Source organism: Pithys albifrons, chromosome 2 (genome assembly GCF_047495875.1).
Source record: "Pithys albifrons albifrons isolate INPA30051 chromosome 2, PitAlb_v1, whole genome shotgun sequence".
NCBI lineage: Eukaryota > Metazoa > Chordata > Aves > Passeriformes > Thamnophilidae > Pithys > Pithys albifrons.
In genome coordinates, this window is record NC_092459.1 from 22,814,010 (window position 1) to 22,958,188 (window position 144,179).

At 37.5% G+C, this 144,179-nt stretch overlaps 2 protein-coding genes and 1 pseudogene across 4 annotated transcripts; 1 reads left to right on the forward strand and 2 right to left on the reverse strand.

Annotated features, from left to right (window-relative positions):
* The first annotated feature begins 878 nt into the window (after nt 1–878).
* Nucleotides 879–25,724, forward strand: GFRAL (GDNF family receptor alpha like). The gene is given in 11 exon segments (XM_071547818.1): nt 879–900; nt 4,082–4,216; nt 10,099–10,224; nt 10,227–10,253; nt 11,751–12,197; nt 12,898–12,954; nt 13,561–13,888; nt 15,684–15,943; nt 18,975–19,073; nt 24,558–24,639; nt 25,637–25,724. Coding segments are annotated over 11 exon segments (1,671 nt in total).
* Nucleotides 25,725–29,051: 3,327 nt separating this feature from the next.
* On the reverse strand, nt 29,052–108,248 carry HMGCLL1 (3-hydroxy-3-methylglutaryl-CoA lyase like 1). Of its 3 annotated transcripts, none has more exons than XM_071548490.1 (9): nt 107,939–108,248; nt 88,469–88,540; nt 87,461–87,568; nt 84,054–84,149; nt 82,233–82,381; nt 68,906–68,969; nt 64,361–64,549; nt 39,111–39,236; nt 29,052–34,152 (listed from the first exon to the last, which is right to left on the reverse strand). In XM_071548490.1, the coding sequence occupies exons 1-9, from the start codon at nt 108,041–108,043 to the stop codon at nt 34,039–34,041; spliced, it is 1,023 nt and encodes a 340-aa protein (XP_071404591.1). In that variant the 5' UTR covers nt 108,044–108,248; the 3' UTR covers nt 29,052–34,038. The 3 variants fall into 3 exon arrangements, with proteins under 3 accessions (XP_071404591.1, XP_071404593.1, XP_071404592.1); XM_071548492.1 differs by lacking the exon at nt 107,939–108,248 and adding an exon at nt 93,133–93,142; XM_071548491.1 differs by lacking the exon at nt 29,052–34,152 and adding an exon at nt 36,292–36,382.
* On the reverse strand, nt 35,508–35,623 carry LOC139669154 (5S ribosomal RNA; annotated as a pseudogene).
* Nucleotides 108,249–144,179: the final 35,931 nt, after the last annotated feature.

Consider the following 144,179-nt stretch of genomic DNA (forward strand, 5'->3'; position numbering starts at 1 on the left):
TTTCGTGAGCTAAACAAAAAATTCAGCACAATCTGAACTTGGGTCAAGTTTTGCTTTGTCAATAGAGACAAGATTTCAACCACTATATCTCTTTGATAACTGACCTGAAACTTTTATGTTATCTTTTTGTTTTAAACATTCAAGGATCAAATCAATTCAAAAATGTCCTGTAGTGAAATCAAGATTCATGAGTAGCATGCAGAGTCAGTAGGGATCTCTTGTTTTCTCCTTCTTCCAGTACAAAAACAAAAAGCACACACTGATGCTAGCAGGTGTATGATATATGCTCTATGGTCGATTTATTTTTTATTAAGTACCAAGTCAGCTGCTGACTTTAGTATGGCAAACTGGGTTTTGGTGTATTTTATTGAAACTCCTCATATTTCACAGTCCAGTCTGGATCTAGACCACAGCTTAGTTATTTGTTCCCCTGGTCTGATGTCTAACACGTTTCATAGGTCTTCTCTCTCCTTTACAGATCACGATCCCATTCTACACCTCAGATGCAAACAAACTCACTTCTAAAACGTGTTGAAAAGTGCTTAGAGAAAACGATTGGACACAGCAATAGGCATTTTCCAAAGATCTTATAAGCAGCAGCCAAAGGCTCGCTCTGTTAGTTTCTCTGGAAGTTAAGTGGGCACTGAACGCGGAGGGAGTGCAGATCCCGTGGGAAATGCCAAAGACCCCTCGCGGTGTGGTGACCCCCGGCGCGGCGGGCGGAGCGCGGGGCGGTGTGGCTGGCGGAGCTCGGGGCGGGCGGAGCGCGGTGAAGGCGTGGCGGGCGGGGCGCTGTCCGCGCCGCGGTGCTGAAGGGGCGGTGCCCGCTCCGCACCTGCCGCCGCCGCGCCCCGCGGAGCTGCTCGGACCGGCCGGCCATGGCCGCGCTCCTCCGCCTCGGTAAGTGCGCCGGGGACGGGAGGGAGCCCAGCCCTGCCGGGACCCGTCGCGCCGATCCGCTCCGTGAGTGCCCCTTACGGATCCATCCCCCGCTCCCGGTGAGTCCGGGGCGGAGAGGCAGGAGACCTGTCGGTGCTCTCAGGCTCCGGCAGCACGGCCCCGGGAGCGCGTCTGCAGCAGTGCCAAGGTAAGGTAAGGTAAGGTAAGGCAGGGCGGCGGGGCCGGCGGCGCGGAGACCCACAGATGGGACGGGACGCCTCGTCTGAGTAAACAGCCACTTGTTTGCCAGCTGGAGAGCGCTGGGTGCTGGCAGTGCTACACAGAGGGCTGCTGACACCTCCTTTGGTTTGAGTGCAGGAAAGGGCAATCGACAAAGTTGGTACAGAAGGATTTGGTAGAAGAGAATACAATGAGACAAGTATATTTTTATTTCTGTTCTCCCCTTCTACCCACTACACATTGTACACATGCTGCTTCTCTCTTCAAAACCACACTGCTGTAAACTTGTAGTCCACTTAAAAGCATCCTGGTAATTCTGCCCAAGCTCTTGTTGGAATAAAATTGTCCTTTTTTACTTTTCAACTATATTCAAAGTATATTCAGCTATGGTTTGCCATTCTCCTTCAGAGAATCTTGCTGGTCTTGCCATTGCATGGAAACCACAGCTTGGTTTGACATTATTCATTATTACTTGCCCGAGAATAATTCTGCAATCTTAGGACCAAAGAACTGGGAAATGTAATTCCTCTATTCCTCAATTACCAATCTGCAAAATGAAGGTGCTAATATGTTCTTTTTTTTCCTCCCCTTTTCATTTTACACACCAAATTCTACCAAACAGGGAATTTGACACCTACCAAGTGAATCAATAGACACCTGCATGAAAATACATACATCTGTACATATTTAAATGTATATATCTTGTCACTATTGGTCCATCTAAAAGTTTTAGCTACAAATTAAGATGTTTTAAAGCAGAAAACAGTCAGTATTCCCAGAACCAAAGTAAATAAAGTGAATTACTAGAGTAGTAACTGCCGATTTAAGTAATTGTGTAAACTATAGTGCACTGGATTCTAAAATCATATAGGACAGTTTGTTTCATGTACGCTTCTGGCAGTGTAACCCCTCTGTAAGTCTAAAGAAACAAAAGACTCATCCATAACATGTCATACGACCTAGAGAAACCCTTTCTTAGACTGAATTGCCTTCAATCATAGATTATGCCACTCATCCCCTTATTTTGTAAAAGTATCTCCTCTTTGTGGGCACAGTTTCCAGGTGGGTTTGAAATAAGCAACAGTCTGAAATAATCCTTAAAAATGAGCAGGAGCTGGTAGTTGGCTGCTCAGTGAATCCTACTTTGACTATCCATTTTCAGCCACAGGTCCTCAAAAGCTGTCTGAAGAGAAGGGAGATGGCACAGAACCTTTGTGCTGTGAATCTTATTCAGATATGTAAATCTTTTGTTGTGTTAGTACCTGCAAAATTGTCAAATGGTCATCCAGGATAATACAGTTGCTTAATATGTTCCTGGGTTTGTAATTTTTTGTTGTCTTATATATAGAGTCATTTTCACCTATAAGATATTTGACAACCTTTTTTCTTCTGTCATCTGAATAAGTAGTAATTTCCCATTTAGACATGCATTTTGGAGACAGTCTAAGAACTAAAATGTTGTCCTAAGGAGACAAAATTGTTCCTGTGGATGGGTCAGCACCACATTTCTCAATATCAAGAGGTAGGAGCTGTTTCTATCAATCAGTCTTCAAGGCTGACATACAAGCACAGCCTAAAAGAGTGTTTCAGGCTGGAAGTCACTGAAATCATCACCAGGCTTGAATAGATCTGAGAACTGGCAGGAATATGCACAACTGAGAAAGGATTAGCACCAGCTATAATAAGCACACATGGCCTCTTCTTTGTCTCATAGACACTCTAGATGCTGTTGCACCTGTCAATTATAAAGTGTTAAATGTTGCTTCATATTTATTGACATGCATCCAGAAAGTTTTCCCTACAGTAGTGCTGTTATATCACTGGTAAACAACATTTCCAGAAGGGATGTCATCACATCTAAACAGTAGTGGCTCTTTAACATTATTAAAATGGATATTTGATACATAATTCCTCATTCTGAAATGTGTCATTGGAAAAAATTGAGATCTCTGGGTAGAGTCTGGACAAGCACTGAAGGAATATTTCATGCCTCTTGTGCATGATGTTTAAGGGATTAAACAATGCTGGGAATTACTCAAAATCTATATGAATTTATCTAAATGTGGGGGGGAAAGGATACTTGTTCTGGGAGATGCTTTGTCCAGCAACAACTAAGGAAAATACTCGCATCAGGTGTTCAGCAACTAGCTTGATAAGGCCTGAAATCAGTGTCTGAAACTTAATTTTATAGAAAATAAAGAGACATGGTTACAAATTAGAGGTTATGTTACCATGGGAAAGTCAATGAAAGAGCTAAACCCCAGGTGATTTGTCTTTTCTTTGCAAGGCAATTTAATTTTCTATGAGAAGTCACAGGTGGTGCTGTTTTAAAATTCTTTACCTTGGAGCCACCATATCAGTCTTCAGTTTAAGAACTTTTTTATGCAAATAACAGGCTCAGTTGCACTCAGGAAAGCAGATAAAGACATAAATGTGAGGGTTGCTTTCAAGAAATAATGAATCTGTGAAGTAAAAATAAAGAGGGTAAAGAGTACAGTAATTTCAAATAAAATTGCAGTTATTACCTAACAGCTGTGTAGCTGTCAAATCTCTTTCACATACTTTATTCATGGGAACACCAGTATAGTCTAGCTCAGTGAGATTTCATGCAAACAAAATGCTGTTTCCTCTGAATTTTATTCTGTCTTCCTTTCTGTAATTTATTATGGATCTCAGAACTGCAGTAATTTCTATGTCCTGATGACATATATACCTATGGTTGATGTTAAAATATTGGTGTCAAACCAATGCAAAATGTGCCACATTGCTACTTTGTACATTTAAATTTAAATTTAATTTCTCAGTTGCAAAAATGAGGAAAAGTTTGTTCTATTAAACTTGATAGAAAATTTTATTTCATAGATAAACTACAGTAAATTACATTTTTCTAATCTATGTTTGAGGGAAAAATGTCCGTACAATATCTACAGTATTAAAGAGTCATTATATTCTGTTTTTACAGTGTTGTTCACATACTTCACATGTGTATCTACTGTCCAAACTACTGACTGTCTGCACTTGAGAGAGCAATGTATAAATGCTGCAAATGGATGTGAGAGTGTCTGGAATGTTGTTGAGGATGCCTGCAATATATCAGGTAATTCTTTGTGGTGTACACAGCTTTATTTTGAATTGCTGTTAGGTTGCATATTCATAGTTTATCATGATATTGCCACGGTAATTGAATGAAGTCAATGAGATTTTAAGAGAAAATTATGGCAAAAGACAGTCAACTTCTGAAATCATCAACAATGGCCAATGTTATTTTTAGTAACAATCCCATTGCCTCTTCAATAAGATGATAAATGAAATTTCTGGACTGTGAACAAAGTAAGAGTCTGAACCAACTCAAGAAGTCTGGATTCAGTGGAAATTACACTCTTACAAGATCCTGTCAAACAAAGCCATCATGTAGCTGGGAAAAAGTTCCAACTTTGTATTACATAATTTGTAAGAGTTGATCTGCTCCCACTCTGGAAGTGTTCAAGGCCAGGGTGGATGGGGGTTTGAGTAACCTGGTGTAGTAGAAGATGTCCCTGCACATGGCAGGCAGGTTGGAACTAGATGATCTTTAAGTCCCTTCCAACCTAAACCATTCTATGATTCTACAATCTCAAAAAATACCCAAAACGCTGTAGTAGTTACTTAGAGTAATTTTTAAATTTTTGTACTAGAATAAGAAACAAATCAAATATAGAATGCCTCAAAGGAAGTTGTGTTGTAGGGAGGCACACTGTATTTTTTCAATGAATAGTACATGGTATGATAAAGTGCAAGTTACAACGTGGCTAAGTCTCCTTGAATTGTTAAGCAGATTCTCACATAAATGAAGGCAGAAAATCATTCTCTCTCTCTGTTTATTGTAATTCCAGTATTTGATGATTTATTTCCAAATAAACTCTGTTTTAAGTAGGGAAAGACCAGGTATTATAAATTAGAACTGAAACTCATCTTAATCTCTGTGGTTGCTCAGAAGAAAATGTTCCTTTCTCTGAAGACCTGTTATCTTCTTGAAGAAGTCTTGGCTATCATTTACCACCTCTCTTTTCCTTCAAATGCCTCCAAGACCTTGCTGTTAAATGTTGAGTATTCAACTTCCAGGTGCTGTGAATATGGAATGGAGAAGAAGAGTGGCTCTATAGTCTGGTAGCGTCACTAGACCAGCTAGTAATGACACCTTTGTTGACTGATAAATGTCAAGGACCTTGATCTGCTGGTACATCAGGGCTAGCAAATTACAAGGGCCAGAGACTTTTTTCTGTCTGAGTTCACCTGTCATGAGGTAGTATGTAGTAAATCAGAGGTACCTCTACCTCCACGGAAACCTCCCTTCTTCTTCTAATGACATTATTTGAACAGAATCAGCCAAGTGCTGATGCCATACTCAGCTGCAGCAGAGTTGACAAAGTGAATGCCCCTCTGCCTGTCTTGCTGTGAGAACCCAGTCTCACATTTGATCTGTAATGGAAGCCAGGCAGCAGAAGTTGCTTAGCTTCATGGTCACTAAGCCATTGCTAAAACATTCACAGCAGTGTAAGCTACCCAAATGACTGTCTTTGTCTGACGTGTTGCATAGGTTTGACGTCCCAAATGTCCCAAGTCATGAGGCAATACTTAACATAATTAGACCAGAACATTCTCTGAGAGGTCCCTCTTAGTGTGTCCTTTTTGAGGTACTTATCTGCTTTGCACAGAATGTCTGAATACTTTTAAGAACAGATGGAGTAAATGAAAAATACATGATAACAGTCACAATAGTCCTCAAAGCAACTGAGTTTCAGCCTATGTTCTACTGAGATTTTAAATATTTTATGTGAAGTGAAACAGTTTCAAAAGATATGGCTGCTTTTGGGGGAAAAAAAAAAAAAGTATTGTAATATGCAGTACTTTCAGACTCAAGTGAGCTACATATGAGATCTCTAGAACCAAATCTCTTCCCCAAAGCAGAACGAGTTGAATTTTCTTCTCTCACATAATTTACAAAGTCACTAGCACCACAACTACTTGACATAAAGATCAGGTTTTGGGCTGTAGCCTATTAATCATTATGCCCTACAATCAGATGCTGTGAAACAGCATGAATAGTTTGGTGGTCTCCATTTTGGATGTACTACATTGCCACATAATATGTCATTTCTCTTACTTATTGCCCTATATACTTATTCATTGATGTTACAGGTATTTGTAACTGGGCCAGAGAAACATTCCAGAAATACATTCTGCTTGTTTGGTTTTGCATCTATATGTTTCCTTAGGATAATAGTTTTTGGCAAGGACTCCCCAGCACTGCAGATCACTCAGATATTGTGTTGGGTCTATGACAAATTATACTAAATATGCTTATAGGTACCAGATCCCAGAGCATGTAAATCCAGTCAGACAGCTGATAGAATCTCTTAGAGAGCCCACAGAAGCAGTGACAGAAAATCAGTTAGCAGCATTATTAGTAAGAATAGCACACTGTGTGTCATGTGCAAGTCTAAAAACTTCAAGGGTGAGCTGTAGGAATGGAAAAGGCCCTACAATTCTGAGGAAAAATGTCTTACTTGAAGGCAATAGGCAATGGAACAAATATTTGGTTAGTTTCTTTATGCAAAAATCTAACTACAAGTGGTAATTATACTCCTACTGTGGTATGAGTTCAATAACTCAGTCCCTCAGACTGTAAACTCAAAGTCAATTGCATGCATTGTCAAGACCTCTATCTTTTGCTCTTCAGAACTGATCTGAGAATATTCTCCAGATAACTTCCTAAGTAATTTCTTTTCCTGTCAAGCTTTTCATCACTGCTTTCCTACTACTGCATTTCCAGAGTCTCAGTTTATAGTCCTCTGAGTCCAATCCTTCTTCCACCTCTGTGGCCAAGATACGGTGGAAATTTAAAAAAAAAAATGTGTGAATATGTGTATGAACCACCTTCCAGGTCAGGATAGAAAAGATATAAATATTTAATTGTGATGGGATAAATTTTTTGACTTTGAAAATATCAAGTATTTCAGCACTGTAGAATGAAGAATTTAAGGTTCGGGGGTTTCTGGTTTGCTTGTTGGTTTGTGTATTTTTTTTTTCCCTTTCTGATATTTCATTGAAAAAAAAACCAGACATTTCTGAGCTTTGAATTAACCAGAAGTATAAATTTTCTTCATTTTTCTGAACAGTAAACACCTGTGTTCAAAAGTAAAAAAGCCTCAGATCACTTAAATTTTAAGGAATCCCATTTTGAATTAGATTTGGATGAGTTTAATTTTGATACAAAAACAGAATCCTGGTGGTCTAAACTGTAGTCTTATCAGTGTTAGAGGGGAAACCCAAGGACTTTGCATCTTCAAATGCAATTCCCACTGAGAGGACTGAAGAGCTGACTCTGCAAGAACAGGGATTATCACTCTGGAAGTGTCAGCTCCTGCTCTGTCATGCTTCTATCACTGGTCCTGTGCACATGAATTATGTACCTGTAAATAAATCTATTATGAATAATGGCTGACAAACATTAGGTTGAGAGCATTTTTTCTTTTTGGAAATGCCTTGGAAGCATATGTGTAAGATAAAATATATTACCTAGACCTAATCACTGGTAAAGCAATAATAATTGAAAACCAGCAATAAAATATTTTCTGCTGTTCATTACGGCTGGATCAATATAGTGTACAAACAAACCAATACTGATAATAGGTTATTTCTACACAGTTTTCAAGAAGTCAGGCCATGGAACCCCATAAATCTGATGTGCTTCCTAATTCTGTCTATGCCCTTTGTATGTTCATAGCCCCACAGCCTACCTCTCACCCCTGTTTGTCAGCTGCTGTGACTCAGCTCACAACACATGGGGCCATTCTGAACACAGCCCTGTGCCTCACTTCTGACCACAACTTATAAGCATCATGAAGACAGGTGAGCTAAGGGAGGCTGGAGTGAAGCATAACATATACTGGGATCCGTGGGTTTTATTCTTCTACCTCTACTCACCTCCATGCTTGAAATGTCCTCAGGACTTTAAAAAAGACAGTCATCAATTTTGTGAATAAGCTAATTGTTATGCAAGCCTCCCCTGATATTTGTTGTTGTTTTCCTTCTCATGAAATTTGTTCTCCTGAATTTCTTTTATTATCCCTTATTCACTTATTAAAACATAGAGGAGAATATCCTACCTTCATGGGTCTCCATAGTTCCCATGTCACCATATTATTTCCATTCTGTTTTCTTGGTCAGGGAGTATCCTATGTCCATGATCTTCAGTAGATCTGCTGAGCTTCTTGTCTACTGGAAGTGTGAGGACTAAGGGTCAGGGTCATGCTCTACTTCTGAAAATGCAGAAGGCAAGTTGAAGTTGGGGCTGGAGAGATACAGGCAAGCCCAGGCACCATCACCACTTCCTTTGCTGAAACAAGGGGTAAAGTGGGACCAGAGTCTGGAAACTGCAGCTCTTGTGACATCCCCCTATAGCAGTTCATTTTCTGATGCACTCCCAAACCCTCAGCAACAGCAACTGGAGAAAAGGCAATGCAGACACCATTTGAAAAAGGCAGGGCAGGGTGTGAGTGTGCATTCTGGAAGAGCTGACTCTCATTCCTTCAGGTGGAGGAAAATACACTGCCTGCTCTTGCAAACTTGCTTTCCACTGCTGTTTGTGTCAACAGCATATAAACAATGTTAAAACTATAATCACATTAAAGTTTGTCCATGCTGAAGGTGAGACATGGCTTCTTACTTTGCAGTTTTACTGGAGTGCACAGTCTCTGCTGCTCCAGGCCAGCGGGGAAGCAGCGAGGCAGGAAGCCAGACAGCACTGCTCACAGGGCAGAGAAAATAGCCTAGGTGCCAAGGAGATTAAAACCAAACCTCATGCTGCCCTGTGATCTGCCTGGACCTCAGGAGCCACATGCTCCTTACCTTGCATATTGTAAGAAACTAAATATCCATGAGAGAGCAAATGTGCTGGTTTGGGGACCTGCATATCTATTTTGACTTTAACAAAATAAAACTTTCTTAAATTGTGTTAAACTGCTTTTTATCTAACTTTCCTAAGTAAAACATAACTTTCTTAAGCAATTATAAATAATAAAACACCTGAAAAACTTTTAGCTCACAAAGTGGAGGGTTGATTGATTTACATTTGTGCCACAAACTACTACATGCTTTTTATTTTTACTATATATACAAGGAAAATATGATCTGACAGCCTGTGTGTCTTTGTCACTGAGTCCAACTGCACACACAGGCAAAGGGCTTAAAACTGGGCCGGTCAAGCTAGGGCTTATGTATATTTTTATGTTAACTTCTCCATTATTTTATTATAAAACCCCTAAAAATCAGAATATTCTTGGACTAATTTAAATTTTTTGTCATTCTCAAACTTTGACAGTGAAGTTGTTCTGTAGGTCAGAAGTCCAAGGATATATCCAAATAGTATTTGTAGGCTCATGACATCCTCACAAGTGAGAGAATGTGACCGAGTGCTGACATCTTAGTATGGGATTGGCATCACCATTATCACAGGACTGGGTCTGCCATCTGTCTCCACTCTCTCACACTCCATTACAAGCCTTAGCCTGCGCTGTGAATTCCTGTCCCTGTACCAGACACCTCATCTCTACACAGGACCAAGATGAGTGTCTCTGGCCCTCAGTTCAGTATGTGCCCCTTCACTCATTAGCACCTTTTTAGTTTGTTCTCTGTGCCTCATCTACTTAGAGCAAAAGCTATAAATTTAAGGTTTTGTGTACTTTGTAAATGAAAACAGATATTCTGGCAATGGGTCAGATCAAATAAAAGAAGGTAATATTGTATGCACAACTTTATTATATTACTCTGAAGATTATTTAAAATTTGTAGATTATGGCAGGTTTTCAAACAAAATTAAGTGCAAGCCATCTTCTCTTGGCAAAGCATATTATTTCTGTGCTTCAATTGAATTGTTTTATGTAATCATATCCCTTACGTGCTCATAAACATTAACAACATTATAATTTTAATGAGGAGTTCCAGGTAATAAGTGCAAGGCAGAAGACACTGTTGTATGTAATAGAATCATCCAGGTACTAGCTGATGAATACTCAGAATTTAAAACCTGTGTCTTCATTAAAGACATTATCTGTAACATCACAACTTTGGGAAACAGTGCAGCGTTAATAAAAGTAACTAAACAAAAAGTTTTAATTAGGGAGACCAAATCTAGTAATTTTGTAACCTCCATTTGGATTCAAGTTTCCTTACATATTTCTCAAATCTGGTAATATCTTCGCAAAATTAGTTTTGTCTTTTCTATGATATTCATACTCCATATAAAAGAAACGCCATATCTGCTTTAAAATAAGCAAAACCAATAAAATGCATGTGATAAATTCAAATGGTATTAAAATTCTTGCTCGATCCACTGGAGAGCAAGAATGAAAATACAATGTCTGTTTGGGGCTGCTCATTGCCCAAGGAGTTTCGAGCACCACTGTATCCAGGTTATGAATAGAAAGGCACATCCAGCCACCTTATGAATAGGAGTGTGAGTGAATGGGGTGCACAGTGATGCAGTTTTGTCACATTGTGTTGCAGAAACACCTTCACTACATGTAGGAGATGTTACTGGATGTGGGAAACATAGTCAATACCTTCATAAAGCTGTATGTAATATATAAAATGCATATTTTAGAAATTCTGTTGTAATCAATGTGTTCAGCTCGTCTCAATATATTTTTATTATTCTGAGAACCCTTATCCCTTCAGAAAGCCTATCTCTGTAATTGAGAATTACTTGGAGCATGAAGAAATTGCAGTTTCTGATCCAATGTCTCCTGGCATAATGATTAGCAATGCTGACTCAAAAGGGGAAAAATCAGTCAGTGAATGAGAGTCTGGAAAGTGAGCTCCAAATTTTATACCTGGCACTGATCCACCATTCCCTGCTGGCATCAAACAGCATACACCATATAGCAGTAGAATATATAACTTTATTGCAGAGGAAATAATAACATCCTGATCTGTTCCTCCTTGCCCCAAACAAGAAGTATGGATATCTGAAACATGATGTTGATGTCATTGGAGAAGTTGCTTTTGATACTAGCAAAACGAGGCAACTTTATATTTTTTTGCTGTTTGAGGTTACATTTCTTACTAGTATAGAAAAAAAGATTGAACTGGGTTACACTAGTGTTGGGTTTATATACATATGATAGCACATGGTGTTGGTAGGTACTTTCATGAGTAATTTTCCCTGTCAAATTACTATTTCAGGTAACGAATGAACCATTTTCTGGAATTGTCATTCTCATTTTACAAATTCTGCATTAGATGAAGATGATAACCTGTGATATGTTCAATGTGTAGAGGGTTAAAATTATGTGAAATTATTGTCTTTATGCAGTAATTTTAGTGATGATTTCTTTTGTTACTGGTTTGCAGCTGAATTGTTAAAGAGGACTGTACTATATAGCTAACAACACACAGTAGGCATGAGGAAGATTCATCTGTCTGCAAGACTGAAATTATTATGTGTTTACATACAGCTCAGAATGAAACTAGTGCTTTTTCATTAATTGTTTGCATTAAGACAATTATCCTTTTCCTGAATTTCTTTTGTGCTAACCCATGATGATGCTCCATCTCCCCTTTGAATTATATCTCTGTATCTATTTGTACAGAATATTTGGAATCTTTCTCACAATCAAGCACTGAATCAAATTTTAGGCAACAGAGAAACCCCAAAGACCAAATGCACTCAGAAGAATTTGAGAATGATTGTAGTATTGCAAAACAACGCTGCCGAGAGGACCCTCACTGCTCTGCCGTGTACAGGAGTTTCCAGCGAGCGTGCCAGGCAGATGATGCAAAGTGCAGGTTTCCAATGGTCAATCAGGAGTGTTTGTCAGCATGGAAAGAACTGATGAAAACAGTGCTGGGACAGTGCAAGTGCTCAGAGCCACTTCAGATGAGATGCATTAAAATATGGAAGGGAATATTTAACAACCGTTGTTTGCAGTACTCTCAAGAGAGCCAAGCTTCAGCAGCTAGTGAAAATGATGACAATGGTGATGATGATGACTATAATGTTGATGTTGAGGATGAAAAAAATCTGATCACCAACACAGGTTAGTGTTATTCCAGCAGTCTGAATGCTTTCATACATGACAGGAGTGTCTACAGTCTGAGAAAAAGGTTTTCTTAATAATTTGCACTTTAACATTGAAAATGAGTTAATTTTAAAAGACCTATTTATAAATGAATTCACAATATGACAGGAAAATTATAGCCTGAGTGCAAATACTGTTGTCCTTCAATGTGTTAATTTGATACAGCCTGATCCAAATCAGTCCTTTTTAGTTTTTCACTATGACTAGAAACAGTGTAAGACCATTAACAATAATTTTCTAATAGCACGAATTACCTGTCTACCTTGACTTTAGGTCAGCAAGCAATTGGTTGAACATGAAAACTGGTCCACTGATGAACACATTAAGGCTTCTGGTTTTTATTTATTCACAAGAAATCTGACCTTATAACACACTGAGAAGGTCTAAAAACCTCTTCTTGAGTTCACAGGAATATTTAAGTATGTAAAGAATGTTATCAGCAGCTTTTGATAAACTGTGCTTTGATCCCCAAACTTATGAGTATATGTAATAGAGGGTTTAGAATTTGTTAACAGGTTCTGTTCAGTGAAGCTATATTATTTTATTCTTGTTTATTTTTTACTACTGACACTATGGAAGCAAGACAGCCAATACTTTAAAGTTAAAAAACTAAGCTGAGAGATGATTTATCACTTATGCCTTTATCTTTTTCTTCTAGACAGCATTAGTATGGAAACAAAATTACAATGGGGTTTATCTGCTCTCTCCAAACAAGGTAAGTCTGAATTTACTTATGAATCCTAATAAATCATTTTAGTTCTGTTTTCAAATAGTGTAAAATGTACCTTGAAATTAAAACTAATACTTTTCATTCAAATGCATGAGCAGAGAGTCAATAAGATCCAACAATATTTTCAGATAAGCTACTGGATAGATAAGAATACAAAAATGCCTGGTAACAATCGTGATCCTGTTAAATTTACAGAGGCAAATCTTATCCCATAAACATTTTAGGGACAGAAGTTTTTAGATATTTTTGGTAGGTTTATGGCACAGTCTAGAAATATCCAAACTAACTTTTAAAGCACAAAAATGCCATTTATATTCTCTTCTTCATTAGTTATTACATAGCCTAGCATAAGACTGCATGCTGGAGATTTCAGCAGTTTCAGGAGGGTTGCTTAAGAGGCCCAAGCGGTGAAAGAGAGAAGTATGAAGATTACACAATAAGCTTAAAAGAAGCATTATTGGAAGAGCTGGATCAGAATTTTGGGGAGTCAAGATTGTTTTTACTGGGCATGTTGCAGACAGGATGACTACCAGTTATCACTTGAGAAAAATTTTCTTGTGGTTTCATTTTAAGAACTATTATTCTTTTTAGCATACACAACAAACAGAACCTGTTTGGATGTGAACAGGGAATGTGTTGAAGATGAAGTATGTAACAAACAGTTGTCCCTGTACCTTAAAGTTTGCTCAGTAAATAAGAAGTGCAACATGGAAGAATGTCAAGCAGCCATAAGGTTCTTCTATCAAAACATGCCTTCCAAAGTTGCCCAGATGATGATATTTTGTGATTGTATCCAACATGATGAATCCTGCCATAGAGCCAAAGAACTTCTCCATGGCAAGACCTGTGCACTTACTGCAGTTCCAGCTCCATCATGCCTGAATGTAGTCCACATGTGTGAAGAGAATGAATTCTGCAGGTGAGTAAAAGTAGTATTTTGCACAGTAAAGTGCTTTTGAATAATGATTTAGTCAAACCATTTTTATATCTATGCTATATATCTCATCCATAACAAAATTATTTTCTGCCCAGTATCTGCTGTGTTTGACATCTTTACAGGCATTTTGCATCATCTGTGGTAATTCCAGAAGTAATTCCACAAGTAAACTGAAAAGATTAATTTTCAGAAAGGTCTGGAATCTAGTGGGGATTTTTCTTCTGCCTGTGTCATGACATTTAACACCATTTGGCTGGACAAACTATACTGTTCCATACTTTCATTACCTCTCTCTTCAGATAACACCTGCTCGTCTACACCTTTGCCCTCTAGCAGTTTGCCCAAGTTGTGCAGCAGACCAGATGAAGTTTATTTGGTTAAAGTAATTACCTTCTCGAGCACAGAGTCTGACCCTTTGTACCCAACAGCAATACAACCAACTTGGCCTGTTCAGAAAACTTTTGTCTTACTCTCTTTGTCTCAAGTATATTGATACTTGCAAAAAGCTGGCCTGAAACATGCACAGACCACCAGAATTATGAAGAATAATGCCCTTTTAAGATTTTATTTTATATTTTTAAAACACACAACAGGATTAGCCCATATTTTTAGTTCTAGTTAATTGTCACCGGCGGATGGTCTATTAGCCTGCTTTGATTTATAGTGTAGTCACCAGTTCCCTTGTGAATTAGACCTGAATTTTATCTCAAAGCTGTGCTTGAATTAACCTTCAGTCAACAAACCAAGAAGCCAAAAGAGGATTTTGGTTTTGTGCAGATTGTTTAGATTGACATCAGTGGGAATTGCCTCTTTTTATGTCAAAAGAATTAGGCTACAAATGTATGTCTGCACATGCGTAGACATCTAATATAATAATTGAAAATTGCCTAATTCCCCATAATTTTGGGGATATTGTTGCCTGGCACTGAAAACAAGTGCATATAATTCACAAAATTAGTCTGTGAATTATGGCTAGCCACATCTATAAATCAGGAGGTGAATAAAAATAATTTCTTAGAACAGAGGCGGCATTTGCTTTGAAACCTTTGCTTGTGTAATGAAAATATTTACAGGAATTTCCTAGCCAGTCCATGTTTTTTCATTACTTGCTTGTGGCCACTACACAATAGCAACAGCAAGTTAGTAACCTAATTTTATGATTAAGGGAAAACATTGTAATATCTCAATGTACAATATACAGGAGTTCACCTTTATCTTCCCTTAACATTTAATGTAAGTGTTAAATTTGTTTCTAATTAATATTTACATATTTCTTTGTTAATTTATAATAGATGTTTTCTATCATCATTTAGGGCATATTGTCATATTGTGCATTAAAGGCCAATTTTTTTCATCCTAAGAGCAAATAAACTGAAATAATTTAAGATTATTGATCTGGAAAACAAGTTATTTCTTCATGTAATTTATCTCCACTATCAATTAATCTTTAAGTTCAATTGAATTGCTTTATGCTTTCCTGAGCCTTGAACATTTTGTATTTTGCTGGCATTCAGGGAGACAAGGGGTTGACATTGGATGTAGATTATTTAATGAAAAGTCAGTTGGGATCCATTCTTTCTTCACACTGCCCAACAAACTGATCCAGTAGCAGCACCTGGTGTGGTTTCATTGTGATTACTGGTCAAATTCCTCTCTCCCCATTTCTTCTCAGCATTTCTTCTCTGACTATCAGCGACTATTGGAATTCACACTGATTTTTGTCTTGTCTTCAAATCACAATTTTTAAAGTATCATTGTATACTATTTTTTTCACCAGGAAAAAATACACAACTTTTCAGTCAAAGTGTTGGAGACATGTGACAAAGAAATGCTACGATGATGAAGCTTGTCTTGAAACTTTACTCAAGGATGACATGCCCTGCTCTGCAAATGCTGCCTGCAAAGCAGCCTACATTAGCAGCTGGGGCACGATGCTGCATGTGGAGTGTACCTGCCACAATCTGCCTCCTGTGGAGCAGTCTTTGTGCCAGCTCTTCCATCACATGCTTCACAGCAAATCCTGCTTCAGTGAGTTACGTGAGTAACACACAAAACTTTACTGAATAATTAAAGAGTAGTAAGACACTGGCTTACACCAAATCTTTACTATATCTTTGCTACAACTGATTTCAGCAAGATTTATAGTTGCGGAGTTTTTTAAATCCAAATCAAAATAGAAATTGCACATACAGGGCTTTTTCTCCCTGTTTTGGGAAAAAAATTGTTAGTAGTAAACCAGTGGAATTGACTAGATATCTTATTGTGTGAATTTTATGGAATAACACTAAAAGGATAATTTCTGGGGTCTATAGTAATATGCAGACTAGAAATGTCCAAAGACTTCCTGTCATTGACTTAATGTTGTACTTTGATGCACTGTTTTTACAAGTAATATGAGGTAGTATGTTTTTCTTTCTTTTCTTCTTGTAGTCCAAATATTAGTATACCTTACACTTATTTAGTAATAGACTTCATTCCACAGAAAATAACTTCAATTATTTAAAGAGGACCTTAAATAGGAATGGAGGCTTTAGATTTGGTCTTCAGTAAAAACACTGAGCTGAACTCAGATGAAATGTATGCACTTCCTCAGAACCAGTAACACCTTTTATGTGCTAAACCAGCTACTTATTTTTGTTAAATATAAAGGTCCGTGCCAAGTCTTTGGTTAAGACAGAATTGTTAAGGCAATAAATGGCAATATGGGAGCAAATATTTATGTTTTAGTCTGAATCAGGAGTATGCCTTCAAAGTAAAGCTCCTGTTTGTCCTACTTATTGCACTATGAGCTATATCACAGTGTAGTTCTACATCACAGGGTGGTTCCTTGACTCCTGCAGCCTAAACCTGAATGTATATCTACCACCTCTGCAGTGCCACAGCTACATCCAGACATCTGGTCCATCAACCAGGTTAAAGATCAAAGTATCTTCTCAAATCTCTGACCTCTCACACTAGCTATGCTATATAAATCCTCTTAGGATATATTACTTGCTAGTGAAAGTGCACCTGTCTGTCATCTTCCACATGTAATTATACATATCCTCAAACAAGCTTGGGAGAGGTAACTATATTTAAAGATTACCATGAAAAGCAATGGCTCTTTCATAGCTCTATCTGATGGACTACAAAACATGTATTATTTGCATGTATTCATTTCATTGAAGGAATCTTGTAGCCTCATTATTAGCTGCTTTTTTAGTTCCAGCAACCAAAATGTTACCACTGATAAAGGTGTAATTTTTTTCTTATCAAAGCCTACCCAGAAATTAAAATAAAATTGCTGGAGCACTGCCCTTAATTTAGTTAATCATTACTCAAATTCAGACTCTGAGAAAATAGTAAAAATCATGTAACTCCCCTGGAAAAGTGATAATATAACACACTTAGATTTGAGACTACTGGCAGTGATTTTGCTGATGAATGTTATTTATTTGCTTGCTTTACAGCTGAATTTAACAGTCCAAATGAGTGAAGATATTGTTGCATTAGTTATTTCTTTACCTACAATGCAAAAGAGATGATCCTCATGTCAGAATAATCAAATAATTGCTCATGAACTTTTGCCATTCCCTGAAGCAATCTCAGGATAAAATGGTTTGGTTTCTCTATGATTGAAACTTCCCTGACCTAATTGACATTGAAGAACAGAAACTTACATGTTCATGTGATGTAACAATTTCCTGGTACTTAAACAGTAACAATTTAGAGATCCAGGGCCTTTGCCCAAGTAGAGGATCAATACCTACTCTACAGAACACTTGCAGGTTATTGTGAATCTTGCTGGTTTTGGGTTTTTTTTTCAGGTGTCCAGTTGTAACTCAGCTAAGCTGATAATGGTGATGACTGTGGGTTTTCTTATAAGGCACAGTTTTAATGCCACTATCTGCATGGCAGCTCAGAGATATGGAGTGACTACTCTGCTGCAGACCCTGTCCATTCCCTTCTGCTCACTCATTCATCTGTCCAGGGGGTGAACTTCAGATGACTTTCACTCTTACAGGAGCAATGACTTTTAACACTGATGTCTCTCTGAATGGGAAAATGGGCTAGAAAAAGGGATCTTTGTCTCTAGAACTGTTAGGAACAGACCCACAAGTGGTGTTTAACACCATTTCCCTACTCTTGCATGGCACTGCCTTTGCTACAAGCAGATGCTGTCAGGGGTGTGCTTACAGGATTACATTCGCTGTAAACTCAGTGAAAGACAAGAATTGTCACCAACTGGCTGCTAAATGATGCACAAGCATAGTGTGGGTCACTGCCAGTGTAGGACTGGCACCACAACAGGCAAAAGCAAAAATGTCAGTGAGAAAAAGCAAAAATTTACGTTTCCAAAATATTTTAATTCTGATCTCACAGAAAAAATAAAAAAATAAATTACAGCTAGGTTTATCCATTGTTATTTGGACAATGTTCCAGGCTGCAAATAGGAACCTTTCTTATATTGTTTTCATTCCTAAAGGGTATAAAAATTTCTCTGTTTAGAGTTCATGTGAGTGACCATGATGCATCGTCTTGTGTGGTTTAGCCTACTGCTCTGTAGACTGTTCTACTTAGGTAAATCTTCTATTTTTCATTTCAACAGAAGATACATATTTTCAGATATATGCATGAAATTACACCCACTAAGAGAACAGGCCTTTGTGAAAAAAGTTATTTATTCAAGTCTAGCAACTCATTTGAAGAATGAACTCTGCATTTTGGAAATGACTTCTAACTACAACCCATTTCTCATAACTTTTATATTGGTTTCATGGTCCTATTCTTCTTGTGGGCCTATTTATAAAATATTTTATGTGAAAAAAGAACTTAAGATGTTTTATGGCAGAGAATATTTTCAAAGCATGCTTGACCCTCATAAACTGTGTGGGAGGTTTAACTGAGATGGGAAAGGAAGAACTGTTATGCACTCATTCAATTTGTTCATCGAGGATCAGGAAATAATACTTTTGAAAACTCCCTTTATAAATTCTGTGACTGTTGTCAAAACATCAAATAGCAATATTCACCTAAATTATTGTTTTAAAGCAATGTTTTGAATGGGTAATTTCTTTCCAATATTCAGGTCAAATTTCCATTCAGAAGAATGATTTTCTCTGGATAAATACAGAAATGCCAGGAGAAAGGCTTTCTGAAGCACAGCTCCATTCTTCTGCAATTAATGGTGAGTTTGGGCGAGTCCCTCCGTGATTTCCATAGTACTCTTGAAATATCCCTCACGTATGATAGAAAAGACTAAACATTGGGTCCCTTGGGCAGATTTAGGCAAGTGAGCTTGACCTGTTGTTCCCCCATTCAACCTGAATAACTCCCTACCTCTTTGGCTTAGTTTATATAACCACAACATAAAGTTAATGAGGCTGAACCAATTTCTCTGATAAGTGGTTTTGAAATAGATGTCTCACAATCACTGCATTATAATTGGGGAAAATTAAGCTATTAAGCCTGCCAGAGCCTGACTCTCCATACAGTCATTAGAGACTAGTAGGCATAATGTGTATACAAATTATTAGCTTTGATTTCACACCTACTTCTATCTCTCTTGACTTTTTGAAGTAGTTGCAACAAAATTAGGAAGCCACAGTAAGTGGTCTGAGAGTGGGCCTGTTTTAGAGTCCATCAGACTTTACCTGCTCATACAACAGAAGGACATGCAGTTGTGAATCCCAATATCCCATGAGCTGAAGAGCTGTATCTGCTTTTATTTTCATGCATTTACAGTAAGCAATTAAGCACCATAAAACTAAAGGATATTGAATTGATATACAAATTGTCTTATTGTTGAAATAATATTATTTTATATTTTCTTTTGAGGGTGCCATTACACAGTAAGAACACTAAAGAGCTTAATGTAAAAATATCAACTCTAATGAGAATTACCTGTTCTACTTTCAGTAGCACAGATTACAATAAACCAGACATTACAAAAAATTAGTTTCCAGAATTGTTCATACAGAACATTTTTAACAGTGAAAAAAATAATTCTGTCTCTGCATGCAGTACAAAACTAAGGGACTTCTATCCTATCCATCCTTCAACTATTGCTCAAGTGGGCAATCTGGGAAGTATAAAAATAGATTGAGGGAATGATATTCCTAAAACCTGTGTGTGAATAATTAAGCATTTGGCTGTAGTGTCACCCTTAAAATTACTTAAGAATGATGCATGTTATCCAAGTGCTCTATGTGGCCAGAGACCCTCAAAAGAAGATTAACCTAATCTTTAACCTAATCTTTTTGGACTGCATTTTCTGGAAGTATTGACTTCTCTTTGCCAGGTACAGAGGAAGACTGAATCTCTAGGTGGAACAAGACTCTAGCAGTTACATAATGCAAGTCATAATACAAGAAATCCTGCTTTAAGTGAGAAAATGCAAAAGATGAGATATTTCACCCCTGTGACTAGTTCTAACTGCAGACCCTTTCAGTGGGTAAATTGTATTATACATTTCCCTCAGAGAATCAGATAAATATTTGAAAAAGCAGTCTGTACCCAGTTAATTTTGTTCCCACTGAAGTTTGAATACTTTCCAAAAACCTTTCCTTGAAGTCTTAACAGAACTTAGGATGGCTTTAGAAAAATAAAAGAACGCCGAACAGCCTAAAACATACAATAAAATATCCCTTCCACCGGAGCTGTCATATATTAGATGGAAATGCTTTAAGCCATAAAAGTCTCATAGGAAGCCAGGTCAAGGAGAAGAATTTGATTCAGGATATCTATCTGATGATAAAAACCATATTGCAAATTGTTTCATATATCCCACTGCCAAAAATCTAACCCAGTATCCTAGCTTCATATGCTAGTAAATGTGCATTACTCAGGCTGCAAAAGCAGTTATGATCCTCAAAAAATATTTATCTCTAATGAAATCAAATCCCAGAAAGAATCTCAAGCTGCAGAGGCAACACAGCTAAGTCGTCAAATATGGCCTTTTGCATTTGCAAAGACTTTTGAAGATATTTGTTTCTTGGCTATTTTCTGCTTGGAAAGCAGGACATGCAATCTACTGATGTCACTATATTAAAATCTCAGAATAGAGATTTTAATGCTTAGTTTGTCATAGAAAGATACAAGGGACTCTTTCATCACTTGAAATGAAGGACCATCTACAGATAACCATGCTCAGAACAAACTCAGTATTTCTTCAGCTTCTTCTTAATTTTATTGTTCAAAAACAGCTTACTATTCAGAAAAACATTTTCCATTCTGCTCAGCAGAATAGCAAAACATCCCATTGGATAAGATTGCTGTAATAAGGAGTATTTCAAAATAAACAATAAATATAAACATATATACTTGCATATATATATATATATATTTGCAAACAAATATAACCACGGAAGCGGTTCCAGCTTTTGGTGATGATTGCGTAAAAATCTTGACCAGATTTAAACACATTCACATTCTCAGAGGGAAACAGGCCAACACAGTCATCTATAGACTGATAACAAGATGTGATGTAGGCAGAGTCATGACCATATAAAAGTTAATAAGACTTTTGTTGTAAGCTTGGATAGGGCCAGAATTTTATGCCATTTTGGACACAACATCAAAAAGTGATAAATCAAACAAAATTTCTCCAAACTTCAAATATTTTATTATTGCCTCCCTAACTACATGTTTGCAGCTTAGTTGGACTTCATACTATGCAAATTATCTCCATGATTTTACAGATTCATATAATTTTAAAAATTGCTTCTCACACTTTAATTTGAAAAATGATTCATATGTGAAGATAAGCATTTATGTTCAGCAGCACAGCTTTGGAGCTAAAGTTGGAAGAGGGGTTTATAGAAGAGAAAGTGAGAAATACAGAACAATTATCCTGTTCTTGTGACATGCAATAAAATTGAGCTTGACTCAAGACTGTTGAAATTAATCTCATTTAGTCTAAAATTGTAGTGTTATCATATATTTCCTACTGAGGAGTTTTGCCATGCTGAGTATCTAGATAAACTAGTAATTGGCAGGGTTTATCTATAATTATACCAGCTGCTGTGGGAACTGAGATTAGTTCAGCTCCAGTGACTTTAATTTGTAAGGTATGAAACATTGTCCATCTGACTGTTTTACAAATGTAGAAAAAAGCCTGTGACAAACTGCAGGTAGCCAGGAAACCTCTGAGCACAAGCTGGCATTAATCTGTTTGATGAATATGCACTTTGTATGCAGAAGCAAGTAGATTTACAATTGAGTGTAATCCCACTAATTGTTCCAGCTGTTGAGTCCACAGTTACCCTCTGCTGAGCCTCATGACTGGAAATGTCTGTATGGCTGAGTAGACACCTCCAGCTGGTGCTTCAGTGGTATCTACAGCCCCGGTCACCATGTCCCTGAGGTTGCAGCTCATCCTGCAAAGGGCAAGACATGTGTCTTGTGGTGGCCCTGCTATAGACCTGCCCTGGGATAAGGAGGCCCATGAGTTTCTCATGACAACAGGTCAACTCCACAGCACAGAGCAGCCCTCCCAGCACCTCATAGCCCCATGGAAATGCCAACTCTCCACTTGTGTTAATTCAGTCTCTGCACTCTCTACACATTCAAGTAGTGAAAGCACAAAGAATACATAAAATGCAAAATTAGCTTTTCAGCCTTGGAATTTTGCCCTCTCCTAGCCTTACAAATTTCTCGCTTCTCTGCAGGTTTGAGAAAATATATGGTTTCTAGCATGATCTCATCACTAACATCCTTCTTTTGTTCCCAATAGAACTGAATCAACATCTCTTTTACCAGCAATTCACTAAAACAACACCATTTTTTAAGATTTTGACCAAAAACTAGAAAAAAAATTATTTCATTTGATCACTTCAGCGTGTTGTTTTGTCAACCTAAAACACCTTTTACAAATTTTATAAGAAAAATATTAAAATGTTTTGGTGGAAATTTATTAGCCCATTTTTAACCATCCACAACTGTTATTTCTAATAATTTGTAAGGTGTAATAATTTGCCTAGCATTATAAGTGATGTACTTTAAAAACTTCTTTTTGCCTAAAATATGTGTGACATTCACTTCGACTTCAACAAAGTAGGAAACTGTTGCTCCTACAACTGCTCCATGTAAAGTTTTTAAAAATCACTGTCTACAATTAAGATTCAAAAACTGGAAAAAATACTTACAAATTACTATTTAGCAAAAACTTACCAACTTAAAGAAATGTTGTTACTTGAGAGATGGGCCAACTGCTGATGTGGTTTTTAATGTATGTTTTTAGCAGTCCTGCACTGAGACAAGGATAGACCTCACCCCTCCTTCTTCAAAAATTCACCATATTAAATATCTTTCAGCAGGTTGCTGGATTAAATGGTGTGTTCATTCTGTGCAACTTGTGATGGTTCAATCACTGCTTTCATTTTTCTTACACAGAAAAACTTCAATCTGAGATCGATTTTTGAGAAAAAGTGGGTGCCATCATATAATAAAAGCCAGGCAGGTCCACCCCTGTTCAACTCCTTGCTTGCCTTGCTGTAGAATACATACTCTCCTACAGGAGCTTCTCCAGCATCCATACAGCCTGTGTTTGTATTACACTATACACTACATCTGCTGCATATATGTAGTGTCTACAGAAATGTCTCATTTAGGGTTTGTGTGTGCATATGCACAAACAACACACAGAACATATAACTGATAATTTATTCAAAGACCAGAATCTGGCCTTCTTACAGCCCAGAAATATGTCCCAGTGATGAGGTCAAAATCCATTTCTTCTTCGGTGAATGTTTCACCAGCTATGAAAGCTGGAACAGCTCAAGAGCAGCTAAGGCTCTCTGTATTTGAGTTCCTATGTAAACAAAACTTATTTGATTGAATAAACACAACAGAATCAATGCAACAGGAAAGTCCCAGAAAGGTCTCATGTTTTATGCTTGCAGCTCTGCATTTGTGCCCTCTTGCCAAGTCAGCTAACCTCTACACCTCTCTATTCTATGTCCAGGGCTTACATTACACTCTCAAATGAAACATTTCCTTCAGAGTATTTGATCAAAACTGATGGATTCATTCCTTCAGGAAAAGTAAGTTTCTCTTCATTTGGAAAACAAAAGTTGAAACAGCTCCCAGTTTTTCAAAGTTGTAATTTTTAGTGCATAAGCCACCTAAGTGACTTCTTGGTGAGAAGCCTAAGAGAAAGAGGAAACTCCATCGGAATGGGGCTCAGAAACACAGTTAGATCCCATTTTACATTAATTTTACTCTAGATCAAGTATTACTGCACATTCTAATCATTGTAATACATGAAAAAGGAAAAGAAATCTAGTAGGTAAGTAGCAGCCAGATCTGCTGTGATACACAGAATAAAACTAACATTTTAAAATCAATCGGGAGAATACTTAAAAACACAAATCAGAGTAATAAGCTGTACCCCTGAAGCAGAGTAAAAGATAATGAGACACATTATGAAGTGCTATTGGAGATGGTATTTACTAAAAGAAGTCTGAAAATTGCTTGGTACCAACTGGCAAAGAGGGAGTTATTCCTACCATTGACATACTGTTTAGGTGCTTTTCCTTCTTCTGACTACTTATGTCCAAATTGATAGCTAATTTAGCTTACACATGTATGCATTCCAATTCAGATCTCAAATCTGATTCTTATTACTGAAAAAGTAAGTGTTTCATGTCTGTTTTCTGTTTTTTACTTATAGGTGAAACAGTCTACATTATTGCCTACTCCTCCTGCATAGCTCTCATCCTAGGAATAGTCCTGTTGACTCTCCTAAAGATCAGGTAATTTGATAGGGATATTAATCACTGGTTCTAGGAAATTGGAAAAGCAGAAAATAAAATGTTTTGACTTAGGTAAGAGGTGGACACTGCATTTGTCTTTCAAAACAGTCCAGCATGCCCCAGTGATGGAAAGAACTGACATTATGGGTGTCAGCAGGGAGGAGTGAAATATGATGCATATCTACAATGCCCTCCATTCATGCAGAGATCCCAGGCTTTAGGAGGTTTCATTTCCTGTCCCATGGCAGGGGAAGGTGAAATCTGAATTCAAAAATTCTGTGAGGCTACCTTCTAGCCCCATAGCAGGCAGTGGTAATGCAAAAAGGAAATGAGAATATTCAGCATTATAACGTATTTAGAAACCAAACTGTGAATGCTGCTATTGTAGTTGATATTCTTGCCAAATGCCATTTTTGCTGATAGAATTCTGTAAACAACACCCATTATCCCCACAATCTTCCCCCCTCGCCCCCTGTGAGTAACTGCCCACACACCAATGCTTGGTAAGAAAACAGAAATGTGCAATCACTTAGTTAAATGAACATAGCCTTTTCTTAAATGATACGTTTTCTTGGACTAAATTAAATGGCCAGATTTCAAGAATTACACTGTCAGATGATAGGTAACAGAACACGATCTAGCAGGAGCTATATATAGTTAGAAGGATATTGAGTCAAATTTCATTATTAAATTCAGAGGCAGATCAAAGAAGAATCATGTAAAAAATGCAAAAGGCAAAAAAAGAATATATGGGAACAGAGGCTTTCTCTTTAGGTTTGCAGTTACAGGAATATCAGCATATAAATAAAACTCAGATTTAAAGAATACAGAGGATGGAAGAATGAACAGTGCATTAATAACAATGAAGGGAATTATTTTATGCCACAGTGTTCATTATAAAAGGAGGGGAATTTTGCCACTGATTTCAATTAAGCCAAAGTTCAAACCAAAAGCTGTATAGTTTATTGTTAAATACATGCACATTCTTTGTTTTCAGAGCCTGCAGAACAAAATATGAGTCAAGAAGTCCCTCGCCAGACCATTCTTCTGAAACATTTATGGCCCATTATAAAAGTCACAGATGAACTACTCTGTTGCTTATGCTTTTTAGGGCTATTCTTGAAAGTCAGCCTGTTGTACATATGCGATAATAAAATATATATTAGAAAAACTACTATAAATTATGGAATTTTGTAGTTAAGCATATAAAATATTTTTATATTTATTAGCACATATTAAACCTTTCACAAGCAAAAAACAAAAAAGGGTAGAATTGCGCTCTCTCTTATTTGGATAGATTCACAGATCTGACCTGAGCCGCACATTTCCTACATTTTTAGATGCACATGACAGTATAAATGTTGTATCAGTAGTGGCAATCTTTGAAAGACGCTCTTCTGATCTCCACTCATCTAGAAGAAAGAAAAAAAATTCCATTCAGAAACATTTTAGAGAGCTGAAAAAGAGCACATAATGTGGTAGTTTTGTACAGTAGATTCCCAAGTGCCAAGTAACTGATGTGGTATTTGTCAAGCAGGAGTCACAGGCAGGCTGCTTGTAGTTCGATGGTGGAGCACTTGAGAGCTAGGAGGAGATCAGGATTACAACCCTCTTCAGAACTAAAATGACTATCTGGACACTGCTTTGACCCCAGAATGTTGTTGCGAAAACTGTTTTTAATTTCTGCTCCAATATGCTTCTAAAAGAAATGAGTAAGGTTTGCTGCTTTGCATGCCATAAGTTTAGAAAGTATTTTATGGTCTGAATGTCCAGTGGAGAGAGCCACTTGCTTGGGTCTGAAGTGCCTGCTTCTCAAGAGAGAAGCTATGACCCATCTCATCATTTGTGTTTCCTATTCATTGTCTCTAGGCAAGACCTGAAGTGCCTTATTCTTCCCTTGCACTGTACTGGGAGTCATGGCCCCTAACACACCATTCTGGATTCTACTCTCTGGCTATGAGCTCTGGATTTCTCTCTGTAGCTGAATTGTTTGGCTAGATTTAAGCTTCTATTTATTACCAATGAGTGGTCTTTGTCAAATCTTTGTAACAATCTGGTTTTGGTGAGCACAGGATAATGCAATGGCATTTCTTATTCAACTGCAACCATGAGTAGCACAAGTATTGTCTTCTTATAATAACATCTGATTATTTTGAATGTGATTGATTTTAATTTTGTTTGAATTTTCACTAAATGTAATTCAGCTCATTTTGACCATGACAGATGACTGATCTAGGGCTGGAAATTTACATGATCAGAAAAGCAAGGATCTCTACTCTTCCATATGACTTTTGCTTCTTACTTTAGTAGCTTGTGAAATGATTAGTGTGAAAAAAAATCTTAAGTGTGCAGTTCTTTTGGGGAGAGGTTTAGACATTTTTAGCAGTTATTCCAATATGAATTTTCTCTATCATATGCATAAAACAAAACCAAATCCTTCTTGTTTTGCTGTCAAATGTTTTGTCATTATGAAAACAGCATTTGGACAAAAATATAGAAACAGAAAAGCGCAGTTAGTTTGCTAATGAAAAATATCTCAATTAGCAGTCCAGCAATTTGCAGCATTTAACTTATCTCCCACCATGTAGGTATTTTAAAGTGATGTATTCATCTTCTTCATCTAAAAACTGTGAAACAGAAAAAAATTCAAACCGAAAATACTGTTGAGAATATTTTCTCATCAGTGTTGGGTAAAAACATTTCTTTATATAGGAAATGTACTTACAATGTGAACCCTGTGTTGGTTTTCAGACTGACTTCAAAAAATGATGCAATGCTGGAGACTTCATGTCACAAAATTTGAAGAGAGCCATTTAAATTCAGATTGAACTAAACCTCAATCAACAAAAATATCTCCTTAGAAACTTTTTGTTTTCTAATTATCTTAGACACTAGAAATCCAACTCATGTATATGCTTAGACACACACTGACAAACAAGTATGCAAAATTTATTTGAAACTGAGAGTAATATGTGAGTTGCTCTGAAAGACAGAAAGCTATTTAGTGGCTATTGTGTTGCTACTGTAATTTGACAAGCTCTCTTCATTAGAGATTACTTAAATGCTTAATGGAAAAAGTACATTTCCTCCATTACACATGTAAAAAGTATTATTTTAATTTGTATTTCCTAGTGATACTGTATTGTATCAATTGTATCCAGGCATTAGTTATTAAATAAAGGAATTTCTGCTGGGATGATCTATATTCAAGTGATCATGATTAGACTCTAAATGCATGTTTTTCTCCTGAAATATGACAACGTCCTAGATGGGGAAAATTAAGTCTCATTGATGACTTGGGATTCCCAGGACACAGGTCATTCTGGGTAAGGACGTGGCATTCATCCCCTTTCCATTGGAGCTAGGACTTCACAAAGTGAAGAAATGAAGACTGAATGGGATGGAGGGAGCAAGCATAAATTTTTGCATTACAGCACTCTCATTTGAAAGGGGGCATGCTGGAATCCAGTATTTTCTTTGAGATTGTGTATGCATTTTATCTATAGATTATTTTGAATGAAATGTGTAAGCAGTTTTTGAGACAAATACACAGGAATAGCTCTTTCTTATGCAGTATTGAAGCTAAAAGGCTGTAAAGTCCAAGTCTCCACTTCTCTGGTCTTGCCACAGTGAGACTTTCATTCTTCAAAAGAAAGACTTTTCCTTGGCTGTTCTCAGAATGGCCTGGACAGACAGGCGTGAGTTTGGCCTTTTCAGGCTGTCGTGGAAATTGCATCCAAGTACTCCAAGCTAGATGTCAGATCCAGCTAGTAACATGGAAGATGGATGGAAGCAGCACCAACAGAGTCCCCCAGATGTTGCCATAAAACAGAGAACACCATTCCATTATTTTAAAAAGTAACTGTGGGTGTCTTTCCACCAGGGAAAATACTAATGGTTGCAGCATTGAAGCTAGTGAAGATAACTAACTGCAGCTCATGTTGAGGCACTTCAATAGTAGCATGGGGTAGGGAATTTTGCTGTTAACTTTGCCAAGAAATCTCCCTGATCAACATGCCGATGTTTCAGACCACATACTGAAGTCATTCAGTCTCCCATGAAGTGTGTAGGGAGTCTTAGACATTGCTTAGAGGGCACAGATTTCTACTCTGCATGGGAATATGTGAAGTTAGAAAATGCCTTATTGAATTTTCTCAATTCCTGCCTCCATTCCTGGCTGTAGCTTTTAATGTTTACTTAATGCAGGAAAGAAATGTGTTCCTAGCAACTTAAAAGAGATTTGTCTGCTATAAAAGCACATAGGAACACCAGATAAAACGGCAATCCTAAGAAAAAACACTCATGGATTACGAGGTAACAAAGTCAACACAGGCACACATGTCAGTGACAGCTTGTATTTGCTAATGCTGTATGCGTGAGCTGGTTAGTCAGAGCTGGTGAATCAGGCGTAATACATGAACGTATCAGTTTCAATAAACACCAAGACAGATTTTATTTCACATATTGTGAAATCACAAATGCATTTAACCAAGAGGGTACATGACAATTTCTTAACAAACATCATCTCTTTGACATCAGTTTCAAAGGACTAAGTTGACTTTGGCTGTAGTCCTTCTGCCTGCTGTGTTATTGCAGCAATGAAGGTCAACACTGCATTACAGCAGGACTGTAGAGAAAAACAGTCTTCAAAAATTTAACATAACAAAAGAAAAGCATTGATCAGCAAGTCAGGAACTGGAAAGAAAGTATCTTTCATTTATTTCTCCAGACATATATCTGTTAGTCATTTCTAGATACTTCTCAATCAATCAACAAAGAGAACTTAAGGCAGTGGCAGAGAATACTGGGTTTTGGGTATCACAGTAACCAAACAATATTTTTACCCCTAAAAATAAGTCAGTGAAAAAATACATAGATCTTATACATTCACACTAAGTCTTTGGACAAGTATTATTTCATTTCAACAGCACAGATCCCAAACACAAGAATTTTACCTTACAGACTCGCAGTCTTTGTTTTGTGACTCTGTAATACAATAATAAAAGTTTTATGAACTCAAATGATGCTATTAAGAGAGGAAAATTAGCCAAAGGCTCTCTTAACTTATTCTCAAGACCAGAGTATTTAGTTCTTCCTTCCATAAACTCCAGTTATACATGAAAATGAAACATTAAAGTGCTGATCCAGAGCCAAGTTGCCCTAATATATAAAAGTTTAAACTGCAAAGCAAGTGCTGCTGGAAGACATCACCACTATCCGTGTATGGGATCCATGTCATTGCTGTCTTCTGAAAGGCACTGAAGAATGATTATGGCCATACTAATGGAATTGAACAACTTCTCCAAAAAAGCACACCAACCATGCCTTTAGAACAATATAGTACTTTGACTAGCCAAAGAAGCCAGTATTTTTGCTTTTCTAGCTATTGCCAACAACATGGATAAAGAAAAACTACTGTGAAAGTATTAAAGAAAATTCCAGCAATATGACACTTGTTAGCAGTTGAACCTCCACAGGTTCAGGCCAAAGCACAGACCAAAGACTGCTCTGGGAACTCCAGGTTACATACTCCATAGCCTTGGCACATTAAGATGACCTTGTTGTTCTCTGAGATCTCTCCAGTGACTTTGATATAGTGAGCTACAGAAGAGAGTCTCCAAAGCCTAGAAGTAAATATCTTGGTACATGGAATTTGTCTGTGACACAACCTGGCAAGAGCAGCCAGTAACTAGGTTCTTCCCTCCCATTTGCTATCCAAGTTTACAACTTTCCACCATTTACAGCAAATCACAGGGAAACCACATGGCCCCACATTCCAGCAGTGTGATCATGATATTCAGAACTCTGTTGCTTTTTCTTGATACCATTCCACAAATATACACGTATATAGTTTTTATAATGACATGGTGATAACACCACCTGCTTATGGAAGCCAAACCCCTGGATGCAAGCCTTCCACAAACAGAGGGTTACTTCAGGGTGAAGTGACAGCAAAGTACCCAGTGGGGAACACTGACAGGAACTAAAAGAGCAGACACCATTAGTGATGGGTCACTCTATAAGCATAAAGATTGAGGAAGTCAGAAGCACTGGAGAGCATCATCCCATGGACTGACATGTTTTTGAAGGGTATAGCATAGCTATTGGATTGGCCCTTGATCGTAAGAGCAATATATGATTATTTTATTAAGTCAAAGCTTAGGTGTCAAAATGTTCTGTAGAATCAAAATGATGCCAACCCAGGAAAGCAGAGCAGCAGCACTTTACATGCCAAAAATTTCAATAGGGAGAACATGAGGTATCTCAAGATTCTCAGTCACCCTACAAGTAAACAAAGATGTTATAGGGATTGCTCACCTGGACGCACAGACCTAAATCCATTCCATATGGCAATTCTGACACATAAACTTTGGTTTGATTTGGTTTTGTTGGTTGTTTTTTTTTTTTAGTTCTTCCTCTGTGTTTCTCTCTTGTAACAATCCTGACAATCAATCTATTTGTGACCTCCACCCCAGATCACTATAATTCACTATGTGGTTGAAGCTGAATGTGTGGGTAAAAAAAGGGCTCCAGATACAACTGCTCATCTTTTCCAGTGCTCCCATCATTACAGAATAACAGACCTGCATTTAAGGAGTTCAGCAGGAGGGACCAGCTAACCCTGTGTGGGGGTGATCAAAGCTGTGTATTCCACCCCCTCTATTCATTCCCCAAGGTCAATGGGCCATTAGCAGCAGCTGCCCAGGGAGCCATTATCACTTTCACACCCAGCCTGAGGGGGGCTAATGGGCCATCAACAATTCAACACCCCCTGGCTCCCAGAGTTAATCATCCATTGTGTGAGTCCCCGCCCAGGGGGAGGGACTGGGTGCTCCCTGAGGGTACATAAGTGGTGGGTAAGAAGACCTCAGGAACTTCTTGTCGGATCCAGAGCAGCAGCAGGACCTTGACAGGAGGAGATCACCGCTCTTGCCCAGACCACAGCCCTTGCCTGCACCAACAGGTTTTTCTTTTCCTTTTGCTCTGGACTTGAGGGAACCACAGGGGTCTCAGCACAAGGGCAAACAAACCCCCTTGGGTTTGTGCCCCAGGACACTGGGTTATACTGCTGGGGTTTTGTGAGTTGAAAGCAATTTCCCTTGTGTGTCAGTGTTGTTATTGTAATATTATTATTAAATTTTAGGTCTGACTTATAATCTCTCTCGTGATGAGTTCATTTCCCCTGCTGGTTCACCTTTAAACCAGCACAGGTCTCCACAAGCTTCTAAGTAGTTCCTAAAACAGATCCAATAAAGAACTGGGCCTTTTTAGGTTGTTCATCACCATGATTTAATAGGCACCCTATTTCACTGCACAGGGAGAGTAAAGAGCCTCAGAACTGCTAACCAGACAGCCCAGATGCTGAGAAGCCTCGGATGCACCATGCACAGAAACACATCAGAAAACATCTCCACAGTGTAAGGGTCTCCAGTGCCAGAGCTACCAAGGCTTCACGGCAGTCAGCAACATGGACTTCTGAAACTCCCAAAGAACTGAGCAGATCCAGTCCTTTTATGCTACAGTCTATGTTCTATATATGTATTTTACTGAACAGGAAAACTGTGATAGTGGTGAAAACATTCGGTTTTATCTAATATGCCATAGTTACTATATTTACCAAATATTCAATTCAATTCCTAACTTGGCTGACAGTTGAAGCCCTCACCACTACCTTCAAGGAAAAGAATTCTGCAATCTGTTGCTGAGACATTTTTTCCTTGTAATCTTTCTGGTCTTAAGAATTTTTAATTCCATCCTACCCAGTGGCATAACTTCATCTGAATTTACTAGAAAGCGTGTTCTTTTTCAGTCCTGTATGTGGAGGGGTGGTGAGATCCATTGATTAGGATGCCCAAAAATGTGCATTTCAATCTCCCCAGGCTGAGCAGCAAGCTCAATGTCAGCTCAGTTGCCTAGTGTGACATGCAGGCTAATATTTAAAAGGTGGTTTGCATCACAACTGCTTTTTTTTTTTCAAGGGCTCACTTCATTTTCATTCTTTGAGAGGCTAAACCTTGTTTATGTGGATTAAACATGTTCACAGGGTTTGGAGTGGAAGAAAATTCATCAGACCCTACACAAGAATTGCATACTTGAGCTCAAAATGAGCTAATTTTGTGCCTGCACAAAGAAAACTAAAATGGAAAATTTATTTTTAAATGGGAAAGTATTACAGTGGGGTTAGTCACCTACAGTGATAGGTGGCACTTAAATTAGAGAGTATTTAGGATGTCAATTCTGGCACCACATTTAGGCTTAACTATTAATTATTAGACTAAGTAGAGCCTAAATACTGCTGCAGATTCCTTCATTCCTCATTGGATCTAATCCATTGCAGAATTTTTAAATCTGTGAATGCTTCAAGACCTGGTTTTATTTAAGTTCCTATGAGCCATAGCAGCTGCTAAATAACAAAGCCCCAGTTGAAATATGGGAAAAAGAGGACAGAGCTCTTTTTGCTGTGATTCAAATATGCCTCTAGGGCAGGTCAAGCAAATCGAGGTGTTCACACACTATCACTATCAGTTGAGCGCAGAAAAAAAATTGTAAGTGGTTTCCTTTGTGTAAGCTAGTCCAGCAGAATACTATTACCCAAAAAAGCTTGTGACTTATGAGTGAGAATATCAATTCATTGCCTATAGAATGAAAAACTGAATTGTTTGATGAGACCTTGGATGAAAATTTAGCCCCCTTCTACGCTACTATGGACCTGCATGATGTTGAAAACCTTGCCAATTTTCATTTGCTTCACATAATTAGGTTTTAATAAGCTGACGAAAAAAGGCAACTACAACAAATTTAACATATGTAACAAATAAAGAAATTTGCATTATATTTGAAGGATCTGGCAGACTGCCATTCACCACAATGTCTTGGAACAAAGATAAAGTCATCCATGATTTAACAGATGTTAAACAAAATAAAACAAAACAAAACAAATTCTTATAGTGAATTCAGATTTGGCTCCATGTTCATAACAAAAGTAACTTTACACATGAAAAGTAAAGATTCAAATAAATAAAACACAGAATGGCCACACACAGTGTGGGATCTCATAAACTACTGCAAATATTTGTACTGTTCTGAAAGTAATTTTGATTAAAAATTAACTAGGTATTCACTGCTTCTATCCAGTTTTCCTGAAAAGAACTAAGCATTCAGTTTTCCTCATCTAGAGTAGTACCAAGCATGAGGTTCTATACAGTCATTTATTTCTTACTTACAAATCAGACAATTCTTAACAAGACAGTGCAGTACAACTCTTTCCATCATAAAAATTATATATGGGTTCTACTTTCCTTCTTTGCTGAAGTGGTTTTGTTATGTTCCTTTTCCTGATACAAATGTTCTTCTTCAAGGAAGATGAGAAATGTAATCAAGCTGCAAAAAAAAATCCATTTACTTGATAGTCCCAATATTGAAGGAAGCTTGTGCAACCTTTGAGTTTGTTTTCTTGTTCAAAGCTGTGCAGATGAAGTTTCCAGCTTCCATCACTGCGTAAAGATTTACTCCCTAAAAGAGAGGTGAAAAATGTTAAGAACAATAAACGCACGTGTTGAAAATGCTTAGTATTTTTGCTTCAGAGTCTAATTTTTGCAAACAAGCCTGATTCATATTATAGGTCAGTAACAGAAATCAGCAGAGTTACAGTGATTTACAGAATAGTTACAGCTTTCCATTGTTTGGAAAGTTCTAACACTTTGAGAGTCATTTCTTCTCTTAACAGCAGCAGACCAAATGCTGGAGTAGTATCTAATTTCAAATGCAAAAGAATGTGGAATAAAGAACTGGAATTACAACTAGAAGAAGGTGGAAGAAAAATACAGTGTCTACATATGTGCTGTACTTCTTTATCACCCAATCCTAAGAAAATTGATGTTTGTAAGTGTTCCATTTTCAGCTCAGAAAAATGGAGGAAAGACTTGTATTGGCAACTGAGTTCAGGGAGAAAGAGTCTCCTTTATTCTCCCTCTTAAAGGAGTTCCTTTTAATGCAAAATTACAGTTTATATTGATATCACAAATGAGTAAAAAAACACTGCTGCTTGATCTACTCATGTTAAAAAACATGTCCCTTGAGCAACCACTTTTTAACTAACATAAGGTGTGTATCAGTACTGCTTGATTATGAAAATGGAATCAGATCACTGATTACAGAGGCAAAAATACTTCATTATCACTCTCATGACTTACTCAGGTATAGTAAAAGTTTTACAGTTAGATCATATAAGTGTAGAAGCACTTGCACCAAAGGTTGGAATTTAGAAGCCAGTAAAGTTCCTGTAGAAGGGATGCAACAGGGGACTTGGAACTACCAATACGCTGACCAGTCACACAAAACTGGGAGAAGGGTGTCACTCAACATTAAAGAGTACAAGGTGTATTTCAGCAGAAATACACATTCATTGCACTTCCAGATTGATGTCCTAAAGTTCAGACCAAAATCTGATTTAAATACTTAATCCTTTAACTGGTTCTATCTCTAATTTTCATGTTCTATGGTAAACTTCACTATTTTCATTCTTGGAATTGGCTAAAAATGTTAACGAGAATAGAAATTACTTATCAAAAATGCAATTAAAAACATTTTTAATTTAAAAAAAACGCTTTGAAGTTTCCAATCATCTCTAGTGTTTAGTACCAAGTAAAACATATAGTTGAAATATATCCTTTTATCATCATGGCCAGGCTTCACAAACAAAGATGTGGGAAGGGCTCTCCCCATGTGGGTGAGCCCTTCCAGCCTGCACAGTGGATTTTTCAGGTGAGGCACAGCATGTACAGAACTGACCCCACTGTTTAAGTCCTAAGGTTTATCTGCCACGGCCCAGCGAGCTTGGACGATGACAGTGAAGTCCTCAGGACTAGAACCTAGAGCCCCGAGTATTCCCAGGAGGTCTCCCATTCAAGTACTGACCGGGACTGACCCTGCTTGGCTTCCGAGATCTGACGGGATTGGGTGTCAGGGTGGCATGGCCATAGTTCATCCTTTTATAACTATCTCATTTTCATACAGTTAATTTCAAGGGTAATTTCAGCTTATTCTGTTTACCCTTTAGTGGTCATTGCTCAGCTTTAGTTTGTAAAGTCCCATTGCACATAATGTAATTTTTAAAAAATGTAATGCATCTGTGCTTTTTAACAAGGAAGAAATGAGCAACATACCACCATAGATATATTTGGTAGTTAAATTATGGAAGAAGTCAAAATAATCTCCCTAAACTATCCAGTATTCATGTTTTCATTACTGTAACAGTGCACAATGTGATATGTGTTGATAAGAAACATGCGTTCAGAGTTCACATTCATTAAATCGAATACATGCATCTCTGCTTTTTAAATTGTCTTTCTTATGGAAGTGTTGTGAACCAAAGAGGATTACCATGAGGGCACAACATTTGGCACTGATGAGCATGACTCAGAGATGGGAGTGGGGCAAGAGTAGTGACAGGTGTTTGTAAGGGTGCTGAGCGAAAATTACATGTCTTCAAATAGATACTTAAAATATATTAACTATATGTAGTAACCACTCCATATATCCAGATTTACTCCCTGACAGCAAGGCATGAAACCAAAAAACACAAAGAAAAGTGCCTTCAATAGTATCTATACTTGGACAGGTGTCTTACATTAGAAAAGCTTCTGTCAGAGGGCAAAATCCTTTCATTTCCATGGACTTCAAAATTATTTCACATTTAGCCTGCCAAAGATTAATTTCATGGGTCACTTCTTGATTATGTGTTCTGAAGAACAGTACAGAAAAAGCATCAGTTATTGTTTTGATGTATCTAGTCCATCTGAACTCAATAATGTATGGTTAAATACTGTCCATCCTTTACTTGACACTTTGAGTGACTTCAGTCAACAAACTGAAAGCTTTAGTGCATAGCTGAGATGAATATGAGAAAGTCCTCCTTGCAAATGGACAGCATTAGCAATTATAATTTCATTTTGTGCCATTACACAAAAAGGAATGTATTAATAGATTTCTGCATAATGATTTTACAGAATTGGCAATGGTACCAAAAAGAACCAACACTACAATAGATCAAAGCTCATATATTAAAGTAATACTTTGAGGCTCCAATTCTCTCATGCAGTAAACACTATTTAATGGGTCAGAAAGGCTTCAGGAAGCAAAGCTTCTTGTTTTTCTATTGCCTAATCTAAAATTAAACAAAACCAAAACAGAACTACCACCATCACCAACTAAAAAAACTCCAAAATAATAGCTAAGTGTTTGATGGTGAGATTCTCTCCATGGATTAGGACAAGCTGGATTCCTGCTTGGATGTCTGACCATCAACAGATTAATGAATCTTATAAAGAAGCCTGGGACAAAATATATTTCAGATAATTGGACTATTTTTATTTAATTGCTTCATTTTGCTATGAGTCGGTTGGAAAGATCAATGGGTATTTTGCCCAAGGAAAGACTATACTAAAAGCCTAAGTCTAAGCTACACAGCAATGTAAAGTGAAATGCTTGATTTCTTCTCTTTATTTCAAAGAACTGTGTTGTTTCAAAAGAATAAACATCTTATTCATGAAGAAAAGCTATTCCAAAGTGTGTACAAACAGAATTCACTTGTACAATGGACACTTGTGATTGAACCTTTCCTAAACAGGTGTCTGACATCTACCCAGAATTTCCTAAAAAGAGAATGAGAGCAGATAAACTCTTAAGTGAACTCCCTAAGGCACTGAATATGCTTTAACAGTGCTCAGGGAATGCACAATTTAGAAACAAGTTCCATAATCCTTTTATGTCAAGGAACTCCAGCAGCATGTGTACCACACTGAACTGGAGCCTACAAACAAAATACTCCTTAATAACTCACATATTCCTATTTCAGACAACAAACATTTCAATTTCTTTCTGCAGTGGTTTAAATGCAAACTACAGACTTTGCAGTTCTGGTAACTCTTTATACATTCTCCTTTGAAGCTGACTCTCAGAGTCTGTCAATTAAACGTAAAGTCACTGTAATGCCTGAGTTAGCACAAACTCACAATGTCACATTTCCAGAACAAGGGTGGCCAACAGGAAGACCAAAAAGCACACGTTCATTGGAGAAGGCAATGTAAATACAGAATAATTAACTTGCCAACCATGCCAGGGATACTAAATGTGTTCGTCAGCTGGGACCAGTTTATCCCTGTGTGGGTGTGACCAAAGCTGTGTATTCTCCACCCTCTATGTCATTTCTCACGAACAATGGACCATTTACAGCAGATGCCCAGGGCACACCCAACTCCTCAGGACGTCAGCAGGGTGTTAAAGAAGCCTGTGAGATAGGTGGTAACTCCCCTCCAGGAAGTCGTTAGCACTTCCAGCCTGAGCGGGTGTGTCTGCTAATGGGCCATCAACTATTCCAAAAATACCCCATGACTCACAGTCAGATCATCCATTGTGGAACTCCCCACCATGGGGGAAGTACTGGGTGTTCCCACCTTAACCTGAGGGTATATAACATTGGGGTTTGGGGACTTCTGGGACCACTCATCAGATCCAGAGGAGGACCAAAACCTCGACAGGATTGTGACCATCATCCTCACCAACTGGTTTTTCCCTTCCTTTTACTTTGGACTCAGAGGAGCCGCAAGCAGGTCTCGGTACAGGGGCTTACGAACACCATTTTGTTTGTGCCCTGGGGTGCTGGGTTGTACTTCTGGGTTTTGTGAGTTGAGGCTGGTTTCTCTTTGTATCATTGAATTTGTTGTGGTGTTTTTATTCAATTGTAACTCTGGCTTGTAGTCTCTTTTGTGTTGGACTCACTTCTCCTGCTGGTTTACCTTTAAACCATGTCAGTGCTCTCAAGGTGTGGATGCTCACTGGTAAAGTGCAACTCAGTGCAGATAAGCTGCTCTACCCTCTCCTCCAAGAACAGGGCTGGAAACAAAAATTACTGTGATGTCTACTAGACAGTAGCAGGTTTTGCACAATTTTGAAATATATTGAGTGGATACCTGAGAAATAACAATGTCCTCTGCCTGGGCTCCAAACACCACAGCTCGTTTTCAACTTTGAAACCAGACAAATTGACAACAAATTAATAAGCACTATGAACCAAATCCAAAACTGTGACAAAAACTGAGTTCCACTCATTCTTCCCACTGTAGAGCTGAGAAGCCATCTAGGGCTGTGTCTACAGTATCAATTTTTTGTGGTTATTGAGGCAGAGCAGTAACTCAAAGCTGCTACTATGCTACGATAGCCCCAGGTAGGGAGAGGGAGATTATTCAAATTATGTTAAATACGCAAACCAATTCTACTCGAAATGGCTAACGAACACAACATCATTCATGTTATGTGCCAAGCCATGTTAAAGCACTGAGTAGCATAAGCTACTATTTGCTCACAGTATTTTATTGTACAGCACAAGTAATTCTCAGGTATGTACTGTATGTTTCCTAGAAAAATATTTTTGTTTTCCTTAAAGTCTTAAGTAGAAAGTAAAAATATCTTACTGTATTGATCCCGAGACCATTAAGCATGTATAGCACATCCTCTGTGGCTACATTTCCAGTAGCACCTTTTGCATAGGGACAACCACCAAGTCCTGAAACAGATGAATCCACTACAGAAACTCCCATCTGGAAAATAACAACATGAAAATGTAACATCAGCACAGAGTATTATTTTTACTTATTCATATGGCAGGTATATTAGTTACCATGCATAAAATATGCACCTCTCCACAAATGGATATGTTCCTTGGAGGAAAGCCCTTATAATGGCCTTAGTCCTGACATGGAAAAAAGAACCAATGATCCATTACATATGATTTTGGCAGGTAAGATCATTGCTGCTTTACAGTCACACAGAGGTTTATGCTTTTCTCCCTTTGTCTTTCACTATCTTTTTAAATAGCCTACATTCATTCTTGCAAAGGCTTTCATTGAACAAAACACAATCAATTGAAGATATCCTTAGAAATAGCTTCTGAGCTTTACTTAGAATATTTTTAAGGGAATACTTGGTGCACAGTGTTAAGCTTTCCCACTTAAATCAGTCTTCAATTAAGACTTGAAAAAACACCCAACTTTCATAAATTCATAATTCTCTGATTTTTATTTTCTTCTTGCTGCATCCAAGTGCCTTCTCACTTCTGATCTTCTCAGCATATTCATCATAAAAAATTGTAAACCAGTTACCAACTATGTCCAGCATTTCCTATGAGATAAAGCCTTCCCTGGGAGACTGATCAGGGAGAGAAAAAAATCTGAGCCTGAGATTTCCACTGATTTGAGTGAGCTCTTGCACGAAATTCTTTCTGTAATTAGATTTTAAAATAAAGCTGAAACTGGGAAGAAATCTTTTTCTGTCACAACATGTTAGGTATGTGATCCAGGACACTGCGTCTCCCTTGTCAGACAAAGCTTTTCAGTCTTCCTGTTGAAGAAGATCAGATGCCTCTGGAGGCATTCAGGCTCTAAAGATAATCAGAAGCAGACAAGGGTATTAGGCAGAACAGTCATCAGCTCTTCAAAGACACCAGCTTCTCTCTATCTTAAGCACACTCGAGGGTTCTCCCCATAGGGCTAATTTAGGCAGACATACACCGAAACTGTGCAAGAAGTCAGGCAGACTGAAACAGAGTACAATCACAGCTTTTAGAACTGCAACTTTAACTTTTAGTCCAGAGAAATTCAGATGTTAAACTATGCCTGTTACTTGCCTTTGCAAGTCAGTAAGATCTGCTTTGAGGCCTGGCTGCATAGACAGCTGATTTCCCTTCTGGGGGACCTACCCACTCCTGCAGGCTAGTCTGGGAGCCTGACCTTCTCCTTCACAGCCATGCACACAAGTAGCTGGCCAAGTAGGCAAATGATATGTTCTGCACTTTGCAGTTGCTAAGGCCCCTTTCCAAATATACCCATCAGTTGGTTTTGGGGCTTTTTTAGTTCTGAAATAAACCTCCCTAATGTTTTGTTGGATTTGTTTCTAGTTTTAACAATGCTTTCCATAACTTTATCATTGGCCTTCCAGGCTCTTTGAAGTTTCAGCATTACTGGAGGGTAATAATAAAGTGTAATGCAATGACGTGTTCTTCCAGGTCCTATTCTTAAGCAGGGAATATTATCTTGAGCTGGGTAGCTGCTCAAAGCCTGTAATAAAGAACTGAAAGGAGTTGAGGTGCATAACTGTGACAAGCAAGAAGACAGTATTGTTTAATATTACTCACACAATTAGAGTCTATAAGTAGGGATATTGTACCTTAAAGTACATTAATCTGAGACTTACGGAGTGAATCACCAAAGTACATGTTTCACATTTCAGTCACTTGTCACACACTTTGTTTGTGTAACCCACCGGTCAGAAAATGTGTTATATGAGACATCTGTGTCCAATACACAAAGGATATGTGTTTATGACATCTTTCAACTGGAAATTCTCTTTTTGCACTAGCTACTAAGATTCACAGAATTACACTGAAGTCATTGCTGTAAGCTCCACAATGGCAACTTTCACACTTGCAAGTGTCCCTGCAGGGACACACATAAGGCATCTTAGTGGAAGGATTTAGGGTATGGTGAGGGTCTGGGGAAAGGGTGTCTAGCATGTGGATGTGCAGGTTGATACAAGCATGCATGCCACTAACCACGCCTGCTCTTTCAGTCTCATTTTAAGATTTCCATCAGAAATTATTGTTTCGAAGATGAAACGGTTGAAGGTCTTTGTGGTTACCAGTGACAGGACTCCAAGGAATGGCATGAAGCTGTGACAGGGCACATTTAGGTTGGATATTAGAAAAACGTTCTTCACTCAGAGGTTGGTTGGGCACTGAAGAGGCTCGGCAGGGAAGTGGTCACTGCACCAAGCCTGACAGTTAGCTGAAGGGTTTGGAGGATACTGTCAGGCATATGGTGTGACCTTTGGGGATGGTCCTGTGGTGGGCCAGGAGACGGACTCAATGCTCCTTGTGGGTCCCTTCAAATTCAGCATATTCTGTGAAGCAAGTGTCTTCTATGCAGTTTGCTCCAAACTGTAAGGGTATGTAATAACTTCTAGAGCATTCTTCTTGATGTACTTATTTTCAGTAACATTTTTCCATGGGGATAAAAACTATAGGCAAAAAATGGGCTGAGGTACATCACAGCTGTTAAACTCCTTAGGAAGATCAGCAGACTAAGAAATAGCTTCAGTAGCATATAAAGAGTGACTTTCTAATCCCAGTGAATAATCTTATTAAGTGCTTGTCCTTGCACAAAGAATAGAAAAAACACCAAGTAAATTCTACGTGGTGAAAAACCATGAAAAAAGTTTGCCAGGTCAGAGCTGGGGAGAACCTCCCCCTGTGCAGTGTGTATTACTATCAGTAGAATCTTCCAGTTTTTCAAAGGGTTCTCACTGTAAGCAACACCAAGAAGCAATACCTTGCCAGCATTAAAAGGGCATATTTTCTAAAGGCATTGAATAAATATACATATGAATTTCTAGGTATCCTTGTACAAACATTTGCGATGCCACTGTACTTCTGTATTTGCAGTGCAAGTCTTGTTACACTGGGGTACAGGTTGCTCATAATTGTTGAAAGTGATTGTAAATACGTGGAGGGATAGAGGACACCACAGCAACTTGAAGGTAACATGAAAGACACACCTTTATCTAACCACATCCTTTTATTCTCAGGTAGCCTTGTCTGAGTTTGATTCAAACTACCTGGAGTAAGCTCAGTAAATTTAGCCTAATGTAGATGCAAGAGCGTAAAACCCCCAATGCCCTCCGCTGGCTAAGCAGTGCGAGCAGTAACTTCCACATGACAAACAACAATGCTCTGTCTTTTAAACTGTTGACTCTTAGGGCTAGGCAGAAAAAGAAGGAAGTCTAGTTACAGCTTTACATTGGTAACATCCTTGGTGTGGTAGCTTTCATCCTGGTACAGGACTCTTAAATCATTACTTCCCAGAAGCAGTGTATAAACATGAAATCTCTTAACACTGCATCTCCATCAGGATGGATTTGCTATTTGAACATGAAGCCAGTTGTAGATAAGGTTTTGACATGGTGTATATTATATAGCAGCTCTCACTGACTTCCAAATTTGGCAGTTGTTCAAATCCATGCTCTTTATTTGCAATGAACAGGTGTCTCTGCCTTTAGGGTAACATCTTTTAAAGTTCTCTTCCCAATGCTTCTGATGTCTACTGCAACATACTACTATTTTATCAGTAGGATCAGCTGCATCTGTCTGCTCTTGCATGTTGTACAAATATAGTGTTTGCTGATTCATGTGCAGAATCATTGCAGTTCATCTTCAACATGGCCCCATTCAAAAATGACCTTACACAATTCACAGTCCATTCTAACGGTACTAAAAACAGATGTTTGAAAATATCCTTCAGCAGTGCTACTAACTAATTTGGAGGTTGGTATTACAGTTGAGCCTGTCCAAGCACAGAGTTTGAAATAGCACCTAATAAATAACTTCTCTGCAAGTTTAAGCAGCTATGAAGCTGCTTTGCTTTTACAGCCATTAAAAGCATAAGAGACTACAAGAAAATCTAAAAATTGATGAAATATGTAAAACAAGGTTTTTTTCTTATCACATCTCTGATACTTGTCAGGCTTTTACAGGAGATAATGCATTTCAAGCCTTTTAGCAATCTGAATTTGCAAAACATTCACTGTCAATAGGAGATCTTTAAAAAGCCCAGTCTCGTTGTCACTTTCTGATGGGAGTTGCACTGCAGCTATTTCATAGGATATGTCCTAGATGAACACTCACTGAGCTGCTCATGTATGGACATGTGTGAGGATGAACAATGGCTTGGCTTTCAGGACAACTATAGTGCTCCAATCTTTTTTGACACTTTGCAGTCTTTTGATAATCACTAAATTCTTGACAGCGGTTTCTGAACACCTTCCCAACTTTAGCTTTGGCTGCCTTTAGCTTACTCTCTAGAGAGCAAGGCAGAGGACTTCTTGCTTCTATCCCATACTAACTTCCTAATTCCCCAGTGAGAGAGCAGGGAATTAAATTTATCACCTTTGTCAAACAGCCAATTTTAACAGGAAACCATTATTGCCAGTGAATAATAAATGCTTCATGTTCCTCAGTTTGCTTTACTGCCTCTCCATAACTTCTTGCTGGGACAGTCAGTCTCCTTCCTTACTGATCTTTAAACCTGGCTTTGTCTGGCAGAAGTTTAACTTTGTCCCTCTCTTAAAAATGGCAAGGCCAGCACCAGAAACTCTAGGAATGTACAAGGTATAAATCAGAAGCTATAAACTTGGTCTCTCATAAATTAGGCTTCTAAACTATGAGATTTTGAAACCATAATATCAAGAATCCCAGGTATGCATTAAACAGGAAAAGATTTGTTACGTGATGAAGTCTAGGGGCCACAGCATTGTGAAGTTCAGTAACCAACATTTTAAAGATAGGTGCATGTAAATATGCAAAAAAAAATCACTGTATTAGTTCAGCATTTGTTCAAAGAAGGGAGAAGGGAGGGAGGACAAGTTAAAGGAGGACCAACACATGTCAAGTCAAAGGTTGTCCCCACAAAAGGCAGTACAAGACTAATGCTATTTAATCCTTAAGCCCAGTCAGTGCCTAGCTGGCACTCTTGGCATGCTGGGTTCTGCCCTATTACTTTTTCTCTCTGGCATCAATCTGCTACCCACCACTACTTGGCATGCCATCAATGAAAACACCTTCTCCTGTAGAGATAGGGGTGACCACAGAAACATAAATAACTACGCCAGCAATGCTTCATAAGATTCAGTACCCACAAAGACTCTCCCCTGATTTACATTATTAGGTAGTCTAAAATCAAAGCTTGACATTCCCTTGCGTTTCAATAAAACAAATATAAGCAAATAAATATTATTTTGATATTTGAGCAATTAGAAGCATAAATTTCTACATATATGGCAATGGGATATACATATCTACAATGGGATAACATATCTCTTTGGAAAACCCTGAAAGTTATTTGCATTTCCTTCCTGTTTCTTTTTCTCTTTGCTCTTGCTAAATTAATGCATCACAAAATACTGGTTTTCAGAGTTAATGCCATCACTACTGACCACAGGGTGTCACTGTTACACTAAAATATCTAATTTGCCAGTTAATTTAGTTTGAAAATGAATACATTCAGTGGGGAGAAAAGAAAAAATTCTTTTCTACTAAAATATATTGAGATGTAAGCAATTTGTGGGCAGACATGCCACATGAAATAGGTTAATACAGCATTCCTTTAACTTACTGCACACATCTTTTCATATTGCTACTGACACATTTATTATAAGCAAAGCTAGCAATGACATCTAGAGTTAAAGTTCCCAACACTTTCCATCATAAGGCCCTACTTTCAGTTGTTTATTACTTTGTCAGCCTTTAACTGCTGAAACCTATATTTTCCAAACCTCATCTCTGCCTTGGGCTGGATTGTTTTGAAAGTTTTATTGAAAAATAGGCTTGGCCACTTCCAAGAACAGGTTTTGGGGAGGAATAAATAATTTATTATGCTAATATTCAATAATTTTAACATGAGTTTCTTGGCGATATTCTTGTAGCTTTGCACTCTCAAATTTGGCACAAGAGGGATACTTAAGAGATCACAGTCTGGACTTAGTTATGAGCTTGGGGAAGTTCCACCTCATTGTCAGGAACTGGTCAGTCTGGGGTTTAAAATGCCCAAGGGTCAAGAGAGCAGCAGCTGACCATGCTACTTCCTTCAACTTCAACAAAGAACTGTGAAGGAATTTCTCTGAAACTGAGTTGGGAAATCTGTGTCTCTGAGTGTCTGAGTGCACAAAAACTTCTCACTGGTGGGCTTGAGCAGTGAGATCTGTGTTGCAGACCCAGTTCTTCAGAGAACATTCATGGATGCTTAGGGGGAATCAATCCTATTCAACATGAGACTGGTTTGAGATTTTGGAAAGTCAGTAAAAATCCTATGCCATAACACAATCAATATCATGAAGCTGATAATCACTATTCTCACTGTCTATGCAGGCTTATTATGCTCCTTTTATGAATACGTGCACTCTTTTATTTACAAAATACTGGGGTTTGTTGATGCAGGGCAGTGCACAGCTCAAGCTTTCCTTCGCTAAGGATCACAAAGCTGCAGGGGGAGCAGGAGGCACACGCCAAAGTCTTGTCAAAACTCATGAAGATTCAACGATCATCAGAACACTGAGCGACTTCACAGTCTCCCGTCCTTCCCTCCCCAGGCAACACAGGGCATTGCCAGATGTTACTGCCCAATGATGCTCTTAGGCAGAAGTTGCTACTCTCAAGCAAATCTCTGATGATTTAAGTTTGCCTGCGTGCTATGTCGTGAAAAACCCTGATCTATAAACATAAGATAGTCATTCTATAGATATAAGTTTGGACACAGTCAGAAGACCAATATACAGAACAGAGAAGATAATAATCTTGGGATCTGGAGGGAAAGGGGGAACTAGAGAGAAAAGGCAAAGGGCAGCTTTGGGGTAGGCTAAGAGAGAACCATCTAGTACAGAGGAGCAACAACTGTGCCAGGTTGACTGTGCCCTACATATAGCCAGGTGAACAACCAGGTTTTTCTCACATGCTCCATGCCAGTGTAAATGGATAAAAATAAACCAGGAAATAAATAGGGTTTTGAATGGACAGAGAAGGCGAAATGATTACTTAACTTGATGGTAAAGTTAGTGAGGGTAGCTTTGGGAGAGGAAAATGTTGCTGAGGCTGGAGAAAGCATATTCAGAACTGCTGACAGTGAAGGTCCGATGAAGAAAGAAAAAAAATCCACTCACGAACATGGAAAGCTCACAGAGGATAAACTGAGTAGACACACACCCACTAAAATAAATGCCTGAATTATCTTATTGATTGAATTATGGGACATAAGCTGACAATGGGTTGAATAAGGGTTGAATAAGAACAGGTAATGATCATTTTTTGAAATGCAGGCTGCATAGAGAGCATTTCACTATGAGCTGCAATACTGAAAAGGACAGAGTGCTGCTATGGAGAATCAGGGAAAGGTACTATTTGAATAGTATTCAAAGTGCACGTCACAAACGTGGAACATGTGAATCTATCAATCAAAATGGCAAATCTGACCCAAGCATTGCAGTATTTGAGAAAGGCTCTCTTTTCCTCCATCCAGGGAACACATAACCTAGTTAATCTATTTTATGTACCACTTTTATTTGGTATCTATACCTTAGAAAGAAAGTACAAATTCTTTCAATCTTGTTTTTCTGTCCTGGTTCGCTTCTACATACACTATCACTCCATTTTAGACTTAAAGTTAACCAAAAATAAGTTCTACAGTTAATGCTGTTAAATAAAACCTGAACTTAAGTTCTACAGTTAATGCTGTTAAATAAAACCTGAACTTTTTATTCAGACGTAACTGCTACTTCAAATCTCTCTTAATTCTATTTTAAGAATACCCTGGGTGAAACAATACTTTATTCTACTTTAGTAAATAGGATACAAGGAGGTTCAGAGATTCTCCTCCCCAACATGCATTGATAAAACATACTCAGCAGAAAGAAAAGTGCATGTCCAGCAAACACAGTAAACTACCCTTAGAAAAAAAACTCCTGGCATATATTACATCATCTGGATTACACAGGTGCACATCCATCTTCTTCCATAAATGGAAAATAAGAACTGCATCCTCCAAGCAAATGCTTTTAACTTATTTACAGCTAGACCTGGAGACTTAATATTTATCATCACAAAGTATAATGCCAAATGTCCTTTTTCTTCAGAAGCACCAAAGATTAACAGATTAGAATGTTTTCCACATGTCCACTTTACTGTCAAGAGAATATTAAAGAAGTTTTCCAGCTTCCGCAGCTCAGCCAGATGTCAATGGATCCCACAGTGAACCAAAATTGGCAGAGTAGCCTTCTCATGACCCCGGCATTGTTTTATCAAGGATCAGTTTAAAAGTATAAAGGGCCATTTCTTGCTGAGATCTGTAATGTTTTTCAGCCCTTTTCCCCTGCAATTACACAAAAGTGCTGACTTTGTTGAACTACTGATATGCAGTAGTATTTCTTATGACTTCTCTCACACTGTGCTGTAATTGCTGTTTATGTTGGCATGAGAAAAGTACCACGTCTTGTTTCCACTGTACATTTCCGGACTCTGGTTTCAGCAACATCAGTGTAGGATATTGTACTGGGCATACGTTTTGTTGTGTAAACATTAACTGGTAATTTACTCTGTCAATCTCCACAGTATGGCCTCTAATTACCAGAGATTGAGGGGCTTCAGATGGACATTTTACAAAATATTTACAGCAGCAATACTGCTTTTTTCCCCTTCATTAGTATTTGTGTTTTGAAGATCACTGCAAGGGAAAAAAATACACCACCATCAAATACTATTGCAACAAACCCCCAAACCAAACCCAAATGTATTCATTCTTGCACACCTCATTCTCTAGAGGAACTAAAGACTAATTTTCCAATGATTTAAGCAAAAATCATGGCAATATTGCAGTATATGATGGTATTATAAAGTATTAGGTATTTCTGTTTGTTTGCAGTTTGATTACTCCCTTTACGTCTGTTTTTTTTTAACAAGAAAAAAAGTATATTACTTCTATTGGTACTTTTTTTGCTTGAAATTCATTCTCACTAAATAGCCCGTGAACTTGCAAATGGGTATGCACATCCTTATTTGATTCAAGACTCAGACAAATGTATTTAGCAAATGTAACCACTAAGGTCTTGTTGGAAAATTTAGCATCTACTGCAAAGATTCAGAACTAAGGAACAACCTCCCCTTAAAGCTATGGAATATATGTTTTTGTAATTCATCTGTGTAATTTCAAGGAAGTAGAACTTTACATTTGTTCAAAAATATAATGTTTTAAGTAGAATTCCAGGATGGGATTCCACAGTTAATAACTAGAGTAACATGAGCAAAGAAGTTGCAATGAAATAGTGCATCCTTTTGGTCACCCCAGGCAGAGTGAATCTTAATTATCAAATAAAATTTTCATCACATTTTCATTATAATTCAAGAAAGTTTTTTAAAAAGTGTGACAGTTTCTCATCTTCTCCTGTTCTAGTTTAATTGGATCAATTTTGTAATGTTCATGACATTACAATAACTTATCACATTACACTGCCTCCATATGAATTCTCCCTTCCACTATATTGACTAATGAAGTGGAAGTATTAAGCTGGGAAGCCACAGAATATAAACTGTCTTGCAAATATTTTTCCCTTATTCTGATTCAAGTTCCTTTTAAAAACAAACCAAAACATTTGCTTGTCTAGTGTATCTGCCAATAGTAAAGCCAGAACGCTTCTTTTGTTTAAAAAGCATTGATCTTAGCACCTTATCTTTTGCTATAGATGCACATTATATTGCAGGGCGGTCCCATGGTGTAATGGAGAGCACTCTGGACTCTGAATCCCAAGGACCTGAGTTCAAGTCTCAGTGGGGACTGTCCCCTCTCAGTTCAATGCCTCCCTGACATCCAATCCCATCAGATCTTGGATGCTCAGAAGGGTCAGCCCCAGTTAATACTGGGTGCTGCGACAGTCCCGAGGACTTCACTGTCACCATCCAGGCTTGCTCGGCTGTGGCAAATGGACCCTTAGGACTTAAACGGTGGGGCCAGTTCTGTGCATGCTGTGCCTCACATAACAAACCCACTGTGCAGGCTTGAAGGACACACCCACATGGGGAGAGCCCTTCTCAAATCTTCATTCGTGAAGTTTGGCCATACATACATACTTTATATGGCCTTGCCAAATCTACTATTATTATGTTCACTTGTTTTATTCTTTAGAGGAAAAGTTACTAGTTCAAATTAAAAATTCTTACCTATTGTTGCAACTCTTAGTGCAAGCAAACCTTAACTGTTTTGAACACTGATCAGAGGCAAAAATCTTTTTTCCTCTAAGTGTTTACTTTATGCACTGGAAAGCATATCACATCATTTGTCTCTGGCAGTCTGTTACCATATAGCACTTGCACTAAGCAACAAAGGAAAAAAAATAAACGGGCCAACGCAATCTGGCAAAATTCTGGAGGTGTGTAAAACTATCATTCATTTATGTTTAAAAATTATTTAAAAGTTTTTATTTCTGAATGTCTGGCTGTTTCAATCTGTAGTGCAATTTCAAAAGGAAAAAAAAAAGATGTACTACATGATTTGACTCAGGAGACTGTTTCACAGTTGCTTCTGCACAGCACAGAAACTAAAAATGATTGTCATATTTTAACTACTACATCAGCTTTGGTTTCCATCTTAGCTGAAGAGTCATCTTCAACTTATTTCACTTATGCAAATACTCACTTGTTCTCATACAACCACAAAGATCCACCCAACACACTCACTTGGAGTGAATTCAAAACTTCAGTCTGTCTGGTCATAGTATCTCCAGATTTTCTGCAGTTTAATTTACTGTAAGAAACACCCTAAGAGCTCATTTAAGGCCACCTGATGTATGTCAGCAATGGGAAGTAACTCTCCCTCCGTTGTTTGCTGGATGGTAACAAAATTCCTTCCAAGAGCTGTAAATATGCAAGAATGGCCAGAGTCTTAGTTCCACCCCCTCAGCACAGCTGTCTGTAGAGCTGCCCAAAAAGGAAGGAAACATCATCCTGTAAACACTGCACTTCCCTATTGGAGACTCTGGGATTTGTGATTTCCCAAGTCTATTCCTGCCATGGCAAAGTCCTCTGAGCCTTGCTTAGGTCTAAAATACAGGTTTCATGCAATATTCTTTTATTCAGGCAAAAAACGACAATAGACACATTCACAAATAATGAAAAATCGCGAAAAGAAATAGTAATTTCCAAGTGGGAAGCACTCAGGTAACTCTGTCCTTATGTTACACTTGCTATTAAGCCTTAAGAAAAAACTACTTTAGGGTAAAAAGGGACAGGGAGGCATTTCCATCAGGTAGAAAAATAAACAAGTCTACAAGTTGATTATCTTCTAGCTAATGCATACAGAGCCACAGCCTGATTAAAATGCAATATGACTATAAGGAGAATTTCTAAAAAACAAGTCAAGCAACACTTACAGAAATAATTTATTTTCAAAATATCATGGAAATCAAATTTGGAATTAAATTCTAAATAAAGGCCTGTTTTTAAAGGTATCCTTACCAAATTTTGGAAATTTTTCTTTCTCAATTGTTTTTAAAATTATGTTGAAATATTCTACATTATTTCTATCACTGCTTCACATACCTTTTTAGTGTGCAGCATGTAAGCTCAAATTCCAACAGACACCAGCAGCACCATCAAGAGCTGACCAGAATCTCTGAAATCTCAGTTCCAGAGACATCCCCAAATGTCACTATGGAATGTCACTTGTGGAATGGTACAAATGTCTCTAGGAATGACAGCAGAAGTCTCTCTTTTGTGTTGGTAATGCATATGAAGTTGTCCTCTTTTGTGGCTATATATACACGACAAGAAACTAAATGACAACAGGACTGGAATTCAATTGCCCACTTTGTGTAACTCTTGTGATAGTCCCTGGTACACCTTTGGCCTGGGGTAAGCAGTGCTCCACCAAGCAACTTCTGGCACAGTCTGGGAACTAGCACCATTTAGGAATAATTCATAGTTGGCAGTGTGGAAGTGCTTCTTTTTTTTTTTTTTTTTTGGAGGGTAAGGATTTGATTTTCAGGATGCAATCTTTTCATAGCAATTGGCCATACTGCCAGAGAGGCCAGGAGGTACTGAGCCTGGCAACCCTTAAAAGGAGTGATACTGCAACTGTAGGATTGCAAATCCCCTATTCAGACATACGGCCTCATGTCTAAAATTACTGTGAGAGCTGATGTGGGAGGGGTACTGAGAAAGGAGAATGGGATGAGCTTGCAAAGATGGGGCAGTTCTGAGATGAGCCACTTGTGTATGATACTTATTTGTGGAAAACTCATTTCATTTGTTGTGAAAGTTGGAAGGTGTGAGAGCCAAGCAAAACTAAAAGAGACAGGGAACAGCAGTGGAGAACTAGCTTGTCTTTCTGTGAAGAAGAGATTGCTTATGTGGTGCTGCATGTGGCATAAGAAACAATCTTCAGACCAATGAAAACGCTTCATTTTCCAGTCATCGTGATAATCTAGATTTTGATTTTCAGGATTTGATTCAAATACTATTGTAAAATAACAGCTATAAGTTCAATTTCTGATTGCTGCAGGCAGTCATCTCATTAAACTTACAGCCAGTCACTAGTGATCATGTAAAAAACACAACCCAAAATACTACCTTTTTTATACATGCAATCCAGCTGAGGCACAATAGAAATAAGTATGGGGAATTTGACACTGGTGTGCCCTCACCATATTTTTTATGCATGCTATAGATAGTGACTTCAGTTTTCTAGTGCTATATTTTCACAGCTTCTAAAAGTATTAAATATTTATTTTAAATTTGGCTTAGCATTTTGAAAACTATTTTATACTAATTTGTTCTATAAACACCTGAAATATTTTTTTTTGAAAACCCTTCTTACATTTCCAGCATTTGGAAGTAATTTGTTTCTAAAAAAATGAATGTCTCTAACAGAAAGAGCTGGATTACTGCCCAGTCCACTTCAGAACTGGATGATTCTGACTCTTAGCCATTTAAAGTGTCAAGTTAAACAAGACACAGTTGGGATGATAAAAGGAGGTCTGTATAAAGACTATTTCTCTGGCCATGTGGACTTACAACTATCAAACAATGACCAGGAAAATAGTGAAAGAGAGAAAAAAAATTAATATGAGTGCCAGGCAAAACATTAAGGATTAAGTGAATGCAGGAGCATGGTATCTGTTCACATCATTCTCTCCTCTTGCCAATGAGCTGCCAGCAGGATATTTACTCTGCTTGAGCACTGACAGAGGCAAATAATAGCAAAAAAGCATTACAAAGGAGAACAAAGCAGAGAGGAGATAGACACTAACAGTCTGTATGGAATATTACCCTCAAAAGTACCTATAATCTGCTGATTTTGTGCCTAAATTATATTCTGTGCTATTTTGTGTGAGCCTTGTTTAAAAGCACCAAGTTGCAAGCCTCTTATTAGCTGGAAAAATGTGAAATAAGACAGAATTGTCTTCTCATATTCTACTAATTCCTTTATGTTTTACAAACTATAGTTCCTGATATGACAATAAAGATGCAGCAGAACAGAATCTGATGAAAACCAGAGAATCATTTAAAGTAAATTGTCTGAATCTGTTTATTTTTGCATAGGAAGAAAGGCACCCACAAGAGGAGAAAGATGCACAGAAATTAAAGCAACACTAGGATGTACTTTAGGTACTGATCAACCAAATCAATATGGCCTTAATGGTGCTAGATTTAATGAATTAGAAAATGAACCATGAAGCTTAAATTGCAATGTACCACTGACACTGAAGATTGAAATGTGCAAAGATGCTGCTTACAGATGGGGAATTCAGAGATTAAAGCATTTAAGGTATGATTAGGAAAGCTACAATAAAACAGCATTCCAAGAAAAAAACAGAATGCAAGGAGGACACAAGCACACAAAAAGAGCAAGGAATATATGGACCAAATAATTTTTTTATAAATCCACAGCTTCAGTACTATTTGTACAGAAGTGATCTTTGGTTTTTAAAAGCCACTTTGGTTTTAAAACCACTTCAGATTTTATCTCCATTGTTGATGCAATGATTTCTCCATTCATACTCCATTTAGACCTACAGTGATAAGTATGTATGAATTTGAGGAGATATAAAGAAAGATGTGTAGATTTGCATGTGAAAATCAATGTTTAAAAATGTTTTATAAGACAGTTGAGGCTTGATTGTAAGCCAAAGGGAAGTTGTGTCTACTGTTCCAAGTCACCTATAGTGAAGTAATTTGAAGATGACAATAATCTATACCTGATGAAGGATCTCTTTGTCTGATTACTATCCTGAAATGGACTTAGACTTGAGGTTTGTTGGTTCAGTAACTAGGGCTGAAGGCTTCTGAAATTCAATCATCATATTAGAGGCTGCTAGAACAATGTAGATTTCTATTATTTCTTAAACCTTTATAATACAGAAAGTTTCATTTAAAATAAAAACCAAAACCCGCAAAACCATACATTAAGGCTACCAATTGGTATATGCATGTAAAAAATTTGTGCCTCAGGAACTCTCACTGCTATTTCAGTATACAGTAACAAATATATTCCTCTTCCCATCCTAAAATGTTCAAATAATAAGTATCTTGAAAAAAAGTTGTTATGGGTTTAGCCAAGTAGGCCATGAAGTTAGGCTTTAAAGTTCAGATTAGGCCTGAAACTGTCAGATGACTTGAGCTGGGCTGAGCTAGCTAACAGCTGACTTCTTCTAGCCAATAATATTGTATTCCATACCATACTACATCATCTCAAAGGGTGTAAAATCCAGTGTGTGGGAGTGGCTTGGTCAGTTCTGCCATGGCTGAGGTACAAGCCGGACGTGATCCAGCTTTTTGTCTTGGAGCAGGCCTTGCTTCTGTCCCTGCTGCCTCTGTTTGCATTTTGTTTGCATTCAGGAAAGTAGAAACATTTTTCTTGTTACCCTTTCTGTTTCTTGCTAGGAGTCTTTTAGAGTGCTTATGAATCTAGAGTAATGGGCTTTGTATTAACTGGGGAGTGGGAAGTTATCTTTTGTTACACATAACTTTGTGTGTGTGTTATATTGTAGCTTTCTCTTAATTTTCTCTTTTCTGTATAAATATATGTAGTTAGTTTCAGCATAAACCTGGTTTGAAGTGTTTCTTTCCCTCTCTCCCTCTTCTTTTTCCCTTGGCTGGTTGGGGAGGGGGGGGGGCGGGGAAGAACCCTTTCACTCTGTCTTGAACAGTTGGCGTTTTGCCAGCTCAACCCAGGACAGATAAATGGTGCATTGGCCGGGAAACGAAGGACACTGGCAAGTGTCCCAGAAAGTTGGCAGGGCACCCGGGAGCATTGTTATAGAAACATTCCTTGATATCTGCATTGCTTGGGTACATCTAATATAAACAATGTTCTCTTGCTACTGGATCCTCGTTTTATTCCTTATACTGACTGTTTCTGTGAGTTCAGACAGCTCAACTCGTACCTGCTGTGAATGCAGCCACTGCAAGGAGAAGCCTTACAGCCAAAGCAAACTGTCTTTCTCTCCTGCCTCACCTCAACAGAGAGCAAACCCCAAGTGTGAGTCACATGGTGACTGTCGTCCTTCCTGTGTAACCAGGGGAAAGGCATGAGGAGGTGGGACAGTGCATCTACTTCTGTGCTTGAAGTCCAGGTATGGAAATCAAAACATAAGAAAGCTGGATATAAAGCTGTCCACATGTTGAAGCAGAGATCGCAGAACAGAGCCAAGAACAGCAATTAAGCCGCCCTGCCTCCAGCTGAGAGGAGGAGGAGAACGACCAAGTCTACTGGACATTGCTGAACCAGAAAACTAGTCAAGACTGTACCTCCACACTGACTTGTAGATGACAGCCAGTGCCCCTCTGAGGGTGGCTGGACCGATTAAAAAAAATTAATTGAAGCATAGAGAGGCCCATGTGGGCTGTTGGTGCGTGGCAGGACACTGCTGCTTGAGTAGAATCTGTAGAGATTCATCATGTGGATGCTCATGTGCCCAAAGGCTGAGCTAGTGAAGGAACATCACACCTGGACTAGCATAAGGGAGAGTTGTTCCTGGCTCAATGGGCCCATGATGCCTCAGGCCACCTGTAGGTGGACGAGGCCGAGGGGTGGATTTAACCATGGACATTATTTCCCAGGTTATCCGCTATTGTGAAACCCCTAAGAAGGGGATAGTGACCCCAGTGTGGGGACGGAAACCCCTGAGAAGGGGATGGAGACCCCAGTGTGGGGATGGTTAATGAGGTCCTTCGAGGCAGATGTCTTGTCATCAAGAATCAACACCAGCATCAGTTCAGCATTACTCCTTTGCCTTTCGGTTGAAGTCACAGTTCCAAGTTTAGGCCTGGTTCACAGTTTCGGGCTGCCTTATTGTTGGACATCATGGGATACCAGTACCGGCTTTGTTTGGGTCTTTCTCATCTGGTGCATACTACGCACATTCTGCAAAAAGCAGCAGAAAGTAATAAAAATATAGTTGCTACTTTCTCTATACTGATCTGAGAAAAGAGCAAAAATTGGGTTGCTAAATCTCTTGTACTGATCTGAGAAAAGAGGATTGGTGCTGCCAGTTCATTTGCTTGCTGCCTTATTTTGCTGATAATACGGGCAACAATGCAAAACCAGTACTTAAAAAAAGATTTAAAAAATAAAGAAAAAAAAAGAAGAAAGAAATTCCTGGAAAGCATCTGTCAGATTTTGACATAAATGTCTATGTTTTTATTTTCTTCCCATATGTAGGTCTGATTTATTAATTTGTGTGGTATGTTTCTTCACTTACAAAAGTAACTAGATGACTGCTCATAGCGGCAATATTATTTGATAAAATGGAAGCATGTTGCTAGTTCCCAAAGCAGACATTCTCTTTTTAAGTGTTCTTCACAGAAAGAAAATGTGTGCCTTGTAGCCTGGTACTATTTCACAATGCACTTGCCATTTTCCCCCTAACCTACCTGCTTTCAAACAGAGTCTTTCACCTGTCTTGTTAGCTTTCAATCTTAAACAATTCTTCTCTTTGTCTTTCCTAATATCATGCACTTCTTCATCTCAAACATCTTCTTTTCTAATTGTTAGCTTTAGCTAAGTGCTATGTCATTTCCATGAGGAGGGGGAAATAAAAGGAAACAGAAACAAAAAAGCAAACTGATGGTGTCTAAAGAATTTCATGTTACTGCCAACAGCTCTTTTAGTTTGCTGACAAGTAATTCAAAAATACTGTTTACACTTTTGAACCCAGAAAATACCTAGTAAGTGCCTAGGATAAATTAGTTCCTACAGAAATCCAAAAGTAGAAATCTCTAGGAAGACCTTTATTTAAAAGGACAGGTATGTTGTAATAGATAGTCTCTTGCTTTACCTAAAATTATGTGTATTCTCATACTCTGATCCCAAACTTTTTCTTTTCCATGTTTTAGAATATTACACAGATTTCCACTTACACATTATGCTAGCTATTCTGTTTTTCACAGTGGAAATCTAAAATTTGAAACATTTAATTTCTACACATTAGAACAACTGCCCTTAACACAAGCATTATGGTATTGCAAACTATTCATTTAAGCAGGAAAACCTAGGACCCACAGGCAAATATAACCACAATCCTGCCAATGGGTGCTTTCCAGCTTGAAGAAATTCTGTTTCATAATTCCATTTGTTTCCTGCCATTTAGCCAACTTTCCACTTATTACATGCCTCCACGCCTTAATAGTAACTTCCAGTGCGGAACACTGTAAATTGTTTTCTGAAAAGTCAAAGCGTATGATGGCTACTCTATACCCTTTGTCTTCTTTGGCAGTGACTACCTCAAAGAATTCCAGCAAAATACTGAAGCATGACCAGCCCTTTCTGAATTCTCTACAGCTATTCTCAGTCAAGCTGTGTTTTCTAATGTTTCCCTATCTGAACCCTGAAATTAGTTTCTGGGGATCTCTGTAAAGTCTTCTGCAGCTGCCTGGTATACATCTGCAAACAGCAGAGAAAAAAAAACTTGCAAGGTTTGCTGAAGCCTTTATATTTCTATGCTTTCCTCAAAATAGGAATGCAAAAATATTAATATTTTTTTCAATATCCCCAAATATATGCATTCTTCATATCGCAAGTCTTTCCTACCTTCACATTGTGCTACATAATGTCTTCAGAGTGCCAGACTGTGCAGGGCAAAAGGAACGGAGGGTTACAGGGCTCAGAGAATTTGATTGGGTGTGTATGTATTTTGATCACTTGCCCACTCATATTTCTTAGCTTTATTAATCTCAAAATTACATTTTATACAAAACTTAAAATCTACTCAGTTTTTAAATTTCAATTTCAAAAATAAATACAATACCTCCCTATTAGTTTAAAAAAAATTGTCTTTAAGACAGTGTTGAAATTTTCACTGAACTATCATAACTATTTTTTGCTCTGTTAAAATTTATTTCAGGTGTAAATAATTTACTTGCCAGTCAGTGGGTATCCCAACACACTGCTGAAAATGAAACAAAATACTAGCGGTATTTAATGTATTATTGAAGCAAGAACTTTGGCAGCCCATTACCTACAATTCCATTTTGGCAATTACTATATAACTCCCCAAACCTAGTAATTTTTGATTTGTGTAGCAACAGACAAATATGACTGAACTGCTGTCCTCAGACGGAAAGTTCATACTCACTGAGAAATACTCTCATATGAGAAATTCCTAGCTCAACTCTAGCAAAATGAGTACATGCAAGGCTTCACACTTTTTCATGGTTGCCTATCTATCTTCTCTGCCTTAAAACAGAAGTGTCAATTCATTCTACTGCGCTATAATTCTGGATGATTGACAGGGAATTAAGAAAGAGAGCACTGCTTACAAATAAAGAATGCTAAGGTGTCATTTTCTTTTCTTTGCTGATACCATCCTGAACATTCAATTTTAGATTACTGAGTTAGACAGGAGTTGAAATATGTAGACATATAAGCAAATTTTATTAATGGTCACTAGGAAGAAGTTGCTGAACTACCAATGATGAACATAATGCGCAGGAGTCAGTGGTAGATAAAGCTGGGAGACAGGAGAGAAGATTTTAAATCTTTATTCAAGGTCTGTGAAGACATTTTGTTCTCTTTTACAGGGAGAAAGTGAAGGAAATCTCCTCTTTCAAGGAGAAAGTGTTGGTTAAGCATAGACTGCAGATAGATAAAAAGCAGTCCCCATTTTTGATCCCCTAAAATGGTGACCACTTATATTTCAGCACATAAATAAATGGGCATACCTGAAATAATAATGCTTTGAGTTAATCCTTGCTTTTTTTCTTCTGTTTTAAAGCCTTTCTTTTGTTACCCAGCATGCTGTGGATTTTTGGATTGCTGCTTCCTGCTTAGAAAATCAGAGAACCAAGAGATTTTAGCTTTACTGTTTACTTTTTACGTATATCAAGTCCTCATTGTTTTCTTCTAATACAGCATTTTGCAACAAAGCTCACTGAGTTTAAAGTCTCCCTTAATTTTGTGACCCTGTCCAAACAACTATCCAAAATATCACTGCACAGTCATGGTTTTGGATTAAATTTATGAAAAAGGGGGAATTTCAACATAATTTCAATATAAATCCAAAAGTAACACGCTGGTTTTAGATTTGTATCCCTATGGAAACTAACTCCAAACAAGAAATTGAGACATAAAGCTCATGAAAACTACACCAAAGAGTTGTGCTTGAGTTTTTACAACATAGAGTTTCATAAAATTGTACTTCAAAAATTGTCTTGTTCTTTCATTTTAAATCAAGAGATTAAACTGTGACTATACACATGTTTTTATGTAAAAGCTAGTAAATCATCACTTTAAAAGTAATTATATATATATGTAACTACTATACACATGCATTTGCTTATTCCCATTCAGCCTTTCACCATTGCTAACCATACCTTCATGCCATTCTACCATTATTCTATTTTATCACTTCTCTGTTCTACTCAGCTACTCTAATTTGCATGGCTTCTAGATGTAACTACCAGCCATTCACTGGGATAAGCCAGCATGAGCCCTTGTCCTTGTAGGTATCTACAAAACATGCCACAGAAATCAAAGGTGAAAGAATGGACTGCAGGATACAAATGCTAAGAGAATTTTCTTGTACAGAAACATTCTTGATTCTGTATTTATCTGGAAATTCACCATTATGGGTATATTCTTTTACGTCAGTCACAGAAATAGAGATGTAACACTTAAGAGGAGAATTGGCAGCGAAAACAGTCTGGCACCTGTCAAGAGATGTTTACGTGCTGCCAAGATACTGACACAATTGCAGGCTGATTTCTTGAGCTTTTTTTGACAGACAGAGTTACCAGTGCAGAACTGTTATGGCTTTGTGTACACCCAAACACCAGGTAATGCTTTTTGCATTTAACTGAGTAGGAATATGTTGCTTCTGCAGTACAAAGGCTCCAGCTGAGCTCCCAGATCAAAGCACATGTGACCCACCAACTCCTAGCACCCACTCCACTACCTGCCATTAAGAGTCATCCTCAAAACTCAAGATGCTTGCTAGTCCCTCCTCTAAAGATTCAACTGCCTTAAGCAGCAGCAAGGTCAGACTACTTCATAAAAGAAGGCAAGCAAGGAGCCAAAAGTCAGAGCCAGGCAGGCAGTGGTGGAAACGGCACCAAAAAAAAAACCCAAACAGAAAAACAAAAAAACCCCCAAGAAGCTGAGTCAGAGATTCAAGATCAGAATCAGGTCTGGAGACAGTATCCAGGATCACACACAGATCAGCCAGGTCTGAGGATAATCCAGTAAGTCAAGCCCTCAGGTGAGGATGAGAGTGAGATTCAAGAAGTACAAGACTAGGAACAAGTGCAATTGCAATGCTGCTGTAGAGTAGCTCAGGCAGAGGCCAAGCACAAGAGCTTCAGGTTTAAAGCCACGACCAAGTGAAGGAGAGGGAGCCCCGACTGCAGCTCCTTAGCAGCAAGGAACTCCTGGTCTAGGGATCTCAGCAACAAGCTGGCCTATAACCAGCATCTGAAAGGGGTCATGACAGCTTGTCACTTTAAGCAAGCTCAGCCTTAAAGAGCAAATCCTCCATTTGAAAAAAAAGGACAAGATGCATAGCTGCATTGAAGAGCTGCTTTTGGGTGGAAAATTCATCTCACCTAAGGCTCTGCATGTAAGCTCATATGAATCATGGAGGAGGGAATTTTAAACACAATTCTTTTTCAATTGCTTAACTTAGGCTCTACCATTTTAGGCTGCTGGCTGTTGTTAACCCTATTCCTATAACATAATGACCCTTGTGAATTAACTTCAGCATTTATGTTTAGACTCCTCTCCTGGTTCTGGTACTTCAAACTTAGCCATACCAACACTGAGTGCCTTTGCGTGAACTGAGATCTTACTACATAAGTAAACTGGCTGCATAAATATGTGCAGGTTGGTTAGTCTCTTCAGCATACACCAAGGGGCTACAATCAATCTGGTTAAGTGATGTAGGGAAGAGGTTAGCAGTCGTCAGCCATTCTTATTTGGATTTAAATTTGTCTAATCTTTAAAATTCAAGGGTCTTAAAGACAATAAAAATATTAAATATTTTAAGCTGTCTACAGGGAGATAGATTATAATTTTTGTAATGAAAACCTGTACTCACAAAGTTGGATTTTGCAGTCAGAACCTTGAAAGTTTAATCAGAGGCTTGTTAAACTCTGAAGTGGGGATTTTATTTCAAAATTCCTGTTTTCTGGAAAATGAAAGAACTAGTAAGAAGTGGTTTCATTTGACATGTAATCAAATCTCATGCATCTCATTGTATCCAATAAGGAGGCAATGATTATGTAAGGTGGTAAAAATACTTGATCCTTTTAAGCCATTAGAGTGTTATGCTTGTTTTCTTTGTTAGTATTTGATCCTAGTAGTGTAGGGGTCAGTTCATACTAATGAATTATTATAGGTAGCAATTTGAATTTTATCAAATTCCATGGGATCACCATGTGATTGTTTCATTTACTGAGGTATCACAGCCAGCCAAAAACTCTTCTTTGCCTATTAGTGTGTTCTTTCTCATATTTTGATATGTGCTATGAAGACAGGGAAACCTATTTCTGGCAACTACACAAGCTTTACAGGAAAAGAGTTCTGTAACCCTTCCATTAAAAACTTTCCCTTTCTTACCCATTCTGTACACACAACAGGAGTCAAATATCAGGGAAACTCAAATCTCCTTAGATCAATGGTTTACCTTACCAGGGCCTCTCCAGAACAGAAGTTTCCTGACCCATCTTTTTACCCTCCTTGGAGGTCTGTAACAATTCTCTATAAATGTTTTACTACTTCTTTTAGCTACACTTTGTGTTTGTCACATTAGCTAGCTCACAGATGTAATTTTACTCAAAATACCATAACCTCTAACTGGATCTCCGCATCACTTCCCATCTTCTGAATTTACCTCTTTTGTAAATTGTATAGTCTGGTATATTAAACCATTTAACCATGAGCCAGCCATGTTTCTACTTTGAATGTTTACTGATTTGTTCTGAAGCATCACTTCATGTTCCTCAGATTTTTACACAGATTCTCTTCATAAAAGAAAATGAGCTTTCTTTTTCCAGGCAATGCTTTCTATCTGTATTATACACTTTAGCAACTTAAAAAATTACTTAAGCTTTAAAAGTTGGCTAATCTCTCTCCCATCTTTCCCTACCTATCCTTTTGCTAAAACAACACATATAAAACTGAATAATAAATTTTCAAGACTATTGCCCTGCTAATTTCTTATACAGATATGGCCTGTCAGTTCTAGATGACTTTGGATCAGCCCCAAACAAAAGAAAATATTCTGGGTTGTATAATCCTGCATGGAACAATGTGATCTGTATAAAACACCACTTACTGAATCACCAGCACCTCCTTCCACTCCTAGGAGATCTCCCATCGAAGCAATGCCTGAATTAGTGCAGAGTGATTTGTGGCTTTCCAGCCATCATTCATTAATTCTTAGGAAATACAATATACAATACAATAGTACTCAGCCTGAGGTCGTATTCCACAATGTCGTAAGAAGAGTGTAATTTATTTGATGAATGTTCTTTAAACTTGTTTTCAAACAATAACTGTAGCCTATTATTTCTATAACCCCCCAAACACATTTCACTCTTGTTGAAATATTGTGTCGGTCACACAGACTCATAAAGCGGGAAGGGTAAGGAATTGTGTCTGTGAAGAGTTTGGTCTATGTAACAGCAGCTAAGTTGAAGACAAGCAGTTTTACTCCAATGCTTTGCCATTTCTGTATCTTTGGTAGAAAGGAAAGCAAGGGCAAGCCTGACAGCAAGGGCTAAAACTGACCTGGGTACTCAGATCCATTTGCTTTGGCACTTCACCACACAGCTGACCTGTAAAAGTTGCCCTGTTTTAGAAGGGGTATTGCTTAACTATAATTCACTGAGTAGCTGCCTTGTTTCTTTGACCAGAGACAAGAGAGGATGTTTTGAGGTGCAGGTTTTGTTTAAGGATCCAAGAGCCTGGAGACCTACCTTTACAGTGAACCAAGGAGCTGCTTACACAAAGCCAGTCAGAGAGACTGTGTAATGCCTGCTTCATCAAGGACTTTTGGCAAAATCTATGACAAGTTCAGCTCAGCCAAAACCACCGCACCTTTAGACATGCACTTTAGGAGAACTTGAGCACAGAGGGAAGTTTTCTGGTGGGTCTCAGACACCCCCGGTTTCCCAGAAACCTGAGAAAGTTGCAGTTTTCTTTTAGGTCTTCTGCTTCTTTGAATTTACATGTTAATTATCCTAAGCTGTACATATGGTACCTAAGAGCTTTTTTCCCCTTAAAGTCTTACACAGTAAATAAAAAAGGAGCAAGAGGTAAACATGAGAAAAGAATCACAACAAATACTGGGGTTAACAAAGCATAGCCATTGTTCAGTATTTAGTAGGCACTATGACAGCAATTATTTTAAGGAAGGATCTGAAAAACAATGATTCAAGTACATTTATGGTCAACTCTTCCCATGCTCAGTGGTTCTTATGCTTTTAGCTATTGCATTTGCAACTGAAGCTATCTGTGAAATTCGTGATTTATTCATCCCAGGGCCCATACGCACACAATTGGAATGGTAATAGTGAATTAGGGTGAATGCTGTGAGTAAAAGTTAGAACCTTTTCAGCAGATTTTGTCATTCATTATTTAATCAAATACCTGTGGATTCCCATATTGAAACTTTCCTTGTTCCTTCTTGTCACTTATATCACTAATACTGCTAACACATTGCTCTTATATCTGAACAACAGAATATGAGCTCTGCTAAAATAACAAGTTGGACAAAGGAAAGTCTGACATTCAAAATGGCTGCCTGAATCACAAGGAAGCAGAAGATGCCATTAAGTATAAAATAGAACAATAAAGGCCTACAACTTGTAAATAGCTTTTGATTCTGTAACAGTCAAAATAGGACTCCTTAGGACTGCATGTGCATATTTTTCAAGATTCTGTCTTTACAAAAACTTCATTAGAACTTGAAATCTCCTTCTTGCATTATATCCTATTCTGACAAATGTGTCAATGTAAGGAAAAAAATCTCTTATGAAAATTAACTATTTCTGATTATTTAGCCATAGATTAGAAAGCTGATTAAATAAGATATAAAACTGTTGCTAATCTTACTTGGAAGACATAACTGATAAAGAAAAAAAGAATAACAAAGGCATGTCGAGAGTAATAAAATTATCTAGATAACTCTGTGTACATAATTATCAATATTTTAGATTTATCCATCTGAAATCAAGATATAATTTTGCATTGTTCCATTTTTTTATTTAGATATCTCTGTAAAACAGAAATTGTAGTTTAGTAGACCAAAAACATACAACTATTTCCAAGTGGAATTTGAGATATCAGAAAAAATGTATTTTATGTCCCTCTTTCATCTAATATTACAGTATACATCATTGTTTCTTAGTGATTTTGTATGAAATTCAAGGTAATAAATAGATAAGGATTGACATTTTCTGGTAAATGCAACAGCAGTAACGCCTATAGACAATCTGTTATCTGAGTAATACTTTCTGAAAGTTGGTAAGTGCCTTTTTCTCTTCTAATGATCTCTTTAAGGGGCCTTTTAAAAATTGCACATTTGAATTAAACTAAAAGTTACTCCTATGGTATATACAGACAGAGAAATAGAGTAGAGTTACCTGTATGGCTGTGAGGATATTGGCTAACGCCTGGCCATACGTGTCATGACAGTGAACAGCGAGAGCACTCAGAGGAATTTCTTTCATAACAGCTTCCAACATTTTTTTCATACTTCCAGGAGTCCCCACACCAATTGTATCTCCCAGAGAGATTTCGTAACAGCCTATACTGTACAGCCGCTTAGATACCTGATCAGAAACAGAAAAATATGAAGAGGTCAAGATGAAAGAACATAAAATAGGGTCAACTTCTGTACAGGTTTCATGTTTTGACCTACTGAGGTCAATCTATTTATCACACACCCTCTATACATTCTTGAAGATAGTAATCCAAGAACATCACACAGATCCTCTTATTTTAAATTTATAGTTCTGCTTCTGTACATGGAATAACCAACCAAGCCAAATCAATAAAAAACTTGCTTTCTGACTCTCACAGACTATCCAAATAAGCAAAAATTTAAACCTATGAATTAAGTTTCTTTAAAGCCCTTTCCCAACATTTCTCTCTCTCTGGGGACTTTCCAGCTGTTTCATTTTCTCCATGTACTTTTCAGCTTATAAATTGTGCAGGGTAAAGGCTCGCCCTTTTGTCTGCTTATAACGTGGAGCCAAGCACATGGCCAAACTAATACAATAAATAATTAACAAGAAGACTGATTTTGCTTTCTCTTGGAACTCAGGTAATCCATGAAAACTGAGGTTTTAATATGCTGCAGTCAGTATTAATTCTGCAATATTAATTTAGTTTGCTTTCATGAAATCAAACATTAAAATACTAACAAAGTAAAATTTCAACTTAATTAACATTCTAGTGCGTAAGTTTTAAAAATTTTCTTAATATTAAACAAAACCATATACAAATACATCTTACTGACATAAGTAGAGCTCCAAATATTGCTGGAATTATCTTTGATGAGTTCTTTGCTTTAGTAAGAGAACCGAGGTCTGGCTCCATAATTTTTGTATGAAGAGAAACACATTCAGAAGCACCAAATCATGTTTTACCTTAAAATATTGCTTCAGAAATAAAATTTAGGAGCTTTCCATTCTATTTTTGTTGAATTTATTTGGAAATGCTTCACTTTATTTTCAGCTGCTGAAAATGTTTGTGCCCTTTAGGATTCCCCACTGTGTATTAATGATCCCAAAAGACCATTCCACTGGAAAAGAGTCTCAGTCTAGAAATTAACTGTTTGGAAATGAAAAAATACAACGCTTTTCCAAGACATTTTCAGTTACACTGTACTCTGCTGTTAAAGCAATTCCAGGACTTCATCAGTGGGATTGCTGTGAACATGTCTGAGAAAGCTGACAAAGCGCTGCACCAGCAGTCTTGGAAAAGGTGGTTAATATTGCTGTTCACTTAATTCAAAGAACAGCTGAAAATAAACTTCAAATAGTCTGAATCATCCTGTTTAAGGCTTGGAAGTGCTATGCCTATTGCAAATGTAGCAAAACTGTGTTTCAAAGTCACACTTACTGGGTCATACTAACACAAATTCAACATACGTTTTAAGAAGGGGACATTCACCAGATTGCAAAAGAGATTCTATCTCATGGCCTATTTTTACATCATCCACACATGGCAGACATTTTAACTAGACTACTGTTGTACGGCAAAAAAAGGATCATCTGCAGCTACAGATGGGTTTAATCCAGTTAATCCCCAAACCTCAGATTTTTGTTACAATAAGGGTAAAGGGAGCAGACTGCATTTTTTTTTCCTCCAGTTCTTTCTAATTCATGATTCAAAGTTTTTCTAGATGAACATTTTAGTGAAACTGAGACTATATAAACTGATAGAAATCATAATGCATTCACTCCTTTCCAATGTTCAGCTGTCTGAAAACAAAGTTCCGAAAGAAGAGAGCATGAAACTGCTAACAAGGTCAGCATCATCACTGACTTGTCCCGATCTAACCTTAATGTGACCCTTAAAAAGAGATCTATATTTATTTTCAAGAAAAATGTGCATGCTTGGAAGCTGAATGGGAGTTTTCCATACTGAATTTTCTATTCTATCATAGTAGGAGGCAGTCCATTAGTTATATTTTTGTTAACTTTTCAATGTGGATGTTTGGGAGGCGGGTGTGGGAGAAGAGAATACACAGTTTTGTCAATGTAATCAGGATGTGATTATGAGCTTGCAGCTTTGTTGATTGAACAGGGCTGTGTTCTGCCCACTGAGCAGTTTTACTATGCATGAGTCTTATGCTGCACCCCTTGGGAACACTGCCCTGGCACCAAGCATTGATCAAAATGAGAGCTGGTGACCCAGCACTGCAATCCTTTAGGCATGTGCACAGTCCTACTCCTGGAAATAATATCTGAAACTGTATTCTTACAGGGAATACAAAAGGTCATAATCCAGTTATAGATTATCATATGCAACTACCAACAAAAAGACCTGCAGTTCTTGTGTTGTAAAGGAAACTTTAATGATCCAACAATATTCAAACAAGAGTATGTACATTTTCTGTAGCCTGATCAGCATGTGTAATATTTAAAGGAATTCATTGCTTTAGGTTAAAGGGAAGCAAAGGAGAGAAAGAAGCAGGCAGAAAGATAAAAACAGCCAAGCATGCAACACGAAGGCAATGGGTAACACGTATGTTATACAGTGCCTGCAACAACTTTCAAGGTTTATTTGCCTAAAACTGAAATTCACAAACAACAAAATAATAAGTGGTTAAGCAGTGACTCCATTTCAAGAAGCAGCAGAGTGATAAAACCGGACTACATGGTTTATTTAAAGATATGATGTTTTGTTAAATAAACAACCACACAGAAATACCGAGATCCTAGAACTCTGAAAGAATCTGAAGTTTATACTTTCTAGATAACTATATATAAAACAGTTATGTATCTAATATGCCATAATTGCATGTAGTCTGCAAAAATCTGTAATAATACATGTAATCTGAAATAATCCACTTCTTCTAATCGCTTTGGCATCAGTTAAAAAAATTTTGCTTAAAAAAATAATTCACTTTTACCACAGAAGAAACTGTCTAAACCTTTTAATGATAGGTGCTGACTGCAGTACCCTGTCAAGGCAGTCAAGATGCTCCCATCCCAAGAAAGATGATGACCAAAGCAGCAGCTCTCTGAAAGGGTTTAGCAACTCAGCCAGTAATTTCGGTCATTCTGGTTCAGCAAATAAGTGCATGTGTTAATTTAAAATCAACCAGATGCTTCTATATACACACCAGTGCTTATCAAATCAAGGCTGGCACTAAGAAATTTAATGAAGTACCTTTTTCTTCATAAACACATACGGAGTGGTGTACAGGTATACAAAAAGTCACTTACTGCAATGAGGACAGAAAATGAAACAGCTACATGAGTAAAAGTTTGCAGGTTTGGAACATTAAACAGCATTCCCACTGGCAAACTGAGAAAGAGCTCTTCTGTGCAAGAAGAGTAGTTAAAAAACAAGCAACACATGAAAAGAAGCCTATTGGGGAACATGATAAGCAGTATGGCATCACCACTATGACTAAAGCTGTGTCAATTCTAACCTTCACATATTAAAACAAATTAATTTTGAAACACTGAGTACCTTCAAAACACTGAGTACTTTTTTTCAAAGAGTGTGAGTATGTATGGCCACTGTGGGAGAATACTCACAAGTTCCCTCTGGAATGTACACTAAAAGAAGATGCAGGTGAATAGGACCTGAAAACCACACGTGCATAACATAATATACTAGACAAATGTGGACTAGCTGCTAGATCTATGAACTAAAAGATAATTGTTTGAACATTCTGCTAGATCAACAAAAATAGGTGATGAAGTGCAACAGAGAAGACAAGTCTGACCCTAGGTGGAAGGCCAGTGTGTTCTGCCTTAAGCCTCTTAAATTCTCTCTCCACTTTCTTTTTTACTGTCCTTTTCAGCTTTGATGCCCTCTTTCCCTTCATTTTACACTTGTGTTTCACTTATCCCTCGCCTGGAAAAAAACCCACTGAACTGAGGTATCTTCTTCCTTGTCCTTTATCTTACAGGGGAAAAGGGGGCAGGGAGAGAGGGTGGAACTTACTCCATCGTGGCAGTAAAGTAATTTAAGAAATTATATTGGGGCTAAGTTTTACTTTAAGTGTCAATCACATGGCACTCACCAGAAGCACAATGTTGTAGCAGGTGCTTTACCAGCTGACAGCACATCATGCTTATTTCACAATAAAATGGACTTAAAAGCAAGAGGTTGTGCTGGAAACTGCCTTGTAAAACAGGGTCCACTGATATATGTGCTTGAGTCTATTTCCTTAAGCATTTTTTACTTTCTTCCTGGAGGTAACAGAACATAGTATTTTTTTCTCACAACTGATAGCAATCAAAATCCAGTTTTTCTAACATTTGACTGCATAAGGTTGAGTGAGGTTATGCACCCAGTTTTAACATTAGCTATATTTTGTGCTTGTTTTCCCTGATTTTTATCCATTAAAGATATTTTTATGATTAAGTAGGGAACATGACTTATAGACATTGTAAAATGTATTTTTGATTCATTAAAAAGACAAGACAGAAGTTCATTCTTACTTCTGCCACTTTAGCTGGTATGATGTTTCCTTCATATGGGCATCCCAACACACACGACACATACCTGTAACAGAAAGAACAGACAATGATTCTTCTGGTTTTTACATATATGTGTGTATTCACACGTTACATTAAAAAATGGGTTAAAATGGGTGTATCAATTTTTTATTGATTTTCCTTTTAAATCATAGAACAGAGAGTTATAGCTTTATTTATGCCAATGTATGTTACAAGCTGTAAAGGAGTGGCAATGTAGACAAGTTAATGGTGCTGCAGGAGACTTTATTTTTCTTGGTATTTCCTTCTGAAGTTGCAAGAGCCCACTCAAGGTATTCAGAGAAAGATATCATTTTTTCCCTTGTACCAGCTACCCAGATCCTAGTGAGCAACTATGTACACAACTTCTAAGAACTACATTATCTCGTAAGTCATCGGAACTGTGATGAATGAGGTAGTTTTCACCCTCTACTTCTGTATAGGCATCTCTGTCCTAGTGCCCCAGAAAAATCATAGCTCCACTGCAAACTGTAATTTAGGTAGGCCTTGGGACAAGAAGAAACTGAGAAGCCAAGGCACGTCCCTCAGCAGCTATGGGCTCCACAAAGCACAGAAACTGAAAGCCACAACTAAGCTTCCATTGTTCGGCCCTAACGCTCTGTTAGCACAGAATTTGGTTTAAATTTCCTCTTTTTAATGACAATTAAGAGCCATGAAATTCTAATTGAACTTCTAATTATTTATCTTAAATTGATTAGGAATACAATTAAAATAACCAGAAACAGCCAGTTATAATCAAAAGTGTGACTGTAAAAGGATTTACAACAAATCCAGAGGCAGGCAGAGCCCCAGTCCCAGTGGGAGGTTGCTCCATTGCTTTATAAAGGAACAAGAGCATTCATCGATCTCCAGTCATTCCCTTTTGCTCAATGCTGAAGGATATAATGTCAAATTATACACTGCATAATGCAAAAGGGATTGAACATATGCCAGTTTGCATGTAGTCAAGGTTTGCAGGGTAAAGGATATATTGTTTCATTGTAGTTGAAGGAGAAAGTGATTGATAGAATGTGAAATTAGGATCAGTAACAGGCAAAAACAAATTGAGAAAAAAAAGTCCACATTTTAATGCATAGAATAGATTCCATCCCTTATATGAAAGTATGGTGTTGGCACACTAGAAGTAGCAGCAAGAATGAAGCAAACCTTGAATCTAAAAAGAACTTGATTAGCCCTGACAAAGAAATGGAAATGAATATTGTTTCCACAAAAGTGGTTGGGTCCATTACATCCTGTTCATAATTTTAGTCCAGATGCCTACTAGGCATGATTTCAATTATCAGTATGCCATTATGAAAACCAGATTTTTTGAAACTTGGCCACATAATTCATTAGATACCAGGCCCAATTTAGATGTCACTGCTTAAATTTCAAAATTCTGAATTTTCTTATCTATATTAAAGATAAAAAGTAGCTACTGTTAAGTTAAACACTGCCCTGATTTTCAGTGACACGTAACTCAAAAGCAATTCAAGATAATTTCCTTATTTTTTAATGCATACAAAGTGTTTCAAATTAAATGAAGCATAGAAAACTTCAAACCCAAAGGATTGCTTTTTGCATAATACTACAGTGCCTAGAGTTTGAGAATACATAAACTTAGTGAAATTATTTTCAACATTAGCCACATCACTTTTTATGAAGTGATCAAGAACCGTACTAAGTAAACACAAAACATACAGTTCATATGTGTACATGTTCCCTTTACTTACAAATATCTTTACAGGTTCCTAAAAACTACATATATCAGATTGAGAGGATATGCTTTTGGTAGCGATAATGTGGCAAAATGACATCTGGAATGGCATAGGGCAAACAAAAGTAAAAGCAGGCCAAAAGGTACCTGGAGAACAAGGGAATACTCCCTGTGGTTCACATCAGCAAGCAGATTGCCTGAGCTCACATAATTCAGCTGGGCCTGCTGGAGTATGAAAGTATGTGGTGATCTGAGGAATCTGTCTACTACAATACACAAACCTGTTTGAGATTATGAACTCTCTGCATACTTACACCATTGTGACTAGACTGACATTTTAAACACAGAAAATAAGACAAATATAATTGATCTGGGCATCTGCGATTCAATACTGAACTGGAGAAAATACGGATTACTTAAAGAATTTGACAGGAAAAGAACTTCCTACCATAGAGACAAAAAAGTCCTGTGGACAATGAGAGAAAATTTCTTCAGTAGAGTTCATCAAGAATGAGTTTGGTAGAATTTTATCTAATATTTTCATTTAATGAGTTGGCATGAAAAGTAGAGATGTGGTGATAACATTAAATTTCTTGGTACTGTCAAAACAAAAAAAAAGGGACTCAGTTGATAGCAATGACAAATAGTGAAATGGTAGAAATGAAGCTAGGAAAGACTGAAATGCACTCCAGACATATATAAGGATAAGCATTTTTAATAGAGGAAATAAAATATAAATTCCTTTCAACAGGGTCTTGCTGTATTCTTACTGGAAATAAGAGACACAATTTGAGTCATTTGTAGAAATTTTCATGCAAGCTGGAACATATGCAGGCAAGTAGTAAAACTAGTGGGGTACAGAGAGCCTGGCATAGCAAAGGAGAAAATGCGCACGTCTGTGTGAAAGAGGAAAGATAATCACATGTCTCGTCTGAGTATTTGCCAAGACATCTAACAATTAAGGCAACGCTGAGTGGGATGCTTTGTAATTGCATTTGTAAGGTTCCAAATTAATAAACAAAACTGTCAGGAAACAGATTTCAAGAGTAAGGTAGATCTGTTATCTACAGACATGTTTGGCTGTTACTTTTTTTTTTTTTATTTTTAAGTATGAAATAACCATAAGGCATTAAAACCCACAAGAGCATACAGCCAAAGCAGAGTCCCAGAACCTTCACCCACATACTTCCAAAGTGGGAGACAACTTTGAAGAACGTGCTGAAGAACTGCTTAAAAAGAAGAAAATTACCAAGACAGAGCCATGGAGTGCAACGACAAGACAGGCTTAAAAGAAGAGTCTGGTCAACTGCAGCAAACACTACTGACAAGTCAAGAAGAATGAGGATTGACTACTGTTTCCGAGATCTTGTCATCAGGGAGTTTGGTGAGAGCTGTTGCAGTTGCAAGCAAGGAACAGAAGCCAAAGCGTAGGAGTTATAGGAGGGAATCACAGAGGAGGGTCTCCAGAGAGTAATTATAAACAGCGCCTTCAATGAGCTTAGGAATGAAGAAGAGATAGGCGATGAGATATGATACGAAGAACCAAGTAGGGTCAAAGGTGCGATTTTTAAGAGGCAAATGCTTGCTTATATTGCAAGTGGAAAAGAGCCAGAGGACAGCAAGAGGTTAAGAAAGAGAACAAGGGAGGGAAGAAATAAGAGGAAAAACAGAACATGGGGTCAATGGGGCAAGTGGAAGGGGTACAGATGGAAAGTAAACAAAAAACTTCTGCTGCATTGACAGTGGAGGAGAAAGGATTAGGGGACGTGAGAGAAAGGAGAGCAACACAAGAGGACACCATATTTCTCTTAGGTGAAAAAGGAAGATTCTACATGAAGAAAAGCGGCAGAGGAAAAAAGAACAGTTTGAGCAATAAGTTGCAGAGGCAACTGGGATTTAATTTGGGAACTCAATTAAGTTGGAGAAAACAGCTATTTTCTAAAAAGATAGCAGGACTGAAAGAAAAAAATACACTGTAATGCAAATGACTGCCCTGGTCTCAGGGTATTCACCAGAGACAGTCCACAATATGAGAGCAGAAGCAAATATCTGGGAGTTCACAAAGCAGAGTCTGCACTGGAAGCGTTTAATTCTAAGTATGTGCTTAAATCTTTGCAGAATCAAGGCCAGATGTAGCTTAACTACATCTTCAGCATGCAATCAAGAAAAAAGCCCATGAAATGAGAGGTGAAGAGAGGGACCTGCAAGTGAACGTACCTATACAGCTGCTTTAGAAACATGCAGGTACATGTTTTGCTCACTCAGGTTTTGTGCAATCAGAATTCCTCTCATTAATAAAAAGTGATAAAAAGAAGTTTTCTGCTTGTTTCACTTGGCAGAGTTTACCCAGTCTCTTGCCTGTTCTACAGATTTCACTGCAGGTGAGTATCATCTGGCCTTCTACTGAATTGTTTTCTATGCATGGAAAAAGCATAAAAATAGATCCAAACAATTTTACTGGGTAATACTTTGCACATAAATGCTGAACAGACTCTGGGGATGGGAGACAAAAGGAAGAGGAAGGGAGTTTTCAATTTCTTCCAGTAAGCCAAAACCAAATTACGATGTTACACAAACAGATAGATAGTATAAGGTCCCCAGAATCAAAGTCACTAGGAATGGTGACAATCACCACACCAGCCCAATGCCTGTGAAGAGTATCAAACCACAAACAGGGTAAATGAGAAAACTTTTCTTTACCAAATTGTGTTAGAAGGAAAATGAATCCAAGCAGAAACTGAACTCCATGTTGTAATCAGCCCTTTGTCAGCTTGTTTCAGCAAGAGTTCCAGAGCCAGATTCACAGCTGCTACCACAGCTGGAAGCATGGAGCCTCCTGAGAAGCCAGTTGCAGACTCAGATGCTGCTGTTTCCTGTTTATTATTATAGTGTAAGTTCGCATATAATTTACCATGTTCACTGCAGATGTATTTATTTTTATTGGATGTTTGTGCTAAAATGTATATGCCTATCTTTTGGTGCATTCATAATATCAAGGTTGATGTATTTTGTTTCTTTGCAAAGGAAGCCATTTGTTAAAAACAATCTTTAATGTGATGAGAGGAGAAACACAAAGAAGGGAAGAGAGAAAAGAGATTCTTCCAGAAACAGAATCTCCACGCCAAGTCCAAAATGTGTAAATAAGGCCAGGATTTTTTTCCAAATTTTACTTTAAAAAAGAAGAAACAAAAACAACCTCTCTATATATTTACTGCCCAATTACAAGTATTCACAGCTATTCACAGTGAATACTATAGTAAAAATATTTGTCACTATTTTTAGAATGCCCAGGAAACACTGTTAAATTGTAAACTATGTTCTAGAAAATAACTACTTGTCTAAAAATATAACTAAACTGTTACAATAATGAACGGCCACTAAAACACTTAATTTTTAATAACTATCTCAAGTTATTCATGGAGTAATCTGTAACATACTAGCAAACACACTGTCTTGTAACCTTAAAATTTCATACTAACATTTCAAATCTGATTTACACTACCCTTTAAGAAGAAACAGGGATGAGTATCTGGTTTTTGGGTTTTTTTTAATTTTTTTAAAGCACCTTTTCTGGCCCACTAATATTTTCTCCCTGCAGGTACAAAACAACAGGTAAAGGTTGCTATGAAGTTATTTGTAAGGAAAACCTCTCCCCTTACATAATGCAATCATCCAGTATGACAGAGTTAGTATAATGGCTATGACATCCTTCTCTTAAGCTGTTTCCAATACAGAGAAATGCACTAAGTCCCCACATCCCAGCAATATCTGGCTTCATTAGCTTCTCCAGGGAACTGTGACCAGCTGGCTTCATGCTGTGTAACCTCATAGATTTGTTTACCATTCACATACAAAAACACGCTTCCAAGTCTTAAATGTTCATCTTCATTTAATTGTTCACGTAACCTCAAATACAGGCTCACTTATAGTGACATGAAGGTGTTAAATGGGTTTTACTATCTAGAGAAGTGATAATGACACAAATCACTGTATTACCAATATAATTGTGATTATTCTAAACTACACAGTGCAGCTTTAAAAATGGGCATTTTAGAGCAATGTGAAAAAAACGTGTACTCCAGCTCTAGGTATTCCAGAATACCAGAAAATACAAGTTCAAAGTTCCTGTCTGTATTTGTAAAACACACACAGCTTTGAATTTTAATGATTTATGCAAAACTGAATTGTTGGAGTTTATGTTATGATACTTCTAATTATGTATAAAAATACAGTACTGTAAGGCCATACAAATATCTTTACTTATTCAGGATGAACTGTAACAAAAGAAAAACAAAGATCACTGTTGAACTGAATTATAAAATCAGATTGTCTTGATAATCACAAGTTTCAGATAATTAGGATGTTTCCTTAAAACAAAACAGAAGTTATTAGTAGTTTCTGAAAGCACTTGTTATAAAGTACATTAAAATACAACTAATGTGTTATTCCATGGGGTTTTATCCAAATAAATCCAGGTATCATTAGCACAAGACAAAGATAACTAAAATCAATTCTTTAAGTCTTCATTATTTTGTGTTTAATCTGTGTATTAGCATCAAAGTAAACCAATAATTATTTCTTATAATCAACAAGAAATTATATATATGTCATTACCTGTAAGCTTTATTATAGCATAATATAAAAGGTAATAATTGTACATAATAGGTTCTTTGGTATCTATTTGTCATAGAAAATAAAAATTGCTATATTTCAAGTATATCAAACCGTATTTGAATTCCATACAAGCACAGATGTAAGCTAAATATTGATACAGTTCAAAATGCTTTTATGTACTGTGAACTTCACCATTGCTAAAGACATAGGACATAAACAAGGGAATTACATACTCTAGTTCAGAATTAATGTGTGATTACCTAGGCTTTAACTTATGAAACAGCAGATTTGTAAGGAAATGCTTCTAGAGTTACTTTACAGCAACCATTTGCATCTGTTTTTCTAACACTGAAACTCTAAACGTTTGTGCACACACTCGCTCAAATGGCCTTAGATCATATGAAATTTTTTCAGGTCTGGAACATAAATCCAGCTTTTAATTGCCGATCATGGAGAGGTGTTTTTTTAAGTAGGGAAAAAAAAATTACAACCCTTCATGCTTATGTCTCTTGTTCATTTTTATTAGGACTAAGACAGTCTTATGCAGAACTCAATGTTTGATTTTATTTCATTGTCAGAGGACACAAAGCAGGTAGTGAGGTACCATTTGCTGAAAAGGGGGAAATGAAAGTCCTTACTTCTTTACTGTTGTATTGTACTAATTTAAATTCATTTCTGTGTCTTTTTAAATTCTAGAATATATTAACTTGGAAGAATCTAGTATAATCAGATTCTACTTAATATTTTCTTTATATGTATGTTAATAATATATTGAACTTAAAAGACAAACCAAGTGACTACTTACAATTACCATTTGCCACCATTTTTCATCAACCCTGGCTGTTAAGACTTCATTTTGAATCACTCAGTAAGTTCTGATATTTTAAATAGTACCTGAATTATACATTGAAAGATGCAAATTTAAAACCAGCACTATTTTATGTTACTTCACATGCCAAACATGCATAGTAGTAATTAGCTGACCACACATTTCATAACTGATTTGGCTCAGTGTCTTTGTAGAATGTGTCCCAGATGTTATTGTAAAGTTTTTATGCATGTACAAAAAAATAAAAATAAAACCCCCTTTATGATGCTAATAAATAGTCTAACTTCTAAGACCATACACAACATTTCAGTTCTTCATAAACATTTGAACTAATTTAGTAAACATTTAGAAAACTGTGGACTGTGCTACAGATTTCAAATGTGACAGCTGACAACATAAATTTTCTGGATGATGATGGAGTCAATGTTAGTGCAGCTGTAGTAACAGTAAGACATGCAAAAGCTTACAGTTTAGTTTCAACTGTTTGAGTGCATTTTTCATAAGATTCAAGGATTGCCAATGATTTATGCTCACTGCATAAATTTTAAATTGCCAGGAAAAATAGGAAATAAAATTTGAACCTCTTAAAATTATTTTTGGAAGTATTTTTCAACCGCACAAATAAGGAGTTAGGGTAAGGCACTAAATTATCCATTTCCTGCAAATAAATAACTCTTTAAACAATAAGAGCACTTTTGAAAGGAAACAATCTCTATATCGAAATGAATGCAAATATAATTCATGCATATTAATATTTTTATTACCCAAGTAATTCCAGCAAAATATTTAGTCTACATAATTTATTAGACGCTAAAATGTGTAGTCCTGGGCGCTTGCTTGAGAAAAGGCTTCAGATTTGGGTCATGGTCCTTTAAATTAGCCACTCTCTTAAACAGTGATTAAAACCAAAGTCCGCAAAGAACAAACCTTTGCCCATAAAGTCCACAGCTTCATTTTGTGTTACCTTGCAGCACAAAGCCTATTAATACATTTCTTTTATCTATTGTAACTTACACAAATTACAAGGTCCTAATCCTCAGCTTATGCACAGGTAAAATGGGATCTCTTCTTATTTCTGATACCAAAATAATCATCTACTGCCTATGGCTTAGGTAGGCCATCTATAGATAGACAGGACCTAAGCTCACTTAACAGTCAAAAGAATGATCAGCCTGTGAGTGCTTCATCTTATCCTAAGGTAGGTACTTTAAAAAGCACCTACAGTAAATCACAGCCTGAGGGCTTCCTAATTTCCTCTAGTTACTACAGAAAAATTTAGCATGACAAGCTCAGACTTGTGTGGTCATGCTCAGATCTGCCTCATGTTACAACAAGAATTGTAAGCAATATATAATTACTTTCAGCAAATAGAAGGCACAGAACAAAATAAAACCTTAAACTAATCATCTTGCAATTAAATAACAACCACTCAAATCATGAGCACCTATTCAATATACTGAACGTCAAGAACAACTTGCCACAAAGCCTTGACTGTCTCAGCATTTAGAGAATTTTGCATGGAATGGGATAACAAAATGTCATGTTTTTATCTGTCTCTACAAGCAGATTCTTTAGCAACAGCTAAATATGGGGTTATATATCACAGGCTTTAATAGTTAATTCTTTTTTGATTGCTTTATTTTCAGGAAAAAGTCACCTTGGTTTCACTGAATATTTCCATGAAATCTCAGTTTAAGTTTTACTTTATAATTATCTTTTCACATCTTTTTTTCATTGAGGAAGAGAAGCCCAGTGTTTTACCTCATTAAATATAATGTAAAACTTTAGAAGTCTTCTGAATATACTGCAATTTTTGGGAATTAATGAACTCCTTTCTCTCAAGTACTTATGAAATCCCTATAGTAATGTAGGCTTTTGTTGGGTTGATACTATTAGAGAAAATAATGGTTTCATTTTCTAGAATTAAGTTAGAAATTACAGTCTGCTCCATAAGCTCTCCCTTCACAAGCAGTTGAAATGCTGTAAACAGATTTACTTACTTCCTGGATTTGGCATTCAAAACTGATGCTGCTTCTTGATGTGCATTTTTTCATTTTTTAACTAATTAAAAGTTTTAAGTCTACCTTCTAGAGCTTTGTTCAACTGCTGAGAGAACTACTATTAAATAAAAACAAAAGAAGTCCTTCTGAATTGTATATTTCTATATTCCCAAGAGGAATTTTTTTTAAGTGCACTCAAAGTCCAAACCAGTTAACCAGTTCTCTTTTATCTTCTAACTTACTAGAATGCTCAAAACTTTCTTTTCATTATTTTCATATACTGAAATCCATGTTTAATGGACCCTCACACTTACCTCAGTTACAGTTTTCTGTTATAAGGATTCATATTCTGCAATTCAGATTCTCAGCAGGTTTTTAGCATATCAGCTAGTTTATTATTGAGTTATAACAGATCTCCCTGGAAAAATACCAGCAGTTCTCTCCTAAATTTTTTGTTTTATTGTAACATAGTCCATCATCTCATCTCCTCATGCCTCAATCTCTAATTTTCAGTGGATAAATTAATTCTCAAGCTAATATCATGGGATGAAGAGACATGTAACATTCACATAAATGTTGCTTCTCTTCAATATACTTATCCTCTCTATTTAGATTCTTTACTTGGGTATAATGCCAGAAATAGAATGATTATGTCAGAGAATTCTTACTTCTGAATGATTCACTTTTCTGAGACATGTAAACCTATGGAAGAAAGTTATAGCTGGAGTGCACTTACATCATTTTCAATCATGACTTTGAATCTGATCACTTTGTAGTCTCTCTGATCCTAAGCAGTTCACAGCTGAAGTGTTCTGTAACATACTGCACCTGGCATGACAGACTCAACAAAATCATCTGCATGTACTGTATGAAATTTGCCTTACATTTGCATAAGTGAAATTATGGATCTTTGTACTGGATGTACAAAGTAAGGACTTTTAAAACACAATCAAATCGCATTTTCCTTGAGTTCAATTATGTCTTTATCGCTGTACTGCTGTTTTTCTGTTTGCCTCACTGCTTAGCTCTTGATACTCCCCTCTTTGTATCTCCTTGCTTTGGTTTCCTTCTTTTTATTATTATTATAATTTCCTTTTTGTGTGTATGTGTGCTCTCCTTCTGTTTTACCATTTTCTACCTTCTACTTCTCTTTTTTTTATTTTTTTCTTTCTCTAAAGAAAAATAAAAGCCACACAGTTCATCAGACAGTGGACAATAAATGTTTGGGAATGTTGTAAAATCCTATCATGGGAGCAGTTACTTCCATCACATCAACGTATCAGTGCAAGAATAATTGCTACTGTCATGTTACAAATGCCTAAGAAATATAATCTGTGGGGAAAACAATACCATCAGGTTGCTATTTTTTCAACATATGAAAATTAGTAAATAGAAAACAAATCAACATTTTAAGCTGAAAATCAATTCTTCATCACCTGCAATTTACAGCCTATGAACCAGTTGGAAAGCCTCTTTGTTGACAGCCATAGTTATCCAAAAACTCCTACAATGCATAGGCTTTGAGGATTCCCTGGGTGGTTGTAATGCCTAAGGATTTTAGTATATTTTGCAGATTTCTGAGATTATATAACTTACATAGATTCTCCTAGGTTGTCCACATCTTAGGTGAGTTACTAAAGCTCTCTCTCACAGACTAATGAGCTTTCTCATGCCCTGCCAAGGCCATGGTGTTCGTAAGAAACCACCTGTAGACAGCATGACGACAAAACACAAGAAGAAGTCCTGGAAGTTCTGGAACTTCTCCAAGGGACAGTTCTGACGACCCCTATGGGTGGGGCACACAGGGAAATGCAGATCATGGTTGGTTATCGATATCTCATATGTAAATTGCTGGAGAAGTTATAAAAGCCGTGACATCCCTGGTCACAGGGGTGCAAGTCTGTGTGCGTGTCTGTGTGTGTGTCTGTGTGCGTGTCTGTGTGCGTGTCCGTGTGCGTCTGTGTGCGTGTCTGTGTGTGTGTCTGTGTGCGTGTCTGTGTGTGTGTCTGTGTGTGTGTCTGTGTGCGTCTGTGTGTGTGTCTGTGTGCGTCTGTGTGTGTGTCTGTGTGTGTGTCTGTGTGCATCTGTGTGTGTGTCTGTGTGCATCTGTGTGCGTGTCTGTGTGCGTCTGTGTGTGCGTCTGTGTGTGTGTCTGTGTGCGTGTCTGTGTGTGTCTGTGTGCGTGTCTGTGTGCGTCTGTGTGTGTGCCTGTGTGCGTGTCTGTGTGTGTGTCTGCGTGCGTCTGTGTGCGTGCCTGTGTGTGTGTCTGTGTGCGTGCCTGTGTGTGTGTCCATGTGCATGTCTGTGTGCATGTTTGTGCGTGGGTCTGTGTGCGTGTCTGTGTGCGTGTCTGTGGTCATGTCTGTGGTCATGTCTGTGTGCGTGTCCGTGTGCATGTCTGTATGCATGTCTGTATGCATGTGTCTCAGACCTTCTGGTGTGCACCTTGAAATCTTTCAATAAAGGTATAATATCTATCTTTCTCCATTAATATTGTTTCTGAGTGTCTATTTCCACAGGAATTTAGGCATCAGGCAACAGTTGATTGCCTCTATTGTGCCATGTGATTGAATTTTAGTAGTTAAAAATAGCAATATGAAACTGAAAAATCTCCTGACATGCCCAGACATCTGAGAGAACAAGAAAACAGAAGTTCAGTGTTCAAAAGTGTTCAAAAGTGCCTAAGGTTTGTTGCTATACATACGCCATGTTTTCTGAATTGACTGCCTATTCCCTTATCCACAACTAAAAGTCAAACATTCCTGGGCTTAATCCTCCTGGAGAACTCAAATTTGTAGTTATATTCTCAGCTCAGAATCTAGTTTTTAAAAATGCGGCAAACAGTGCTGGCAGAGAGCTTTTAAACAATAGACCTCTTCTAAAAGAAGTTACTCAGGCAAGCAAAACCTGACTACCTGGCAGATTAGCAGCAAGGAGGAGTATTTCAACTCTGGTACAAGTTATTGTTTCTTAATACAGTGAATGTCCTTCTTTATTCATTGATTTTCCGCCTGAAACAAACACAGGCTAAGGAAAAGAATCCAAGCATTTATGAGCTATCCCTGGTTGGCTCTGTGTGTGTAAAAATCATAGAATAGCATGGTTTGGGTTGGAAAGGACCTTAAAGACCATCTAGTTCCAACAACCCCACCATGGACAGGAACACCTGCACTAGACAAGGTTGCTCAAAGCCCTATCCAACCTGACCTTGAACACTTTCAAGGATGGGACATCCACAATTTATTCCAGTGCGTCACAGTAAATAATTTCTTCCTAGTATCTAATCTAAACCTTCTCTCTTTCAGCTTGAAGCATTTTTCCCTTGCCCTGTCACTACAGTTCCTGACAAAGAGTCCCTCTCTGTCTTCTCTGTAGGGCCCCTTCAGATATTGGAAGGCTGCTACGACATGTCCATGCAACCTTCTCTTCTCTAGGCTGAGCAGTCACGACTTTCTGAGCCTGTCTTCATAACAGAGATACTCCAGTCCCCTTATCAACTTTGTGGCCATTCTCTGGACTTGTTCCAACAGTTCCATGTCCTTCTTATGTTGGAGGAACCAGAATTGTACCCAGTATTTCAGATTGGGTCTCATGAGAACAGAGCAGAGGGGCAGAATCATCTCCCTCAACCTTCTGGCCACCCTGCTTTTAATGCAGCCCAGGATATGGCTTTCAGGGTTGTAAGTGGGCAGTGTTGGCTCATAATTGAGTTTTTCATCAGCTGTTACGCCAAAATCCTTGGGTTGGACAAGATGATGTCCAAAGGTCCCTCTCAACCTAAACCATACTAATAATCTGTGATCCTCTGAGGCCGAGGTATAACTACAAGTCAGATCTCCCTTTCTCAAGGCAAATGCCCCAAACCCCAGGCTATTGTGAAAAAGTGTGCAGTATAAAACAATAGGTATCTTATAAACATAACTTTTTTTCAATTTCCAGAGAAAAACAGTCACCATTACTAGTTAAAATGCATAAATTACTAAATATATTCACTCTTAAATCACAGTAAAGACTATTATTACAATTCATCTAAAATGTAAAAGTTTGGTAGTATACTTTTCCACTGGTACCAAAACCCTCTATATCAATGACTCAAAGAATTCTGTATTACTTTAGAATCTTTATATTTACCCACGCACTGGAATATTCATATTCCTTGCAGCTTTAGCAACTTCTTCAAACTTTTCTATGCTTTCTTCAATTGAACAATTAATATTCATTTTGCTAAAAGATTCAGATGCTGCACCAAATACTGAGATTTCTGTAGCTCCTGCTGCAATCTAAAAAATATAAATAAAACAGAATCATAACACTATATTAAGATACTATATTAAGCATTTAATTCTGTACAACAATCCTGAATTTTGAAGAACATTAAGTACATCATCCATATCTAAATTGTAAGTTTAATTCAAATTTTTTTAAGCTACTGCATACAGACAGATTGAATCAAATTATGAGTTCATTCAGTATGGCTATTTCCTTCCTCTTCTTAGCAATTAGGTAAACACGTTTTTAAAGTGATAAATGATAAAGGCATTAAAATGTTGCAAATCACATGAAACAACTATAAAAATAATAATTATTGATACTTAAGATCATATAACATATGATCCCCTGTACAATGTCTGTTCCTCCTAAATGCCAGGAAGTCATCCTTGTGCTTGGAAAAGCTCTCTATGCTCATGTGCCTTGAGCAGCAACAACAACCAACAGGGATTTCCTTGTTGGAGGCAGCTCTAGGATCAAAGGCCCCATTGGTCTTGGTGTCATAGTTGATATGGATAATATGGAAAATGTGTATGTGAGAGTCTGCTGAGAGAAGTCTCAGAGCAAACACAGTCTAGAAAAGGTGTAAATGTGGTGACTTCACTGAAAGGACAACTAGCGTGAGCATGTACTCAGTACCTCAGTACTCAGTAAATCCACTAACATGAGGCAAATTAGAAGGCTGAAAGACAAATGATAGAAGAAGAAAATATTTAAGCTTAGGAGAATTATTAAGTCTCATTCACCAGCGAGAATAATACTCTTGTTCTATGAAAAGGTATGGAGCTTTTCCCTTTACTCTGCTTCTGCAGGATAATGTGTAGGCTCCAGCAACCCTCAAAGGAGAAATATTCTTTCAAACAGGGGGGAAAAATATTGAATGCAGGAATCACCTACAACTATTTTTTCATTGTTTTCCTTTCATATGACTCAATACAATATAGAGATATAGCACAACTAATTCAACTCATACATGCTGCCATTGATACAAAGTTGTGCACTGTGATCTGACTATTGATAGCTAAGTCAACAATGCACAGGATTCTGCTTTAACAGGGATTTCATATGCAGTACAGAAACTGAATTATAAACTACACCACAAATATCCATCAAGCAGTACCCTTTCCAAATACAGCTTGTCCTACGAGAAGCACAAAGTGTTAAAAACTTTCAGAAAACAAAAATGTGCAAAGATTCCACTGTCAATATATATGTTTTAAGACTGAACTCCTCTGCTTTCACACTTCCAGACACTCTGGGTACATAATTTTAAGTATTTATTTTGTATGAACTGAAACAACTCAAACTTTCAAACCCTACTAAGATGAAATGCAGAATTGCTATAAGGCACTTTCACTTAAATGAGTCTTTCCTCATTCTTCTTCAGTTCCAATAAGATACTCTTCTGAAACTTTTCAAAGATCAGCAAGTCAAAGAAGAAGGAATTGTCTTTATATACAAGTATCATTTAAAGGAACTTAAAAAGACTGATCAATACCTCCATTAAAATATAAATACATAGAACTTAACACCACTCTGTAAATTTGCCCATTTTTCATAATCAAAACTGAGAGTTTTCAATTAAAAAACTATAGTTTATTTCTAACATTAAATATCTAGTTTATGGTATGGAACTGAATGATAAAAGAGGTAAACATGGATATCTTCTATGAAGGTACTTACAGCAGAATGAAAACCTTGAAGATTAGGTGTGAGAACAGGATACTGGACTCCAGGATGCCGCTCAATGCCCCTCATTACTTCTTTGTGATCCGCCATCTAAAATATATTAATAATTTGTATTGATCAGCAGTAATTTTCTGATTTTATATTGCTCAAGAGAAATTGGCTTAGACTACCGTTTTGCCTTTATTACTTTTACAGTTCATACAAAAAGTCTAACAACAAAGGCGTTAAATTGATGTTGTACAAATACTCTTTTTTAATGTCTTAACTTTTGATATCTGAGTCACAGTCTTTTCTATGATTTCTCTTTGTGTGTATCTGTAAAAATATAATTTGCACCATAAAATGACACACTTGTGTCATGCTGTTCATCAACTCTTACAGCAACTTTAACCTGACCTCACTGAACTAACAGGTTGAATTAACAGAATACCTGTCATTTAAAGAACATCCAGGTCTGGAAAACTTCAGCACTCTGATAAATGCAACTTCACAATGTAAAGCAGAACTGAATTTGAATTACTCAACACTGTAATGAGCATAATTGAAAAGACTAAACATATGTCTATCCTTTAAAAATATAGTAAAACCCAATTGTCTGCATAGTGTAACATTTTAATATATAGAAATTTCTTTCTAAAGAAGAAAATACTTTGCTATAGCAAAGGTCAGAGCATAACTTTATTCAACCACTTTTTTCCTTAGTCTCCCCTCATAAAACAAACTGCCTTTTTAAGACATTCTTACATTTTCTCACTCACACTCAAGTTTAAACATACTCCATGTACTAATCAAGAAGATGAATGAAAGACTTATTCATGTAATACAATGCAGATTATTTAGACAAGCACATTTTCTTAAAAGAAGTGGATGGAAAATGAATATTTTTTCAATGGTGTGCATTCCTGAAACCAACGAAGTTAATAAAACATATCCCTCTTATTTCATGTCTTAAAGATTTTGGATTTTTAAAAATGAAGAGTGTATTTTAAATGCTTTTCAAATCAGCTCTCATAAAATCATGTCTCTCAAGAAAACAATATTATATTGAATTTCTGATTCTTTCCACACTGGTGAAAAGTCATTTGAGAAGTACCATATGAAAAGATGTATGAACTACGAATCTTTTGTTACTTCTTACTTTCAGCAGATACCTTATTGATAGCTACGTAGTACCACAATGCTAAATACATTATATTAAATTACACCACATTATTATCTGAGAATACTACTGGCAAACTGAAATCTTCCTGTCACTGGCTTCCTCCTCTGAAAATGAATGGATTAAAAAGATGTATGTGTGCATGTATGCCTTCTCAAATGTAAGCCCAACATGCACCTATAAGGAAATGGATATATGGTAGGAAAAGTGTATTAGAGCCAGACACAACTCATTTCTCATTAGGAAACAAGGAACAGCACAAAGTAACTTTTTGTAATTGCTTCTACTTAAATCAGTCTGATAACCTCACAAAAAAACTTTTGTTAAAACTTTAGTTTTTTAAGAACAATTTTTCTTTAGTTTAATAGGAATAGTATCTACATTTCTCAGGACAAGGAAGAACGTTTGAAACCAAATGATTAATTAAATGTCAAATGCTGGAACTAAATCCACTTCACAATTATAGCATGACTTAAAATACACTAGAAAACCAAAATGACACTTTTTCAACCAGTATAAACCTGCCAGATCCAAATCATATTATACATATTAAATTTGTCCCACTACTATTTTTTCTGTAAGTAAAATACCATCTTTACATATATTGCATAGAAGAGTTTAAATTGTAATAAAATATTTCTTTTCCAAATTTCTTTAAAAATAAGCTTCCTAATGGTAGGTATTTATAATTTTTGGCTGTTTAGGTTTTAGGTGTGGGATCCTGTTTTACATGGCACCTTGCTACTGTGGAACTTTTCTACCTTTTTTCAGTAAAAAGATCTCTGCCAAAAACAACAGTGGATTGGAAACCATAAAAAAGCTTTAAAATACTAAAAAAAGAAGTAAGTGAATGAGTGATCTAAACCTAACCGTGAATTCTATTCCCATGACCTATGAAAAGAAAAAAGGAGTAAAGAAAAGACAAAGTCAAGACTGTACTCTCTATCAGTGCAATACAATCTTATCTTTTAAATAAAAAAAACATTTTAAACACAAATTAAGTCATTAAAACAAAGTATCCAGACATGAATTTAAGATAAGAGGAGATTGTTAATTTTTTTTCCCAAAAGTGCAAAAGTGATAAACCTGTGCTAAATTTGATACTCCTAAAGGCTGACAGGAAAAGGAAATAATTAAACAAAAAAGGAAAAAATACACCCTTGCTTTAAACTTTTTCTTCTAATGTTAAAAACCTACATTATTCTCTGTTGTAGTAACTGCCAAAGTTGGATGGCATTTGAAAAAACTTTAACGTAATCTCTTTTAATAGACACAGTATAATTGCCCCTGCATTGACGCTACAGAAATTCTGCATTGCAACTCTTCTCTTCCTCTTTCCTATTATCCTTCCTCTAGACTCTTCCCTGGTGATCCTGAGAACACTGAAATAAATAAAAGGAGTCCCTCAGAGTGCTGTACAGTTTGCTCTGCTAACTCATGAATAAGCGTGTTTTTCTCAGAGAAAAGCTTGGAATACAGTCCAGGTCCTGGATGTACTCTCAGTTTAAAACATAAAACTTTATACATTTTGACAGATGCACAATAAACATTGTTAAAAATGAAAGTATTTTCTTCAATTAATTAATTTCATATTTTAATTTGTAAATAACTTGTGTGATCCTTACTAAAGCACTCAAATGCTTCTGTGCAAACAACTGTGGAATTTCATGAAAAATAGTTTATATATACAAATATTGACTTATTTCTTTACTTGAAGGGAAAAATTAATTGGCATAAACAGGAGCTACATAGTGTATTTCAGGACTAAGCCTGAATTTGCAGTGTTAAATTTTATATGAAAATCTGGCACTCCTAATGCCAATGCAGTTTTGCTGTTGATTTCAGAAAGGCTGGCTGTACCAAACATAAAAATTTGGGGCAAAGAATGAGTGTATTATTGTGATTCACTAGAACTCAGTGTGGCCACTGACAGAGTGCTAGAACTGCAAAATAAGCAACATACTTAACTACTGCTACATATGTTAAAGTCTCAAATTTCGATCTTTCAAACAGATTTCCAAATGTGGAAAATTACATTTCATTTAGGGAAAAAGAAAATAAGGTGTGCTACTTTTCTCTTTTACATCAATGATTACTAGTTTTAGAAGAGTAGAAAAGTAGGAACAACGTTATATTAATGATGTGTTACCATCCTAAATATTTAGTTACAACTGAATATTACATAAATAAATGAAATGGCATTTAAAGTGAAACAGTTTTGAACAGAGATGATTTTACGTACCTGAGGCACCCATTTGGATGAAACAAAACTGGTCGCTTCTACTACAGGCAGGCCAGTTTTGGAAAGTCGGTTGATTAACTCAATTTTGATATCAGTTGGGACTATCACCTATAAACACAGAAATACTCAATTTAGTACAGTATTTCATATGGTAAGAAACTTCTGTAAGTTAAACATTCGCTTACATAATCAACTTTTTTTTTTTAATGAACTCCACTCTCACATTTGACCATAACACTACTGTTTCCTGACAGTAGGAAGCTTCCACATAAGGAAGGCACTAGGCACTATACGTGGTCCTACTCCATTTTCTGTCCCTCACAAAAGGGAGTACTTCTGTGTAACTGCTATACATCTGTCCTCTAAAAAAGTCATTTTTCAACCTGAGAGAAATGAGAGGAAAAACCTCCACATCTGAGGCAGAGTAATTCTATTCTGTTAATACTACTAATGTGTTTGATATCAGTAACAAGGATGTACGTGAGCTTATCCTCCTGTTTGTGGAAATAGATGACTGTTTTAACACACATACCCTACGGTCTCTCTAAATCTTTTTCCATGCTTCGCTACCACCCTTCAGGCAAACAATAGTATCAAAAGAGTAATATTTTTCCCCATATTGATTTAGCAGGAAGCATAATAAAATCTATTTTACTCTTCTATATTAGCACTTGGAGCACAAACATGTCACAAAGATAGCGAGTGTTTCATGGTGTTTACCAACTACGTCATGACAGAATGTTATTGACTAATGAGAAAAATTCCAGAAAAAGAAATGGCTGTTAAGCAACAAAAGGCTAGTTAGTCAAGTACAGAAAGAAATTATATTATTTAAAAGCTGGATAAATAGGAATAGACTTTTATTCTAATACAGAAAACATTTATCAACATGAAAAGACATAGATATTTAACAGTAAAATTTAATTAGCAGGATGCACAAGTTCTACACAATCAAAATAATGCTAACATCTATGTCAAAGAACTCAAAAAAAAAAAGAGAAAAACTACCTTTTCATTTTGTAATCCATCCCTTGGCCCAACTTCTACAATCTTTATGTACTCAGGCACTCCAGATGCTTCCTGAAATAAAAATCAATACTGAAATACAAAACAACGAAGGTCATCAAGATCAAAGGTACAGCTTGTAGTTGTCCTCTCATATGATTCTGGGTAAAAAGCCATATTGTCAACATGAAGTTTGCTCAGGGCATTTAAAGATTTGTGAGAACATGTTCCACACCTTGGCTTAGGGAATAGAAGTTAAAAGCAGAAGTTAGCCATGTGAATGTTCCACTGCTCCTCTGAGGCCACAAATGTTTATTATAAAAATGTATATAGAACCATAAATGAACATTATGTCTTACAGTGAAAAATATTCCCATTTCAAAAATTTTCACAATGAACAATCCAGTGCTCCAAACTTGTAACTGAATGTTCACAGTTTCATGGAACAGCTACTTTTCTGCAAATGTTGCAAGACCAGGCTATAAATCTGAAAAGAACATAGCAATCAAGAAATGTTGAAAAGTTACTAATGAAAGATGACAGTTACTCGTCTGACTGAAGTTTTTAAAAAAGGATTTAAAGGAGAACAAGGAAGGCCTCTGGTAGATAAGAAGAATTTTCCAGCTCTGGAAAGGCAGGAAGCTGCCAGGGACAGGAGGGAAGGAAGGCAGCAGTAAGGTCAAAGGGCTAAGGGGAGCATAGGGAGCTGGAGGGGAAGGAAGGAGAAATCAGAGTAGAAAAGCAGGTGAAGGGAAATGAAACTTTTTTATTATTTAGCTGCTCTGTTATTGAATCAAATTGACAGGTGTGGCAGTTAATGTAAACTGGGCCTTTAAGTCCTGAAACAGTTCAGAGCTATTGGTTGGATTCACCCCCAAACACTGCGTGTCTTTAAAAACACATCGCACGGCCAACCCGGGACATGTTGCCCATGCTCAGAGGAGAGGACAGGAGAGGCACAGGCAGCCCTGCCAGGAACTCTTGAGATACCCTGTTTTCTGTATGGTGTTGAATACAGAAGCTAAACCAGTTCTCCATTCCAGAGTTGAGAGCCTGAGCTGGGATTAACACGGGCTACACGTGGGATGGCTGCTCCACTGCACTCACCACCTCTCCCAGGAGTTTAACACCACTGGAAGGACGATACTGACAGCACAGGGGGACAGCTCATGCCTATGGAGTCATAGCTTCCCCAAACCAAAGCCACTCCATAAACACAGACACTAATCTCACACCATCCACAACCAAAGGAAAAGCCCATATTTCATCCTCCCGCCCCCCTCACCCCAGCTAGTATTATCAGGGTTGTTTCAACCAAACAGTGGCTAATTTCTCCTCACAGTAACAGAAAATGAGCATTCCTGTGAGAACCTTTGGTTTCTCCCTACACTGTTGGTGCCCGTGGGCAGTTCTCTGCAGGGCTCACCAAAATACAATAAACATATTTCAGAACATTTACTGTCTATTTATCTGAGCCCAGTAAAAAGAATGGGAAACAGCTGTATAGTATCTATTTGATCACACGGAACATCTGGTAAATTGAAACTCTGTCAGGCCGTGCTAAGCCCACACTCGCTGACAGTATAAACCTACTTAAATGTGAAGGTAAAACCTTCACATCTGCTGCATATTGTTTCTCTTAAGTTATTTTCATAAATATGGCACTGCTTCAGCACTACGGGCATAAATCTGGGTTATTTCATGATTATCAGATCCTTCTTGTTGCAAGACAAATGCCACAGCTGTGCTATGAGTAAAGCTGTGACTGGAAAACAAAAAGGGAGCTAAAATACATTATGTGAACCAAAGCTTAATTTAGAGCATGAAAAATGTCCATAAAACTTTAATGGCAAAAATGTTCAAATTCTAGGCCAAATGTTGTAAATCCTACTCTGTCCCTACTGTGGCAAAACTTTTGTTGAAATCAAAGAGCTGTACCTGTCTTTACAGAACAGTTCATGCAGCTACAGCGCATGCAGTAACCATTCACACAGCTGGTCAGGTGATACCTGCAGACCGTGAATTTCAAAGGGGACAGAAATTGGAAGGGACATTGCAGAAAGGCATTCAAGTATTGGTTTCTATCCTCCACCTGTGATATTACAGACATACAATCTCTTTGAGGCATAGTCCAGGCCTCTCAGCCTCTGATTTTGTCTACAGCCTTCCTGTTCACTAGTCAGCCCCAACACGGATTCACTGTTCTTGAATGCAAAACTGAGGACAATGCACGGGATCACTCCCACAAGGGCCACACAGTGGAAACTCAAGGCAGTACTAAAGATAAATCCTTACACTCTTGAAGCCGATGAACTAACAGCTTAAACTTCTTGGGTCTGAGATCAGAAGAGTCTTACTTTGCATTGTATTTCATCTACTTTTATACACAGTACATTGACTGCTCCGGTCTTCAAAGCCACTTGTTTCTCCTCTGTAGCACTCAGTGTCCTACTGAAAATGTCTCCTGTGTTTCCGTCATCAGCAGATCTTACGACATTAGTATTTTCTAGTGAAAACACCTGGACTAACTTCATTACCTTATTCTAACACAAGCATATCTTGTCTCAAAAAAAATGGGTTAGTTCTATAAAAGAATGATGTTCTAAAAAGCATAGAGGAACTGCACCAAAAATGACTTGTCGGTCTAATAAATTTGCTTTCATCATTATCATTTATCTCCTCCTCACCCAGTTTCACAAATTCTGTTCTAATAATCCTGCTCCCCAGCATAATAATCTCCCTTGTGCTGCCTTGCTGAAGCTCAAGATAAGCAAGTCAAAGAGACATAGAATACTTATGCTCAGGGCCTTGTGTACTATTAATAATTTTTACAGTCCGTAGCCACTGGGTAAAACTCAGAAACAAATTGGAAACTATAGGAGTGTATGTACCATCTTCCACTAAAATGACTCTTAACATTTTTCAATTCTGTGGCCCAATTTGAATCAGAGGAGTAAAGGAACACCTCTTCACCTGAATCTCACTTGTCCTGTGAATGAATGCTTGGTAACCCGCTGTTGGGACATTCTCCCAAGACAGAAACATGTACTTGGTGATGCTGCTGGGAAGAAAAAGGAAACTACTTTCTGGGAAGTTTTCTGATTATTGTGTCACACTTGCAGAGTATTTGTACATCACTTAAATCACATCTGAAGAAATCACCCAAGCCACCAGGCATTAGACCTTAACCAGGACTTGGGCTTCATGAACTGAGGGACTGACTTTCCCAAACTCTAACTGGAGCATTTCAAATGTGCACCACGCCCTTGGGTAAAAGGAAGGATTTTCAGAACCAACAATAAGACAAACTTGAAGAATTTCAACACCTTCAAGTATGGCATTAAATGGCCTACAGATAATAAACAGAAAATATAAATAAACAAAAAAGTGAAAAACAGTTTTTATATTTTAAGAGAACCAAAAAAGGTGAACTTTGCAGAAATACTTACATTAAACATTAAACATTTTGTTTCATAAAAATATTCTCTAAATTGAATTATTTGAAGTATTTTTATGTAACCAAATATAAAAAGTAGCTATGGAAAATACTTCAAGGTGACTGCTTATTGAACACTGTCTCTGTTAAAAAGTAATGACTACCAAAGTATCATGTTTTAAATATCAAAAAGGAAATAGTTGACATAAAAGACTAAGAGCCTGGAAAATTTGTTTTTCCATGTATCAAGCCTTGCCAAGAGAGAACAAAAAGCATGTAAAACCACAAAATAATTGCCTCCCTCAAAACAGAATGCAGCCAAAGAGTATTTAAAAAAAAAAAAAAAACAGAAAAAGGAAAACCAAACCATTCAGCCTCAAACATTGAATGCCAAATTTCTGTATGGAAACATTCTCCTTCAACTATAAATAGCTGAAAATTCAAGTTTATTATAGAAAATCCTAGAAACCCTTAATTAGAGCAGTATAATCTACTTAATATAACCATAAATGTAATCAAATTAAATAAACACACTTTTTTAAGCTCTGTCACTGCTTCACTACTTCCAGTAAAGGTGCTGCGCTTCCGTCAGCCTTCTGGTTTTTATTGCATGAAGCTCATTCATATGGAAAAAAATAGCACTGGCAAATAACCCCCAGAGCTGCTCAAAAGTAACTGAAAGGACCCAAAATTAAGGGAGAAGAATCTGGAAGTTCAAGCCTTTTCATTCTTTCTAACCTAGCAAAGACGAAGCTCTGCTTTCCTTTTCCACAAGGTGGTGTTCTGGCATAGAGGACAACTGAACAAAGGTAGGTCCATCTTGGACAAGGAAGAATTATTCGGGAGAGCTGTTTTATCAAGGATCAGCAGAAAGTGGCATCATATGTATATCGCCAATGACATGGATAAATGCCTCAAAACCAAAAGGCTGTGAGATAAATAATATGTTGCTGGAAGAAGAACAAAGCAAACAATGGTCAATCTTCTGAATACACAGATGTCTCTAAACTTTATAAGACATAGAGAAAATAAACAGGAAGAAATTGAAATCTTAGTACATAATCAAATAATTATTAAAGTGGCATTACACAAACTTGTGTATACAGTTCACACTACTGGAAGGCAGATAAAAACCATATTAATTCCCAAATTAACTAGAGAGAAAATGGAGAAGATTCATCTCTTAGACATAAATAATATATACAGATATTCGGAAAACAGTGGGACACACCTGGTAAATATTCCCCAGTAAACTGAATATTTATCCTAGAACTTCTGCTGCATGATGCTGACATGACCACTGGAAGAACAGTAGCCAAGAATGGACCATGGCTAGCAAAAAACCTCATCAACCCTTGAGAATCTTCCATCAAGTAATTTTTTCTTATGAAATCACCACATATGCTTGACCTGAATGTTAACACAGACAGACCACAAACAAAGCAGTTGCAAGTACTTTAGACAACAGGACCAGAGTATAAAATTCCATTGACATACTAGATGCATTTCAATAAAAGCAATATATAAGACAACACGTCAGACTATCCATACTGTATCTGATGTTGACTAATCAAAAGAATGTTTGCATGTCATTCTTTACAAATCCTATCATAATTATTTCTCTATTTTAATAATTTTGACCCCCCCAGAAACAGATTTTTGTAAAATTGAGGACAGAATGTACCTGGCTAATTGGCTCTATATAAAGGACTGGGAAATTAATAAACTGAACACAAGTAAATAACACCATGCTCTCAAGAAAAAAAAAGAAAATTATAAAGTGAAATGGCAAACGTGATCCTAAGCTATAAACTGGGATGCTATAGATAAAACAGTAGCCTGGCACTTAATGAGTGTAAGGACTGTGTCTAGTTTTGGACTTCCTACTTCAAAAAATAATTCAATCAACTTGAGATTGTCCATGAAGGGCAAAATATTAAATGCAAGTAATCATTACAGAATAAAATTCATTAAATACAGAGTTAACTTATCTGGAATAAACTAAATAATTGTTGAGGTCAGTTGATCTCTGGATATCATCTAGTTCAACCACCAATGCTCAGAGCAGGGTCAACCAAAGCAGGTTGTGCAGAACCATGTTCAGCTGGGTCATGAGTATCTCCAAGATGGAGATTCATGGGCAACTTGTTCCAGTGTTGACAACCTTACAGAAAAAGACTTTTCTGATCTTTAAGTGGAATTTATTGTACTTCAGATTATGTTCATTGCAGTCAACCTGTTAGTGGCTTTGTCTTCTTTATTCACCCTACCAGGTATTTTTTACATATTGGTAAAAACCCCCTGAGCCTTCTTTTCTCCATTCTAAACACTCTCAGCTCTCCAAATGTCTTTTCATATGACAGATGCTTCAATCCATTCACCATCTTCATGGGATGCCCTTTGCTGGATCTGATCCAGTATGTTTATGTCTCTCTTATACTGGGGATTAAATCTATAGATATTACTTCAGTCCACCTTTTAAAATTTAATTTTTGCTTACAGCTTTTATTAGAGGACTTGTGTGAGCTCATGAATGAGTAGTGATGTACATATATTGGGCGATTATCTGAACTGACTGAGAATTCACTGTAGGGATTTCTGCACTAAAGTAACAGCCCAGACATTTCTACTGTTATTTCCATTAATCATTGAATTCTAACATAATCTGCTAGCACACTTCTTAAATTGTTGCAGGGTTGTTTACAATAAAAGTTATTCACATGCAAACAAAGGAAATATGATTTTAAACACAAGGGAATTCAACTAAACTATAAACGCTTATGCTGCTGGAGTGGCCAGTTGTTTGAGCTAACCCTGTTTACAAAGATGATTTTAATGGTAAAGGTCATAAAGCACTAACATATAATAGTAAAATGATATAATAATATTATATAATAATAACAACTAGTAAATAATAAGAAAAAACTCATTTAGAAAACTGAAATTAAGATTTTGAAAAAAAAATTCTGTCAAGTGAGCAGTATTCTGATGAACAGGCAATTCAAAAGGTAACAAATTACATTAGTAAGGAATACTCCAGAGGTTTAAAAAATGTTGCTGTGTTAAGAACAACATTCTCACACTACACTAGAACATTTAAGTCACCCTCAACTACAGTACTCATGGACATAAGTTATAAAAAGGATTTTCAAAATCCTTTAGAATAGGTCTTCCAAAGCTACAGAAGACAGGCTTTGAGTGCTATTCAGCTCAAGGTTAATAAACCTCAGCTCATTTCTGTTGTCTAAACATACGTACCTGGAGACATTCTGGATGACTTCAGAGTTCTGGCCTCCAAGGGCTGCTCAGAAAGGATATGGGTCCCACTTCACCCATTTACTGTATGTCAAATTTCAAATCTATCAAGATGTCTGCATACTGTAGGACATCTTAAATATGGCATTAGACACATCTGTTTGTCAACTGAATTGCGCTTCCAAACGCTTCCCCCCCTGCAGGTGTATGAAGGCGTAATAAACATGTAACTTCCCACTGCAGTGAAGAAGCTTCATTTAACACGGCTGATGGAGATAAAGAGTAAATTAGATCATCCTACAATGCACACCTAGTGGATGATGATCCCAATTGCCAGCTTTGCTTAACTGTTGAGAGGCTGAATGCCACTCAAGAAGGAGATAGGTCTCCTGTGCATTTTACAATGTACAAGCGATGAGGATGTATAAGACCCCATAAGGGTGTCTTATATATCCTTTGTGTTTCAAATGGCAATAGGCACTTATGTTTAGGCAACTGAGTCTTGTTCTAGATCTGCAGTGGCTGTCACAGGAACTTCAGATGCTGTAGACACCTACCTATGTCTTCATTCAGACATCTGCCTCAGATCAACTATATCCAATGAGTTATCAAGAGAAATCAGAGGAACTTCTTTTGAGTTACTCCAAAAGCTCAGGGTATGACAATATTCTTTTTGTCATTCTAAAGGCAGTAACTTCACTGCTTGTAGCAGATAATTTCAATCCAAAATATATCCTCAGCAACTGATAGCTTACATGTCAACAATTTTCCACGTGTATGAAAGGCAACAAGTAGCACACAGATAATTAGGCTGCATCAGTCCAATGAAGAGGATTCTTAAGAGCATGTCTTTGGAGCAACTGGCATAGTTTCTATCCTCTCCAAACTACTCCTTAGAAGCAAATCCTAAATTCTTGTCTCCTTGTTTTCCCATGACTCCTCTGTAAACAGAGCATTAACACTCATCCAGACCTAGACCCATGGACTGACTTGCAGTTTGACCTTGGATTTCTCTCATCACTATGGACCTGCCTGACAGGTACAGGCTGGCAAGGCCAACCGTGTTTACCATCACTGGACCAAATCCTGACCATGACTCACTGACCTGCACTTCCAGCTGTCACCCTGGACCTTCCTTATCACCACAAATCTGCCAGATGACCCGGACTCTTGCTTGAACGTGGCTATCACCTCTAGGCGTACCTTTCTCACCTCGCTTAGCTACTGTGGGACTGGTGATCTGCCTGTTGCCATCCCCAGGCCACCTCCCTTACGGAGCTTCTGGCCCTCACTGCTCCCTGACAAACTGAAATTTCTTATTCCAGAGTTCATTCCAGCATCTGAACCTTGCTCCTTGACATCCAGTTCAGATACATACTCGAGCATTTCTTTACTCCAAGTCAAATATGCCAGGAGTAGAATGCAGCCTGTTTCTCCCTCTCTTAGCCCCTTTGTATAAGTTGCACCGAAAAAGAAAGTGTAGTAGTTGTTAATGGCTAGCACACTAAGCACCTTTGTTGCCAGAGGCTAGAAATATCACACACTTCAGATGAGAGCAGCAGCACTCAAAAACTACATCTGAAAGTGTTTTATCAATTAACTCCCTGATTTTGCTGCACCACCTCCTTACCCAGTGGAGGCTACAGCTATTAGAACCTGTAAGAGTAATCCCAAAGGATAATAATGTCTTATTCAAGCAACAAATAAGGGTTTGCCATGAAAAAATACACCAAAATCCAACTAATAGTGGAAGAGCTCTGTCTGATACACCAATAAAGGTGCTCATGAAAGAGTAAACTGAGGCACGATATGCAATTGTTCTAAATCCCCTGCTACACAGACAATCACTGCAGAAGTACTAAGTCTGCAAACCAATTTCACAGCACGGTACTTCCCTGGTCTTAGCAAAATGCAACAAGACATAGCAAGACAAATAAGGAACCCTGTTGTATCAGACAGAACATTTTCTTCAGATCAAACACAAAACAGCACATTTTCCAAAAGAGATACGGAGTTAGTAAGTCTAACAGAGCGAACAAGAGAAGAATTCTTCACTTCCCAGATTACTTTCCTTTATACTAGATCAGAAGAGGTCAACTCTCACATACTTTGGGTGAAACACCTGCTGAATACTGTTTTCTATGATTTGCAGTTTACCCTTTTGCATACAGTGGATGTGCTTAATGGATGTGCAACCAGAACCTGCAGGTGGCTGCAATATATAATTTGCCTAGTAAAGTGAACTCAGCTTGAACTACAAACATACAAACTGAAACCCTGGATCTGTCTGTTTTGTTTAACTGAAGGGGTAGTCATATATTTGAGTACTGTTTGGAGGTGTCCACTTTCACCTCTATTTTTTAAAAGCATAGAATAAGCTTTAATAATTTCTTAATACATTTTAAAATGTATGAGAATATGGAAGTTGTTTTCTGTTGTACTTTCCATATCACATCAAAGACTAAACTGATGTTCCTTCTTAGACTATTTCTCATTTTCCCCTTACATGAGGAAGTGCTGAGTTCAGAAGTAATGAAGAGGCTTAAAGATTCTTCATTGGGGGTTTTTTATCATGTTGTGGGTTTGGAATGCATTCTGAAACTACTAGTCTCAGTCAAATAACTTACATGGGTTATCATATTGATCTTGCAACAATATTATTCTGTATTTCTTTATTGACCATCTCAGTTTCTTCATAAACTAGCTTTTCCTCTTGATCTCTGTATTATTTGAAGAGAACACAAAATGTAACCGTATTTCTTCCAAGCCTGAAGAGCTATGCCAGGCAAGTCTTTTTCCCAGTAGCAGTATATAAACCAATGTTGTTAGCCCATATTCTTTAGCTTTAGTCCTGATTAAATCCTTGTTTTGTAATCTTTGATATATAGCTTTCAAACCCCAAAACTGTGCAAAGCACAGATACAGTGAAACGACAGCATAACTGAACTGATGGTTTTATCTCAGGTGCATAGTAATGGCCATGTTGGACAGAAAATCAATAAAAATAGTATTCCCCACTTTATGTAATAGTAAAGAGAAAAATATTAAGATCACCTCTTCAAATATAAAATTCATGAAGAAACAAACATAATTCTTACATAAAATACAAATAGTATTTAAAATAATAGCATATGTCTAACAGCATTTAAGATTTATTAATAATTTACATATTTTATTGTTATTTTTATAACTCAATTGAAGCAAACCCAGTGAAAGTATACTGGAAAATATGTATCAAAGCGATTATGATGTGAAGATAGTTACAGATCCCCAGAAGCCTTTTCCTCTAGTAAAAAAAGGTAAGAAATGTGAATACTTGAATTGTATTCATTACACATCTTAAATTGTGACCATCAAAATCATGATATTCCATGCTACATTCTAACTATGCTGCCAAGGACAACTTATATGTCAGTAAAGAGTCACACAAACATTTCTGGTGGCCATGGCTTAAAATCTACCAAATGCCAGTTCCAGTGGATCATAAAATTCCACAGGCAGATGGCAGGCTACCAAAACTGCTGTTCTGATAGCCCTTCAGAGAAGGAAATTTCAGGAACTGGGGACTGAGTGTCTAACAGAAGGAGCAGCTAATTCTAAGACTAATTGCAAATCATGTCCAATTCTCTGCCATGATGTTGGATGCTCCTAAAAAAAAGTATTCGCATTACAGGACAGACAGTCAAAAAAGGTAAAATCAATCCCAAAGACTATTCACAAACTTTGAAAACAAAGAAATGCCTTTTTTAATATTCATGTCTGTAATTTTACATAAAATCATTCATAACCTGACAGAACAAAAACAATAGACTTAATCTGTCCAATAGCAAAAACTCCTGGGTAAGTCTGAACTTTCTGAATTATCACTGACGACTTCATACCCTGTAAAACCATTTGTTGCTATTTTCAACAAAGGCAGAGTACATGGAATTGCAGAGGCTTGAATACACCAGGCAGTTACAGTTAACAGTTCACACAACCTGAAAGCTGACAGCTTGTGCTGTAGTCACAGATAATTTTTGATAACTTGCAAAATAATGATGATGGAATGCATTATCAGAGTCAGGTGGTAGCAGAGGCACAGAAAACCACAGTAAGACTTGTGTAACAATGGAATCATTAATAATAAGCAGTGCTAGAGACCTCTGTTACTAGCAACAGGCCAACACAGCCAGTCACTTCAGCAAAAATTAAAAATGTATTTTCAGGACATGGTGTATACATTACCTTTTTCTATTTCCCTAAATGCTTCCCTTGGCTAACAAGCAGCATTTCTCCATTAACCAAGTTGATTTGCAGCCAACTCACTTTCATCCATATCCCTATCTTGGTCAAAGCCTGGAAAAGCAATTATACTCTGCCATCTGGGCTGGATGAAAAGGATACAGAGAACGGAGATCAACAGCACACTGATGACACTGGAGCCAAAACCTCCCACACTTTCCTTTACTATTATTTATGGTAATAGTATTACGGCATGTATGGTGTTTTACAGGCAAGACTAAAGACAGAATTCTGTAAGGGAGAAAGAGTGGTGTTTTTCCACACACATTGAAAAAGCAGAGGCATGATCATCCTTACAAATCCAACATGTGAAATGCATTTGCCCTTTAAAATACTTTGGGATATCCATGGCGGGGGGAAAACAAATATAGTGAAAATCCAACCCATTCACCCTATCAGGGAAGTCTCTTTAAATGCCTCATTGTCAACAAAAGTGAGTTATGCACAGATCTTTAAGAATTCAAGTAAAGAGTTGAAAGTAAATCCACTATTCTCAATTACTATTGTAATCAAAGTAACACTCTGTGTCCAAAGGCAGGGCCTAAAGTATCAAGCAAATCATTCATGCAAGTACAGGTGACCCACCACTGTTTTCCACAGCTCTTTCCAAAAGACACTGATAAAAATGACAGTAGTTCAGTGGTTATTTATTTCACCACTGTTGTCAACTTCAGGAGAATTTAAAATTTCTGAAGCCCTTTACAAAAATAACACTTCCAAAGTGTTTACCATAATAATTTCCCAGTAATACTAAGGAAACTATCATATCTTGAACACTACATCATTCTTGATGTTATAAAAATGTTCCATTTTCACGGTGAAATTAGTGAAATGTAAGTACATTTAAAGAATATAATTTTATCCCCATTTAATTGAAAATTTTGCTTATATACTTTTTAAATAGATATAAAGCCTTATTTTTAAAATAATCATTTAAAATGAATTATCGCTTTCTATGAGCTCATTAAAATGTACTCATATAATAATGACACATCACAGCTTCTGCTGAATTGGTTAAATTTCCAATTTATTACATGAAATAGTAATGTATTAAGATTTTAACACATTCTAATCATGCAAACCTGAAAATAGTGGAGTGGAACAAGTAGAATAAAATGGACTAGTACTGGAGGAACTGTAACAAAGACAAAACCAAATTTGGAACATATCACTTTAGACTATTTGAGAAGATTAAAGGTTGTCATGGCAAAATGAATCATGAGATTTCCTAATTTTTATTGTTTTCATTTCTAGACCTTGCACATTTAGGAAGACTTTTTTCCAAGCCTCCATATTCTGGATTATAAAGTGCACGATCGATGAGAAAGAAATGTGTGGTGTTGTAAAATTGGTAATAAGAACAACTAAGCACAAAGTAAAAAAATATCTAATAGCACTACCATCAGCTGTACTTTCATTGTACTGTGACACACGATCTTGACAGAAGGATTGTTCCAAACTGTGATGATAGATACTATTACTTATGGACTAGATGACAATGCAGCCATACCACTCACTAAGCACAAAATGTTCTGAAATGTTCTTAATGACAGGACTCAACTGGACCTTAAAACACCTGAACTTCGGTATCTACATATTTATGTCTTACAGGTGTCCTAGCTCAGCAATGTCAGCAATGGCCAAAGGCATATCAAACAGCCAAATTGTAAGGGCACAAGTCAGATGGCTCATCACATGTATCTACTGCATTCGACACACATCCGACTTGGCCTCCAGCACTTGCACCAGAGGGCCCAAGTCCATAAATCCTGTTTGATACCTGCCAACCCCACAAGCCATCCCAGTTACCTTAGGGCATCTCACGTGGCACCAGAAAGCAGTGCTTAGGAAATTGAATCAAGTCATAAATATAAAAAAATGGCAGGGAGACAAGAGAAAATTCTCAATCACCAGTTGGTTCCTCCCTGCGTGGCCAACAGCCAGTTGGCGCAGTAGCTTAACTTTCCATCTTCCTCATCCCATTCAGGCAAAAGTGAGACACAGCGAGGCCAATGAACTTGCCTATCCTCTGTCTTCTCTTTCCCCAATAAAATCTTCATGTAAGCTGTTTTACTTTATATGAAACCAATATATAGTTCAATTCAAATTATGTTTCCAGGGCTTTAAAAATTCAGCTGTGATCAGCTGTGGATTCTGCTAAATCTTTTTTCTAATCCCAGTGTTCCACATGATGTACCTTCATCACTTACCTTGTTCCCCTATTTCTCACATACTAACACCTATATTTAATCTCATCTAACTACTTGCATTAAAAGTAAGCCCTAAAGCCACATACAGTTCCTTTCCAGATGCTGCTGTTGAATTATTTCCCTCTGGGTTTCCCCTAACATTCCATCAATGTCCTCTGGCGCTTCAGTACACACATCTCATGCATTGAAAGCCTTTAAACTTCTTTTTCCAAGAAACTCATAAACTAACACCTTTATTCCCATACAAAACAGCTAACATCTGTGAACAAAAAAACCCTACTCAAACAAAGACGAAATGTCTGCCCAGCAGAGGTTTTCTACCAGTGCACGTTTTAGCAGCTTTTGCATGTAATAAATCTGCTGAGAGTGACTCTCGTAAGAATATTTAATCCAAATAAATTCAAAGGTAATGCAACAATTGGAGTAACTTTCATTCATTTACACCAAACTGTAAAATAAATCTCCATTTAACAAGGGAATTATCTAAAAGTAGTATCAGCTACAAAAAAATTCCGACAGTAATTTCCTTCTTACGACCTTGCAGCACTTTTTTCATCTTTTGCAACATTAGAACTTTGCCCCAAATGGTGATCAAAATTCTATCAATTATAATGCCTAATCCAGTAAAAGTTTGAAATGCCACGAGTTGATTATTCCCCACTCTAATACCTTAAATTTGAAAGGCAACCCTTAAAACTGTACCTGCAGGTTCTTTTCTGAAATGTAAACCATGCATTTATCAGTTTTCTGGTTCCTTTGAATAATAAAATCTGTATCTGGTTGCAATCTCTTATTTAATGAAATTTTTATTATTCAGTGCAAGTTATGTCACTGTCAACATATCACAAAGTAGAAGAAACTTTCACCTCCACTGCACTGCTTGGTTTTGAAGTGTGCACCCCACTTTTACACTTCTGCCCTAAAAGGGCTATACAAGTGTGTATCAACACAGCGATAATAAAATATTTCCCTTTTGCTGAAAAGCAAAAATGCTGACTTAGCGTTATGGGTATTTAGAACAGTATGAAAGTCTGATTTTGATCACGCTCTTCTCTCAAAAATTTCCAATCAACAAATTAAGCAACTTTGCTCAGTTTCAATATCCTGATGAGTTTTCCTGTGTAACAGAAGATGGGTGGATTAGATAACCAGAGAGAATCCTTCCAACAAACTTCTGACAAATTTCATTCCCATTCTTAGTATTTTTCTCTTCTAACATTTTCTGAGGTTCAATGAATTGATGAGCCTTACTGACTGCATAGTACTTCATTTCACTGTATGTCAAGGTCCACATCTGCATTATCATGTGCACTGGCACACTTTATAAGGTGGCACAATTTCCTCAACAAGTTCACAAAACCACACACCATCTTTAATACACATTTCTCTTTCATACTTCCATCTTTTTAAATATACCTTTGGCAGAAAAGAGGAATGCTACAGAAAGTATTTCACTTTTGTTAAATGAATGAGAGAGCTAAACAGTGGATGAGATGAAATACAGCCTGAAGTACTAAATAACTACTTCTCTGAAATCCCACCCCCCAGTTTCTTTAACTTCTTCTGCACTTGACAAATGAAAAGTTCTCACTAACCTTCAATTCCTAAAATGTCAGAGAATTCTCACCTTGTTTAATAAACTCAAATATGTTGTGAAAGAACAGTGACAAGAACTCATCTCAGTTTTATCTCTAGACTGCACCTACACCACACCAGTTTCTGATTGCATCATACTCCCATATAAACTGAAATTCAAACACTTTGATAAACATGTGAATCTTTCAACCGAGATGGTGCAATAATTGCAGCTACCTTTTTTTCTCAGAAGCATAAAAAAAATAGTCCTATCACTAAAAGGTAGAGAAAATAAGCGTAACTTCATCTTAGGTACCCAGCATTCCATATAAGTAAAAAAAGACACTAACATGGCACTACAGAGACAACTGTTACCACTATTTATTACTCATTACGTCAGACAGTTCAAAGGCACAAAACTTGATTAATTAGGCTGTGTGTTTTCAGTCTGAATATTTAGGCATGTGGCATATAAATCATTGCAATCTAGGCACTGGAACAGAAGATAGCTGTCTAAATTAAAGAACCCAAGATTTTTAGCACCTAGCATTTGTTCCTCTTCAGCTAGAAAACAGACAATAATGTACGCTGTGCTTTTCAATGGGAATATCCTGAACAACTGTTAATAATTCCAGGTACTGCATCCCATATGACAGCCTGAATCAGTGACAGAACTCCTACGAGATAACACAGCATACATTAGGATTATTTACACAGATTACACCTCCTAGAGTCACAGCCATGTCCAGCAGAGCAATAGAGCAGAACTTTGACTTATTTTTGCTTTGTTTGTGGTGGCTGTAGGTACTCCTCACCAAATCATTTAACTCCTAACATGCTCTTAATATACTATACCTCTTAGTACACCCACCTAGTAGTACATTAAAACACAAGGGTCTAAGAGAAAGATGCTTACACTTAGCTATGGTTAGCCATCACCCTCTTGTAGAGTACAGTGGGATTCCTCACTTTAAAGTGGCAGAAGATGAATAGTCACACTAAAGTTGACAATCTGACCATTACGAATCTGTTTTCTCCAAAGTACTGTAAGCCATGCAAAGTAATTTAAAAACTGGACTTAAAATTGTCTCTATTTTAAATAATTTACATATCTAATCCTCTATTCCTTATTATATAATCTTTGAAAGCTCTGAAGAATCAAGTAATTTTCACTACTACGGAAAACACATCATATAATCCTTTTAGTAAATAATACAGGTCTTTCACCCTCATTATTGTAATTAGAAAGCTCCTTAAGAATGTCACCAATGGACAATTAGGTTTTAAATTTCAACTTCATATTTAGTACATACATAAATTGTAAGCATTTCTTTGTGTGTGGCAACATCTTCCTTTAGTTTAAAACATCTAATTCCTCTTCTTCCTACCCTGTATTGGCAGTTCACAGTCATCCTATGATTTGTGAATATTCCAAGGTTGTTCTTCAACCTCTTCTAGCAGATAGTTTCTAGTTCGGGTTATTGGTCTCAAAGCACCTAATCATTCAATATCCTTGAACTTCATCCCAGTCTTTTACATCACTTCTTTAGCCATCAGGCTCTTCCCTGCTGTGCTCTTAGCATATTCCTAATGCATCAAAATTCCATTTTAACCTACAAGAAAATATAACATTGAGTCTGTAGGATGAGACCAATGTCAGTTGCTCCCAGATCATCTCTCCTCCAGCCAGAAGACTCCTGCTAAGCCAGAGGACAACCATCAGCAGCAGATAAACACCTTCCCTGCTGCTCAGGCTGAGCTTTTTACAGAACAGAACATGAAGTACATTACAAGCTCCAGTCAAATCCTGTGAGTCACCATGATTGCTGCAGAAATCTCCATAATACTGCAACATCTACTCCCACATCCTTTCTAGGTAGATCCTAGCACGTTTTACAGTTCTGATATAAACCCATGTATTTAACAAATTCTCATGTAGCTATAGCTCTAACTCAGTAAAAATAAATCAGATCTTTAATATTAAGTTAATCACACCTATTAATAAAAACTATATACACTGGAATAAACCTGAGAAAATGAGGCTGAACTATATTCCTTGAATTAAGGACAAGACAGTATTTCTGAAGCAAACAATAAACTAAGAAAATGGAGAAAGATGAATACACTGCAGCTGGAATGTAGTATCTCACTGACTAATCAGCTGCTCAATAATTTTTTTATGCAATACAGACTAGTCTAAGTAAGACTGAAACAGATAGTAGTAACTTCTACTAATAGGTAGTAGAAAATTCTATTTAATGTCTGTCTGGCTATTAGCCCAACTACCTCTTGCTTTTCCCCTCTGCTTTTCAATAACTTTGCTACTCAAGCAACCTGTCTTTCAAAGTCAAGTATTATTCTAGAAATACTACAAAATGTTTGGCTAAATGAAACAGAAAAGGGAAAACAAAGACTAATACATCCCACTACTTACTCTAGGATGCATTATTTCATCTACAGTACAGCTCCAACTGGTTAAACCTTGAACCTTTACAAATTCATCAGCACCAAATTTTTATGTATTTGCAACTTTTTTAGACAAAACTGCATGATTTTATAACAGTCCTGGTAGCAATATCTACATTTTATTTTGTGTTTAAAGAAAAATCCTGAGGAACTCCTGAAAATATTTCAGCATTTAAATAATCTCTTTATTTTCATCAGCCATGGAAGCATTAAATTATTCCTGGGAAACTGTTCTTGCACCTAAACACCCTTCCCTATTTTACAACCATCACTTGAGCTAATCTGGTTTCTAGATTACATAATGAGAACACTTTTTTCCTTGAACAGGATTGGTATGGAATGCACTTCCACAGAAGGAAAAACCTTGTGGGTTGTTTAAAATCCACATAAGAAAAATGGAAATTTGAACAGAGTCATGTAAAATCACAGCAAGGTAATGCAGAAGTAAATATTAAAACATTAACGGTGATCCACCCTGGATTTAATCAGTGTCAGTGGACTCAGTGCAATGTGCAGCTTACACTCCCATCAATGTGCACAGGGATGATAAAACACTGAATTCTCATGTTTGCTGATGAAGACATCTTTCTGTATCCTTGGAGGAAGAAAAATGGTGATGAAAATGGAAAAAAAGCACGACTACAAAAATGAAACAGAAATTACAGACATCCATTACAATAAAGAAAACTGGTTTTTTAAATCTACTATTTTCTGGGAAAGTATTATTTCTTGTCTTTGACTGCAAACCATTTGTGTTGCAAAAGTCCTTGAACCTTTCAAATACTCTGTCTGACAGGGGTAGGGACTGACACAAGCAAATGGCCTAACAAGATATTTTCAAGGAATATTTTAAAAAACTTTCAGATCTTTTCAAAGGAAATGATGCATCAAAAAGTTGCAAGGGAACATGAACTGAATTACAGTGCTTTGCTCTATGCTTAAAAGTATTTTCATTCTCTCTTTTTACGGTAACAAAACATTTTTGCACTTTTACAAAAACAAAAAAAAGCTGATCTTTCCCCACAAATTAATGCTGGACAGACACTAGTCTCAGGGAAATACGATAGCTGGAAGCTGTATAGCGCTTACCTATACAAAGCTCGCTGCTCACAACAGTTTGGCTTTGGGTATGTCATATTATGTAGCTTTGAGCTATGAGGCTCAGATCATCTAGAGCAAAATTACAATGTTGCCAGCTTTCACAGCACTCAGAACATTGTTTAATCATCTTTCCACCTCTGAAGACACACTGCTACCTAATAATTAAATGTCACTTCCAGATGGTGGAGAAAAATGGAAGATGTACCGCCAATGTATCTGAAAACAGAAGAAAGGTACGACAAACATGAAGTTCTTCTTTTAAAACATGGTTTTAAAACCAATTTTCTTCTAGGTTTGGCTTATGCTTTTTAATGTCTGCACACCAACTGATTACTGGAGTTAGAGCTATAATGATTGACTGCTCAGACACGGTATACTCTTTCCTTCACATCTTTCCTTACAAAGCTGTAATTAGGACACTCATGGCCTAGGGTGTTCATTTGGCTGCCTGCTCACCTGCCTCCTCACCCACCATCTCCAGCCCCTGTCCAGCCCTGTTCATGGCTGGCAGACCGGAGGGTGAGCAGCCACTTCCCTCGCCCCTCCGTGCCAACTCCACGGGCAGCCCGAGCACCCCAGGCCCGGCCGAGGCTACAGCTGCTCCAGAGATGCTGTGTCGGTACTGCCTCCGCACCTCGAAGGCCGCACCGGCTCTTCGCTCCACAGGACACGGGCCCACAACACTCGTTTGAAAATAAAAAGCTGCAGGGAGCAAGGTCAATGCCATTTTATGATTTTCACATAGTGGATGATCACGGGTGGCGAGGACCACTGCTGAGTAGGCTTCTTTACAACTGCGCCACCAGCGATGCCCGCCTGTGTTCGCACTGCCTGGAACACGGTGCAACACGGGCCGTGCGCTGAGACACCGACCGGGCACGGCCGCGGAGAAGAAGGAGAAGCTCCCGCCGCTCCTCCGGGCACCGCGGGAGCGTGGCGAGGGCCGGGCGCGGCGGCGAGCCGGGGCGGCGAGGGGCCGGCCTGGGGGCGGCGAGGGAGCAGCGAGGAGCGGCGAGCGGGAGCGAAAGGGCGGTTGGGGGCGTCCAGGGGGCGGCGGCGGCCGGCGCGCCCCGCTCTCCCCCTGGCGGCGGCCGCTGCGTGCGGGGCGGACACCGTCCCCATGCCCCGACCCGCGCCCGGCGGTACCTGCGCGGGGTGCGCGGCCGTGGGCGGCTCCGCGATCCAGGGCTGCTCCCTGAGTAGGTGCTGGTAGCTAAGGCAGTGCTTCAGCGCCGACGGCACCGCGCCCATCGCTCCCGCGGCCGCCGCAGCCGCAGGGTCGGCGCAGCCGCGCGGTCCGCGCGCGAGCACAGGCAGCCCCGATTGGCGGAGCGCGGGCGCCGCCGCGTCCCCTCCCGCGCGCCTCGCCCGACCGACCCGGCCCGGGCAGCGCCGCCTCGCCCTGCCAGCTCCGCACAGTCACCACACAGCCTCCCCAGCCTCCGCCGAGACGCCGCACAGCCTCCCCAGCCTGCGTCCAGCCCCCGCCGAGCCCTCGCGCAGCCTCCACAGCCCCCGCACAGCCTCCCCAGCCCCCCGCCGAGACCCCGCACAGCCTCCCCAACCCCCGCACAGCCTCCGCACAGCCTCCACAGCCCCCGCCGAGACCCCGCACAGCCTCCCCAGCCTCCGCGCAGCCCCCGCACGGCTTCCCCAGCCCCGGCGCTTCGTGCCGCACTCGGGCCGGGTTGGGCCGCCGCCGCACCAGCTGCAGGCGCGGGGCGGGTGTGCGGGAGAAACCGCTGAGTGGAGGCGCGGCCCGGACGCGGCGGGCACGGGCACGGGGGCAGCGGCCGTCCTGCCCCACGCGTCCCCGGCACGGCCGCGGACACGGGGCCAGCCTGAGCTGGCAGGGCTTGAGGCAGAAGGGGGGAAAGGAGCAAGGAGAAGGGAGAGGGCTGCTTTCAGCCCAAGCCCCCATGCCCCGTTCGGCACCCCGGGGCCGCACAGGCCGTGCGGGATAAGCGCGGCCCCGCTCGCTCGGCCGTCCCGGTGACACGAGGCTCTGTGCGCACACTTGGATTTCTGCTTTCCACTTGAGTAGCAAAAGCGTAACAAATGGAATTGTGTTCAGGTTTTAACAGCTCTCTCCGCAGCAGCAGGTTATATTTTGTCAGCTCCTTCACCATTCGGTTTGTCAGCCAACTTTCCAAACTCCTCTCAAGCGAAATACGAAATGCATTGGAAATTGTTTCTGGATCATTTCTGAGGTGTCAGGGATTTTTTCTGAAATTGACTACCCTTTCTCTCGGTCATTTTCTGCGAAAGATTATCAGGTTCACTGCCAAGGCTGTTTCAGTGGTTCACAGATAGGCATGATGCTCTCAAAGCCTCGTATTTTTCGTTTGCTGTTTTACATTTCATGCTTTCTGTTCTCTGCATCCAAAAATGATGTTCACATGGCCACTGTGAACCAAAATTGAATGCTGATTGATTGGCTGGGAAAGTTTCGGTTTTCGATGATAGTGATGGCTCTGCAGAAATAAATACATCAAGTATAATTTAAAACTTTTATTTTATAAAGTTGCCTGTAGGCAACTCTGCAATTTCAAATGTGGCCACTGAGAAGTGCCAAGGATATTTTTCTACTGACTGCAATATGAGTCAGTTAATATCTTTTCTACCTTCTGGTAAAATATTTGTGAATTCAAGATTTTTGTATTTTCACAGTTCAAAATTCCACTAAGTTTCCACTAAATGCTGACTCTGGGTACTTGCTTTGGTCTTGTTACCCATAAAGTTAGGGGTAGAATGTAGAAAGGCTGGCCAAAAATTCAAGCCTTTCTCTTTTGTCTCCCAGTGAGAGACAATTTATAAATGATATGGTATGTGTGAAAGGAAAACCACTGAAGATTAAAAAAAAGTATTTTTCTTCTTCACTTTTCTGCACGTTTCATAGCAAGGAAGTTACAGTATGTGAAGGAAGTGTACCTTGCCGACCTACCTGACCTGTTCACAAGTTACTCCAGTAACAAAGTAAAATTACATATGGCCTTTAATCATCTTTCTTAAAAATACCTCTGAAATTAGCTGCATTGTAACTCTTTGCAGGTAGCTTAGACATCAAACTACTATCTTACCCATGTGGTATTGCTTCTGTGTCTGTCACTGTTTCTATTAATGTAGCTCAAACATACTGCCAGATTGATTGCCATTTTTGCTGGGTTTAAAGCTTCAATAGACTCTTCAGCCTGTGTCCACTGTGAACGTTTGTCAATATAAACCCTTTAAGACTCAGAATGCCAACAAATATGCTGAAAAGGATCATCTTTATCTGAAAACCCAGTGTTGCTGGGCAGAGAAAGAAAATATACCAGAAATAAATTCTAAAGTGATCCTAAATAAACTGAGTTCTCATGCAACAGTTTCTCATTGTTTCTTTTCTGTTGCACCTCTTATTCTCCCTGCAATCAGAATTTGTTCTTCACCCTTGCCAATTTGACACTGAATTTTTCAACTAGTCTTTCTAAATCCATGCAAGGAGTTTTCAAAATCAAGAAATGTATAAATAAAACACATTAATCCGAAACTTGTATGTTTCTCAGAAGAAGAAAAATTGTGATTATTTAATGAAAAAAGCCCAGTATGTTAAAAGCTTTAGAGCTAATACAAATTGTTACTGTTAAACACGAGTCACATCAAACAGTACAGTATGAAAGTACCTCCAAGAAGATTATGTCTTAGGCATGCAGTCATCCCAATACTGTTCTTTGCTTGTAGAGGCTACAAAATTTGTTCCACCCCACTTTGTGAGTTAGCATGAAGGCAAATACAGTACAATATAATGTTTCATCTTGTCTACTTCCAGTGATAGTACCAGCATATTTACTAATTGAAAGGTTTGCAAAATCACATGAAGAACAATGGACATTTTTGGCAGATCTTTCTGTAATAGCAAGTGGGCCACTCATTGTCTGGACCTTTATGTGCCCTGTACTGTTCCTTATTTTGTTTCTGCATATCTTTTGTTCAACAATGACATTTTGGAACAGCTTCAGTTCACTAGAACACATGGAAGAACTCAGATGTGTTTAGTGCTGTATCAGGATAGTGAATAGAAATACCACATTTTGTCTTTTGGCTTTTTGTCTGTCTCTTAAAACTGTTTATCATTCTGATACTCCTCTGAATTCATCATTGTTGTTGGCTCATATTGTGTGCTGGTCAAAGGTTTTAAAACGTTTATTAAAAGGAATGCTTTTCACTAAAATGAATAATCTCTCATACAAATCATGCCACCAAGCCAGCCAGATGGGAAGAACAGGCAAAGTTGTGTAATATGCAGAGTTACTTCAAATATTACCATGAGAGATGTTTCTGTACTCCTTATTGTTCCCATGCAGTTACACCGGTAGTTGGCAGTCAGATCATTAGGAGTGGAAACATAAAGCTGTTGGATTTCCTGCAGTGTGACACAAAACCTTGGCCAAGAAAGGCATGGTAAAAATAGGTTGTTCATTTATAAGCATCTAAAAGAAAATAAGAAAGTTGTTTAAAGAGTGATTTGATGACAGCAAGAAGGACAGAATCAGAAGCAAGGGAGCTATTCATACTGCTGATAATCATAAGTGCCAAACTGGCAAGCAGCCAAGATGCCTACTAGGCAGAGATCAAAGACACATATGGTGAGTCTCAAACAACAAATAAGCCATAGAATTCTGGCAAGCATTGCAGGAATAATGTACTCCAGCCCTGACAAAGAAGATGAGGGCTAAAGAAAAAACAATGGGGCTACCAATACTGGATCATACCTCAGGGAAAGCAAAGCTTTCATCATTTCAGTTTTATTGGAGAAAAATACAGATACCTTCTCACATATGGTAGGTCTGGTTGATCTAAATTGATGGGAAGTGTAACACAATGTTAAAAAGTATTCTTTACAGTTGTGGCAGTAAATCAGTGTTCCATTAGCTGCAGCATCATTCAGAGACGGCATTCTTCAGAGAGTTAGTAATAGATTTACTTTGCCAAAGTAAGACTATATCCCAGGTGATAGACACCTGGCATTTGAAACAAACAGACACAATCAAGAAGAAAGTCCAAGTTACGTCTTGCCAGATGTTGGATCCTGTTCTTTTCTATTCTTCCACTAATTCAGTCAGATGGCAGGTTTTTTTGCCAACAAGATCATAATGTAAAACAAACAAACAAAAAGGAAACAGTTTATTCTCATGATGCTTGAATGCATTCAATAGGAAAAAAAGGAAATCCTGTGAGCGTAGACCTGGTTTAATAATCACAACAGTTAGACATACATACACAGAGTCATAAAAGAAAGAGGCATATAATATGTTATGTTATTTTACATTTATAAAGGGCAATGATGTTTACACTGGGAAAAATGGTACTCGGCAGCCCTTTGGGTCTTTGGGTGGTCTCCAAAGTATCAACGCTACATTGCCACATACAATTGTTATGAGGCATATCAAGGACAGCAGAGAATTGCAGCAGAAAGTGCTTATTTATGGATAACATTTTCCATCTGAGTTGTTTTCATAACTGACAGAAATGCTGATGAACCAAATGTTTCCTTTGTCTGACTCCGTCATTTAGACTGTAATTTCTTTGTCTCAGTGACCTGACCTACCACTCAGCAGTATCAGGAGAAACTATAAGCCAGTTCCTGAATGGATTTTCAAGGTGCTATTACAATATTTAAGAAAATATTTCCTTTTCAGATTAAGTATTTTGCCTACTGTTACACAGACTTCGTTTCCATCTCTTTTTTCCACATAAATGCAGTTAGTATCTCCATCTCCACCCAGTCTTCTCTGCCAATAAATACTAATGTGACTTCTTATATGGATTTTAAGGTGTGATATGGAGTAACCTCTGATTTCCTTCCTCCCTTTATGTTGTTAAGAGCCAACAAAATAGTATTGGTTGTCAGTGAGGCCAGTTTTCTTGTTTTTCCAGCAAGTGACCCTGTCACATCATGTAGGATAAAGAGAAACTGTAAGTTACCCTTAGGAAATATTTACTGAATAAAGAGATGCTGGGATGGCTTTTGTGCTATATCCATTTCTTCTTAAGTAGAGAGCATTTATCAGAGGTTAGTCAAAATACGACAAAATAACCACCTGGAAAGTGTGCCTGCACTGCATTCTGGGAATAATGCTTTCCAAACAGGGAAAAAGAGTTAAAGACCCGCACCTTTTCTATTCTCTTAGGGAGCAGTTCTTCTGATTTGTTTTAAATGTAAATTTTAGTTTCAAATGAACCACATTCTATGAACCATATACAATTTCTCTGTTTCAAACTTTTCCAGCAAGTGAAAATTAATTAGGCTATCCAATAAAGCACAAATGAATATAGAATGTAAGAATCCAAAAGTTAAATTTGTCTGTTCCTTTTTTGTTTTATTCTTCTAATTACTAAATTAATGGCCATACCAGGAATAACTGTTTCAATGTTTTTTAGGCATTTCCCTTTTAAAATTACTTGGGATACTCAACTACTATCTCTCTGGCATGTTCCAGAGAAATAGTAACAGTTTAAATTCTAGTATAATGACCTGTCTGACACTAGAATTTTTCTCTTTTGTCTGTCACCAACATTACTCAACTTGGGTAAAAAAATGGAGTTTTCTGGTGCAGTATAAACTTGCCTAATTTGGCAATCAAATGGTAACAAAGGCAGAGTTATTAGTGAAGAGACAAAGCAAAGTCTGTGTTTGCACATAAAGGACATGCTTGCCAAAGTAGTTTGCTCAAGATAGTTTCATATGGCAGTTTCATGTTTTTCAATTTACTTCATATTACTTTGCCTAAACAATGTGCAGTTAAAATGCATATCCACAGTAACTAACTGAATGCAGTTGTTAAATTATCAACACAACAAAAACTTTTGGAAACATACTACCAAATAATGAAAAATAATTTGATAGAGTGTGTAATGTGGAGTTAAAAATTGTATCACATGCACCATAACACAAAGTAATCTGAGATCAAGTAAATGTGTACATCATTTATTTCTCCAGTCCTGTTTGTATTTAACTTCAGAGTCAGATTGCACTTTTCAGCTGAGTCTTGTGATCTAAAATCCTCTTTGGTAGCATGCATAAGTTAGGACAAAGATCTGTGTATTTTGGCTTCACTAGTAAAGACTGAACCAAGCAAATGAATACCGTAACTCTAGAGGAAAGGCTGACATAGGAAATACTGGAATGGTATTGATGTTCAGAGATTCCCCTTTCAGCATAATGGTAGCAACAGCACAATAAAGTAAAACACTTGGAAAAATGCTCAATTTTTTTCTATCTGCTTTTGCCATCTTCATCACTAATACAAGATGTAATCACATAAAAATTAATGTGCTCTACTTCATGTTGCAATTGAAAAAATTATCACGTTCTTGAATCCACAGCATCTTTAACAAAAATTTATCTGTAAATTTCATGTGAGAGGAAAAAACTGTAATATCTTTCAATTAAAATGCTAATGTCATATTGTGAAGCAGAATATATCTTATTGTTGTCACATTTAGGGACCCACAAGTGTTGCTTAAGCAATATTCTGTGAAAGAGAACAGTGTTCTTTTTCGGAATAAGAATGCCATTTGCAGTATCAGCTATTCCATGCTAGCCTTAATTATTTCTTTCCCCAATTAAAAACACAATTCACCTCCAAAGCAAATGTTTATATACAAGGATGATAAGTGATTTGTTTCGCATAGTAGATCTGGGGGTTTTAAGGTCTCTGTGTCAGCTCATAGAGTTATCATAGAATCATAGAATCATTGTTTAGGTTGAAAAAGACGTTTAGGATCATTAAGTCCAGCTGTTACCCCATCATTGCTAAGTCCAATATTAAAACATGTCCCTAAATGCCACAATTATGTATCAACAAGAAAATTGGCCACTTTCTTAAGAAAATTCACAATTTTCTCATATTTCTGCTTGCAAATAATGGCTTTAAAATGTGTTAGGGTGGCCCTAGTGTTTTTATCTGGGATTGTGTTAATTGTTTATATCGTAGCCTGTATGATGCTGTGTTTTGGATTTGTGATGTAAATGGCGTTGATAACACACTCATGTTTTAGCTATTGCTAAACAGTGTCAAAGCCTTCTCTGTTTCTCCCTATGTCCTCCCACTGAGTAGGCTGGGAATGGGCAAAAAAGCAGGAGGAGACGTGCCAGGAGAGCTGACCCCAACTGATCAAGGGGATATTCCATACCATATCACAGAATCACAGAATATGGCTGAGTTGGAGGGACCCACAAGGATCATCAAGTCCAACCCACAGCCCTGCACCAGGACTATCTCCAAGACTCACCCTATGTGCCTGAGAATATCATCCAAACATTTCTTGAACTCTGACAAGCTTGGCCACTGCCCTGGGGAGCCTGTTCCAGAGCCCAACCACCCTCTGGGGGAAGAACCTTTTTCTAATATCCAACCTAAACCTCTTCTGACACAACTTCAGGCCATTCCCTCAAATCCTGTCACTGGCCACCACAGAGAAGAGGTCAGTGCCTGCGCCTCCTCTCCCACTCACAAGGAAGTTGTAACTGCAATGAGGTCTCCCCTAAGTGTCCTCCAGGCTGAATAGGCCAAGTGCCCTCAGCTGCTTCTCATTCAGCTTCCCCTCAAGGCCCTTCACCATCTTCATTGCCCTCTTTTGGACACTCTATAAGAGCTTAGTATCTTTCTTATATTGTAGTGCCCAAAACTGCACACAAGACGACTGCAGAGCAAGACAACCTCTGCCCTTGCTCGTCTGGTGATGCTGTGCCTGATGCCCCCCAGGAAACAGTTGTCCCTCCTGGCTGCCAGGGCACTGCTGACTCATATTCAACTTGCCCTTGACCAGGACTTCCAGATCCCTTTCCACAGCACTGCTTTCCAGCATCTCATTCCTCAGTCTGTACATACATCCAGGATTGCCCCATCCCACGTGCAGAATCCAGCGCTTTCCCATGTTGATATTGTGCTCAGCAATAACAGCTGGTGAACAGAAGGAGGAAATAGGGTGACATTCAGGGTTATGCCATTTGCCTTCCCAAGTAACATGTGATGGAGCCCTGCTTTGCTCCCTAACAGTGGGTAGTGCTGAGTAAATCCCTTATTTTGCCTTGCTTGTAGGCACAGATTGGCTTTCCCTATTAAACTATCTTTATCTCAACCCACAAGTTTTCTCACTTTTATTACCCTTTCATTTCTCTCCCCCATCCCCACTGTGTGTGGGAGTGAGGGGAGTGACTGTGGGGCTGAGCTGCATACCACGGTTAACCCACAACCAACAGATACAGTGGTCAATCTGCATGAGATTGCAGAGGATTGAAATAGGTGTGGACAACATTAGTCAAACCTCTTACTTAAGACACTGAAATTAGGCATTCCAGCATTTATGAGCCTTTAGAGAGATTTAGGCTGCATTTTTCTGCAGTAAGTGGAGGGAGCTAGACATTCACATCACCCTCAGGGAGTAGCTTGAAGCAGTTTAGCTACAGACTTGCTTTTCCACTGTGATTAGGGACACTTGGTGTGTTCTGGGCAGGGCAGTATGGCCACATGTTGAACAGGTAGCCACTGAAGTTTGGCCAGGAGGAAACATTAAGCACAGAGGAATAGCCACAAAGTTTCTGGCTGAGTTTGAGAAGTCTTCAGTGTATTGAACCCACACTTCCCATTTCCTAGGAGAGAATCCTAAATGCCAAACCAAATGTTGACACTGGATCACTGTACAGCCAGGAATTTGAGTAATAAGGAAACAAAAACAATGCACAGAATATTTTATTAAGTTCTATGGTAATGCATAAGTGTTACAGTTGTGACTTTTCTTTGACCTTTGCATACTGCTGGTCCTAGTGCAGAAAGATTCTTAAATATCCATAGTTTCCTTGAGGTCAATGGGTAAATAAACTTTTGGACTTAAAACTATTGGGTTTGGGATTTGTTTTGTTAAAAGTTTTATTTGTCTTCTGCACATACAGAATGTCAATTAAAATTTTTGAGGTGTTTTGCACAATGTTAAGGAACATAATTTAACCCAATGCTTCAATTATTATAAATCAGATTTGTTATTCTGAGCTCAAGGAGGCAGCTAACAAAGGTGAAAGGCAGTTTGAGTTTTTATACTCCTCTTTCAGTGGGCTGTTTGAGGAACTTGAGGAAAGGGGAACAGGTCGCCATGAGGTCCCAGAAGATCCAGCACAGACAGTAGAGACAGCATTGTAGCCAGAGGCCGTAGGACTTCTCAGTATTTGATAGCCAGGAAGGGAAGCTTTAACTTTCTTTCACAATTGGTCCCAGAGAGACTGTGGCTCTTCAGCCTCATTAACATCCATTTTCTTCTCCTTGCCATAGTGTTGTCACCACATACGAATTCATGAGATGATGAACTCATGTTCCCATTGTAAACACAGTGATGTTTACTCATGGCACACCTGTGCCTGAAGTAGTGACCACTGCATTTAATTTGATAAAACTTCTCTGTTGCAAAAGTATGTCCAACTGTTTCTAAAAGGACAGGGATCTCCATGTCTTGTAGCAAGAATTTGGAGTTTATCAGCAACATACCCTGGAGTCAAGAACATACCCGCTGTTGTCCTGGAAAGCATCAGTTCAATTTCTAAAATGTTGAGAAATGTGATTTTCTAGCTATGTTTTGTTCTTTTATGTTTGCCAGGGGCTAACAGCTAGGCAGTTTAATATTCCAGTTGCTCTGAGCAGATTTTTCTCTTGTATGTTGCTCCAGGATGGGAAACAATACTGAACCTACATCTGGAGCCCACATAACTCAATTCCTGCCTCTGGTCCACAACAAACACTCTCAAAGAGTAAAGATTATTGAGACACTAAAGAGGAGTTCTGGAATGAAAATAAAACTTCATGGTTTTGGGCTTCAGGCAATCCCTAAGTGTTAGGGTTTAGGATGAGACCTCCTTAATAGAGAAATAATCCAACATCTGCCTACTGTAAGGGGATTTTGCACCTTTATGTAAAACATCTGGTGCTGGCTACCATCATGGACAGGATGCTGTGCTTCATAGATTACACATCTAATGCATATGGTTTTTATAATATGGATAGAAAGTTCACAGAATCCTAATTCAGAGAACGCGAGTTCTAAAAGAATTTGAGTGTACCTGTGGACTATTTTATTTCTACTAAAACAATTATTTTCAGCAAGAGATCATTCAGGTAATACATATAAGATGAAATTATGAACATATAAAAATATGTAACCACGCTTCCATGTTGGCCTTAAGCTTGACTGCATCCAGACAGAAAGTAAAACATGGTTCCTATTGCAGTTTATCAAAATGACAAAAGAAAACAGAAATATGGGAAAGGTAGTCAGAAAAAATTGACTTTTAAAAGCCTCTTTTTGAACAAAATTAAACAAAATAGTCAGCCCTGTTCCATTAAGACAGAAGCAGCTAGGAAAATATGGCAGGCAGGGTACAGAATGTCTTGCTGTTCTCTGTTTATCTTGACAAGATTTTAGGAATTAGCATATTAACTATGAAGAAGTGGATGCATTGCTAGAAGTATTTTAAGAAAACCATGAAATTATCTTTGTTTTTCATTATTAGATATCTGAACAAAGCATTGCTACAGCATTTGAATAGTGTTATGTTACTAAGGGAGTAAGATCAGCCATTAGCAGATGGAAGGAAGGTCAAAGCCAGGCTCTGGAAACAGAGGAAGAGATGGGGGTCTCCAAAGTTGGAAGTAAAATTCTAATCAGAAAGGATAAATTTTACACTGATGAGAGCTCCACCCCAAAACTAGTTGTATGGAAAAGACAAAAATAGTTGTAGTGTCTTTTCTGCGAAGTTGTAGTGTCTTTTCTGTGAAGGAATCAGCTAATGAACAACCATTGCATGGTGATTAGTTCACCACTCTTATTCTCATTAATCCTCTGGTCTGCCCAGTTAGATCTGGGATACTTCTGTAGAAACATAAATGGTCTGTAAGGAGGTAAGTATTGTATTATATTATATTCAAAATGTGGTTTATCTGGAATGTATTATCATGAATTACTGTGCAGCTAGTACTATAGATGTGGAATATCAAATCACTACAGACATGGAATATAAGAATTAATTAAAGAATTAAAGGAATATAAAATTTTTACTGCCAGTGGGTCTTAAAGATCTTTATGAACAACATCAATGATCTGGGCTTTCCAAAGCACAAATCAAATTGAGAGAGAATGAATTCCATAATCAGTGACATGCACATTCAGGATTAACTGGGCATAGTTTAGGTTAGTGACCTATTCTACATGTTACATAAGCAATGGCAACAAAAATGGAGACTGGGGATAAAAGGTGTTTGAAAGATATCTTTATGAAAAACATAATATACCTTGCTATATAGATTGTGTAACTAGACTGAGAGAAAAAGGGGAGAGGGATACAATTAAAAACGTATTTCCTATGAATAATATCTGAAAACAGTTATTCAGCTTTTAAAAATAAACTGCAAATTATATTCCCATACAATTAAGAAAGCAAATTATTTCTTTGATCCCTAACACATCATCCTGGAAAATCAGAAAAGTATGACTTTTTAACCAAGGTTAAAATTGAGTATGTCACACTTTTCCCTTGTAACTTAAAAACAAGGCTGTATCTCATGTCAGGTAGAACATTTCAAACTCATACAAATGTTCTTATTACAGTACATATTAAGGCAATTCTTAACTGTAGAGATTCTTTTCTTTGCATAAAATATCTTAGAAGTTAAGAGCTTAGCAGAATTCTAAGGAGGACTAGTGTCTATATGCATGAAAAGATAGCTATAAAAGAAAGGTTAAAAATATAATAATTATTTGCCCAGTTGACACTATATGGAATTAAAGAGTTTTAATTAGATTTAAATTATTCATCACCATCTGATTTTCTATAGTAACCTATGGATTCTGGATCCTGAAACAGGTTACTTACTAGCTAGACCTTACAGCTGGTGTTGGTTGCATCTTAATACAAACAGAAATAGGTATCTTAATTCATACATCTGATGTAAACAAAACAGTGTTATGTTTTTTATATGTTTTTAATATTAAAGACTTAATCACTCCCTTTTATAGTGCCATAATTAATCCCCTCCATCTCTACCACTACAAAAGATAAGACCATATAACACAGATGATAAGACAGCAGCCATGATAACATGAACAACACATGCTCAGTTTTGCTTTCACAATAAGGTGGTATCACCTAGCAACAGCAGTGAGGGATGATGTCAGAAGACAATAAAGTTGATAGATATATGACTGAAAAAAACCAGCTTTCTTCTGAAAAGGCTGCCTAGCAGTAATTATATAAAAAATATCCAGGCAACAAGGGACAACTGACTTCATACAAGATATGACCCAAGACTTTGATAGTGATTCATGTTTTGAGGGGGGCTGTAGGTTAAATAAGCAGAACAGGCTATTCCTGGTGTCACTCAGTATTCTTCAGAAGGAAGAGAGCTGCCTAGCGGCTGGTTATGAGCCTGGTTCCTGTTCTTAGCCATTACTGGTGCACTGGTAGGTACAGAGACATACCCTCAAAGTCTGGTGTCTTGCCCGGTGCTGCCAAAATACAATTGCAGTGCAGAAAGACTCATCTTGGCCTCAGAAGCAGAATTAGGATTTGCCCTGAAGGAGAAAAAGTGTTTTTTTTCCCCCTTATGCAATAACAGATCCTGAAATCCTGTGTCATGACAAAGTAATTGGCCTTTGTACAGGTGTTGAATCTAGTGTCTGGAGGAAGACAAGTTGCAAGATGTTCATTTTGCAAGATGTTCACTTTTGTCCTACTCTAATATGTCTTTACTAATATGTTCATAATAGATGCAAAGCTCACCTTTCTATGAAGTCCACTATACTGTCACCCATACTTTCTTACTTACCACTCTCTCAAGAGCAGTCATAGCATTTAACACAAGTTTCCTACATAAAACTTCTGCCACACAAGGCTAAAATATATCTTGCAATGATATCAGTGAAACTGTCCCTAGGATTGTACACTGCTGCCTCTTACTGTAGTATTTGATTATGTCCTCTATAGAATCAGTAACAACAGTAATGTCTCTGCTTTGGAAAATATAAACTCCCTTTGGACTGGAGTTTGTTCTTGAGATGCAAGATTTTAGTTGCTAATTTTTGTTTAAGTATATTCTCAAATACTAACACTAGAAGCAGTGCTGTAACTGTGATGGATATGCACAAGAAGTTCTTGATCAGATGCAATATTTTTAGTAGCATTCATCAGTACATTTGAAAAAGAATAGATAATCCCTTGGTCACATTAAGCCTTCCTAGTCCATCAATATCTTGCTACAAGGATAAGGAAATTGACTTCTTGACAGATTTGTTATTTTTATGAGAGAAGGACAAGTCAGAGTAATGAAAATTGTTCTGCAGCAGCAAGTTTCTTCACAGAAGGATTTTGTTAATGGAATAAGAAGTTAAATGTTAGGGGGAAAAATGTTTTGTCTAGTCTTACCAGATTATCTGGTAAAACAAACACAAATTTGGTTCCTCTGGAATATGATCCTGTAGATTTCCATGTGTTCCTGTTAATTTAATGCCCTGTATGTACTTTTACAGCTGGATTCATGAGCTGAAGCTGTTAAATTTAATTTCTAGCAAGCTAAATAGCTTATGGTCTAGTTTTATTATTCATATTTCTGAACCTGAAGCACTAAGACATTGCCTGTAGGGATGTTTTAAACCAACACATGAGTAATCTGTCCCATGAGAGTATGAGTAAAGGAGAGGCAATGTATCCACAGCTGATCCCCAGTGACTTTTTCTCATTATTTCTGCAGTCAAAATAGTATCATTTTAAAATTAGTGCAATAATAGAGAATAAAGCTTGGTGACTAACCTGGTGAACTGTTTGAAAAATTTAATAATACAGAACAAGACTGAAAGATAAAGTGGAGAAGCCTTCTTGGCATCATTCCTCACCTTTGACAAACTCACCTGCTGAGAAAGGAGATAAAGGACATTTCCTGCTGAGATGTAAACTTTGTAGAACCTGATCTGCAAGTCACAGCATGTGGAAACCAGTCTGAAGTGGGCTTTTCTATCCAACTGGAATTTATTTTAAATCATTGGGTAATTTTGCAGACTCATATTGGTTTGGATACCTATCTTAATCATAATGATAAAGTATATTTTCTCAAATGAAGCACCAGTCTTCCTTTAAAGCAACCACCCTCTCTTATATTTCAATTCTACTGAAGTATTTCTCAGCAAAATACCAGTTACGCATGTTTTCTTCACGAAAAATGACAAGGCAAACTGCAGTTCTGTTATCTGGTGTATGAGTTATGCTCTAAATTACAACTGCTTTCAATTTGACCTGTTTTGTTTAGTGGAAAACCTCAGTATGGATGGAACCTCCCTCATGTTGGATGAATACTTCAGAGACTTGCCACACAAGTTTGACAGAGCTCAGCAAATTTGGTAGGCTTCGTTCCAGAGAGGCTCAGGCCTGTAATAATCCTGGTGTGGCAGATCAGAAACAAAGTGCAGTGGGAAAGCAATACCAGGGATGGTTGCTTAGCACACGTCTGCAACACATTTCTTTTCACCAAGGTGCAGCCAGTTGTGCAGAATTCTAAACTGGCCTCTTAAGTTAAAGCAAAAGTGACAAACCTGAAAACAGCAAGACATCAAACTATGTGAACAGTATAAAATTGATACCAAGTCTGAAAAGTGTTTGTGAAATGTTAACCTAATAAAATGCAACTTTATGACTGTGCTGCTTAAGGACTCTGTTTTGTGAGGTGCTGAGCACTGAAGACACATAATATTTTTTTTTAAAAAGGAGCTATGCACAGCAAAAAGAAAGGCATTTCGTTATGTCGTCATATCTGATTACCCAAAATAAAGAGCACTTGAGTTGTATATCTCCTATATGCCAACTTTATATGAAAGCTATTGAAATATAAAAGCCTCAAGTCCGTAGGACACCTCTAGTGTCTGAGCAGATTCAGTGTTGTTGTGATTTTGTTCTAAATAACAAGACTGTGTTATGGTAGAAAAGCATTATGCATTATATATTAATGCAAATTTAGAAATCTAAATAAATTTAGCAATTTATACATAGTGTAGCCCTAAAACTTATTAGTATTGCATGCTAAGTACCTTTGTGCAAGACTTCTAAACATGTACTTCATCATTCTTTGTTAAGAATTTCAACTGACAAGGATTTTAACTAGATAAAGGGGTTTTCTGTCTGTGAAAATGTACTGAGAAAGAGATACAGCTGGAAGCCAGTCAAAGGTTCCAGAAGGCATGATACTATGTTAAAGGTTTTAAGAAGAGGAAGAAGAGATGAAGAGAGTTCCCCAGTTCCTCTGGAACTTCCGACTCAAATTCAGGAGGTATATCAGAGCTGAGGCAAGGGTGGTACTATGGGAGGGATGGGTTTGGAAGCATATTGTAATTAGATGATAGTATAAAATTGTAAAGCCTATGAAACTCAGTGTGGGCAAAATATTTCTGTGCACCTGGGCTCCGTAATAAAGGAGTGATTTTTGTCTTTTAATACTCAAAAATAGTCCAGAGAATTATTTCTTTGACTTTAGGCATCAATAGGAAGGATACTTATTGATCCCAATTGGATTTTATAAGCATATGAGTTAAAAGATGATAGCTTCTTCACAATTTGTTGGACAGGGATTCAGATTCATAAACATGGATCCCTGGTGTCTTTAAGCACTATAGTTAGTGAGATCTTTGTGTGAGGCTAATAAATATGAAATTAGAGAGGATACATGCTTTGAATGGGGTTGGACTGTGTCCTGTGCCTTTCTAGAATGGCTGTGCAACTGCTATAGTTGTCTAAGTGGTTTAAGGCTAACATAAAAATAAGCAGCTCCAGGCCCTTTGAATTTTAAGCTCTGTCTCATGTTCTGTCACAACACCTTCTGTTTTTATTTTCTAATGTACAAAACAGAAAGAAAAGAAAGGGCATCCATATATATCACCTCATCTAACTTAGTCAGCTATGTATTTTGCATGATGCAACAAGGCAAAACAACTTTTCTGTTTGATCAGTCTTTTTGATTTTATGTCTTCCATTTGGCAGTGGGGATTGTCAAAATCTATAAGATAATCTCATGAAGACTTGGTCTTCTCATTCTGAGAATCATCCCCAGTGTTTTTATTTACCTAGAATTAATGATTTTTTTCTTTAGCAATTGCAGATTTTGGGCCTGATGACTTCCATATTGCTACAGTGAGAACTGATTTTATTGGCTCCCAGCAGTGTCAAAAGAAACAAAATTTTAAAAAAATTAAATAAACCATAAAAATATTAAACCCATATTTTTATGGTTTTCCTCTATTTATATTTTGTAGAGGTATTTTCTTTTTATTGTTATTTTCACAACAAATACATCTCAAATACTGAATTTTTCCATAACTCCAAATGCCCAAATTTGAATTACAGCATATAATACATCAGTAGGCAGTTCAGAAAACTGACCTTTTTAAACATTTCAGAATGGCTGGAAATATCATCTGCCAAAAGCACATGGAACACCTCTTAAACACATGCAGATCAGTGTGCTACAAAGGACACTGAATTCAAGTGCCCTTTAAAAGTTATCCCACTTTAAATACAAGCTGAAATGAAAGCCAAAAGGCATTCATGAGGCTGAAACGCCACAGTTTGGACTTTCTCAGGCTGTGTGCTGAAGAAAAAGCTGTACTGTAAAACGTCATGAGCTGAGCTTCCATTGACCTTTGCTCTGCCTTCTTAAATCTGAAGAGTGCAGTGCTTCAGGAGTGAAGATAACTACAGTCACACTTCAAGAAGAGATATTCCAGATTCAGGATACCTGTTAATGTGTATATGAGTAGCAGAGGGGAAAAAATCAAACATATTTCTACTGAGTACTTAAGCAAAATAAAGTGGTTTAGGAATAGAATATTTTCTTTTTTTTTTTTCCAAACTCCATTTTCCATCACCAGTTGCAAGAAGTTTGTTTATGGCCTACCCAAGCTATACTCAGTATGGAATTATTATATTTCCTACTAATCCTCACCAGCAATAGCAGAAGCAAACCTGTTATCATGAATTTCAAGTGAACTACATAAGTTATGCCTTGAACTCCTGACGTAAATAAAGATGTACAGAAAATCCAGAAAAAAGTATCAAATGCTACTCTTTCCCAGCTTTATTGTTGATACCATCTTACCAGGGGCAAGATGGAGCCTCATAACTTCATATAAATGTGTGTTGTGTATGTGAAAGACATATACAACTTAAAGTTTACCAACTCATATGATCACTGTAAATAAAGTCAATTATCTAGTGGCTTTTTGATTCAAAAGCATAATTTACTATTTTTAACACCCATATGCCACAGCTCAGGTTTTTAAGAACTTCTCCTGACTTCTTTCTATAACTATCAGTTTCCAACTGTTGATATCTGCACTCTGCCCACACTAGTCAATCTCTGCAAAGCACCAGTTAGCAAGGTGTGGGAGCAGGAGGCCTTCAACTTCTTCCATTGAAGGAAGACTGCAGAAGGAATAGCTGGTAAAATGATTAAGTCAGAAGAGAAACGTTTTCTCACCTTCAACAGGTCAGAAATTCAAGTCAGAGAATTAAGGAACCAGCTACTTCTCAGGAGGGTCACAGAAGGTTTTGCTCTCTCACGTTGACATGAAATGAAGGTAAGAGAACATGCCAAAGTGCAAAATAGGTGAGTAGCATCTCAGAAGAGCTAGGAAGCAAGAATCCCACTGGAGTGAACATGAAGCACAAACATGATCATTATATTTATTTTTCAAGGGCAAAGAAGAAATGTAGTACTTCAGAGAATACACTAAAGAGAAAGTACAAGTAACAGGTTGTAACTGTCCCCTGTGCATGGCACAGGCAACTACACAGCACTCAGTCCTATGAATTCACATCCCTTTCAAGTAGCTCTGTTGAAGTCAATGACCCAGTGGCCCCATTCCAGATCCAAAGAAGACACAGACTAAGGGGGTGCTGTCAAGACTGGGGCCAGTTCTTTTATATTTACATTGTAAGCAGGAAGGTCCTGAAATGTTAAGATTTTTAATTGTGAAAAAATACTAAAAGGCTTTTCTCAAAAAGAATCCATTAATGATTTGCATCTTATATCAGAACATCAATGAAACTGGTTTTGATCCCCTACTAAGTTAGCAGGGGGAGATCTTTTTTTGGTTTGAATTTTTAGCAGAAGGCAGATCTTCTAAATCTTCATGGAATCCAGAGGTTTGCCTATACATTTTCTGTAAAAATACTGTGAAGACAAGATGGAGATACTCCCTTTTCAGTCCTACCTCAGTGCTACACCTTCCTTAAATTATGCCATTATACTTGTGACAGGATTTCTTCAAAGTTAGAGCGGGAGGAGCCAAAGTAACTATAGGTGAAGGTAAGCTCAGGATTCAAAGGGAGTGATAACAGTGTCTGCTTTTAACATTCCTCAGCATCATCTCTTTCCTTGAACTGAGGCCTCCCAGTACTTACAGCAAAGTTGTTCTCTTCCTGCAAGTTAAGTGTAAGTTTGATTGCTTCACCATATTGAAGGCAAAATACATACTTTGAAGAAAGCACTGTTCATATTTTAAGGTATTTCATCACTCAAGATCACTCAAGGCCACAGCTGGGCAATACCAAAAGAGCAATCAAGAGACTAAGGACTGTCAACAAAGAGCAGTTCTCTACATCACAGAATCAGACACATTTACACTCAATTAACACTTTGCTTAAAAATAGACAAAGATAAGCCCTAAAGAGTGTGGTGCCCAGCAACCCTGTGATTGTATATACAATAGCAATGCATACCACTCCATTTGCTGTGGAACAAAAACATTCACTATCAATTCCTTATCCTGTTTGAATATATTTGGAGATATTATCATAAAGCTGTCTCAGTGATAAAGGGATTTAGTTGGTTTTAAAAGTGAAATTTATATAATCTTATTATTTTCTACTTAAATTTCTTACTAAGTGCTGACTAAACATAAGCCTCTGCCATGTATGTGTTGCAAAGATGACTTTATGCCCCTTTTACTGCTCTTGAGGTTTAGCAGAAACTATTTTGGCTATTGTAGAAATTAGTTCTGCTTCAAAATTACACAAATCTGTGCATAGAGCCAAAGATACAGGAATCAGTGGAGTGCAGGAATACTCTGAACTATCACCTCTTCGTGGAAAGTCCACTTTTTTTAATAGGTTGAAGACAGTTGGGACATAGCTTTTCAGTACTTTTCCATTCCCATGACACGGGGATTTATGCATGCAGGAGAATTTAAATCTGAATTGATCAACTAATCCAACAGCTGTTTTGCAGCACCTGAGTAGTGCAAACCAGAAAGAATTAGGCTGAGAAGAACATTCATGTTACAGCAGGTCACAATTCAGTAAAGCATTCAGCCTCACCTCAAACATTTCCATCTGCAAAGCTGTATCTGCAGAAGGCATACAGCATTTACAGAGCACTCAACAGAAGAGTAAACCCCTTGTTATTTTCCATAGCAGCTTTCTAATGAAGGAAAGTACTTGTAGAACAGAAGTAATAACTTCCCTTTTACAGAAGAACAGTTCACTGGAGATGGTTCCCACATGGAGAAGAAATGCCTCAGATTTTTTTGAGCATTTCCTTGGCACTTGAGACCTATTTATTACTTCATATGCTTGGATGTAATGGCAGTTAACACACAGTTATGATGGGGAAGTGATGTAGGATTCTAAAATATACAAATTGCAATACATATTAAACTTTAATTTGCCACCAGTCTCAAGTCCTTCAGCTTTTTTAGGACTGCAAGGCCCTTCCAGAAGTGTGGTGGACATGAACTATATTAGCTGCTGGTTAAACCTAGTGCTGCTAGCTAGCTCACTGGAGGAATAATATCAATATGTTCTCTTCTCTTTGCACTACCCTGATGCTGTGGATAAGACGTGTATAAGTAACTGCAGTTTTTGTGGAACTCCAAATGCAATACCTGGCCCCCATGGCCAGCTTAGAGTTAGATGATTTACAACATTTGCATTTGTAGGAATATGTTCTCTAAATCCTAGTAGTTTTACTGATTATAGTGTAAGTAGTGGAAAATATCACAATTAATGATACAATTCAGTGCATGATTAAGACACCTGCACTTATATGTCTATGTACAATTGTCTGCCTGTGTGCTAAATGCATGAGCTCCAGTGGCAGCCAGCAAAAACCCTAGCAAATGCAGTCCATGGAGCTGGAAAAGCCATTCCCAGCTCCAGATATAAAGAGAATTAAATCACTTTCTAAACTCTGCTGATTAGATAACTGCTATCACTCGAGCTTAAACACCCTTAATGGGATTCGGTTCCACAAGTTTAACAGGTCTGCTTACAAAATCCTTGTGCCATTCAAGATGCCATCATCCCCTGGCTGCCAGCCTGGTGGAGTAGTCCCCTGTAGGCCTGTGACATCTGTCAAACCTGCCAGAGATGTCTTGGGCACCCCTGAGCACATCAAATTAAAATGCTATAAATGGGAGATTATCTTCAACTTCATCCCTTTTAAAGTTTGGGACGCTAGATTATGGAGTAAAGAGATACTTCTCTCTCATGATGTTTCATAGTTTGGAAACCGAGGACAATTTTTTTCTTTAAAGACAGAACAACCAAGTACCTTCTGTTCAGTACGTCATCACTCGTAGTGTGCACATCCTGCTTGAGCAGAGTGGAGCACTTTTATTTCACTGCAGAAGTTCCCTAGCCATCACTGTAATTTTTACAGGAGCAATACCAATCAGGAGGCCATGGACTTACTGACTTTCTGAATTGCAGCTGCTGACTAGAAAACATTTAATTGGGCTATGAAATACATTAATTAACCAGAAGAAACTGAGAGCTCCCATTCCTGAAATCTCTGAATAATGGCAGGGTAGAAACACTGTTATGTTCAGACCCTTTCAGCCAAAGCATGGAACTGTAACCACATTTCTCATCATAGGTGAATTTTTATACTATGGAATTGAAAAAATTATATCTTTGCTCTCTCTAAGTGTTAAGACAGAGTCATCTGTGAGTATGATGAATAGTAAAATTTGTGATACGTGAGCAACTTTGAAATCATAAGCTTAAATCCATAGGAATTTTTTATACTGCAATTGGTTGAGTCAGAGTCAGAAAATCTGTTATTTAGAGTTAGCGTTCTAAAGATGTATTGAGGTATATAAATTATTCCTCTTTAACCTCAGTTATCCCAGTTCTTAGGTAGCTAAATAATTTGTCAGGAAGGTCATTGTCTAGTTATAGCAAAAAGTTGATTTAAAATGTTCAAAATTTAAAAAATCTTTTAATATCAAGTTAGAAGCAAATTGTCATACATACTGTATATAAATCTGTATTAATATTTGATTCTTCTGCCTTGTGCTTTAAATCATTATACTGTATAATGAAAAAGATACATCAAACACAAAAGAAAGCAGATTATTATTTTATTATTTAGTACTGACGTATAAAACTATAAGAAAATGTCACTGAGAGCTTTCTGGGGTGTAGTCAACTCATCACTGTAAAAATAAATACAGATCACAAATACAAAAGAATCTGTAAAATAACTATGGCTGGTTTTAGGTAATGGCATCCTTCCACTCTTTGAATGATGATACAATAACCTTCAAATTGGGAACTTACAGGAAGCTTTCGGTGAGTTCCTTGCGGCAAATATAATCACAAGAGAGGGCAAAATATGGAAACAGAGATTTGATTTTTTTTCTTTTAGCATTAGATGCTGGAAAATATTATCACTTAACTATATTTTTCTTGCCTCCCTCTTTAAAATATTTGTAGTTTTGCAAAAAGATGACAGCAATCAGGAATTCACTGGCACTAATAAAGATAAAGTACATGAGGTCCAGTAATTGCCTTTATGTTCATGAATATATTTATGCTACTGAAGGGAAACAGTGTTCAAACAGTACACACATTTCGTAAATTATTTAACTTTTACATATTTAAACTAGAAACATTCTGTGCTCAAGTGAAAAAACAAATATACAGTCTGAACTGTACTATACTCACATTCAAATGATGAACATCTTTCAGAAAGAGAAAAAAGAGTCTGTTAGCACTCTTAGGCAAGAATGGATTAATTTTTATCTTAATCTGGTTTATAGAAAAGCATTTCCTCCTCTTTGATGTGGTATATGCTAAGTGAAAACATCATGCTCTACCCATCAGAACCATGCAAATGGTCAGTCTTTCTTTTACACTGATGTTACAAAAGGAGATAGCCTGCATGGCTGGAAGGTATCCATGATATTAAACAGTTCATGGGGCTGTGAAGTGCTGAGAGCGATCATGCAGAGCAACAGGCCACAGGAATGCAAATCATCCACAAAGCCAAAAGTGGAGCTAGCAGGTGGCCTCTCCTATTCATCTGATGTCAACACACTGTTCAGATCAAGCCCTTTTAACATCTGGGTAGGCCCACTATTGCTTTTAATTAAATATAGTACAGCCATTCAGTGTTCTTGCATAATATGAAAACCACACAGTAAAAAGCATATCTTCTGCACACTGAGGGTCACTATAGTTATATAAACAAATAGTACCATTTAACTTAGATTGTGAGGTAGCTTAAATTTCATATACTTTCTGTATACTGCTCAGTTAGAGCCTCTTTGACATTTCAGTGACTGACCATATTTCCATGGAAAATGTTCCTGCTCCTTCAGAGGATTTAGAAGGGGGGGAGAAGCCTTGTAATTAACTTTTTCTACCTTTGAAACATTTCCACTGTAAAAGATTTTGAACAGAAACATTTGTTCTCAAAATTAGTTTACAGAGAGACTTTAACTGTGTTAACATATAAGCCATGGAAACTGTCATAATATCTAATTAAATTATTACTGACGTTCCAATCAGTAGCAAAAAAACATCTGTAACTGTAATTCTACTACAGAGAAAGTATAATTAAATCTATTCAGTAATGGGTAGCAAGCTATTGCAGAAGTATACTGCAATGCTTTAGAAAGCTGGAATGCTTCAAATATCTTTTACAAGTATAATAAACCTTTTTTTTTAAAGTGGGAACATGAATATCCTTCTGAAGACCCTTTATTAGGATTTAATTTCAATGCATTTATGATTACATTAGTTCTTCTGTTTGAAACAGACTGGAAAAAATAACTGCCATCATTCAGAGCCCAGGATAGAAAAACCCGTAAGCATGTTTTCAGTCTATCTCTATGGAGAGCAAATGGTAACAGCATGCTTCATTTCGATTTCAGGAGATAAGCAAAATAAAGCACACAGTGGAATATTTTCTTGAACGGAAACATTTTCCAGAATTGGAGCCAGAAATGTGTGACAAAGCTGAAGTGCATTATTGTAAAAAATTGGGAGAACAGATGACTTGGGAGGAAAGTAATGGGATGTGAAGCATTTCATGTAAGGCCACAAGGTCAACTGTTGATAATGGACTGAGAGTTTTAATGTGAATGATGTCTGCTTGGTAGCTCTGTGTAAAGAGAGATAGATGTCCAGCCCCTAATGAGCAGATGTGATCATCCCAGACCTCCATCACAGCTGCTTTTTTCTATTTGTCTTCTATTAAGTCCATTCCAACTGGAATCTCCGTCTATGATGCCCTCTCCTACCTGCACTGAGTAGACTCATGTTTGGAAAGAAGCTTTACCTATATTGGTCTACATTCTAATTATATTCATAACATGCATATTTGCTCTCCCTCCTCCAAAGTTGAAATTATTACTGAAAAAAAAAAGTTTCTCAGTAAGAGAGAACAAAACCAGCAACACCTCAAACTTCCGCCTCAGCCATTCTTAATTATAGATGACAGAAGTTGAATTATAAGCAGTAACATTTTTCTACTTCCTTGGACATGCTCTCCGTCCACAAATTCCATTTCATTAATTCAGATGCTCAATATATATATCACAACTAAAGAATACCTAGTTCTCATTCATTATTCTGATATAAAACCCTGTATGTCTACTATCAGTCACACCGAATACAAGAAAATGGTACTTCAATAGCATTTTTCAGAGCAAATGTCAGGATTCAACTGTGTAATTTCTCTTGATTTGCAGATCATATGCCTAAAAGTCCTGTTAATGCTTTCAAAATTTATGACTATCTAACTTTTCCCACTCTTAAGTTAGTCTGAGGGTAGGTAAAAATATGTGGCACAAATACATGGCTGTTGCTGTGCAAGTAAGAGAAGTTCATTAACCTGCTAGAAGAAAGGAAGTTTAGAGATTGTTGCTCCTACTGAGGTCATTGGCAAAACTTCCTTTGACTCCACTTGCTCCCATTAGGCCTGGAGGGGAAGAGATTTTCTTTCTCTTTTATGTAAATCAGTCTACCACAGAATGGGTTCAGTTGGGTTGAATTGGATTAGGTTGGATTGGGTAGGGCTGGGTTGCATTGGGTTGGGTTGGGTTGGGTTGGGGGTAGTTGCCTTAATTGAAGAGAGGGGAGGAGGAAAGAAACTAGCTTTTCTGCTAGCTAGGAGGCATCACACTGAGTAGAGATCTGCCTATTCAGCTGATGGCTATTAAAGAAAAAATATATAACAATAATGTAAATTGCTCCATTCTGATCATCTGGTAGCTGTTATTAGGCAACAAGAGCCAACAGACTTACAAACTGCATAGTTAAGGAACTGCTATATGTGGTTATGCAGATCAGACACTAGCACTGAAGTATTTTCCTGTTGTATAAACAGCAAAAGAATACTCTACCATGTAATTTTCATAATTGCATAAAATCTCCACAGTTGTCCATGCTGAAACCATCTGTTTCATATATTATTAACTTTTTCTTTTTGGACATAAAGGAATTTGTATACATATACTTAATGAAAGATCTTTTCAGATGTCTTTTTAGCACTTTTTTTACCCAAATATGCCTTCTATAGTTTGCAATCTCTTCAGCAAAGACAGAAACATCATCTGAAGTAATAGAATGCAAATAAGTGTTTATTTAAGTATAGCTTGGCAAAATTTTGAAATCTCAGAAAAACAGCAGAAGTTCCAAAAGCTCCAGATTTGTCTTAATTTGTAAATCAATTTGGCAGTTGTAGACCCATTCAGAATGTTTCTATTATGTCTTGTAATGAGGTGTAGTGGTTTTGAAAATAAATCATTACAATCATTTTCATAAACCTTTGGAGTTCATTTAAAAACCCAACTAAAATACTTCTATCAATCTATTTCTTAAAAGTCCTACAGTCACATTAAAATATTGGTATTTTGGCAGTTATGTCCAGAGTGCAGATATTTCACCTCCACTGTGTAAGAAAGTTCAGCACATTTTGTGGAAATATTAGGTACTCATACGGATTTCATCTGCATTAAGTGCTGTAATGAAAATGCTGCCCAAGTGTATTTTATACTACAGTAAGTACTTATTTCAAAATCCAATTATACCTGCAGGAATATATTCTGTGTCTGATTATCTAGGAATGCCAAAGATACATAGTGTTTTGGCAGAATAACTACAATGCTGCTGACTAAGTTAATGCTTTTGAAAAGGAGATTGGGTGAAAATATTACACACAGCCTGAATTTCCTCCTCTGGTCTACCAAGCAATGGCATTTACTTGATGGAAGTGAGAACAAGAAAGCTGGTCCTTCCACATGTGCTCTTCTTAGCTTTTCCACTACAGCTATATAATTGGAAATGTAGCTGTTAGACCTCTTTAAATTACAGCTTAAGAAAAATAAGGAAAAAAAGAGTATAGTAGTCAGGGCTAGTACTCAGTAAAAGCTTGGCTCTGTATTCGATTAACAGAGATGGAGAACAAGAAATAACAATTCTGTTTGGATTTCTTGCCTTTCATCATTCACTCCTAAGCAGAATTCATTGATAGTCGCTCCCACTTTCAGTTGTAGAGAGTTCTTTTGATGATGTCTTGATATACATTCAATAGCATTTCAGTTTTACTGGTTCATTGGCTATTTGAAGACCTCACATTCAAACAAATTCAATTTACAATCTGTTTGAATTGAATTTTGTTGTTTGGTTTAGATGTTGGCTTTATGAGCCATTTAGGACAGATTATATTGTTATTTATCTTTTGAATTATCTCTGAAGTTGAAATTATTCTTATAATTTTGCAAAATAGTTTTTATCAAAATAACATTACTTTTAGTATTAAGTATGTTGCTGTTGTGCACACAAAAAACAATATATACAAAATCTGACAGAATCTAATTACTGTTAAACAGTATTATCATTTTATTTATAATTTTGCACCTTTTAATCCTTTAGCAGCTTTGCTTTTCATTACTTTCTGACTCTTCCTTTTGTCTATTAAAAACAAACTAACACATTCTTTTCTTATCTTTTTGATACAGTGAAATGTTTTAAACTTTTAAAAGTTTTACAATGTGTTATGTGATAGTTTCCACATAGAATTTCCTATGGCTTATCTTTAAAAAAGTTTAGAAAACTCTGTATATTTAGCATACATCCAAAAATAACTTACATACAGGCTTAGAAGAACAGATCTGCAACAGATTCCTTAGTCTGTGATTTTCAAAAATACAGGGCAAGGATTTCAGCGGGACTGAAGGTATTTATTAGATCCATTTTTAGGAACAGAGTGCCTGGCTGATCTGAAATGCAGGCAGCAAACTTCAAGCTATTTGTAGATTGATTTTAACTCTTCTGAATTAAATTATATTTAACATTTTATGGAAAGGTGTAGTTCAGCGTTAGGGGTTTGGGGTTTTTTTAATGAGGTTGATACAGAATGTAGGACATTCTATTCTATGTATTAGAATGGACAACTGCTCTCCTAAGATTCCTCAATACCTTCTTGCCTAAAGCAAGGTTATGTCAGGCAGGTAGTTTAATAAACCTTTCTAATATATTCAGGATATCAAAATATCAGGTGTAAGGAATAAAACTAGTTTGGAAAGCAGTATAAGGAATAAAACTAGTTTGGAAAGCAGTATAAGTGCATATAGAGATGAATTTTTCTCCAGCTGATCCTCTGAACCCAGGCACCCATGCAATTCAAACTCCAGTACAGTGTAATGTGCACTTGGTGTCAGTGATGTTCTCCTGCTTGGACAGGTACTGAGAAGAGAACGTTCATGTGGCTTAACTACATTTGACTTGCAGGTGCCACTTTTGGGAAATGGAATTCATAACACTGAGTCACAACTCTGCATTCCCTGTAGTACCAATTGAGAAAGTCAGCCTCCTTGTGAAGGTGTGGATGATATTAGGCTACATGAGAGACACAGTTTGAAGAGAGTGTTCAGACTTCTGTCCCTCATACATACTTCACCTGCTCTGTAAGATGGATTCAGATGCTGCTGTTGTCACGTAAAGCATTACATTTGCTCTTTGGATGCAAATGTTTGGCCTGTTCTTCAGATAAGGGGTGACAGTAGCACTACCACCATTCACACAGTATTCTGCTGCCTCATGTATGCAGCTAAGGTCCCACTGTAACCTCAGATGATTTGGATTGTTATCTTCTTCTGGAAGATGAAACCATTTAGTGACTGTCCTGCTGAAGGTGCACTGCTGTACTGCCAAGAATACAAACTGTGGAACCTAAAGGACTTACTTTTCTTAAAATAAGGGTGCTGAGACACTGGAATGTGTTGCCCAGAAAAGTTGTGGATGCCGCATCCCTAGAAGTATTCAAGGCCAGGTTGGATGAGGCTTTGAGCAACCTGGTCTAATGGAAAGTGTCCATGCCCATGGCAGGGGTGTAGAACTAGATTGTTTTAAGGTTCCTTCCAACCCAAACAATTTTATGATTGTACAAGTGCTCTGTACATAAGATCTAGAACATGCTTGCAGTTTTCATCTGTATGATTTACACTACAGAGACAGAATAAACAATATAGTCTTCACAGGAAAGACTAAAACAGGTATTTTATTATTAGATTGTGCTGTTAGATTTGGTTAGAGGAATATGTCTTAAATTCGTGTTTTGATGGTAATTTTCCCCTCTATCTGAATATGCAGTGAACTTGACAGATATAACCATCGCCATTTTCACTTCATGAAGAGATGTGTTATAACACAGATTACAAGAATCACTGAGTACACTCCACTTAATTCTATCAACATGTCTCAAACCAGAAAATGTGAGGTGATGTCAAAGTTGTATTAATTTTCAGATTATTAATACCTTTTGGCTTGTGACTGTCTATGCTAGTTCTGTGGAGAACGGTTTTGTTTAATTGAAGTTCTGTAAAGATTCAAATAAAAATGAGTAACCACATCAATTTGTAATCCTTTACAATAAAAATATCTATAGTGTATAGTGGCAATAATGTGTTATCCTTTAACTATAGAATTCAGTGTTTGGCTTCAAGACCTTCTCAGCACTGCTCTCATCCAGGCTCCTACAAAGTCCTCAAGATATGCAAAATGTTATATGGTGCTCTCTTTAATTACTGAAAATGTGAATTGATGCAAGTTTTTTAGATGTGAAAAAGTGCTCTGAAGTATACTTTTATGGTTGGTCACTTTACTCATGTCTAAGCAAACACAGATGAGCCCAACATCATATATTCTCTTAGTGAAAAAGTATTATAATCAAGCTGATATTCTTTTCATTTATATAAGCATGGGCTTTTTTTATTCCTCTTTTGGAATCTTTTTAACTAACATAACCCATCTGTGACAGCTGCTGTTGATAAAAACTCACTAAAAGCTGCTCTGCTTGAAAACATCATGTGCTGGTTTGGTAGTTTTTTTTTCTTTCCCAACATTAAAAAAAATATTAGAATTGATTGATTGGCTTTTTAGTCTGGTATTGCTTTGTATTATGCAATTTTCTTCTGGTATGTTTGTAGGAATTCTTATTTTATTCAGTTAAAATTCAATGCTCTTACATGAAGTAAATGCCAAATAAAGTAAGAAAGTACTTAAGTTATTAGGTTCATTATCAATGAATGGCAATTCTAGAAGGAAAGAACAATGAAAATGAGGATTCTTTCAGCAGCTGGAAAATTATATTAGGCAAATAATAGAGTTAATAATTAAAAAAAAAACCTTTTCAAGAAATTTTTCTAAGGCAGACACAGTAATAAAAGATTATGTGTTAGGAATCATAGAATAACGCGTATTGTGATTAAGACTTTTTAAAAAAATCTGATTTTGTTTTACACCAATGCAAACTATGTAGTATTTTCTATATTTATGGTTTATAAAATCACGTATGTAATAAAAATACTAACAAGATAGAAATGCCTTTTGTTCTGGAATTTCCTAAATTGTGAGTGTCTGCATATGCTATTGGATTAAAATCTTTTATGTATGAGGAAGGTCTGGGCTTTTCATTTTAAAGGAAAATAAAAAAAAGAGAAAAGAAAATTGAAGATAAAAGAGAAGAGAAACCTGATGTAACAACCCTTTGATCTCCCACTAGACCAGACAAAATTTTTTCCACTTGAACAAATGAAGTAACTTGATATCACACTTAGAGTGGTCTTCTTTGCTGATTATCACTAGAAGAGATAGGTCACACCATTAGCATTTGCTGATAGCAGTATGATAGCAGGGAGGAGTGTTGGGTTCTGGATGGAGAAGAGTTGCCTTTGGTAAGACTGTTCTGCCTGTTGTGTTGGATCCCTTTTGATCCTTCTGAGATATTTTGAGTTTGCATTCTTCAACAATCTGACTAAATGATTACTGAATAGCTGAGTTTTGCTGTAAATACCCTAATTTTTTTTCTCCACATATAATCTTTGTCCTGAAGGGATTTGCATACCCCATCTCTCTGTTGCTCTGGTTAGAGAAGTAGCTGATTGGGCTTTTGAATGCTGAGAAATATCAAAGGAGTGACTACTATGCATGGGCAGATCAGGACAGGTAGTGAATTCAGTGCATTAGAGAGCCAACTCAGTGCAGTAATTCTGGTATATCACCAATATAACTTATATATATGAGAGGATGGTCCCTGGCACTTTAGATCACTGAAAAGTGGCCACCAGCATAATGTGCAGTTAATGAATACATAATGCATTGTGAGGCATGTCCTAAGGACTTGTAGGATGGGTGTCAGCCACATGAGTGTTGATAGCAGTACAGTCTGGAGCCCTGCCAAACAAGAGACACCAGAGCACGGCCTACAACCAGTTCATGTTCCTTCAGGTGGCTGCAGCAACAGCAAACCAAGTTGCAATTACAGACCAGGTTGAAATTTCTGAGGTGTTGGCTTAAATCTCAGCCAGATTTGGACACACTATCACTGAAAGAGTATTCCCCTAGACTAGCAGCTGCCAATATGCTAGCTACTGAGCTGGCAGTCATGCCTGCTACTGTGAAGGCATGAGTTCTCACCAGAGAGCTGTGCAATTTAATGTGGAGAAGTACTGCTTGTAAAGCAAAGTATTCGTGTCCTTAACTTTCAGGAAACTACTGAAGGGGTTTGCCTGATGACTTCAAATAAATAAGCACATGAACCTTACAAACTTTTGAATCTGAGGTGGGTTGTTGACTTGAAACATTTTAGATCAAATAGTTCAATTTTGGCCATTGGAAACTGGACTTTTTAGTGGAGAGTGCCAGGCAACTTTAAATAAACAGAGTTGTCACCCCTGCTTGTTATAAAAAATTGCACATATGCAAGTGCACACATATGTACTTCCTCAAAAACCTCATTTGTGTGCATGTGTCTGCTCCTGGACAGACTCGGCAGAGCTAGCCAGAGGCAGATGGCAAGGACAGAGAGTTTTGAGAGCAACCATGAACAGTCTGGAGTCAGCCAGAAAATGAGACTCCCACCGCTGTAAATATTCCTTACAGGTTGTGGTTGTGCAGCATGTGGGAGTAATAAACTTGAGAGCTGTGAATAATTAGAATATCTTACAGGTCGTATGTGTACAGACATGACCAAAGGGCAACAGCACAGGCTGGACACCAGATCTATTGGATGGCACCATTCCTTTCTCATCAGCAGTCAATCAACTCCTCTGTAACGTTCCCTGGCTGAATGCATAGCTGTCAAACAGGACAAGATCCTCCACAAGACAAGAGTCGAAACACACAGTGTTTCATTGCACCCTTTGACATAATTCCCATTAGAATAGCTCCCATTAAGAATGGATAGAAATGTGAACTATACTTCTCAGAGGGTGGGTGGCCCATTTAATGCCTGTAGCAGTGTGTGCTTATTAATGTACTCTGTTTTCAGAGGAAAACTGCTAAAGCTGCATGTTGAGGGAGTTTAGGGGAATCCTGTAGACTGACAGCTTCAAGGAATGCTCTCTAAAAAAATGGGTCCCTAAGAAACAAACCAAATAGTAATGTATTATGAAAATTAAACCCACATTATTAAAAGAAGGACTTTATGATAGTATTTGGACTATTTTTCAGGTTTCTTGGCTCACACTTTCCTTCCTGCTGTTCCAGACTTTCCCACAAGCACTGTCACAGCTATAGGCTTCAACAGCCCTTCATCTACTTTTGAGGTTCTTACAACATTTTTCCCCCATTAAAAACTGCATATAGAGCTCTTTACTAGTGCCAGTTTTGTTTTATTTTAATATAGAAAAGTAGCTTAAACTGAGAAAACTTTTCTTGAAATGAGAAGTGACAGCGACAAATGCTGACATAGAAGGAGAAATTACCAAAAATATTCTTCTGTTTCTATTTTGCATACTTTTTCCCCCTGTTTTGCACTTACATTGCTTATTGTGTTTCTCATTTTACAATGGTGGGATCACCTTCCTTATCGTGCTGGTTTCAATTCTATCACTGATACGTATGACGGGAGAAAAAAAGAAAAAAAGGAAAAAAGTTATTTGGACAGTAGTTAGATCCCTGGCTCAGAAAAGAATTGTTCTCTGCTTTGAACAGTGGAGGATTAAGGAGTGGATAAGTACTTGTTTGGGCTGTCTGAGGAATGTGTAAGTTCTATATAATCCATTTACCAGTACTTAAATTTGACTATGCCACAGTTCCTCTACAAATAGATAAGCAATAAAAAGGGTGGAGATGTAACTTTAAACTTGTTCTTATAATTCATAAATAGTGTAAGAGACTGTTCTAATATTCTGGTACTTTGACAAATGGGGGACAAAAAAAGAAAATAATTATCATACAGATTGCATTTGGTACAGCATTTTAATATCAGAGGGCAGAGTTGAAAAGAGGTTTTTGCACATATTGTGCTCTAATAGTAAAACAGGATGTCTTTTTCATTTCATTTCTTATCTTCTAGGATCATGACAGAGTTAACTTTTTGGTCCCTTCATAAAATAAACTATAGAGGAGCATTGTCCAGTAGACTCCTGAAGACACGTAAAACAGCAGCAAACATCTAAAAAATACTTTGGGACATGGTTCTCATAAGAGTAACAGCTGTTGTCAGGTCATATCTGTCCAGGAAAAAGTGAAGACATTACATTTGCAGAGGTCATGTCCAAACATTAATTATAACTTTGTATGCCTAAATGTGTTAACAATTTAACACCTCAAAAGTGCTAAAAGAGTATCTTAGCAATAGCTTACAGTGGTAAGAAGGTGAGGGGAGGGGGGGTGGGGTGGGTATGGCAATTCCCTTGAAATGTTCAGTTTCAGTCACCCTAAAATATGTGGTGTAAAGAGCCTTCTTCTGTTCTCTATATCCAGTAGTTCAGGGGTTAAAGTATTAATCCAGGCAGTAGCTAATGAATTTGGTTCAAGTATTTTAACCCTTACCTTTAAAGAGAGCTTGAGAGTTTGAAACCCTTCTGGGACCAAGTTGGCAGATTCAGTGTCTTCTGTTGAAATTATATTTTATGTACTAGATCAGGGACCAAAACACAAGCAACTAACAGTTGAGTGAGTAACTTAACTAGAACTAGCATTTATATTACAGAGTATCAGGAACATAAGTCAGCCCTGTCCTATGCATTACTGAATCTGGCTCCTCAGTCTCCTCCCTTCTTCGCACCAGTCACAAGATCAATATTGATACAGTACTACAGAAAGAGAGAGCTCATTAGTTTGGAATTTGTTGCTCATATTCATTGTGATCATGCCTTATCTTCCAGTTTGAAAACTACTGATCTAAGCTTTACAGCCTTCATGTGGAGGAGGATGACCAAAACTTAAATTTCTCTGATTCAGAGGACACATGGTAGAAGACAGGATAGTGCTAGAGGCTCAATCCTAGCTTGTTTTGAGGTATGTCTCTCCTATCACTGATAGGATATACAGGAATATGTTCCTCAGTTCTTACTCACTGGAAAGTTTTTCTGTTGGTAACTTGTACCTTTCATATTGTGTTTTCTGTCCTATGCTTCTTGACCAGTCTTCACTATCCGAGAAATCAAATCTTCTTCCTCTGTTTATTTCAGATCATTCCAGCAGGTACGCTTCTTTAAGTCCAACATAATTAATTAATTAATTAATTAATTAATTAATTAATTCATTCATTCATTCATTCATTCATTCATTCATTCATTCATTCATTCTTCTCAGATAAACCACATCTTCAACATCTCACTCTGCTGTCTTTTCTTCTTTGAACTACATTTTTTTTCTGAACTGTGAGGCACAAAACTGGGCATGGCAACACTTGATCAGAATAGAAGGATTATTCGATGTGCCCTGCACTCTCTCAATTTCACATGAAAAAAGACCTTTCTTGATACTTCAGAAACTCATGAAAACTTCTTCCTCTACCATGAGTTGCATCCATCTTATAGAGGCCTTGGAACCTTCTCCCCACTCCTGCTACAGCCCCCTGCAAATACTGAGGGGATTAATGATTAATTAAACCCAGGTTCTTTGGCTTTTTACTGCATCTAATAATTCATTCTGCCACAACAATCACAGAATTAAAACAAAATAAAACAGTCATTAAGAAAAGAGGTTATCCTATGGAATGTTCACTAAGAAATAAGCAGTCCTTAGTCCAGCGACTAATCCAGCCAGTTTTTAGACCTTCCCCTCCCCAAAACACAGCATCAAATTTCTGTATTAACATAATGTATCCAAGAAATCATCACCCAAATATTTAGGATGTGAGTATAACAGGCTGTTCAAATAATTGCTTTTTCTAAATGACCACAGAACCAGAACATACAATGCAATTCTTATTTCTTCTCTCACTAATCAAAGTAACATTTATTAATATTTTCTTAGATATTTTAGGAGTTTAAACAGGAATTCACAAAGAGTGGCAATAAGAACCATGAGACTACATTCTGCAAGGAGACTCTGGAAACACTTCAAAAAAGAAGGAGGTAGAGGGCTTGAGCAAGACATCTTTTAAGGAGATACCCTAACTACCGTGTCGTGTCTTAACTATGGATGCACTGACAGTTGCAAAACAGGGGTTTGAAGGGCACCTTAGACTTGCTGTGAACAAAAACAAGTTTTAAAGCATTTGGAAATTTCTCATTTTCAAAACTTGTCTTTATTTTTTACTAGGTAGGAACAATTAAAAAAATGAAAGTCAAATTTGGAATTGTTTCTGAATGATCTCAAATCGTATTTTAGGAAAGGCTATGAGGGGGTAAAGATAATTGTTACTGGAGGAAAATAAAATCATCCAACTTCAGTAGTTAGCGTAAGCAGGGCACACATCTGAGTCTCTATTCAAAGCAGAAAATACTGGGGGAAAAAAAAGCCTGCAAATTTATCATGACAGTATAATAAAAATTTAGACAATATGAACCACTTTATACTGCTATAAATAGTAACTTTTACTTAAACTCACATGGGGATGATTTTTTTTTCTGTATGGAGGGCAGGAGATTAAAGATGTTCTGCCAAAAAACAGAATTGAAGGATAGAGTTCAAATGTATATTTCAGGCTGTGAAAGATGAGGGATGGTAATGATTATTTTAGAGCTCCACCAAGCACCTTTGTCCAATTATCCAAATGCTTTCTTTTTCAGAACAGCTTAGAGGAGCCCAGAGTTGCTGGCTGGCCTATGGAGCAGATGTAAGTACTGTTGCTGGAGGTTGTTAATCTTACTGTCTTTAAATCTGGTATTCTGTAGAGTGAGAGAAAAACACTACCACTTATTTCATAAAGTTCAGTGCAGGTATAAGAGCTGTATAAACACAAAGAGACTTTGCTACATAAGAATTTTGAAAATTTATTCTTTCACTTTACATTTTTTCTTTGTCTCACCTAGACCTGGAGCTTGAGGTCGCTCTTTCAGAAAAAAGGTTTGGGTTGTCTCACCTAAGGGGCCCATTTCCCTGATTGCCCAACAGTGTCACCCTGGATGTCTGTTTTTCTTGAATTCCCTACAGCTCTGTATGTGACAGTTTAAATGAACTAAAATATTTTAGTTTATGTGCAGGAAAATTCATAATAATTATTTTAGCAAATACTTTTTATTAAGTTGATAATCTTCAAATCAAAACTATTACAAGGTGTGGTAAAGGTCACTGCTAACATCAGAAGGTCCTCATAGAAAAGTTTTAAGTGATTACTAAGACTGAAGGATGATGATAATAATACTAATAATACTAATGAACTAATAATACAAAGAAGAAGTAAAATTTTCCTTTCCTTTTCAGTATATGTGAGGTAAATGATCAGATTAAAATGTGGGTAGACCATGCACTAACCTTCTCATTAGTAGAAGGTGGTTATTTCTGTATTCAAGAATCCTCAGGTAGTTCCAGAGTCTTGTTGCATATTTTTTATTACATCAGCTTCAAAGTATAAAACCCACCCCAGGGGCTTTCTCTTCAGTGTTAAAATAATTAACACAGTGGTAGCTGTACCACTAGAGCAGATATTATCAACATAATGTGTCAGGCCAGTATTCACTTTAACAAACAAAAGGGTTGGATCACTACAAAATTATTAGCTAGGCCCTTTTATTTAAGTCTTTTCACTTAGTTACATGTTGACAATAAAATATTTTCAAATGCAGACATAAGCTCTAGCTTTAAAAGTGCCAAAACAAAAATATTTTCTGCTTTTGGCTGAAATTATGCTCTGAATTCATTCACATTTGCCTATTGGTTTGGTCATAATGAAACTCCTGTTTTGGAAGAGTTCACAATGTCAAAACATTTTCACCAGATGAATGTAAACACAGTGAGCAAGTCACCACTCTGTCTTCTTTTTGATAACCCAAGCAGATTTAGGATTTAGATGTTTTCTCCAGCTCTCAAATCATGTTGCAGCCTCTCCAAATTCTCAACATCCTATGCAAAATGCAAACACTGGAGATGACTACAGTGTTTTTTAGTATCCATCTTGTGGATGGACTTGGAAGGAAAAAGTCAGCTCACTAGTGGGTCAGGAGAACAGAATAGGAAAAATATTTTGGGGAAAATTCAAAGTATCACAAAATAGTATAGAATCATAGAATCGATTGGGTTGGAAAAGACTTCTGAGATCATCAAGTCCAACCCTTGGTCTACCTCCAGTCCATTTACTAGATCATGGCCCTCAGTGCCACATCCAATCTCAGTTTAAAAAAATCCAGGGATGGTGAA

Bases quoted from the DNA above. Each gene is read 5' to 3' on its own strand.
- HMGCLL1 (XM_071548490.1), bottom strand. From the start codon at position 108,043: ATGGGCGCGGTGCCGTCGGCGCTGAAGCACTGCCTTAGCTACCAGCAC. The intron at 39,237-64,360 runs GTAACTCTACTC...GTTATTTTCCAG, and splicing joins ATATCCTCACAGCCATACAG to ATGGGAGTTTCTGTAGTGGA. The intron at 34,153-39,110 runs GTAAGATATTTT...CCTCTCTTTTAG, and splicing joins ATGGTCTCGGGATCAATACA to GGAGTAAATCTTTACGCAGT.